The sequence below is a fragment of the Spinacia oleracea genome, chromosome 4 (assembly GCF_020520425.1).
Source record: "Spinacia oleracea cultivar Varoflay chromosome 4, BTI_SOV_V1, whole genome shotgun sequence".
NCBI classification, from domain to species: Eukaryota; Viridiplantae; Streptophyta; class Magnoliopsida; order Caryophyllales; family Amaranthaceae; genus Spinacia; species Spinacia oleracea.
In genome coordinates, this window is record NC_079490.1 from 142,709,252 (window position 1) to 142,853,430 (window position 144,179).

Below are 144,179 nucleotides of genomic sequence, written 5' to 3' on the forward strand. Positions count from 1 at the left end.
AGGATGCAAAGCTGAATGGAAACTTTTTCACTTGGAATAACAAACAACAAGGTAGTAGGAGAGTCTTCTCCAAATTGGATAGAGTGATGATTAATCATGCTTGGAGCACTCATTTTCCAAACTGAGGTTTGTTTTAAAAATGAGGGTTATTTTGATCATTGCCCTGGCATTATTTCTGTGTATCCTCATCTGGCAGCAGGCAAAATACCTTTCAAGTTCTTTCCCATGTGGCAAGAAGCTCCACAATACAAAGACATGGTGCAGCATGCTTGGTGTGAGGGGGTCGAAAAAGCGCGAGGCTAATGCGTGACCTTGTCCCTCGTGGGTGTGACGATTCTTTTTATTCAATCAAGTGTAATTGGATTTCCTGTGAGTATACACCCAATTGACTAGTAATATAGGAGTCGCCATTCAGTTTTTAACGACAATGAGAAAAACTGACGAAACCCGGTTATCGTGACATAAAGGGAGTGCAATTATGTTTGACCACGACGGCAGTAGGTTCCCTTGTGATCCCTGGTGTGGGGATCTCTCAATATACACCCGCAAGGTAGAGATTGAGGGTTCGGGGGACTGTAACTACCGAGAGGAGTAATTCGCTCGTCGATAACTCCAGAGGCAAGATATCCTTACTAGCTCAGCATAAATAATTGAAGGGACATGCGTTAACTATTAAACTAATCTGAGTTGATTTTAGCAATATGCAACATATAATACTAATTCGATCGTGATTATCTGATTTAAATAGCATTAAGGGACCTAGCATAATAATCCGATTTCCCAAAAATATTATATTTGTTAGGCGTGATAGAACAATAAGATTAGGTTAGTTTAACAGTTCATAAAAAGGGCGAGGAAAGCAGTTAAATCATCGAAAAGGGACACATTACGACGCACCCTTGAGAGGTGCGTCACGGTTCTCAGAAAACTAACCACTTTGACTTTGCTATTTCTCCTTTTTATTTAACGAATCTCAATTATGGGACAGGATACGTTCTGTTCGATTTATGGATCGATTGCGACAGAACGCGTGAACAATTTCACAGCGAGAGGCTTAGGCTAAGGGGTTTAGAGTCAATACTCTGAATATAATTGTGTTGTTGTGTGTCCTTTCACGTCGAAACTAGGGGCCTATTTATAGGGAAGAGTTCGTGGAAAGATAGAATTGCAGAGTTCTAATCCGCAAAGAGTTAGGAAAAAACACGTACCCAGGTACTTTCAGCGCCCAGGCCTGGGCCCCGAAGATTTCGGCGCCCAGAGCCAGGCGTTGAAAATAGGATCTGGGCAGTTTTGTTTAGTCAGATTCGGATTCCTAAAATCCGTAGAGTTTGAGATTAATTCGAGTCTTTCAGCGCGTATCAATTTCATGACGGAATGCGTCTGGGCCCGTTACGAACTCTAGGTTCGTTAGGATTTTAATTAATACGTAACTCTTATTTTCGAATCCTATTAGGAATAGGATTCTCGCAGTTTTCTATCTCATTTAGGATTTATGTTGGAGTGCAACACCTAATTCTGACAGGTTTCTATCTTTTATGATTTGCCACTTTTAGACGCTACCTTTTACGGCAGTTATTATTTTTAGCAGGTTTCCATAAATAGCAGGTTTCGGGTGAAATGAAATGGGGAATCGAGATTCGTTTATTTTATAGGAGATGCGTTGTCAAGTGGAGTTTTTATGCTTTCATCATCGAACCTTTCCCTTGCGGGAACGGGGACAAAAGTAGGTGTCTACACTTGGAATTTGACATTTTCTGGTACCCCTATGTATCAGGTGGTTCTGAAATTGAAACATGTAAAAATTGCACTGAAAAAACTAAACAAGGAGGGGTTTGGTGACATTGAGGCTATGGAGACTAAAACTGCTCATGCACTGCAGGTTCTGCAAGATGAACTGCATCAAAATCCTGCTGATATAGAGGTGGCTAATAAAGAAAAACAAGCTCAACAGGAGTACTTGGTGGCACATAAAGCATTGTTGAGCTTCCTTGCTCACAAGGCTAAATCTGTGTGGTTGAAAGAAGGTGATGATAATACTGCAGTGTTTCATAGGTCTATAAGACAAAGACAAATCCAGAACACAATTCTCTCTATTAAAGATATGCATGGAAACTGGACTACTGACCCTGGTCAAGTTCCTGGTGTGTTTTTAGAATACTATGAATGGTTATTGGGTACAAAAGGGGATGCTAGAACCCCAGTTACGCAGGCAGTTGTGAACAAAAGCCCCTTGGTGTCTGCTGATATGGCTAGTGTGCTTAGTCACAGTTTGTCTAAGGAAGAGATTAAGGTGGCAATGTGGGATATTGATGGAGGGAAGGCTCCTGGCCCTGATGGGTTTGGGAGTTCTTTCTTTAAGGGTATGTGGGGAGAAATTGGAGAAGATTTATGTAAAGCTGTCCTGGATTTTCTGAACACTGGGAAATTATTGAAGGAGATTAATACTACAAGTATCACTCTTATTCCTAAAGGGAAATGTCCTGAGAGTGTTCAAGAGTACAGACCCATCTCATGTCGCAATGTTCTGTACAAATGTATATCTAAAGTGCTTTGCAATAGGTTGAGAAGTGTATTGCCATAGGTGATTTCTCAGAATCAAGGTGCCTTTGTTCATAGCAGGTTTATTGCCCACAACATCATGGTTTGTCAAGACCTTGTGAAGGGGTATGAAAGGAAGATAAATGTTGTAGGGTGTTTGATTAAGCTGGATCTACAGAAAGCCTATGATTCTGTAGAATGGGATTTCATTGAAGAAATGATGGTTGCCCTAAAATTTCCAGTGCATTTCACTCATCTAGTCATGCAATGTGTGAGGTCTCCTATATTCTCTTTGTCCATTAATGGCTCTCTCTATGGTTTCTTTGAAGGGAAAAGGGGGCTTAGACAGGGTAATCCTCTGTCACCTTTGCTCTTTGTGTTGTGCATTGAATATCTTTCCAAAATTTTGGTGATGGTAGGTGAGAAGAAGGAGTTCAAGTTCCATCCAAGGTGTGCAGATCCTAAACTGAATCATCTGTGTTTTGCAGATGATATCATCTTGTGTTGCAAGGGGTGAGTTTAAATTTGTTCATTTGTTGATGCAAGGATTCCAGCTTTTCTCTCTTTCCACTAATTTAAAAGTTATCCCCTCTAAAACTTCTGTGTATGGTTCTGGTATGACTGCAAGCACAATGCAAAGAATTCTTGACATGACTGGGTTTGCTAGAGGTTCCTTTCCTTTCAGATACCTAGGCATTCCAATCTGTTCTAAGAAGATAAGTGTAGCTGATTGTGAGAAAATTGTGGAGAAGATGTGTGCTAAAATCAAAATCTGGAGCTCTAAAAATCTGTCTTTTGCTGGAAGATTAACATTGGTTCATTCTGTACTGATGACTATCCAAATATATTGGGCTCAAATTATGACTCTTCCAAAGAGTGTCTTCAAAACTGTCAATAGCATTTGTAGATGCTTTCTCTGGAATGGTGTTGCAGAATATGGTGGCCCTGGTAAAGTGGCTTGGAAACAGTTGTGTAGACCAAAAAATGAAGGTGGCTTGGGGCTTGTTAATTTAAATTTATGGAATCTAGCTGCTATGGGAAAACATGTTTGGATGGTAGCCACAAAAAGGAGAATGTCTGGGTTAGATAGGTCTACTCAGTTTGTCTTAAAGGGGAAACTGGTGGGATTACTCCCCTAAAAATACTAACAGTTGGTATTGGAAGTCCATTTGTCATGTTAAGGACCTGATGAAGGTACATCTGTCTGAGGCTCATGTAAGGTTATGATACATATGACATTACATAGATCATGCGGAAACAACCATTAACCCAGGAAACATATTATTTACACATAATCATTTAGCATAGTTTAGATGCATACTCTTTGTTGCGTGCCTTCCCTAGCTGCGCCCGAACCGAACAAGAACAAGTCTTTTAGGACTCCAAGTGTCGTCCCTCCGTAGAAAGTCCACAGCACGTCCGGATCCGCCTTAAGATTGACCAACTAGAATCGCCCTTAAGGTACTCAGAAAATTCGGCACTTTTGGGGCAAGATGGGTGTTTGAATTTTCTCTCAAAAACTCACTTTTGAATACTTTGAAACTTGTGTATAAATTATGACCCCTAGGCCTTTATTTATAGAGTTATGGAAAAGGAATCGTAATCCTAGTAGGATGCGAATTAATTGGAATTAGAATTCTACATGAATTCTACTTAATCAATTTATCCAATAGGAATAGACATTTAATCATACACTGACTCTTGCAGATTCAGGAATCTCGCATGAGCTCAAACTCACACACACACGGCAGCCACAAGGGCTGCCCACGCATGCGAGCAGCAGCCCACGCAGCGCGGCCCACGCATGCGTGGCCTTGTGCGCGCTGGGCTGTGGCGTGCGTGCTTGCTGGGCGATGGCCTGGCTTCGTGCTCGGCCTTCGTCCGGCAGGCCTCGTCCGATGCTAATTCGTACGATACGCTTCCGATTAAAATTCCATTTCCGGAATCTATTTCCGATACGAACAATATTCAATATTTCCGATTCCGGAATTAATTTCCGTTTCGAACAAATATTTAATATTTCCGTTTCCGGAATTATTTTCCGATTCCGGTAATATTTCCGATTCTGACAATATTTCCGTTTCCGGCAATATTTCCGATTCTGGTAATATTTCCATTTCCAACAATATTTTCCGATACGTACCATGTTTCCGTTTCCGGCAACATCTACGACTTGGATAATATTCATATTTCCGATACGATCCATATTTCCGTTTCCGGCAATATCATCGTTTCCGGAGTATTCATTTCTTGCCTGTGACGATCTTAGCTCCCACTGAAACCAAGATCCGTCGGTTCCGAATATTCATAGATGGAGTATTTAATGCCATTAAATACTTGATCCGTTTACGTACTATTTGTGTGACCCTACGGGTTCAGTCAAGAGTAAGCTGTGGATTAATATCATTAATTCCACTTGAACTGAAGCGGCCTCTAGCTAGGCATTCAGCTCACTTGATCTCACTGAATTATTAACTTGTTAATTAATACTGAACCGCATTTATTAGACTTAACATAGAATGCATACTTGGACCAAGGGCATTATTTCCTTCAGTCTCCCACTTGTCCTTAGGGACAAGTGTGCATTTCCTAATTCCTTTGTCGCTCGATGCTTGCTCTTGAACATAAGGTAAGAGTTGTCATCCTTATTATGTCCAGAGGTGTTCCTCGGTTTCAGAGTTCAACTGATCAAATAAACAGATAATCATAGCCTATGATTCATCCGAGCACGGCCATGCATTTCACAGTTTCTAGCTCTCCGAGTGGCCTTGTACAACTTTTAAGCATTTCATCCCGATTTATGGGAGGACAATCCCAATCTTGCGATCTTGAGATTAGACTTCGTTTGATAGGTGATTACCTGAGCGTTGCCTTTATAGCCTCCTTTTACGGTGCGACGGTTGGTCAACGTCAAAGCAACCAGTTCTCAAACAAGTAATCTCAAATCACTCAGGTATTGAGGATTTAGTGTCTAATAATTTAATGAAATTTACTTATGACAGACTTTCATCTCTTACAGTAAAGTTTCATAGGTATTGTCCGATACTAGTCTTCCCAAAGTAAGTATCTATGCAAATGATTATGACATTGCCATGTCCACATAGTTCAAGAAACAGAACTACTAGTCATCTTGCATTCTAATCGTCTAACGTTTTCTATGCGTCCAATTTTATAGAAAACTCCGACTAGGGACCATTTTCAACCTTTGACATTCAAGTTCACTTGATAGACATTTCTTAGTCACAGGACTGGTCCTGACAGTCTATCTTGAATATATCGTCAAGTTGAAGGGACTCATCATTTAATAAACCACAAATTAAATGGAAAAATGAATTCCTTTCATTTATTGTGAATGATTAACCAATAATGTTTTACAAAGATTTAAACTCTAAAACTTTAAAACATTAAACAGAGACATCAAAGCCATTCTCCAATATGCTTGATTCCCATAGCTGCAGTGTGCGAGTTGTGCTTCGCTTGCGGCAGAGGTTTAGTTAATGGATCTGATATGTTGTCATCAGTTCCAATTTTGCTTATCTCGACTTCTTTTCTTTCAACGAACTCTCGTAGAAGGTGAAATCTACGAAGTACATGCTTGACTCTCTGGTGGTGTCTAGGCTCTTTTGCCTGTGCAATAGCTCCGTTATTATCACAATACAGGGCTATTGGTCCTTTAATGGAGGGGACTACACCAAGTTCTCCTATGAACTTCCTTAGCCATATAGCTTCCTTTGCTGCTTCATGTGCAGCAATGTACTCCGCTTCAGTTGTAGAATCCGCAATGGTGCTTTGCTTAGCACTTTTCCAGCTTACTGCTCCTCCGTTGAGGCAGAAGACAAACCCAGACTGTGATCTGAAATCATCTTTGTCGGTTTGGAAACTTGCGTCCGTATAGCCTTTAACAATTAATTCATCATCTCCACCATAGACCAGGAAGTCATCTTTGTGCCTTTTCAGGTACTTCAGAATGTTCTTGGCAGCAGTCCAATGCGCCTCTCCTGGGTCTGACTGGTATCTGCTCGTAGCACTGAGTGCGTACGCAACATCCGGGCGTGTACATATCATAGCATACATTATTGAACCAATCAATGATGCATATGGAATCCCATTCATTCGTCTACGCTCATCAAGTGTTTTTGGGCACTGAGTCTTGCTTAGAGTCATTCCATGAGACATGGGTAGGTAGCCTCGCTTGGAGTCCGCCATCTTGAACCTATCAAGCACCTTATTGATATAAGTGCTTTGACTAAGTCCAATCATCTTTTTAGATCTATCTCTGTAAATCTTGATGCCCAATATGTACTGTGCTTCTCCTAGATCCTTCATCGAAAAACATTTCCCAAGCCAAATCTTGACAGAGTTCAACATAGGAATGTCATTTCCGATAAGCAATATGTCGTCGACATATAATACTAGGAAAGCAATTTTGCTCCCACTGACCTTCTTGTATACACAAGATTCGTCCGCGTTCTTGATGAAACCAAAGTCACTGACTGCTTCATCAAAACGTATATTCCAGCTCCTGGATGCCTGCTTCAATCCGTAGATTGACTTCTTTAGCTTGCATACCTTTTTAGCATTCTTTGGATCCTCAAAACCTTCAGGCTGTGTCATAAACACAGTTTCTGTTAAAACGCCGTTTAAGAAAGCAGTTTTGACATCCATCTGCCATATTTCGTAATCGTAATATGCAGCGATTGCTAACATTATTCGAATAGACTTTAGCATTGCAACTGGTGAAAAGGTTTCATCGTAATCCACACCGTGGACTTGCCTGTAACCTTTCGCAACCAATCTAGCTTTGAAAACTTCAAGTTTCCCATCCTTGTCCTTTTTCAGTTTGAAAACCCATTTGCTTCCAATGGCTTGGTAGCCATCTGGCAAATCGACCAAATCCCATACTTGGTTTTCAGACATGGAGTCTAATTCAGATTGCATGGCTTCTTGCCATTGCTTGGAGCTAGGGCTCGTCATAGCTTGCTTGTAAGTCGCAGGTTCATCACTTTCAAGTAATAGAACGTCATAGCTCTCGTTTGTCAAAATACCTAAGTACCTTTCCGGTTGAGATCTATATCTTTGCGATCTACGCGGGGTAACATTTCTAGATTGACCATGATTCTCACCAGATTCTTCTAAAGATCTCTGAGTTTCATCCTGAATGTCATCTTGAGCATTCTCTAGAGTTTGTTGTTCGACTCGAATTTCTTCGAGGTCTACTTTTCTCCCACTTGTCATTTTGGAAATGTGATCCTTCTCCAAAAAGACACCATCTCGAGCAACAAACACTTTGTTCTCAGATGTATTGTAGAAGTAATACCCCTTTGTTTCCTTTGGATAGCCCACAAGGATACATTTGTCAGATTTTGGATGAAGTTTGTCTGAAATTAATCGTTTGACGTATACTTCACATCCCCAAATCTTAAGAAAAGACACATTTGGAGGCTTTCCAAACCATAATTCGTATGGAGTCTTTTCGACAGCTTTAGACGGAGCTCTGTTTATAGTGAGTGCAGCTGTATTTAGTGCATGTCCCCAAAATTCTAATGGAAGTTCGGCCTGACCCATCATTGACCTGACCATGTCTAGCAAGGTTCTGTTCCTCCGTTCTGACACACCGTTCCATTGTGGTGTTCCAGGAGGAGTCAATTCTGATAGAATTCCACATTCTTTCAGATGGTCATCAAATTCATAGCTCAGATATTCACCGCCTCTATCAGACCGCAGTGCCTTAATCTTCTTGCCTAATTGATTCTCTACTTCACTCTGAAATTCCTTGAATTTGTCAAAGGATTCAGACTTATGCTTCATTAGGTAGACATAACCATACCTACTGAAGTCATCAGTGAAAGTGATAAAGTAGCTGAAACCACCTCTAGCATTTGTACTCATTGGTCCACATACATCTGTATGGATTAAACCCAATAGTTCATTTGCTCTTTCTCCAACTTTAGAGAAAGGTTGCTTTGTCATTTTGCCAAGTAAACATGATTCGCATTTACCATAATCCTCTAAGTCAAATGATTCTAGAATTCCTTCCCTTTGAAGTCTTTCTAAGCGTTTCAAGTTTATATGGCCTAATCGACAATGCCACAGATAGGTGAGATCTGAATCATCCTTTTTGGCCTTTTTGGTATTTATGTTATATACTTGTTTGTCGTGATCTAATAAATAAAGTCCATTGACTAATCTAGCAGATCCATAAAACATCTCTTTAAAATAAAACGAACAACTATTGTCTTTTATTATAAAGGAAAATCCCTTAGCATCTAAGCAAGAAACTGAAATGATGTTTTTAGTAAGACTTGGAACATGGAAACATTCTTCCAGTTCCAAAACTAGCCCGGAGGGCAACGACAAATAGTATGTTCCTACAGCTAATGCAGCAATCCGTGCTCCATTTCCCACTCGTAGGTCGACTTCACCCTTGCTTAACTTTCTACTTCTTCTTAGTCCCTGTGGATTGGAACATAAGTGTGAGCCACAACCTGTATCTAATACCCAAGAAGTTGAATTAGCAAGTATACAGTCTATAACGAAAATACCTGAAGATGGAACGACTGTTCCGTTCTTCTGATCTTCCTTTAGCTTTGGACATTCTCTTTTGTAATGGCCTATTCCATCACAATAAAGACAGCTTGATGTGGACTTGTCCTGCTTTGATTTAGCATTGCCCTTGGACTTTCCACCTTTCTTGAATGGTCTCTTTCTAGCCTTGAGTAAATCTTTGGCTTCACAGTCCAGTACTATTTCAGCCTTTCTGACAAGGTGAATAAATTCTGCAACTGTTTCTTCTCTTGGTTCACTTAGGTATTGTTGCTTGAAGCGACCAAACCCACTGTGTAGTGAATTGAGCAAGACAGAGACTGCCATCCTTTCGCTTATTGGTGTTCCTAGTAGACTTAGGCGATCAAAATATGAACACATAAGATCCACATGGAACCTCAGTGGGACGCCTACCCTCTGTTTAGTGCGAAGGAGCTGAACATGTGTTTCTTGGACCTCCATCCTATAACACCTGTTGGGAGAACTAACCTTTAGCCCAGACATTGATTCAATCAACTCATGGACGTTCAGGTCCCTGTCCTCCGTACTTCCACGACAGATATCCCTCAGATTCTTGATGAGCGTAAAAGGTTCATAGGCTACAAACCTTCTAGCCCAATCATCAGGGATATTGTTCAGCATGAGACTCATAACCTTTTTGAGATCCGCATCCCAGGCGTAAAATCTCTCAGGGGTCATGTCTCTGGCATAGTAGCTTGGCATGGGATGTGATAGTACATACTCAAGTCCATTGAGTTTGACTATTTCAACTAGCTTAGCTTCCCATTCAAGAAAATTTGTCAGGTTCAGCTTGACCATAAGCTCAGAACCCATGATGATGTTTTGATTGTTGTTTGCCATATTAAAAACTACAATTGAAAAGAATAAACAAATAAATAACCATTCACAGTTTCTCTTAATAAACTTAAATTCTAGCATACATGCATAATTCAATGTTTATTAAGCATTTTATTCAAGTTATGTGTTCCGGCAGGTGTGAATAAAATGATTCCAAGATCCTAAAATCATTGAAGAACTAAGCACAGTTTGTCGACTTAATCCTAGAACATCTTAGGTAAGCAAAAGCCTTTTGCTAATAGTCTAGAAACTATTCTTGGTTGATAGGTACGTCTAAGAACTTATTAGGTAAACCTATCGAATTTGCCACGACATAAAAGGACTCCTTACTTATATCGTTGAGTTTCACCAAAACTAACATGTACTCACAATTATTTGTGTACCTTGCCCCTTTAGGACCAATAAGTAACACCTCGCTGAGCGAAAACTATTACTAGATTGATGTAAAGGATATCCAAGCAAGTGTATATTTTGGCATGGCACCTTTTAACTCAATTTTTAAGTTTGGAACTTAAGGCTCTTACTATGTTGGTTAGATTTTAAGTGAACTAAAATCCTTAATCATGCAACATAATCAAGCTTTTGATCTCATGCATTTTAAGACATATTTAAAGCAATAAATAACTTAAAACATGCATAAGATATTTGTGATCTAGTATGGCCCGACTTCATCTTGAAGCTTTGACTTCAAAGTCCGTCTTGAAAATCTCCGTGGGAGGCACCATTTTCTTCAAATAGGATAAGTTATAACTAATTACAACTATTTGATGGTACGCAGACCATATTTGAATTGAAAAACAACTTTGGTACTTTAGACCAATTACATTCAAATTAATGGTACGCAGACCATATTTTCTATCCTATTTGGGCCATACTAGTCACTTCATAACCTGCAAAACAGTACATATACAATATATACCATTCACCCATTCATTATCATGAATGGCCCACATAGCTGGTTAGTTAAACACATTATGCATCACGTAAACATTTGCAGCAATTAATCAAGGGCACCAATAATCTACCAATTATTCAGTCCTTATTAATTCTAATCGAGTTGTTTTAACCTTAAGGATTTGTAGACCTAATCAAGAGTTTATGACTAAAAAGTGCTCCCACTCAAACCAATAAATTCATATGCTTTACTAATTTTAAACATAAAATTGTATTTCTAGTCTAACCGGAAACATACAAATTTAATTAAAATTTAAAGCTCATATAAATTTATAATTGAATCCAAAAATTTAATTTAATTTCAGTCGCATTTAAATTAATTCATGATTTTAATTTTAGTAAAATAATTAGAATAAATTCCATTTATTATAATTATAATATTCAAAATTAAAATCCAAGAAATTAATTTAAATTATTAATTTTAAAATTAATTAAAATTACGTGAACTAAAATTTTCAAATTAAACATTCAAAACGATCTAATCGAAACGCAAACACCCTACGCGTTGCACGCCCATGGGCCGTACGCACACAGCCATTGCTGGCCATGCGCTCGTTGCATAGCTGCTGCTGTCCCATACGCAAGCCTCCGCACAGCGCCCACCGCACGCGAGCTATCGCTCGCAGCGCGCGCGCGTTACCGCGCTCGCTGGTGCGCGAGATCGCTCGCTGGTGCGCGCGAGCCATCGCTCGCTGGGGCGCTGCATCGCTCGCTGGCGCGCGAGATCGCGCGCTGGCGCGCGCGAGCCATCGCTCGCTGGGGCGCTGCATCGCTCGCTGGCGCGCGAGATCGCGCGCTGGCGCGCGAGATCGCGCGCTGGCGCGCGAGATCGCGCGCTGGCGCGCGAGATCGCTCGCTGGTGCGCGCGAGTGATGCTGGGCGCAGCGCTCGTGGCACGCGAGCTTGCGCTCGCTGCGCACGAGGCTGCGCGCTGTTGTGCGAGGCAGCGCGCGCTGTGGCGCAGCTCGCTTGCTGCCCACACGCGACTGCCTTGGCTCGCCCCTCGCCCATGCCCATACGTTCATTGCTCGTGGCACACGACACAAGGCAGGGCTGCTGCCTTGTGCTCGTGCACTACGGCCTTGCTCATTGCATTCGTGCCGCATGGGCGACGAGCTCCCTTGCTCGTCGTCGCATGCCCGCATTATACAACACCCCTTAAGGGTAACACGAAGCGTCCATTGCTTCGCGCGTGCAAGTTATTTGAACGAATCGCATAAAATTTAAAATTTATATTTAAAATTAATGACAAATTAATAAATAATATTAATTTCATAATTTTAGGGCGAAAAATCGAAAATTTATTATCCAATTGATTTCCGATTGATATGGATTCAAGTCTAGGTCATAAAAATTTAAAATTTATCGTAAATTTACAATTTTTATGGTGGTTTTTAATCATAGGTTTCTAATTAAATTACAATTAATTATGAAAATCAAATTAATTCTAAATTATTCTAATTTTCAACAAATTAATCATAATTACAAATTAGATTGCATAATTAACAAGACTAGGCATTCAAACTTGTTAAACATATGCAGTAGGTCAATCAAAAATTCAAGATTTATCAACAGGAATCGCAAATATTTAATTTAACATCTTAAATTTACGAAATTTTGCATCCGAAAAACTAAAACCTTCGAAAAGTCATAGTTAGGCTTCGAATTTGAGAATTCTGGGTTCCGCAGAAAAATATTATTTTTGTCAAAATTTTAGAATGCCTTTTACATGCGGAATTGACACAAAAATCACTCAATTCGGATGAGTAATGAAGAAACTGCCGAAAAACTGCGTACATATAATTAAATAAACGCAATTTGCAATTAATTAACAATTACGAAAATTAATCACCCCTTTTAATTCTTGCAAATTTGTAATATTTAACCATGTTCATGCAATTTAGATTATGAAAATAATAAGGGGCTCGTGATACCACTGTAAGGTTATGATACATATGACATTACATAGATCATGCGGAAACAACCATTAACCCAGGAAACATATTATTTACACATAATCATTTAGCATAGTTTAGATGCATACTCTTTGTTGCGTGCCTTCCCTAGCTGCGCCCGAACCGAACAAGAACAAGTCTTTTAGGACTCCAAGTGTCGTCCCTCCGTAGAAAGTCCACAGCACGTCCGGATCCGCCTTAAGATTGACCAACTAGAATCGCCCTTAAGGTACTCAGAAAATTCGGCACTTTTGGGGCAAGATGGGTGTTTGAATTTTCTCTCAAAAACTCACTTTTGAATACTTTGAAACTTGTGTATAAATTATGACCCCTAGGCCTTTATTTATAGAGTTATGGAAAAGGAATCGTAATCCTAGTAGGATGCGAATTAATTGGAATTAGAATTCTACATGAATTCTACTTAATCAATTTATCCAATAGGAATAGACATTTAATCATACACTGACTCTTGCAGATTCAGGAATCTCGCATGAGCTCAAACTCACACACACACGGCAGCCACAAGGGCTGCCCACGCATGCGAGCAGCAGCCCACGCAGCGCGGCCCACGCATGCGTGGCCTTGTGCGCGCTGGGCTGTGGCGTGCGTGCTTGCTGGGCGATGGCCTGGCTTCGTGCTCGGCCTTCGTCCGGCAGGCCTCGTCCGATGCTAATTCGTACGATACGCTTCCGATTAAAATTCCATTTCCGGAATCTATTTCCGATACGAACAATATTCAATATTTCCGATTCCGGAATTAATTTCCGTTTCGAACAAATATTTAATATTTCCGTTTCCGGAATTATTTTCCGATTCCGGTAATATTTCCGATTCTGACAATATTTCCGTTTCCGGCAATATTTCCGATTCTGGTAATATTTCCATTTCCAACAATATTTTCCGATACGTACCATGTTTCCGTTTCCGGCAACATCTACGACTTGGATAATATTCATATTTCCGATACGATCCATATTTCCGTTTCCGGCAATATCATCGTTTCCGGAGTATTCATTTCTTGCCTGTGACGATCTTAGCTCCCACTGAAACCAAGATCCGTCGGTTCCGAATATTCATAGATGGAGTATTTAATGCCATTAAATACTTGATCCGTTTACGTACTATTTGTGTGACCCTACGGGTTCAGTCAAGAGTAAGCTGTGGATTAATATCATTAATTCCACTTGAACTGAAGCGGCCTCTAGCTAGGCATTCAGCTCACTTGATCTCACTGAATTATTAACTTGTTAATTAATACTGAACCGCATTTATTAGACTTAACATAGAATGCATACTTGGACCAAGGGCATTATTTCCTTCAGCTCAGCTGTATTCTATCCCAAAATATTCAATCAAAAAAGCCTACTGCAAGTTGGCTCTTCCTGCTGCTGAAAGGGTATACTGGGCTAATGCTGTGTGGGGTCGTTTAGTTCAAGCTAAACACAAATTCATCTCTTGGTTAGCTGTCTTAGAAAGACTGAATACTAAAGACAGATTGAAACAATTTGGGGTGTCTGTTAATGATTTGTGCTTACTGTGTGGTTCGGATATTGAAAATCACAATCACCTTTTCTTTGGGTGTCATTACAGTTCAAGTTGTTGGAATCAGATTGCTGGTTTCTTACACATCAGCCCTATCACTAGAAGTTTACCTCAGTTGATCAGATGGATTCACAGGGGAGGAACATCTCTAAGTTCAGAAAAGGGGTGTATTACACCTTTGTCTGGTGCACAGTTTACCACATATGGAAAGAAAGGAACAATGCTTTGTGGAATAGTCCGATTAGTTGCATTGATAAATTGTGTAGTCTTGTAAAGCTTCATGCTAGCAATAGGATTCATTCTGTCTTACCTAGAGCACTCAGCTCAAGGGATAAGAATTGGTTTCTGACCCTTGTAGAAGGGTAGTTTTGTTTTGGCCTTGGGCCTGCTTTGGGCCTGTTTTGACAGTGTCAGTGGAGGTGTGCTCCACTTCATTCCTGATTTGTAATTGTTGTGCATAATATATATAATACTTGCTTATCAAAAAAAAAAGTATCTTAAACTCCGCACCAATCAAACCGGTGCGAGTATTGAGGGACGGAAAGAGTAAAGTATAACCAAATCTAATGAACATAAAAAAAAAATAAAAAAAAATTAACTCAAATGAAGTATAAGCATTTGAATACCGCTTGCGTCAGGTCAACTAGTATATAAAAAAAAGTAAATTAAACTCTGATAGTATAAGATGAGTTTCATTTCCATCTCCCCCATGGCCTGTGGCACTACCACATACGACAAGATCGACCAATTAACAAAATTGGAGAGAAACATTTATATCATAGCAAGTTAATTAGCAACAATGTCAAAATCGTGACGTAAACATACATGTAGGTGAAGTGAATACAACCACGAAAGAAAAATGGTAACAAGAGGAAACAATTGTTGTAACAAGAATGGTGAAGCTATTAAACAACAAATATATATATATATATATATATATATATATATATATATATATATATATATATATATATATGTATATGTTAGTATTGCTTTGCGCCTCACAGTTATTAGTTATTAGTTATATGGGCTCGCAGACTCCTCCACCAGGAGGAAGATTTTGAAGAACCACGCAATGCAATCCCTTACAACAACTTACAGGACCATAAAACTGACAAAATTGATGAGTTTTCCGACACTTATCTGCTGGTGGTGTGGTCCCCTGTATAGGTTGTTGATGACCTACAGATGTGCATACACCAGCACTACCAGGAAGGTTTGGATCCCCACCAATGCAACTTAATCCTTCGCAACAATCATAAGCGTCGTTATTACCTATACATATTTCACTTACATTTCTACACATTATTGCCTTAGCCGGAGGTGGAGGTGGAGGTGGAGGTGGAGGTGGAGGTGGATGATGATTGTAGGATGATCCATAGTAATTTCTATTTGCCAAGGCTGGAACTGAAATTAACCAACACTTAGACCAGTTATTCAACTAATGTAAGCCAAAAAACCATGTAAAAAACTTGTACTTGTGACAAAATTAAGGTGGAATATATGTAAAATTTAAACCTGATGCATTTAGTAGAAAGACCGCGATCAGAAGCTTTATGACAAACAAGTTGCTGGAAAATTTTCCCATTTAAATTTACTAAGTATTAAACGTACGTACTAAGTGATCTTTGATGCTAGTTTGGTCAATAGCATTTCAATATTTATAATACTGGCCAAGGCGCCCGCACACGCGCACACACAACATCGAAGAAACATGTGAGTTGTATACAGCTCTTTGAATTGTAATTAACATAATTTTAATTTCCTTTGAAAAAGCTAGACTATGTTTTCATGGATCATTGAGGTGGCACAGCTTGCATTTGCTACTTCTGCGACTCCCTAGCTAGCTAGTTCTGTTGTTTATTGCTAAACTTGTTACCACGTCTTTTTGTTTTGGATAATTTACAAATTCAAATCTTCCTAAATAATCTATGAATATGACTTGCCATTTTTGTTGGTACCATGTCGTCTTTTGATATTGATGATTGAGAAATTAAAATCCCATTTTAGAAACATATGTACACTAAAAGTGTCACGGTCTGAGTGTTTTGACACCGAATACGTCGGCGCACTCTTGCATTTTGGCGGCTTGTGCGGAATGTGTGTCCCGTGCCCCGAGCACGATCAAGCGTCTGATTTTGAATGGGTGATCTTGCCTATTGGCGACAAGAGCGAGAGGTGAGGGTCGATCAGGGCGCTTGTGTGCGCACAACAGGCACAAGCGGGACCAACGTTGAGAATTTATCAGATTGCGGGACTTTGTGGGATTTGGGATGTTTTAGATCGAGCGGCGACACCATATCTATAAAGGCCTACAACAAAACACAAACAATAAAGCGATGGCAACTATTGATGAGAAGTAGGAATTCATTCATTCATACCCCTCAGAGGTTTTTTTTGAATTAAATACAAACTACCAGTGAACACTAGATTGACAATAATATTATAAATCTATCTAAAGCCTGTAAAACTATTAGAAAGAGATTGAATTCTAACATCCTCCCCCACTTAAGCTGTCGACGACCTTGTTGACTTAGAAGAATTACAATAGATAAAAGAAAAAGCTCATATCCTAAATTATGCAGTCTCTTTTGCACCGTTGGTTGATGGCGGTTGGTGGAATCTTCTTGTGTCTTGGTAATTTAGTTTGTTTCTATTGGAGTCTTGTTGATTGTTTCTTTTTGGATCTGATGATTCTTGTGAATTCAAGTGTTCCTTGCTTCTAGTTTCTTGCTCATAGTTGTTTGGCTTGAGCCTGCATCTTGATTCTTGTATTTGTTGCGAGAGGGTATATGAGATGTCGCATTTCTGTAAAGCTCCATCACTCGCTTTGGTGGGTATCTGATGCGAGGTTGCTTCTGGGATGTTGCCTTCTTCTGGGTTTTCATCACTCGCATTGCCAATAGGTGTCGGTCTTCTTCTTCTTCCGATGCTACCATTCTCATGACGCCCATCTTGTAGATGACGACACCTATTCTCTAAGACTGTCCATCTTCTTCTTCTTCAGACTCACCTGTTTCATTTTGAGTTTCTTTGACTATGATGCTCTCCTAGCGGTCGTTAAACACTAGGAGCTCACCATAGTGATAATACTTTTCTCCACTTGACTCAATCTTATGGCACTACACAATATATTGTAGCACTGGGGTAAGTAAGGGGTCGAACTCTCATAGATCAAGCGTTTTCTACACTAGCAAGGGACATGCACTCACCATTACAAAAATTAAGAGCAAGGAGGGCGTGAATATTAAAACAAGAAGGATGACTTGTTTTCTCCTTATAGTATCTAATCAAACGGGACGAGTTGATATTCTCCTTTTAATATCTAACCAAATAGGGCGACAGTAAAGAATTCTCCCTAATTGACTAAAATAAGAAAGACGGCTGGTTAAATTCCACCCTCCTTAATCATACTTTGTCTTAACTCTGCAGCAACTAACAATCTTTCACCCAAAATGATACACTTTAAAAAGTTTCATTAGTTTTCTCACATAAACAACGTACCTTATATAAGGTCATTTCTAACAAAAAAAAAAAAAAAAATCCTTATTATTATCATTTTCTTTTGGTGTGTTTTTATATACCTTAGCTTTATCTATTTTTAAAATGGAACCGCAGTATGTTTAACAAGAAAATAGATTGGGTTAGCTAGCTAAAGAATTGTAGAAATATTGCGTTTATAGAGATCAATCGGTCTTGCGCGCAACAGGTATACGTTAATATTAACGTACACTAAACTTCCACACGTGTGAAAGTTAGACAGCTGCGGAATATGCAAATTCTTCCATGCAATCTGATTTCATAGTTACCTCCCAAACAACTAGAGGAGAAAGAAATTAAAAAAAAACCCAGCAAAAACCAGAGGAGAGAGAAAGACAGAAAAACGCAGAGAAGAAAGGGGAGAAAGCAGAAAACGCATAGATCGCGATCGGAATTGGAGCTTGAATCCCTCATGTGCTTGACCTTCGCTCCAATTCGTAGAGGATCATGGTGTAGGTATCAGGTATGTATTCAACCTCTTTGGATTTAGTTTTTTATAGATTGAGCAATTTAGGTATACAATTATACAATCAAAATGTTTGGATTTATTTATTGTTTTGATAGATTGATAGTAACAAATTGTTGATCTATTCTTATGCCTAGTTGATTTGATTTTGATTGATTTTCTAAGTAGTTGTTGTCTTGATTCTGCTCTGTTGTTCTTGCCATTCTTAAGGTCAAATGGTCAATTTATTGAGCTTGATTTTGTCTCTATTGGCGGATGTCATCGTTCTAATTGAAATTGGTTTGAAATTGGATTTAATACCCTGTTTAGCATTGGAGAAGTGGCTGAAAAATATGTTAGTTTAACAATCACGTAATTAGGGATTTTTCAATATCTTATCTTCCCCTGGGTGGGGCAATGATATATGGGATCATAGCATCACGGACTGGTGGAGTTAAGAGGTGCACTCTGGGCTGCAATGTGCATCAGGGTCTTTTGGTGGCGAGGGTGTGATTTAGGTGGGTATGGTTATCGCTCCTATGGTAGTTGACATATTGTAAATAGGATTGTTTTGATTATTTGTTCTCTTCCTCGTTCCCCCCTTCTGGCCCTTCTGGCTTATTGTGTATTTGTGTGTCTTGGGGTGCCTGTTGCAGGAATTGTAGCAGGGTATTATTGATTGGTGAACCGGCGATTAGGTTTTTAGAGGACAGTGACTAGTGAGAAAGAGAGTAGTTTTATTTTAGAAAGTATCACAGAATGTATAGGCATAAATCAGTTTAGTGCTTTCTCATTGAGATGCTACTTCTGGATATCCACTTAAACATGGATACCTCTTTGCTTGCTATTGATTTTGAGGTCGAGGACTCAAAGCAGGAAACCTTTCGCCTCTTGTTTGGGAACATTGTCGTTGCCAAGCTCTCTTATGATGCAGATCTTCTCGACTCCATGTATACACTTTGAGAGTCGCTCTATTTTTTCATCACTAATGTCCTCTTTATATCCAGTAACAATAAGAACATTCTTCACCCTGCCCTCCAAAGTGGAAATCTCTGCCTTGTTTATGTTGAGTTTAAGTTCATTGATGGCTTGCCTTATATCTGGGATGAGTTCTGGCTTGTAATTACAGCAAATTGAGTTTAAGTTCAACGTTGGCTCTTGTTTAAAAGGCTTGAATCAGTTGTTTCCTTCAAATGGATTTCATGATGTTAGTGGTGCTGTGTAGGAGATATTTTTGTACCTGTGAATTGACCTCATATGTTGAATACACTTTGCTCCTTGTTCTGATCTATGTCTTTCTGAGAGCCGATTTGAATTGGTTTTATCCTACGGTTGTTAGCACTGTGGTTACCTATTCTTTGCAAGTGTTGCAAGCCTGAGCTCAAATTTTTATTCTGAATTGCTTAGGGTGTTACAGCATCTACCACTAGTGATTTCATCACTTGATGCATATATGGGAGATGGTTTACATAGGTATTGTATCTCATAATTTTTTATACCAAATTTTTTTAAGCCTATTAGCTCAACTGGGCGAGCACCGTGCAACTTGCGCGGAGATGTGGGTTCAAATCCTACATAGGCTATTTGTTTTATTATGAAACTTCAGAAATTAAAGTTAGGCTCTTAACTTTTAGAACAATTTTCATAACTTTAACATACAGAACTACAACTAAATACACATAAAACTACAATGTGTACAATAAAAAGATTGACAGACTCACATTAGCGGAATAAAGCTAGAAATATAAAAGTCAGACTTTTAGTAGTTAAAGTTAAGTTAATAAAAGTAAAAGTTAGGTTTGAGATGACGGAAGACTGTCTTAACTTTTAGAACAATTTCCATAACTTTAACCTATGAAACTACAACTTTAACACAGAAAAATACAATGTGTGAAATAAAAAGAATGCACGACTCACATTAGCCGAAGAAAGGTAAAAATATAAAAGTCAGATTTTTAGCAGTTAAAGTTAAGTTATTAAAAGTAAAAGTTAGGTTTGAGATGATGGACGACTGCCTTAACTTTTAGAACAATTTCCATAACTTTAACCTAGAAAACTACAACTTTAACACAAAAAAGTACAATGTGTGAAATAAAAAGAATGCACGACTCACATTAGCTAAAGAAAGGTAAAAATATAAATTCAGGCTTTTAGCAGTTAAAGTTAAGTTATTAAAAGTAAAAGTTAGGTTTGAGATGACGGAAGACTGCCTTAACTTTTAGAACAATTTCCATAACTTTAACCTATGAAACTACAACTTTAACACAGAAAAGTACAATGTGTGAAATAAAAAGAATGCACGACTCACATTAGCGGAAGAAAGGTAAAAATATAAAAGTCAGACTTTCAGCAGTTAAAGTTAAGTTATTAAAAGTAAAAGTCAGGTTTGATAGTCGTTTCACAATATATCAAAACACAACCCAATAGTATGTAAGCTATATGGGACTTGAACCCATACCATGTACATAAATGCACATTGCTCTACTATTTGAGCTAATAGCCTTAGTGTTCAAACATTTGCATATTGGGTAGACTGGTACAAAACTTTTCTTAACTTATAACAATTTCCATAACATTAACCTATAAAATTACAACTTTAACACTGAAAAGTACAATGTGTGAAAATAAAAATAATGCATGACTCACATTAGCTGAAGAAAGGTAAAAATATAAAAGTCAGACTTTTAGAAGTTAAAGTTAAGTTAATAAAAGTAAAAGTTAGGTTTGAGATGACGGAAGACTGCCTTAACTTTGAGAACAATTTCCATAACTTTAACCTATGAAACTACAACTTTAACACAGAAAAGTACAATGTGTGAAATAAAAAGAATGCACGACTCACATTAGCTGAAGAAAGGTAAAAATATAAAAGTCAGGCTTTTAGCAGTTAAAGTTAAGTTATTAAAAGTAAAAGTTAGGTTTGAGATGACGGAAGACTGTCTTAACTTTTAGAACAATTTTCATAACTTTAACATACAGAACTATAACTAAATACACCTTGTGGCACGGCAACACCCGTACTATTGAAATGGTTCGTCAGTATCCAGGGTTTCTCTGAATTTGAAAGTTTTCACATAAAACTACAATGTGTACAATAAAAAGATTGACGGACTCACATTAGCGGAAGAAAAATAGAAATATAAAAGTCAGACTTTTAGAAGTTAAAGTTAAGTTAATAAAAGTAAAAGTTAGGTTTGAGATGACGGAAGACTGCCTTAACTTTGAGAACAATTTCCATAACTTTAACCTATGAAACTACAACTTTAACACAGAAAAGTACAATGTGTGAAATAAAAAGAATGCACGACTCACATTAGCTGAAGAAAGGTAAAAATATAAAAGTCAGGCTTTTAGCAGTTAAAGTTAAGTTATTAAAAGTAAAAGTTAGGTTTGAGATGACGGAAGACTGTCTTAACTTTTAGAACAATTTTCATAACATTAACATGCAGAACTACAACTAAATACACATAAAACTACAATGTGTACAATAAAAAGATTGACGGACTCGCATTAGCGGAAAAAAGGTAGAAACATAAAAGTCAGACTTTTAGCAGTTAAAGTTAATAAAAGTAAAAGTTAGGTTTGAGACGACGGAAGACTGTCTTAACTTTTAAAACAATTTCCATAACTTTAACCTATCGAACCACAACTTTAACACAGAAATGTACAATGTGTGAAATAAAAAGAATGCAAGATTCACATTTAAGTTTCTTAACTTTTACTCACATAAACATGAAAACTAATCGCATAAAATAAAATAAAAAACCTAAAAAACAAAATCGCAACATCTAAACAATGATATGCATAACATCATCATAGCCTAATCGCAAACAATAAGTGAAAACACAATCTAGAAAACCTAAATTAAAACTAAAATTTGTAAACCTAAATAGAAAAATACGAAAAGATAAAAAATAAAAAATTGACTTATACCTAAATTTGACGACGTGATGTACGTCTCCATTGCGTTGGATTGCTAGCAGCAAGGTCTTAATACTTTCTTCATTATTTTGGATCTCTTGTTACTTTGCTTTTATACGCATGATTCATTATCATGGTGATGCATTTCTCTGTTTCCAATACGATGCATATAATAAGAATTTTGACCTGTGATTCTAACATGAAACTAATCGAAGAAAAAAAAGAAGGAAGCTGACCTTGATTATGGAGAAGAATCGCAGAGAAAATAGCAGCCAAAAATCGCATCAATAGATCGAAAAAAATCGCACAAAAATCTTCGGATAGAAGGAGAGAAAGAAGACAGAGAATGTCGAGAGAAAAACAGGAAAAAAAGAACGCTTTTTTACTCACACGTGTGAGTCCAGCCCACAGTAAGGAAACCCGGTTATTTGGGCTTGGTGTACAATAAATTACTGTACACCCATTATAAACAAGATTTTGTGTATAGAGATTAAATGAAATGGATACACACAAATTAACTTGTTAGATTTAGGCTAGTTTATAGTACTGAGCTGTTAAAACAGGTTATTGGGTCGGGTTTGGGTTGGGTTATCTCGGGTCTCGGGTCATGTTCTGGTCGGGTCGTGTCGGGTCAATATTCCATCCGGGTTGAGTTCGGGTTCGGTCAGGTCGATTTCAGGTCGGGTCATGTCGTCTTTTTTCCTATCCCGGGTTCAGGTCGGGTTCGGATCGGGTCACATTTTGGTCAGGTTTGATTTTGGGTTCGGGTCTTATCGGGTCGGGTTTAAGTCGGTTTGTAGCAGGTATTTTATGGTTCTGGTCTTATCGAGTCGGGTGTAAGTCGGTTTGCAACACAACTATTTTCGGGTTCGGGTCTTGGTTTGGTTCGGATAATAATCGGATTAGATAGAATTCGGGTCGGGTCACTCTCGGGAACGGGTCAAACTCGGATCTGATAATTAACTTGTACTCCGTACATTTTAATTATTTATATTGTAAAAACTATTGTTTAACTTATTTTAGAGTTAAATTTTATATAGACCAAATAATCGCGTGTTTTTGTCAAGTCAATACATATATAAAGTGAATATGGATTACGAACCAATGATCGATTTGGTCATCTCAAAATGTGAAAGTGAAAAACATTTACTCCTGCAACTCGAATTTCATTTTTGGAATGAGGGGTAAGTGAGTGGGTCTCGAGCCAATGCGAGTCTCCTGTGTGATAGTGTAACCGTTTTTCTCGTTGTTGAGCACATTGACATAGGTCGCGCAGACAAAGAGAAAGACTGTCAATTAGGATGTTAGATTCAATTCCTACCTATCATCTCATCCAAATTCCAAAAAATAACCCGAAATTATTGTAAAAACAAAATAAGTTTTACTTTACTTTTGGTTATTTATATAAAAACGTTAAGTTGTTCAACACGTTTTAATTTTTCAGTATCTAGTAATAAATAATTAAAATAGATTTATCATTGAAGTTAATATTTGGTCGTGTCAATGACAAGTCGGGTTATCAACAGGTCGGGTAAATCGGGTTATCACAGGTCGGGTCAATAGCAGGTTTCATCGAGTTACAATCGGTTTCAGGTTGACATCGGATCAGGTATCGAATCGGGTTCGGGTCATTGTTTGGTCGGCTCAGTTCGGTTATCGGTCATCTTCGGGTAGGGTTCGGGTTTGGGTGTTACAACATCGGGTTAAAATCGGTTATTGATTTTTTCGAGTCGGGTTTCGGGTTACCTGTATTACCATAATTTCGGGTCATAGTCGGTCTTGGATTCGGTCGGGTCAGTTTTTGACAGCTCTACTTTGTAGTATACGATAAGTAGATGGATAGCGTTGTTGAATAATCATAGAAAATTCGAGTTTATAGAGATAAAACTTAATTAATACAATCGTTAAAACGAAGAGGAAATGAAATTGGTACATGACATAAAATTAATAGAATCGGTAAAAAGAAATGGAAATGGAAATGGAATTGATACATCCAGAGAGACAAAAGTAGATAATGCAAGGAAAACAATAACGAGGCCAAAATGTTGAAAAGTTTGAATGTCGTCTTCACTCGCAGAGTCCAGCACCAGGAAAAAGTTGATCAGTATCGACGCAGTGCAATCCATGACAACAATTGTACTCACCATAATGCACGCAAATTTGATGACGTTTGCGACACTTATCTTTTGGTGGTTGCGGTTGTTCGCCCAAAGGGGTGCATACTCCAACAGCACCCGGAAGGTCTGGATTTCCAAGAATGCAATCTAATCCTTTGCAACACCTGTAATTACCATACGGTAGACACAACTCCGTTGTTTCCCGACACATTGCCTTAGGCGGTGGAATTTCTTCATCACTATATGATTTGTAATCAGCTGTCGAGGTACGTACGTTGGAATGAAAACATAACATCAATTATTAGTGATAATTAATTATAATTTAAGTTACTATAAATTATAATATATGTTAATTTTGTACTCTGACAATAGATATATACCTGAGACAGTAAGAATTAGGAAAGCCGCAAACATGATGGTCGCGACAAACAAGTTGATCAAAGTTCTCCCCATATTATGATGGCAAGTATTTCAGTAGTAGTATTTGATTCTATAATTGTTGGTTGATGATGTTTATTTGTTTTTCTATTTCAGTATTTATAAAACTCCCTAATGTGCAATTAGATATAAAGAATTTCGAAGTAAATTATTATTGTAATGTCGATCTTAGTGTTGGATTATGGATAGATTACAGCTAGCTAGCTAGCTAGCTAGCTATAATTGCCATATTCAAATTACATACACTGCGTTGCATCTCTAACTAATGTGCACGATTTGCCATTTTCGTTATTAGTAGCTTCCATGTCTTTAGATTTTCATGACTCACAAAATCGTCAAGCTAAATAAATAAATAAATAGATATTCACAAACTGTGAATTCTGAAAGAGGAGATCAAGGAAAATCTCTGTTTGGGATATGTTTTTAACTTTTTATGCTTTGCATGTAAGTCTAATTTAATTATTTGGCTAAGATTTTTAGCGTGTTTAGTAAATTTTGTTGTTTTGTCAATGTACTTTCATGAAGTATATAGAACATTAATTAGTACTCGCCAGACCTGAGTTAAAGCAAGCTTCCCTTCGTTATCTTTACTAATCAATACTCCGTATTTACAAGAGAACATGTACGTGTCAACCGTCAAACCGGCAACCTCTGGTTACATTTTTTACCCCCACAAATATGAATTGTGGCTGGATCTGTCAAAAACTGACCCGATCCGAAAATCTGACCTGAACCGACCGAACCCGTGACCGACCATGATCCGAAATTATGGTAAAACAGGTAACCCGAAATCCGGCCTGTACCCGACCCGAAAAAACCGATAACTGATTTTAACCCGATGTTGTAACACCCGAACCCGATACCCGACCCGAAGATGACCGATAACCGAACTGACCTGACCGAACAATGACCCGAACTCGATTCGATACCCGACCCGATGTCAACCCGAAACCGATTGTGACTCGATGAAACCTGTTATTGACCCGACCTGTGATAACCCGATTTAACCGACCTGTTGATAACTCGACTTGTCATTGACACGACCAAATATTAACTTCAACGATAAATTTATTTTAATTATTTATTACTAGACATGTCAAACGGGTCGGTCGGGTCGGGTTGTAAAAAATTATTTTCGGGTTCGGGTTTACAAATGCTTGTTCAAGATCCAGAAATTTCGGGTTCGGGTTGACCCAACGGGTTGAGAGCATTTAAAGCGCGCATTATATTTTCATTAATTTAGGTGATAAATATACAAAATATGGGCACAAATTAACAAATTTTCCTACACAAGTTTATATTAGTCAACTTCAACCATAAAATGGCGTATAATTCAAATTAAAATCATATTACACACAACAATAGTAAAAACAATGTTCGGGGTACTATAAATTTTCTCACAATCTCATTTATTACTATAAATACAATGCTTTCCAATCGGTCGGGTCCAAAATGGGTTCGGTCGAATTTTGACCCATTACTTTTCGGGTTACTCGGGTTCGGATAAAATCGGGTTACGGGTCACAAAATCTTGTTCAAGACCCAGTATTTTCGGGTCGGGTTCGGGTCGGGTCGACTTTTGACAGGTCTACTAGATACTGAAAAATTAAAATGCGAAAAAATTAAAACGTGTTGAACAACTTAAACGTTTTTATATAAATAAACAAACAAAAGTAAAGTAACCTTGATAACTCAACCAATTAGGCCAGCAATTTTATTCAGACTCTTTTCTCCCCAAAATTTCACATCAAGGCTCATAAGTTTAATCCATAAGTTTAATCCAAATAGGAAGCAGTTTAACAGGATCTTTGGCAAAATTTTGATCAGCAAACCATGGTTTAACCATAACTGGCTTCGAATCAAAAAATTATGTACACCCCTGCAAAACCTTCTGACAATTCTCCATGGTTTTAAAACGAATGAGGTACACCCCCCTGCCCCCCCCCCCCCCCCCCCCCCCCCTCCCCCTTCCTACTAGTGAAACCTTATCAATGCCAAACTTCCCCCAAATACAATGCACAAAACCAGACATGATATTCTAAGGTGGGTATGCGCCTAAAACATAACACACAACAGAGGTTTTCCAATACGAATGAGGTACACCCCCCCCCCCCCCCCCTCCTACTAGTGAAACCTTATCAATGCCAAACTTCCCCAAATACGATGCACAAAACCAGACATGACATTCTGAGGTGGGTATGCGCCTAAAATATAACACACAACAGAGGTTTTCCAATACGCAATTTCATCTTCTACATCCTCCAATTCAATCTGGACAAGATTATTGTTCGCTATTGCATTACTATCCATATTAGGTCGATTATTAGCAAAATTTAGACAAGGGGTTAAGGATTCAAAAATGGGTCCCTTCCCGCCAGAAAAGTGGGTACAAACATTCTTGCCATTATTAAGGCCAGATAACCAAGCATTGAAGTTCGTTTTCACCTGAGATTGTTGTTGCAAATCACGAAGGCCAGATTCAGGGGAAAGAATTTTATCTTCGAGCAGTTGTTCAATATCTGGGTGCGAAATTGTCGAAACAGAGTTATCATCCAATACCTCCATTGATGGTGCAGGGAGGTTCTGAGCTTGTGCGCGGGTCACCGGACGCGCCATTACAGTAGTATTCATGTTCTTCTTTCCATTTATGGGTTGGCTAGCTTGCATGCGAGGTCTTCCCATGGGGGTCGAGAGAGTCGCCTCTTCGAAACCTCTTTGGAAAACTTTTTTTGTAATTTGCCTTTTTGTTTGTTAAAACTATTTGAAAAATTTAATCTCATTATGAAATCAAAGAAAAAATTAGGTAGATTTTCTCCGCATTACTTTTTTGATAATGAGGTAAATAGAAATTTGGTAATACGAACCTGGGAATTACGGAGTATCTATACTTTCCACTTTTTTATGGGGTAAATTGCATCACAATTTGCGAGACCTTAGAAATCTTGAGAAGCACAAAAGATAGGAGCTCAAAGTACCATTTATGTATTTTTGTTCGGTTCATAAGACTCCTTAGATAAACAAATAATAAAAAATTTGGAGTACAAATTACACATAATTCATATTGTGTGTATAAACATTAGAAGAAAATTTATTTTCACGTTTTTCTCTGGATAAAATAATTGTCTACTTTCAATCCTCGGCCGCGATATCTCAATAAATTGCAAGTAATCCGATCCATATGATGTAAACTACTCCATATTGTGCTTTACGTGTAGTATATAGATCACCATATCATGTAAGAAAGGTACAATTTCCATATGCATGGAAGAGGCCAACTGGCAATAAAATCTACAAAATAAACAATACACATTGACCACATTAAACGGTCTACATATACGGTGTGTTATGTGTCCACCCATACTACTGTCACACTTTCTCAAACAAGAGTTACATCAAACCCCAATAAATAAACAAGGAGAATATAATGAGTTTTTATAATGTGGGACTCTCTTATTTTACATGCACTCTTTTCTTTGTGTTCCCAACAAGAACTTCCAACACTATGGAGTATGCATGTCAATTTCTTTTCTTCCATGAGTTTAAGTTTTAACTCTCTACTTTTTGTTTAAATCAAGTTAGATTCCACATCTATCCCCATCGACTTTCGCGATGATAAGTGATGAATACAAAGACATAGATAGATGCAACAATGGAAGTGATGAATCTCTATCCATACATTAGATTAAATTAATTAATCGTATTAATGAAGATTAAATTGACAAGTCCGGCCAAACCATCCAAAGACATGGATGCAACAACAATGAAAGTTTTGAGTCTAACGAAATTAATTAAGATTAATTGGTTGGCAATTGGTTGTCTTCTATCAAAAGTATCGTACTTCTGGATCGATAGTCAAGTCACCCCGGCCCAAAGATGAAGCTTAAGCTGATAATGCAATATAATACTTTATTACAGCTGATGAGATTTTCCAAAAATGGTACACTTATTATAAATACCGGACAACAATGAACCTATAATTACACCAACATTCAATTCAACAATTAATAAAGTTAATTTGAGGTGCATTTTTCATACACTCTCGATCTTGAGTCTCTCAACATCAAACTCGTCCAAATGGCTAGTGTTCGCTTCAACTCTTCAGTTATGGCTATGATGTTCTCTGTTCTTTTACTTACAACATCAGGTTTAAGTTTAACCCCTCTTAAACCCCGGCATGAACTTACTTTACATAAATTGTTGAAATAAACGTATGAACAAATATGTATACAACTCCTATTTAGAATTGATAGTTCGTTAAATCATGATTGGTATATATTTTAATTGGGTTATTCATGCTTTGTTTTCAGTTGCAACATCAAATTCTAAAGCAGAGTTGCCTCAAAAGGAATGTCAGGTTGAATACCAACTTTGTCCTGGAGAAGGTCCATATATTTGCTGTCAAGGACTAGTCTGCGTCACTATTCCTGTGGTATTCGGTGGTGGAATTTGTCTTAGTGAGATATAACAACAAACTTTACCATCTTACGTCGCCCTCTCTTATTCATTCATTGTACCACAATCTTAAAACTCTTTTATGTTTATCATTTAAGCTTGTTTTTCCTTTCATTGTTGCTTGGTTTTTTCCATCTGAAAATCAATGTTTATTCATTTTGAACTACTACTATATATCAATATATGTGTACTTGGTGATTAGTGGTACTAATTTGAGTTGATCAAACTCGATCTATTTTCTAATGTGTGTGTCATACTCTGTGTCAACATAAAAACTTATTAATGCTGTGGAATATATAAAAGAATTATTCTAATTAAACTCTGGCCTGGCCTGGCCTGGCCTGGCCTGATCAATATAAAGTGTAGTTTCAGAACACCGGAATAACAGACTGAATGTCAGAAATAAAAAGATAAGGGAATTCTTTCCTGATATCTTGCACAACTTTTACTGAGATGGGGGTAGTTCTTAATCTGTATCTTCAGCAAAAAAATCTGTTACCGCCTTAATTACTGGGCGTCTGTTCCATTGATGCATCTTTCATCGATATACACCTGAGGCACATGAGAAATATGAGGGTAATCTTCACCTGTATGTCTATCGCATCTATTGCTGAGAAGAGAACAGTTCTCAATCTGTATCTTCTGCAAACATCTGAGCTGGCTTAATCCTTCAGGCAGAGCTACTAATTTTGGGCAACTGTAAATGTTAATTTTTCTAAGCAAAGTGAAATTCTTCAACCAATTTGGAAGTGTAGTCAATTCTTTACAATCTTCAATCCAGAGATATTGAAGAGAGCTTGCAGCAGATTGGATTCCTCTTGGCAGATTTCTTAGCTTTGGAGACCCGGTAATTTCCAAGGTTCTAAGGTTTTGAAGCCCACGTAGGTAATCACCTCTCTCTAAATCTAGTTCTTGACAATCACGGATAACCATTGTCTCAAGGGAAACAAGTTGATTCATGCTACAAGGAATACTGATCAATTTAGGACAATTTACAATGTGAAGCTCTAGCAGGGAAGTATTGAATTGAATAGAAAAACCATTCCACAGGGATGTTAACTCTTCACATGAATATAATTCAAGTCGTCCCAAACAACTTAAGCCATGTAATTTGGAACTAGCTAAGCTCATTTGATTCGTAGTCACAGAAAAATACCTTAGGCTTACCAACTGGTCTAAATCCCTTGGTAGCTCTTGTAACATCTCACACCCAGGAACAAACAATGATTGCAGATTTAATAACTTACATATTGTACTTGGAAGAGCTTTTATGATACGGTTGTATGATAAGTCAAGATACCTGAGATGCTTCAAGTTTCCAATTGACCTTGGCAACTCCTCAAAACAACTCTGATGAAAATCTAATACGCGCAACCATCTAAAGTTGTGTATAATGCCTTCAATAAATGCCCTGTTAATATAACCCATTGCATACCCAAATCTGAATGTTCGAGCCTTTTTTGCTTTGAGTAGCTCTTTGGGGAACCCCTTGTCAGATAAACCTTCACCTCCTTCGTATCCCCATACTAAATGTCTGCATATCTCTGTAACATTTAGCTGATTGCTAGTTACAACAGCTACCTCTTGGCCAACAATATCAGTTGCCAAATCATGGAATAAATCATGCATTCTACATTCACTTACAGTTTCAGTAAACACAACAAATGCATCCTGTAGAAGAGATCTTGACAATAAGTCTTCACAGTACTTGTATCCCACTGATTCTAACTCTTCGCTGTTGTCTCCTCGTTGTAATAGTCCAAGTGCACTCCACAAACATGATACCATTGGAGGATTGAGCTTGCTATCCTTGACAAACAACGAACAATAAGCAAAACACGCTTTCAGATGAGACGGGAGTTTGTTATAGCTCACTTTCAGAGCTTGCTTGATGTCATTATGCTGTGGGTGTATGTTCAGAAAGTTGTTTGTTTCAGCAATTCGCATCCATTCTCTATCGACTCTCTCACTGCGTAACAGGCTTGCAAGAACCTTAACAACCAGAGGAACCCCACCACATTTGTCAACAATATTCCTCCCAATTCTAGCAAGATTAGGATATCTTTCCTCTTCACCACTCTTGAATGCCAATTGTTTGAATATGGACCAACAAACATCACTAGAAAGATTATTCAAACAATATGGCTCAACATTTCCAACCACAGATGCTACCATATCACTTCGTGTAGTGACCAAAATCACACATCCTTCTTCACTTACAGCTATTAAACTTTCCAAGTCGCGCCATACCTTGATGTCCTCAATCCACACATCATCAAGCACAAGAAAATGCTTTCGACCATCTAATAATATCTCACTAAGCCTTTCATGTAACTGTCTTAAGCTAAGGTTTGCTGTGTTTTCATTACTAACAGAATTCAATATTTCTTCTATTGTCTTTTGCAGATCAAAATTTTCTGAGACACATGCCCACAACTTAACATCAAAGTTACTAGTTACCCACTCATCATTGAAAACAAGCTTAGCCAAGGCCGTTTTCCCAATTCCACCCAATCCAACTATTGGAAGCACAACCAACTTACTAGCATTTCCAACACACCTACTCGTTAAACGTCTGACAATTTCACATTTAGCTCCATCCCTACCAATGATTTCTGTTTTCTTCACATAAGAAAACGCATCTAATGGATTCCTTTCGATATTATTGTGTGTTTCAACTGTATGATCATCCAACCCAAGATCCCTCTTATTAGCAGCTATGTCATCAAAACTCTGTAAAAGGTCCCTAATCTGTTGACTCCAATAAAAATGACCCAAAACTGGATTTGAGGATGAAAGATAGTACCTAATTTGTTGAAGTACATGGCCTTTGTTGACTCTACGACGCAATAAATCAGTGCCAACTTCATCCAAGAGGTCATCTATATCATAAACAACAGTTTTGAGATCTTTCAGCCAAACTTTGATGGCCTCACTATCATACTGCTTTCTCTCGGCATCATGAAGAACTGCACGGATAGCAATCAGCTTGTTTTCAATCTTCTTCAGGTCGTTTCGAACACTTTGAGATGCTAAAATCCCTTGACTAGCATAGCTGCAAGTAATATCACCTGCAAAAGAAGCAATGTGTCCTAGTACTGATTTTGTGACAGCCCACAAAAGTGCTTCAGACATCTTGATGTATCAAGTTTGAACTTAGAAGGAATTAAAAAGAGGCTAAGGATGTTAAAAGATAAGGTAGAGATTTGAATCCAGCAGGATTTCATGGATCTTAACAGTTATTGACAAGTTGCAAGTTGCAAGTTGCAAGAGACAATTATTGACAAGTTGGTTGTGAAAAATAACCAACTTGCACCCATTTGAAATGAACAGCAAAGTCAAAGTCAAAGTCAAAGTCAAAGTCAACAAATTTGACGGCAACTTCTTACTCCGTATGAGTCAAGGCACCCCTCGTAGTAAAGTTTGATTCGGGTCTTAATTAGAAATGAGTGATTAGGTCGCTTTGATTCGATTTGGCTACAAATTGTTACGGTGTTTTTATGTCCGTCGGCACGCCTTATCACATTTTTTCATAACGGGTCAATTACTTTTTTTGGACATGGTACATGGGTGAATTTTTGTACACCGAAAAAATAAGAGTATATTAAGGGTGTGTTCTATTCACCTTATTTTAACTTATTTTTTCTGAATTGAACTTATCTTAACTTAGTTGAACTTATTTTTCCTGAAATAAGTGGAAATAAGGTAAAGTCAAAATTGAATTACATACGAAGTAATTTTTATTGTACAATTTAGATTTACGTTTTAATTAGTAAATTAGAATTGGTTAATGATGTATGGATGAATGCAGTCAAGTGCAAATTATTGGGTCTGGCCTTGCGCTCTACAGCCCATACTCACCTTCCCACAAGACGATGCAGAAAACATCACACAGTTGACCAAATCACCTGTTTGTAATGTCTGGTTTATGACAGAATAGCAAAACAAATACTTCTTCGGTCCCAATTTAATCGATGTTCTATTGCATATTTGCATCCAACCAAATAAGTAAGTTATTTGGTTAAAAGGTTTCTTTTACTCGTAGTATAAAAAGACCGAACAAGTGATAGTATAACCTCCCGAAAATGCCCATACCTTTGGAAAATAGGCATGCACAAAAACATCAATATTTAGTAGTATGAAATATCTGTAACAATCTAACAGATGATCTGTAAAATGCAATATAAGTAATTCTGATATAAAAAAAACTTAAGTACGAAAGGCCAAGGGGATTTCGCAATTCTCTCACATTTTTCTCGCATTCAAATTAATATAGTAATAAGAAGAAGGAATAAAAAGATGCTAAAAATAGATAGCAGCATAAGATCCAATCTTTTGATTATTCTACTAATATGCTTGTGAATAGCCGGTAAAATAGGCAAAGATAGAAAAACATTACCTAAGAGAAAATTTAGGCCTCTCATTTTTCTTTTCTGCGAGTATGGAAAAATAATATCCGGGCAGTGGGTTTTTCCATAAACCTTTCATGTTTGGTTGACCAAACTTGGGAAGGGGCGGTACGGGGAAGAGAGACAGAGGGGAGGAACCAGAACCAGAACCAGAACCAGTAAGAGAATAAAACTTCTCTCTTCCCTGAGATAACCCAGAAACCTTACTGAATCGTGTTCTTCCCTTCCCAAACATTTCCATTCCACCATCGTGTTCTTATGATTTGATAACAATGATTTGCTTTTCATGTTGCGGATCACCAGCCCAAAAAATTGAGGAAGAGCAGCAAAATCAAACGGTGGGAACCCAAACCCCCAGTACATCTGCTAATGGGCTATCAATAGCTAGTAGAACATCATATACATCATCATTAAGGGCCTCTTTGAGGGCTAGCATCAAAGAACTCTTAGTAGTCAAATCCAAATTCTCTTTCGCAAACATATCATTCAAAACAGGTGATAATATAATATGGCTTCTCTCTTTCACAAGTTTCACAAATTCATAACATTTTCATTTTGTCAATGTTCCCTCTGTTTTCTTCTTCTGTATCCAGACAGCAGCAAGCACAGATACATTCACGACGAGATAGCCAAATATGGCAAGGGGAACATTACTTCCAAGATCTTCAACTTCCGGGAGCTAAGTATTGCAACTAACAACTTTACACCCGAGAATTTACTCGGTGAGGGTGGTTTTGGTAGGGTTCACAAGGGATACATAGACAGCTTAAAGCAGGTAATATCTTTCTACTTTTTCCCCCCTTTAAAGCAGGTTAAAAGGACATAAAAAAAGGAGAAAATGGCATTATGCTTGATTCAGGTTGTAGCAGTAAAACAGCTAGACAGAAATGGATTTCAAGGGAACAGAGAATTCCTAGTGGAAGTATTGATGTTGAGCCTTCTTCATAATCAATACCTTGTGAATTTGGTAGGATATTGTGCTGAAGGCCCTAAAAGGCTTTTAGTGTACGAGTACATGGAAAAAGGATCCCTCGAGGATCACCTTCTTGGTAATGCCCCCATGTCTCAACTCCTAAATATCAGTGTTGCTGTAGTTCCCTGTTTCACCATTCAAATTGTTTATTCTTCCAGAATTGAAACCAAAGCAAAAGCCCCTAAATTGGCAGACCAGAATGAAGATAGCAGAGGGGGCAGCAAGAGGTCTGGAGTACCTCCATGAAATTGCCAACCCACCAGTCATTTACAGGGATTTCAAAGCATCAAATATACTTCTAGATGAGAATTTCAACCCGAAGCTCTCAGATTTTGGCCTAGCTAAGTTGGGGCCCACAGGGAATGAGACACACGTGAGTACAAGGGTCATGGGAACATATGGTTACTGCGCCCCAGAGTACGCATCAACAGGCCAGCTAACAACAAAGTCTGATGTCTACAGCTTTGGGGTTGTGTTCCTAGAGATCATCTCAGGCAGGCGAGTTATCGACACTCATAGACCAAGTGAAGAGCAAAATCTAGTAGTTTGGGTGGGTAATCTTTCATTATTACCATTAACTTTGTTTAAGCTACAACTTCAGCCTTGATCATCTTGCTGAAGTTAATCCGTGCTGTAGACTATCTACGTATAATCCATCATACGGGACTATATTGCCACCTATTGATCCCAGCCAAGTAGTAGTAGCATCTCATGCAAGCATCATTATGTATATCATACAACAATGTGTTATCAACCCTCATTAGATAAGAAAAACAACAGCAAATCTAACTGTTTGAGGGAAGTTTAGGCATACAGTCATGCCAGAAACAAAAAAGGGGAACACAACATAACTGAACCCATATATGCTTAGGTGAGATTTACATCTCTAACCCAGATTTAAGTTCGCAGAAGGAAATAAAACAGATTAAGGAGATGGGGGAAAAAAGAAAAAAAAGAATAAGGTGAGCTTAATATACGGGCCGGGGAGAACAGATTTCACTGCCTATTTTCTTGGCACTACAATGACCTCAGACCAACAAATCCAAGGATTAACTTTGACAAGGTGGCCAAAGTGAAATTTAAAGGCTATTTTTCTTATATGTTACCCATGCTACACATAATACATAAGAGTGATATAGGCTGTATGGGTGGAAACGCATCAAAAGTTCACAACTAGCTTTATAACTTATTGACGGTCAAATAACACAGATTATCAATTTATCATTTTAAAGCTGTTTGGTACGAAAACTTCAGGAAATGTAAAAAGATGGTCTCGACATCTATTGATTCCCTCATTATACTGATAAAATTAGGTCTGTCTTTTGATATACCTACATTCTTATATGTTATGTTGCACTAATAGCTAGTTCAACTACTACTTCTGCCAAATACTTCTTCTTACGATAACTATGACTCTTTCAGCTAATAACTTGCTGTCCAGCTAGCTGAGCCACACAAATCCATAACCTAATACTGTGAATGCAGGCACAACCGTTGTTCAGAGACAAGAGTAAGTTCCACTTAATGGCTGACCCTTTACTTGAGGGTGACTTTTCCATGAAGAGTCTCTACCAGGCACTAGGAATCGCAGCTATGTGCTTGCAAGAAGAAGCTAGCACACGCCCTTTTATAGGTGACGTGGTTATTGCCCTTGAATACTTATCTTCAGAAAAAACTGTTAAGTTGGCAGATAATGAAGAGGAAGGAGAAGACGATGATGATGATGATGATGATGATGATGAAGAAGAAGAAGAAGCATCAGACTGGGAAGAGAGTGACCAACCAAACAATGGCACAGTTAAAGAAGGAAAAGAAAGCTGACACAATGGCATCCTCGCGTGCTAGATGTTCGAGTGTTAATTTTCCATTAATTGAGTATATCAATATGTTTTGGGCCAAACATATTAGTTCTTCATGATTGTTACATATCTTTCTTTTCTAAAATGATGAACTAGTGGGCACTCCATCCATACCTGTGCTTGGACTAGCCTTTCAAATCTCATTTTCCCTCAAGGCTAAACTGGGATCAGATTATTTTACCAAGTTGTTAGATGTGCTTGAAATGTGAAAGACCTTATTGAGTTACTTCAAATCAAAGAGCTTTTAACCTTTGGCTTTGTTCATATTAAGTCAGCAAGAGAAAATAATTGACTAGTCTGACACCTTTGCCTGTAATATTAGAACCTCAGTTGCACTCAAAAAAAGTCAAAATCATCAAAAGCATAAGAGTTACCACCCGAGTATCCATGTAAGGATCATTCTATAAACAAGAAGCAACATGGAAGAAACTGGGAATCTAATCCTAACAAAGGAAAATAATGAAATTCAGCTAATCAAGTCTTCCAGAGTTCTAGCATCTGGTAAAGAGAACAGTTGAACGACTTGAACCGTTCAATGACAAACCGAATATAGGACTTCAGTTGCCATCCTAATTCCCAATTCTGAAAAGCATAAAGCATTTGAACATGATACAAACTAACAATTTCAGAATGACCAATGCAATTACAACAAGAAAGAGTTTTCAAAGAAAATTCCTTATATCATTAAGCTGTTCACGGATTTATACGATAACCGAAATCATATGTGCATTTAAAACCAAAACAAATCATGAATAAAGTAAGAAGTAAAAGATACAGTAGGTGCATACTTATATGACCATATGTAAAATATCATCAGCCAAAAATGGTTGATAGTAAAACACAAGATTTCCGGTTTAGTGGTACCTCTTGCCAAGGTGAGATTTTGCAAGATGATGGCATCTCATATTCACCACACTTCATACATAAATTTTGAGAATTGGCCACATAAGATGTGCATATGTTGATTATATGCAAATTACCATCTTATTCAGCTACTAGCTCCCAGGCTGTTGGAGATCAATGTCCCAGGCTGAAGCCAACTGCAGCATGAGCTGATCCGGAATCGCTCCTTCCCAGTCCTCTGGAAGCTCTATGGAAGAAGAAGCATCATGCAAACTAAACAAAAGGTCCCTCTTCACTTCAATAGGAATGCTAAATATATCGGGTCCATTTTCCACAACTAAATCTAGCAACTGCATTGCAAGATTAATAAGCAATTAGGCACAAGAAAATTGATAGCATAGCCATTGCAATAAAGCCAAAAAAAAAAAAAAATATATAACAAATGACGAACAATCTTTTGTTCCTTTAAAAGACGGATGAATACTAGTTGTCAAATTAATTTTAAGAGCAAAGAGCACTTTGACAGTGGACTAGTGGAGTACAACATTTCCCACCTACTCTATTTTTTCCCTTTGCTTATTTTACTTCGTATAGAAGCCAGTACGTAAACAGATTAGCCTGAAACAGAAGTTGAGTATAGCAAAATCAAACAGCCTGAAACCAAAGTAAATGATGATGGCATAAACAAGAAACCTTTTTCGCACAGCTGAGCACTGAAGTAACTGTACAAAAAGATAACCAATCCAAAGACTATCAAAACTCATCCTCAAAACCAAGCTATGCATCATATGTAACATTGTCAGAAACAAATAATGTACTCAAATAGCATATATCAAGGCAAAGTTACTCCACCAAAGACCTTAGCGAACTCCACACTTGCGAATCATTCCCCACTTTCTTATAAAACTAGGACTATTAAAGACTCACAGTTATCCCAACTAGATGACATACAAGTTCCCTTCAAATGTATCTGAAATGTGTCACTGAGATGAACATCAAAGTAATAGCAAATGAGTGACTGCACCATTCAAGCTTCTTTCCTCCCTTTCACACATCAAATGTCTCCTATGATTTTGAACATCATTTATGATAATAGTGGTTTCTAGTACTAGGCAAGTATCACCTGATTTTAACTGTTGTCGCTAAAAAATAATACAATTGATTTATAGAGCTAATATATAAAAAAACGTGGAAAACACAAATCAAAATGTGGACAACATCAAGGACCAGACTACCAGAGCGGCAGAGCCTTATTGGAATAACGAGATATGAGAAATTGAGAAGTAGCAAACTTGAAGGGATAGAATGTCACAAGCAACTTAAACATTTTATGTTCAAGACCCAATAGAAAATAAGTACATGGTTGATGTGTCCAATTGACAGCAATTTTATTTTCGCTGATGTGGCCTTTGCAGATAAGAGACCAGCACAAGACACAAGAAGTTGTAGGAAGAGAAAGAGGGCACAACTGGAAAGCAGCTAAAGAAGACCATCAAACTACAATTATCCAGAATTCCAGACATGTATGTCCTTTTGGCAAGCGAATTATGTAGCAATTTGAATTCGACAAGCAAAAAACCTTTGCACAGATTACAGAAACAAGCAGAACAGTTCAGATTGAGCCTGTGAAAGAAGTTGAACCATACCTGTTGAACCCAAGACAAACATAAATCAAATAAGTTCTGCTCCGCCACAAACGGCATGATAGCATTCAAAACCTCAACTGCTACCTCGTTGGAGAGTTGATCAAACACAGGACCAGATTTATCCATGAGCTTCACAAGCAAGGAATCATCTCCTGTTGATACGACCTCAGCATATGCTGTATCCATATCACCCGCTTGAACAGCATCCATGGCATTGCTCCAAGAAGTCCAAACAGGATCACGTTCTGGTTCATTATTGTCACAGCCCATTGCCTCCAGTTCTCGGACAGCTACTCTAGTTGCTCGGACTGTTCCACTGTCGTCCCCAGCAACCCGAATTGCTGCTAGCGTAGCCTCATCCTTTGATGCCTGCCAAACACTTCTTGCAGAGGGGCCTTCACCAAGTCTGACATTTCCAGTTCCTTTATCCCAAGCTCTACGAGCACCAACCTGGTCGTTCTCATGCTCAGATCTAGGAGATCTTCCATCAATAGAATTGCTCCCAGCCTCTCTTCTAATACCAGGTTGCCCATTTTTAGAAGCACCATACGAGGGGAAATCCCACGGCTCCTGATGATCAGATCTCCAAGGTGCCGCCCTACCCCTCATGCTTGGAGACACTCCTTCCGAGGCAGAAAATCGATCACCGAATGGAAGCCTCCCACCATAATCAAGGTAGCCATTATACCTGCCAGGACGGTTGGAAGATCCGTCATAACCAGACCGAAAGTTACCAACCCGCCTGCTTGATGATATGGACAAATCATGTGCCATGTCTTCAACCACCCTCTCCAGACCCCGTACTCTATTCTCCAGAGTTACCATGCTGTCGTGTGATCCCCCCATGAACTCCTAGAACATAAATAACTTCAGTTATAAGTTTATAACAGTTGCAGAACCTAGAGTCAAGATGCAGCTAAAAAGAACGCACCTGCAACATATTCATCAGATGACCCTGCTGTCTCTCTAATTGTAGCAACTGCCTCTGAATAGCCAGCCAATTTCCTTTACCGTTCATGAGAGATGCTTCAGTTTGTCCGTCGACTTTAGAAAAATTCACACCCCTGTCTTCAAGGCCAGATGTTCCTGGTCTCAAATCTTTTCCACTTACCCCATCCTCAACACACCTAGCTCGCATATGACCGTCGTTATCTCGTTGTCTGGAGGATATGTTGGACGGTGTTTTATCAGTGTTATCTTCATTTTCTTCAGTGTTTATCTCTGCCTCCTCACCGTTAGTGTTTGAGGGATTAAGACAGTTACGTGGAACAACAACTTCTACTGGTAAATCATCTGCACCTCTCTTTTCAAGCTTTTGAAAGAATTCAGCATTCAAATTCTTATCCGAGAAAGCAGGCAACTTTTTCTTCAGTATTCCAACAGCTTTATCTGAATAATTCCCGTTCTTTGTTTTCCCAACAGAATCAGATAAAGTGGCATTATTTGCCGAATCTCGTGGAGAAGCCTCGTCTTTTCTCTGATCGGAGGTCATATTTTTTTGCTTATCGTTATCTGGCAAGTCATTTTCAGCAACTAAAGCATTGTCACAAAACAGAACAAGTAATCAGCACATAAAATGTACAATGAAAAACAAATGATCACTTTAAGACCCTTCTCACCATAATTTGAACCTTTCCTATTGTCTAAGGCTACATCTCCAGACTTTCCTGCAAGGTTCTTCCAATGATGTAGTGCTTCTGTCATGCTCTCTCTCACAGGCTTTATCTGGAAGCAAAAGAGAAAAATGGATGACAGAATGTTACTGAACAATAACAATGTAGTATAAAGATATACTTGAAGGTACAAATATTGTCTTAAAAATGTTAAGCATTTGAATATTGGGAAAGATCGTTTAAAAACAACAGCAAAACAATAACTTTGCAGAAATAATTGTAAAACTACTCTAATTTAGAGTGATGATCAGCCTAGCATACTTGAGAGCTCCTTGATTTTGTCTCGGTCAAAGTTCGGCTCTAGTGAGCTCGACTCAAATTTGAGTTTGGGTGGATACCATACAAGACAAACACAACAGAGCAAAGCTCGGCATGGAAGCTTGTGAGCAGGCTCAAAAAAACAGACAACTTAGTAGAAAATAATCCCTCCGTTCTTTTTGTTCTTTCATCTTTCCTACTTCGGGTGTTCTTTTTTATTCTTTCAGTTTCTTATTCCTTTTACCAACCACTCACTTCTTCTCTCAACACTAAATTTAAGTAGGATACAATAGAAAATACAACCATAACCTACATGTAATTTAGAAAATGAGATGACTTTATCACGGCATCCCAAATTAGTGTGACATAACAGCTTGAGAAAACTTAGGAGCTAGTTTTAATAGCTACATAAACAGAAACAAAGAACTGGGTTCCTTTATTGCAGTGAACTCCAACTACTTCACTTTGTTCTTCCTACCAGTGACTATTTCACTTTGTTCTTCCTACCAGTGACAATTTCACTTTGTCCTTTCTACCAGTGACTATTTCACTTTGTTCTTCCTACCAGTGACTATTTCACTTTGTTCTTCCTAACAGTGCAAACAGTCAAGGATACAGATCAACAGCCTTTCCGATATTCAGGAATAGGCTGCCTACATTGTACCTTCTCAAAGTGTCAAACTACATGACCAACAAAGACTGCAGGTGTTATAGTTAAGGATTTAGACTAGCTTTACATTTAAATATTTTACTACTATGAACATTTTATCCATATTCCTTTAACAATGGAGTAGAACTTAGTTTTTAAAAAGGGACCAATAATCCAGTCCGTTAGAAAAAGGCAGACGCAATTACTATTATCCACAGTTACATAGTACTAACGTGTTTCAAGTTTTAGTGTGTAAAACAAAAGGAAGGAAGACCAGGGAGTAGGGATTAGCAAGTACCGTAAACGAGAAGCCATATAGTCTTTGTTCACCTTGTATGCACATAGTTTACATGATTCAAACAGACTCGAGTGGCAAACTAATCATCAGTTTTACTTAACATTTTCCAGTTGGCAGCAATTCACTCGTCCATTTAACAAACAGTGTATTTCTATTCCCTGCATATTTTCATGCAATCACGCATAAAGCTAAAATAGGACGTTCCAATCAAAAATTAATTCTTGTTTTGGCATAAGTGAATCCATTAATCAGAACATGTTTCATTAAGAAGACGATGTGTTGTATTCTGTAAAAATAATTACCTAAAGACTATAGTACCAATAATGGATATAGACATGGAGTAAGCACATAATTCCACTGACACGTGCACACGTCACAAGACTCACAACATGTCATCACCAAAGATAATATATGCTGATTACTGTATTATACTAGCAATCTGAAGCGCGAGAATGCAATATTAATGATACACTAATCATTAAGTGGTACGAAATGCGGGATAAACCTTCTGGGTCAACATTTCATTAATGTGAACACCAATTTATAGAACACAAGATTAACCACTAAAGACTAAAGTCATGTAAACAAATACAAAAATGCAAATTTTGGTCAATGCCATGAAGATACCTTGTCAAAGCGACAAGCCTCCAAAGCAGTCAAGGTAGAGGATGCTCCAACTTTAATCAAGTCCCTTGAATGCAATGCCAGCGCAATCAATGCTTCTGCAGCAGCCTTGCGGGTAGCCCAATCTGTGCTAGCAAGGCAATCATGAATGCTTTGCAGCAAAGGGTCTAAGTTTAGGGATGTAATAGCTCCTACCTGAAAAAGTGTTTGCAACCAGAGATATTATGAGATAACAACTCAAACAGCACAAAAACAAACCAACGATTCAACTTGTTATTTGAATAGAAAAATTTCGCATTTTGTTGCACCCTTCTCTTGATTCTGAATACCCCTCTTCGTCCCATTTTTAGATGATCCTCTTACTTACCTCTCTCCTACAGACCAACTCTAAAACTACAGGCCCAATAATCTTCGAAAACCTTTAAGTCCGTTCTTAACCAAACAAACTATTTAAACACAAACCTACATGTATGTTTCTCCTTCTTCATGTTACACCACTATTACTCTTTCATTCATACCAAACTACAAAAACACCTAAATCATTGCAAACTAACAATTCTTCAATTTCATTTCCATTCCTTTGGTTGCTACTTTATCTTCCATTCCAAACCCAAGACTCCTACACAAGCAAGCTACATAAACCAACAATGAACCAATTGCAACATAGCAATGACCATTAATTACAATTCACATGCACAAACACACAAACTCATAAAATCAAGTTCATGATCAAAAGCTCAAAAACAAAATAAATCCCAATATCCGGGGGGGGATAAAACCGAACCTGCGACAAGCTGGAAACAACAGGCAGAAGAGCAGACTTAGCAAAGAAATTAGGGCTATTCAAGTACTTGCAAACCCTAGGACACAACTTCTGGAACGATGAAAGTGGAGGGTTGACGGCGCAATCCACCACTCTCCCCAAGCACATGGCAGCCCCAACTTGAACCCCTTTATTATTCTCCCCCATCGCCTCAAACAAAGGCCTCACGAACAAAGAAACCACTCCATTTTCGGCATTCTCCCCCTTCATATAAATCCCAGACAAATTCCCAATTGTCTCCTTACAAGCCTCCCTAACCCCAGAATCAGGGTCCCTGAGCCGCTTGGCAATGTGCGCAATGATCTTCACCAAGTGGGTCCCAGTTGAATCGGAATGGGACCCACAAACGGCTGCAAGGAGGCGGATTGACTCCTTCTTGACGGAGGGTTTTGACTGGTCGGAGGAGGAGGAGTCAAATAAACAGTTCAACAGCATTGGAACGGCGTCGTTTTGGAGGGTTTGAATAGTGGTTTCAAGCTCTTCAATGGCGATCTGGTGGGTATCTCTGTCTGAGAGCTTAGAGAGTGAAATGAGGATTTTCTGCTTCAATTCCACCATTGCTAAGTGTGAGGAAAGAGAAGATGATGGTGCTGAAGATTGAGTTGCTGTTGTTGATGTGGGTTTTGTGGCTTTCGACGATTTGGGTCCTTGAGACCCCATTTTTGCTTGAATTTGAAGAATGCAGATGAGTAAACAGCAAGAAAATGAGATCTGGGTTTGGGTATTTTTGAGTTGTAGAATTTATTAGTTTTTAAATTTTGAAAATTTTTGGGTTCTCTTTAGCAAGAAGGAAGTACGATGAACTAATGCTGAAGTGCTGAGAAGTATAGTATGATTCAAAGGGGGATTTGCAAAAAGATTGATGTGGGTGATTCATTTCGTGACTTTTGGCTTGAATATCTGAGGGAGCGTATATAGATCGGTGGCAGACTGGCAGTAATACTGCTTTTACTACTCTCTCCCCAACGCGCGGATCGTGTAGGGCATGCACGCCTCAAAACACAAATGAGTAAACGATAAAACATTAACTGAAACCTGGAAAAACACTAATGTTAAAAAATCAAAGAAAAGGATACAAAAACGAGAAAAATATATTTTCTCTCCTGATAAACTATAAAAAAAACTAACTACTTTTCAAAAAGAATCATGTGAAAAATACAACAAAAAAACAACAAAAAAAATATCAAATATCGATAATATTATAAAAAATTAAAAAACGTTAAAAGGAACACAAAAATAATTAAAAAAAGAACAACAACTTTTTTATACGGAATAAAACACAAAGAACAAAAAAAATAACAATAACTTGATCAAAAAAAAAAAAAACGACAACAAAAAAAAAGGAAAAATGAACAAAACACGTGAAAAAAAGCAACATTTTCTTTTTCCTTATCAAACAAAAGAACAAAATGAAATGGATTAAAAGAACAACAGATCTATGTTCTTTTATTAGTTGTATTTGTTCTTTTCAAACCATTTATGTTTCTAATTAAAAAGACAAAAACAACAATATTTGAATGCACTTAAAACTAGATCTATATTTTTAAAGGTATTTTTGTTCTTATCTTATGCATCAGATCTATGTTCTTTTATTAAGTGTTATTTGTTATATTCAAACGATTTTATGTTCTAATTAAAAAGACGAAACGACGATTTTTTGATGCACTTAAAAAAATACTTCCTCTATTCTTATTTAAATGACACAATTGGATTATGGGCACCATTCATACAAGCTCTTTTGACTTCATTTTGTGATTTATAATTAAGAAAAAATATAGTCATGTGGGGTCTTATTAGATTCGTATCAATAAATATTATTTTAATATCAACTTTTTATAATTTTTTCTTATCCATAACTGAAGATATTAGTGTTTGAAATTGTGCGTTGACAAACGTGCCTAAATAATTGTGTCATTTATAAAAGAACGGAGAAAGTAATATATATATATATATATATATATATATATATATATATATATATATATATATATATATATATATATACATATATATATATTAGAATTGTGCACGTGTTTTTATGTTGTTCTTTTAAAAGAATATTATAAAAAGAACAAATAGAGAGACTAAAAGAACAAGTCAAGTATCTTGTCCCACAATAACATATGATTATGAATCATCATTAGCATCATTTTGTTATGAATAATCGGGCACATTATTCATAATATCTGAAAAAATAATAAGTTAACATGTATAATAATAGACCTGATCAAATGGCGGGCCGGGCTTGGGCATAAAAAATCAGCCCGCTATGTCGGGACGGGCCCGGACGAGCCAAGATTTGGGCCAAAATTTTGTGCAAACCCGCTATTTTCGGGCCTATACTACCGGGCTTTTCGGGCCATTTTCGGGTCGGGTCAAATTTATAACTAAAAAGTGTATTTTTGTGTTTCCCAAACCCGCCCAAAAAAATAAATTTTTCGGGCCGGAAAATTCTTTCCAAAGCCGCAAAATTTCGGGCGGGCCGACGGGTCGGGCTCGTCTTGATCAGGTCTATATAATAACAAGAAAAAGAACACAATCAAAAGAACAAAGGATAAATAATAATACAATAAAATAAAACAAATTATGAAACTCAAATAAAATTGAAAATAATAAAACAGAAGAACACAATAAAATAAAATAAAATAAAACAAATATGAAACGCAAATGGTCTATTTTTCTACTATAATAAAATTGTTCTTTTAATACGAGCATATGTTCTTTAAATACGTTAAACAGTTCTCTTTCTGTGAAAAAAAATCGTAATTACATAATCAAAATCTTCAAAATCAACGATCTCAACGAAATCAGCGTGTTATTACATAATTTGAATCATTAAAATCATCAAAATCATCAAAACACGATTATTACAAAATCAAAATCATCAAAATAGTCAAAATCATCAAAAATACGATTATACAAAATCAAAATCATCAAAAAATACAATTTATTTTTACAAAATTGAAAAATTACCTCCAATATCTGATTATCAGCTGCAGAATTCAGATTTAAAGAAGAAAAATCAATTTAATTTGTTGTTGAAGCAAAAGGGCCAACAAATTTTTGGGAATTTTCATACTTTCTCACTCTAAAAACCATTTTAGAAAACCTAGTTCACACTTTCTCTCTCCTCTTCACAGTTTGAATTCAAAACATAAAATCCAGAAGAATATATATCGCAAGAATAACAGTGAATCAAATAAAAACGTGAAAAACATAGCTGAAAAGAACATAGCCTTTAATGTTCTTTTGTTCAAGGGAATTGTTCTTTTTTCTCGGATTTAATGAAAATGCGCGTTTTGTGTTTAATGTTGGTATTTTTATCCTGGTGCACCTACAGCTACGTGCACACGCCTGCACCATCAAAATTGCGCTCTCCTTGTGTTTGAAATAATCGGATACACTTTATTTTTCTATGTTAAACTTTTAAACTGTTCCACAAAAGGTCATGTTACTCCTAAAGTATTGCACTTATAAGGTGTACAATAAATTTATTATACATTAGTATAACTTTTACCTATTTTTTATACTCTGTAATTTTTACCTAATCTTTGTAATAGTTTTTTTTATTAACTTTTACTATATTATAAAAAAAACTGATAGATAAACATTTTAAATGATATTTTTTTTTTTGAGGGGAAAGTTGTACGGGCATATTATTAAATCAAATCGATTTCCTCCAAAGTTGTAATACTTTGGGGAAATACACCAATACAAAATTTTAAAGGATTAAATGAATATCAGTGATTTTGAATAAACAATTTTTTTTTATTTTTTTTGAAAATTTTGTCACAAAAAAATAATACGGAGTAGATAATTTTTACACACGATAACTTTTAACCATTTTGAGTTAAATTTTACTCCGGTGTATAATATTTATTGTAAACTACTTATAAATAAGAATTTGTGAATGTTTGACTGAACATTACCGTTCATATAGATATTGAAATGTTACGCAATGTTTTGTTATATTTGCCGCAATGTGTTTTCTAATAATATCAAACTTTTATAAAAGTAAATTATTATGGTCAACAGAACGAATTGGTTGTCTGATATGAACTAAACTTAACTTATTCGACATGCCTTCATTCCATAAAGTTTTTTACGCTTTGGAATATATGTATAATGTATGAAATTTTTACCTTAAGTCTCTTAGTATATATATATCATAACACTATCACGTGAGAGCTTGTTATCTTCATCTCGTTATTTATTTTCAAAATATTACTCCCTCCGTTCCTAAATAAGTGTCACTTTTCCATTTTTGGCGTTCCCTTATAAGTGTCACTTTTCTATTTTTGAACATGTACTTTTCTCACTTTTCCATACATTTTTTACACTTTTCTCACTTTTATATAAACCATAATTACTTTTACTTACACATTCTACACTTTTCCACTTTTCAATCCCCACATACACTTTTATTTTTACTTTATTCAATTAAACAATTATCTACTTTATCCTTTCCCAAAAAAAAAACATTCCCAATCATTAACTCTTACACACTTTACAATTTTCTTAAGCACTGTGGCGAGACCCAAAAATGACACTTATTTAGGAACGGAGGGAGTAACTTTTTATAAAAAAAAATCCATACAAGCTATTTCAATAGTTATTAGTCCATGCAAACGAGGAGTGTAAATAACTTTTAAAAATAGACTAGTTTGTGCTCGTGAGATTGCACGAGTTCTATCAAAAGTATAAAAAATGCTTAAACAATGTTGTTAATTAACTACAATGTTTATTGTGTGGCAATACCCAAACGTATCTAAATATTGTAAGTGCCATAAGCACATAAAACACGAAGTAAGTAGCTAAAAAGTATCCAAAATTATGTTTTGTTTGCATGATGGTCTCAAAACCTTTGAAACTGCAAAATTGACTAAGGAGTATATAGATACTTTAATTTTGTTGATATCTTCTCTAAAATAACGAAATTCTTCTTCCCATTTCACTTGAAAAATTATAGCGACCCAATTAATTGGGAGATTAAATTTGAAAGTGAATAATTGGTTTAAATTGTTTCTTTATTCTTTCATGTCCAATACTCTTAATTATTCTTATTTCCATTTTAGTTTCCCAATTAGTTATGCGGGTAGACTTTAGGTGATTTGTTTCTCTTTTTTTTTTGCTTTTTTTAAGTTGTCTGAATTTCCTAAAATAACGAAGCATGAGAGATGATGATTGGGGTTTTGAAACCCTTACATTTCTCATCACTCTACTTTAATAATATAGATTGGAGGTAGTATATTGTACTAAATTAAATTGAACTAAAGTGGATTAAACTTAACAAAATAAGTCCAAAAGGTCTGATAAGTGTAACCATTGTTTTGAAATCAATTGAGCATTTTGGAAGTGGTAGTCGAATTGTTTTGTTTAATTTTGGCACTTTTAGAGCACTCCAATGGTGGGCGAATTTGTTAATTAGCTTGACATGCCACATCATCTTTTTAAGCGATAACATTTCCAGCTACTTCTTACTCCAATGGTTAGCTAATTTGTTAATATACTTTTAACACTTATTTTACTAATAAACATAAATTTTTATGTTATATTCCAAAATTATTGTTTCCAAATGACGTATTCTAGCATTGTGAATTTGATGTTTGTTTACAACCAATGAGGAGACAAATTATGACATAGTTTTACTCTTGTAAAGAAGAAAAATTAATCGAGATGTACATACTAACATATTATTAGGACGAAATATAGTTTTAATAAATAAATAGTTTGGTACAACTTAAATTTTATATGTAGTGTGATTATTAAATTTTCCAAAAATAAAGTTATTACAATTTTTTTTTATAAATATGTAATTCAGAGTATTCCATAATTTAACCAATCGTACGCAAAATGCACAAATAATATTAACTTTGTATAATTAATGCAAAACTAAACACTTGACACATAAGATTAAACGATGATCAATTATGGGATTGGCCTCCAAAACAACTCCATATATGTTCCATTAGATCCGCCTTTAGTTGAAGATGCATTTGTTTGTCTCGAATGGCTACATCTCTTTCAAGAAACGCTTGAAAATATAGTGGGTTCCTTTATGAACATCACCAACACAACTGTCGGTGAAAAATCATTGGGAGGGAAGTTTCTAGCGTATGTGTGTCTCTCATCTTCAACAATCATATTATGCAATATAACACATGCTTCCATTATATCATGGAGTCTGCGTTTATGCGAACACCGTGCTGGTCCACGAACTACTGCAAAACGAGCTTGTAGTACTCCAAATGCTAGTTCGACATCTTTTCTTGCACTCTCATGCCTTTTCTTGAACAATAGCCTTTTGGGGTCTTGTGGATGTGAGAAGGTCTTCACAAATGGAGCCCACTCTGGATATATGCCATCTGTAAGATAGTACCCCATATTGTACTCTGTTTCATTGACAATGAAATTAATTTGTGGAGCTCTTCTTTATAACGTCTCTTGAAATAAATTAGATCTGCTTAAAACATTAATATCATTGTTTGACCATGCAACACCGAAATATGCATCCCATATCCATAGGTCTACTGAAGTGACTGCTTCAAGCATAATTGTTGGATACCCATAATCACCTCGTATGTATTGCCCCTTCCAAGCGGTTGGACAATTTTTCCATCCCCAATGTATGCAATCAAGACTACCAAGCATTACAGGAAAACCATGATATTCTTCATGCAATTTAAGAAGTCGTTGGACATCGTTATCATTTGGTATTCTTATGTACACATCTCCAAACACCTCGATAACAACACGACAAAAATTGAATAAGCATTCTATTGAAGTGCTCTCGCCAATTTGGATGTATTCGTCGACAACATCAGCAGGAGATCCATATGCTAAAATGCGAATAGCAGCAGTGCATTTTTGAAGGGGACACAATCCCATTCTTTTCGCAACATCAACTTTTTGTCTGAAATATTGTGAATGATTTCCAACGGCTTCTATAGTACAATTGAACAAATTCCTACTCATTCGAAACCTTCTGCGAAAGAAGTGTTCTGGATATACAGGTTCGGCAGAGAAGTAGTCTTGGTATAGACGCTCAACACCACCTTCACGGTCACGAGGCACATACTCTCTCCGAGGACGTTCTAACTTCTCAAGTAGGAAACGTCCCATTTCTTCATATGACTCATCGAATAATTCCTCACCAACAATTTCTTCCAATCAATGTTGTTCGATGAACTGGGGTTATCAGACATCTTAGTTTTCGTGTTCGGAAATAAAAAAGTAAGTGTATATTGCTTCCGGTATTGTATTGGGGAAGATAAAAGTATTAAAGTTTTAGGTCTTTTTTAAGTGGTGTATAAGAACACAATACTAACGACTAGTTTTTTTTGTTAAAAAAGAGAGTAGATAGGCATAGTATTACGGCTAACTATTATAGTATAAATAGAAATGTGTATGGGTCATTCTACCTAGGACCAACTCTACAAAAGTGGCATTTAGTCAGGTTGGTGAGCTTTATATACCACATAAGTAGCATTAAGTTATGAATAGATAAACATTAGCCTAACTATAACAAAGTTCAAGGAATAAAAGTATAACAACTTAGCTAGGATATTTACCTAAAATCTTGCGTAATAAAAAACAGAAAAAACAAGAACTTATTCAAACCAAATGATAATTTTGTTAGCGTCAGATTAGCTTTATAATAGGTAGAAGCAACAAATATATATTTTGGTCTTCAATATCCCTTTGATGCGGGTTTTAAGGTAATTGATTTCCAACTGATGGAACCCCTCAACTCAAGAAAGAAAATGAAGACAACAACACAAGTTATAGTTAATGATATTTTACACCTAGCTAGTATCTTTAATGTTTGTGGTTTCAATGCTACGAGCCTATGACATAATCTACAATCTACAATCTACAAATCCAAAAGTTGTGTATACTATAGATTGAAAGCATAATTTATTCTTAATATTGATTATTCTCAACTGCAATACAACTTAAAAGTTTGCTCGTAATAAATCAAAAACATAAAAATAAATAACATAAACATCAGAAAAATGTAAAATAAACTCGACTAAGTCTTATTGTCTTTTTGAGTTATATTTCATGATCACATCATACCTAGAAAATAAAAAAAACATAGTTTCTAAATGCAGAAAATAATTTCTTTGTGCAAAATCGGAAAAGACTTAACTATCCTTTTATATCTTATTAAAAATATTATAATAAACAAAAACCAATCATCATCAATTAGCTTCCGGTTCTTAGTAAAAAAAGAAAAAAAAAATTAATGAAAGCGTCGAATAGTTTTTTCCCACCATGAACCATTAAATAACTCTTCCCCAACTTTTTTAGCTTGATACAGATCCCATCCATGAATAGTTTTTTTTGCTTGATACATAGTTTCCATGTTTTAATACTCCGTACTTTATAAAGAAGATTTTTAAGTTGAAAATAAAATTAAGCCTTAATTTTTCATTATATAATAGATGCAGATTTTTTTTATTTTTCTTTTGATATTTGATATGAGCAGATTTGTCTACGACGAATTGTCTGGTTTTGCACAATCAAGATGTTGGTCTTACTGAATCTTGTGACTATGGGCTTGTGGCTATGAATCTTCCGATCAATATGAAGCAGACTTTATGTAGGACTAACTGTCTGGTTTTGCAATATTTGCAATCCTGTAGTTTTACTTCTTTTTTGTTTTTTTAAAAAAATTATTTTCAGGGTATTTTAGTCATTTCTAATTCTATATGAAGAAATTAATTTCTGCATTTAGCAATACCCTAAAAAAAATCTAAGCTTACAAAAAAAAAAAAAACCGTAGGAAAAGCATTGATAAACCTTAAAAATGTCTAAAACATGACATAAGTTATGTAAATTACATACTCCATATTCAATTATTAAGACATTCCATACTTCGCTCTTAACCTTTCACATACTTGTTGATTTTTCATAACTCGTTCATCCATGTTCGAAGTATCCTTGCATAATAACTCGTAATCACTTTGGCGGATGTGGTCCTCTATTAGTGATAGTCTCTTGTTAGCTAAGTCTTCAAATTTAGTCCATGTATCAGAAACAATTTCATCATCCTTCTTATGGATCCTGTTTCTTTCTGCTTCTTTAGCTGTCTTCTGACCTATTGGACGTTTATCTAACACTTCGATGTCTTCAGTTTGTGTTCTCTTTGACGGGACACCCTCTTTTTTTTAAAAATTCTTGCCACTTTGGATCGTTTCTAAGTACTTGCCAAGCATGTAGATAAGAAAACTTTTATTTTTCTTTTCATTACGACTTGTATAAAGCTCCAACGCCTTGTTAATAACATCATCTTCATTATGGCCGCTCGTATGACGATCTTTTACCATTATGTAGCATCTATTAAACCTATTAACATCAACACTCATTTTGAACCAGTGGTTAGAAGCTTTATCAACGGGTACAACTGGATCTTCTCGTTTCCACGTGTTGTAGTATTCAACGATATTCTTCCAATACAATTCCTTAGTTTGGTCGTTTCCTTTTATTGGATCCTTCGAAATGGTAATCCAACTTTTACATAAATCAACATCTTTTATATGGCTGCACTTCAACTTAATTTTTTTGTTGTTGGCTTGATTACTGGTCTCCTCTGAGTCGGCTCCATTTTGAGAAGATTGAGATTCAGCACCTAACCTAGGAGTTAGAGACTCTTCTTGCATACTTGAGCCTCCAACGCTATCCCTTCTTATATTTTCGTGATTTATAAAGGATTCAGTTAAATTTAAAGGACGAAGATTATAATCTGGCCTAACCATAGGAGGATTATAATAGCCAAAGTTATAATTCATTTTGGTGTTTGGTGGATACGGGCTTGTACGCAAGTAAATATTTTCATGATGCTGATTAACATTCATTGGTGGATAATTGTAAGGAGTTGGAAGGATTGAAGATGTTTGGGGATTTTGGAGGTGGTGTTTGAGGGTTTTGATTATCAATGTTTTGGGAATTTCCTAAATGATTATTGTAGTATTGGTTATATGGATCTTTATGGTCCATTGAAAAATATGGAAAGAGGATGGGTTACTTATTGATGCGTGCATTGAGCTATTTATACTGATTAATGTGTAACAAACTAATAAAAAATTTTGTATAAGAAAAAACTGAAACTAAGATACATACAAAATAGAAGAGATTATTTTGTAGATACTCCGTATTGTTACCAATTGACTAGTTCAAAAAAGTTGTAATTTTACGGAGTAGATAGGATGGTAAAAACAAAAGTACTTAAAAATCTCAACTAATATTATAACATGTTGTGAGGGGGTCGAAAAAGCGCGAGGCTAATGCGTGACCTCGTCCCTCGTGGGTGTGACGATTCTTTTTATTCAATCAAGTGTAATTGGATTCCCTGTGAGTATACACCCAATTGACTAGTAATATAGGAGTCGCCATTCAGTTTTTAACGACAATGAGAAAAACTGACAAAACCCGGTTATCGTGACATAAAGGGAGTGCAATTATGTTTGACCACGACGGCCGTAGGTTCCCTTGTGATCCCTGGTGTGGGGATCTCTCAATATACACCCGCAAGGTAGAGATTGAGGGTTCGGGGGACTGTAACTACCGAGAGGAGTACTTCGCTCGTCGATAACTCCAGAGGCAGGATATCCTTACTAGCTCAGCATAAATAATTGAAGGGACATGCGTTAACTATTAAACTAATCTGAGTTTATTTTAGCAATATGCAACATATAATACTAGATCGATCGCGATTATCTGATTTACATAGCATTAAGGGACCTAGCATGATAATCCGATTTCCCAAAAATATTATATTTGTTAGGCGTGATAGAACAATCAGATTAGGTTAGTTTAACAGTTCATAAAAAGGGCGAGGAAAGCAGTTAAATCATCGAAAAGGGACACATTACGACGCACCCTTGAGAGGTGCGTCACGGTTCTCAGAAAACTAACCACTTTGACTTTAATATTTCTCCTTTTTATTTAACGGATCTCAATTATGGGACAGGATACGTTCTGTTCGATTTATGGATCGATTGCGACAGAACGCGTGAACAATTTCGCAGCGAGAGGCTTAGGCTAAGGGGTTTAGAGTCAATACTTAGAATATAATTATGTGTTGTTGTGTGTCCTTTTACGTCGAATTCAGGGGCCTATTTGTAGGGAAGAGTTCGTGGAAAGATAGAATTGCAGAGTTCTAATCCACAAAGAATTAGGAAAAAACACGTACCCAGGTATTTTCAGCGCCCAGAGCCAGGCGTTGAAAATAGGGTCTGGGCTGTTTTCTTTAGTCAGATTCGGATTCCTGAAATCCGTAGAGTTTGAGATTAATTCGAGTCTTTTAGCGCGTATCAATTTTATGACGGAATGCGTCTGGGCCCGTTACGAACTCTAGGCTCGTTAGGATTTTAATTAATACGTAACTCTTATTTCCGAATCATATTAGGAATAGGATTCTCGCAGTTTTCTATCTCATTTAGGATTTATGTTGGAATGCAACACCTAATTCTGACAGGTTTCTATCCTTTATGATTTACCACTTTTAGAAGCTACCTTTTACGGCAGTTACTATTTTTAGCAGGTTTCCATAAATAGCAGGTTTCGGGTGAAATTAAATGGGGAATCGAGATTCGTTTATTTTATAGGAGATGCGTTGTCAAGTGGAGATTTATGCTTTCATCATCGAACCTTTCCCTTTCGGGAATGGGGACAAAAGTAGGTGTTTACAGTTAGCCCCCACTTTGACTGAGTCTTGGAGTAAGACGATGGTCAAAGTATTAGACGGAGTGCGTCACACAAGCCATGGTGTATGTGACCTATTTTGCGAGGGTCTCACGAGCCCCCGAGTGATAACATTTGACTTAAGGGTCATCACTTGAAGTGTCGACATATCCCTCACGTGTCATTGGGATTTATCAACTGATAGTATAGAAACTTCCTCACTTTGTCATCGGAAGGATCTAAAGGTGCGTAGAAACTCCCTCACTTTGTCATTGGGAGTAGCTACAGATGTTTTCGAAATCAAATCTATAAAGTGTAATTGGGCCTGGCCAAGCCCAATCACGAGGTAAAAAATGTTTTTAAAGATTCTCATTTTCAAGGCTAGTTAAACGAGAAAACCCCCTTGTTTTTATAGGACGTAAAACGAAGGAAAATCCAACCCCCTTGTTTTTATAGGACGTAAAACGAAGGAAAATCCAGCACCCTTGTTTTAAAGGACGTAAAACGAAGGAAAATCCAGTACCCTTGTTTTTATAGGACGTAAAACGAAGGAAAATCCAGCAAAAGTTATCGCTGCAGCAACTAAGGACCTGCGCGGTTTAATGGCGCAGACCCCGCCGGCTAAAGATGGCGAGCCTGTCCGTTAAGGGTGGACACCCCGTCCGATAGAAGTGGACGAATCTGTTTTTTGAAATTTGAAAATAAGGACCTACGCGGTTTGTGACGTAGACCCCGCCGGCTAAAGATGGCGAACCTTGTCCGCTAAGGGTGGACACCCCGTCCGATAGAAGTGGACGAATCTATTTTAAAATTTGTTTTGCTTTTTTGAAAATAAGGACCTACGTGGTTTGCGCCGTAGACCCCGCCGGCTGAAGATGGCGAGCCTGTTTTAATTTTGAAGACTTTATTTTTTCGAAAACTGAGGACCTGCGCGGCTAGTGACGCAGACCCCGCCCGCTGAGGGTGGGCGAGCCCTGTCCGCTGAGGGTGGACGTCCCTGAATTCATTTTTTTTTCGATTTGGGAACTCGCGCGGTTTGTGACGCGATCTTGCCGACTGAAGATGGGCAAGTTCCTATTTCTTTGGTTCTTTGTGATTTCTTTTGAGAATTTCTTTTTATTTATTCTTGCAAGAGCGAATTCTTTCAAGGGATGCTCGAATTTAGTTGTAACCTGAACGTGGGCTGACAACGTGTTCAGACGGATCTTTGTCTTGCGACCGTCCGCTTTCGTGATTTTGAGCTAGTCTTTACGGCTCGACTTGGTCTTTGATCAGAGGACCGTGCACAAGTGTCAGTGATGTCCTTTCGATGAGGTCGAACCTGTTGTTGTTCTTTTTTGAGATATCCAAACATGATATGGTGTATGGGGCAGTCCGGGAATGTGATTTTGATCGCGCGCTCCTCGTTGGAGTCTATTTTTTTCGCGAGCCCCCAAGCACTGGGGCTCGTCGGTTGTTTTTCGCATCTTGTAATCATGTTTGGGGTCATGCTCGTATGTGCGAGCGACCTTCTATAGCGGCGTGCTACTTTAGCGAAGCCGTGGAGTGCGACTTTAGTTTTCAGGCGACATCCGGTTTTAGCTTGGCCCGGATTAACCCTTTGACAGACAAACATTTTTTGGAAAACCAATGACTTGACGACACATATTTTTGGTGTTTCGAAGAATGACCATGATATTTTAACTTGTTTTTTTTTTTTGAAAAGTGTACATAAGCATTTTCTGAGACGAGTCTAAGTTTCAACTAAGTTTTAATGTTATATTTTTTTGCTTATTTGGGAGCTAAAGGTGCTTTGGGCTTGACCTTACTTGCAATAGGGCCTCGTGTTTTAGCAACACGGTCTTAAGTCCTTTCCTGTTCCGTGTTTTGTGAAATCTGGGCCTTGGGCTGCATTTTCAGCGCCCAAGTTCAGGCGTTAAACATTTCGGCGCCCAGGCGTGGGCGCTGAAAATCCTTTCCTGGTAATATTTGATTTTCGGATTTCCTAACACGTTTCCGAATGGGATCAGGATGTCATTGGGTGCGTTCAGCTATATATAGGGGCTAGATACGTCCTTATTTTCCATCACTCTCAAATTCTTTCTCTCCTTTTGCTGTGCTCTAATTATTCACTGCTTTTGCCATGTCGATCCCTACTTTCTCACTCCAACAGACTGTTAGGCGTTGGCTACGGGCCCTTACTCCCACAGAAAAAGCTTTGTTAAAAGAATACCACTTAGAGGCACTTTTAGGCTTACAACAAATTAATATTGATTATAACTTTCTGCATGCTGCCCTAAGCTTTTGGGACTCCGATCATCATGTTTTTTCCTTTCGGGGCAATGAAATATGTCCTTTTCCCGATGAATTTGCTGCGATCCTTGGTTATCCTACTAATGCTACTCCTGTTACCCCCCGCACCGTTGAAGAGGGTAAAACAACCATAAGGGCTTTCCTAGGGCTAGATGATAACATGTTTGCTGAAATTGTTGTAGATGATAAGGTTAACTTGGCAAAACTTGTAAAACATCATTTTAGGCCTAGTAAGAATATGACCCAACAGAAATTGAATATTCGAGCCCTTGTATTTTGCTTGTTGAATCATTATTTGCTGTCGAATAACAATGGTAATTTCGGTGACATAAGGTTGATCCCCTTGATTAGCCAGATGGAAAGTTGCTATTATATTATGCCGCTGGTTGTTGCCGAGACTTTGCTGAGTGCGGATGAGCCGAAGAAGGATGCCAAATCTGAACATTTTAAGGGAAGCCCCCTATTACTACAGGTAATCGATTTTTTCTTTGCGCGCGTACACGTTCCTTTTGCATATATTTCTTTTTTCCTGGGGCTGAGTTTCAGCGCCCAGGGCTGGGCGCTGGAATTTTCGGCGCCTGGTCCTGGGCGTTGAAACTGCGCCCCAGGAACCGTTTTTTCTTTCTTTTCATTCTTTTGATTCGATCGTACCTGTTTTTGCAGATTTGGCTTGCGAAACGGCTTAGACTTCTGGAAGCTCCTGCCGATCCTAAACATTATCGCCCTATAGCTCTGGGTAACCGAAAATACTTGCACCAAGGCCAGGACGAGGCCGAATGGACCTCCCTTTTTACTTATGGTATTTGTTCTATTAAGTGGGTGGTACCATGGTGGGGTTTGACTACTATGACAGGGGGTTCTGATGTATCGGTTTATGTTTCTTTGTTGGGGCTATCTCGTCCCACTTATATTTTCCCTTACCGAGTCATGCGTCAATATGGTTTAAGGCAGACTATCCCCTTTTCTGATACGGTACCACCTAAGGTAGCAACCTTTGCACAAACACGGGTCTTAGCATGGGCTAAGTATTATGATGGTCTCCCGCGTTGGTCCGTAGCTACAAATGGCTTTGTGGGTCTTTCTGAAAACTACAAGTTGTGGATGAGCTCCGGTGACAAAGATGTGAGGACCGAGGCTCGAAATGGGGAGCCGGCTGAGCTTTTGATACCTCGTATTCGTGTTAAGTATGAGGGTCCTGATTCTGCCAGACCTCGTACCTATAGTATTAAGACTGTGAAAGCTCGTCCTGATCGAAAGCGAAAGGAAGTTCCTCCCCGTTCCAGTTTCAGGCCTAAAAAGATGCCTAACATGAAGGGGCCTGCTGTTGTTAAAAGAAATGCAAGCTCTCGCGTAGATCGTCGCCGGAACAATGTATGGGTTAGGAAGGCTCAGCCGCCTGTAGAAACAGTGGCTAGTCTAGTTGATGATAATAACCCTTCTCCCACCATTGCCTGTGCCTTCGAGGCTGAGCGAGCTATAATTGAGAATGTTTCTGAAGCCTTGACATCTTTGGAAGTTAGTGTCCAGGAGCCGGTTCTTATGGAGATTGATATTGGGGCAGCGCAGAAGACTGTGGGGGTGGATCCTGCGAACATTGCTCTCTACAAGACTTTATTTGATGATCCGGAAGAGCTAGAGTAGTGTAGTTCTTGCTAGGGTGTAGGTGCCCTTTATTTATTTCAGTTGTGTTTGTTTTTATTCCTAGCACTTTGTTTTCCTTCTTATTATATTTTAATAAAGGCGTATTTTTAGTTTTCATTTTCACTCTTTTTATTTTGTTTCTCCTCTTTTTATGTATTTTATATGTCTAACACTTTTTGCACAAAGAATTTTTTTTTTTATTTGGACCGAATCCTTGGTAAGGATTGCCTACGTATCTTGTCAGAATCTGGTCGCGCGTAGTTCTAGCTTTAGAATAAGTTCTAGTATGCCGGATTTCGGTAGATATGTCCTGAAGTGGAAACATATTACTTAATTGGTCAAATGAGTGAAGTATTTATCATTATTTTCATCTGCCGTTTTTTTTGCCATAGGTTGCGTAAAATTCGACTAATTTGTATAGCTATATTCTTGGTAAACCTATTTGGATACGTACTGTACCCCCCAAGTGTTCGTTATTTTTCCGTTGTGTGCGGATAAAATGACGAGCACTTTCAAAAAGAAAACTTTTGGCAGGCAGAGAGTTTCAACGCCCAGGCTGGGGCGTCAGAAATTTCGGCGCCCAACCCTGGGCGCTGAAAATGACTTGGGCGGTCAATTTTTGACGCTTTGCTTCACATGTTCTTGCGTTTATTTCTATTTTTTTTGTGCCTTGATATTTTGCTTCGTATTTAAAGTTAATTTTGAGGCTATTTTGGAGGCTTTTTTGACTGTTAGCGTGAAATGCACTTTTGTCTAGATTAATTTTTTCTATTGGTGACTCAAAACAGTTTTGAAAATGGAGTTAGGGTGCGGAAGTTATGAAGATCTTTGTGTAGGCTTTGGAGGTGGGTTGTTAGTGAAGGGTATGATGGAATCTATGTTTTATGAATCTGTTTTTTTTGGTAACATTTGCATTGTTTTAAATTTTTGATTTCCTTTGATTTTGGGTTGCATGGATTGGCTCTTATGATGACACTGGTTGGATTTTTAGGTTTTGGGGATATGAATGGGATAGTGTGGTTTATTTTGTGGGTTTCGGGAATTGGTTCCCATGGCACTATTTCAAAACCGAGTGGGCTTTGTTTGTTGGGCCTAGAGTGGGCCGCCTCTTTATTTTTGTATTTTGCAAGTACATTTGGTGTTTATTTAGTGTTAGAATAAAAAAATTTAGGAGAAATATTACGCCTTTATTGATTCGGAAAGTAAGGAAAACACACTGAAATAAAACTGACCTATATTCTAAGCGGCCTTAGGACCATCTAAAGTCTCTATTATTTTTTCTATCAATCTAAAGAACTACTAGGCGCTTTTTACTAATGGTGCTCTATGTGGCTCAAGCCTGGGATTTAGTCTCATAAAACTTCGGTCCTTCACCGGTACTCATCTTGAATTCCATTCCTTTTGCATTGACCAACTGATATGTCTTCACCCATCCGTTCTCGACCTCTTCTAGTGTTGATGCAGGAGAGATTAACCGGGTTGGATCGAAACCTTCATCTTGTAAAGCTAGGGTAGTCATCACAGTCTCGTTCTCCATAGGCCTCGATTCGTTAAACAATGTCCATAGAGCCTGGTTGTCCAATATTTCAGCTGTTTTAGTCTTGGCGAGGTGGGGTGCCTCATCCAAGGTGTGGAAATCATGGAAAATTTCAAATCCGGGTTTTAGCAAGCCATCCTGAACGAAGGGTTCAGGGAAATCACAGCATGGGTGTTCTTCTCCTTCCCTAACGAACATCCCGTTAAGGGTCCTTTGATATGGGGGAAGGAGGGTGGTTTGTTTGGCTTTGTTAAGGCGTAGCCTAGATAGGCGGTCAGCAATATCTTCCTCCGTTGGTTCATAACCTAAGCCAAAGGGAGTAGATTTGTCGGGAAAAGGATGGAATGTGTATTCCTTCTTCCTTATGCCCAATGGGGTTCCTGGGAAATAACCTTGAGCTAACAGCATTCTAGGGATGACTCGGGATGCATGCGGGTCTAGGAATGCTGGATCATAATCTTCGATGAACTGGATTGTTTCTTCCATTTGAAACCCATAAAGGTCGTCTGCAGTTTCGGCCGTTCCGACCATAGTACAACTGACGTCGAGAGGAGGGGCGCAGATTTCTAGTATTACCCCGTTATGGTTAAGTTTAACCATTTGGTGCAAGGTAGAAGACACACCTCCTAAGTCATGGAGCCAACGTCGCCCCAAGAGGAGGTTGAAAGTGGGCTTGATGTCGATTATTTGAAACTCCGTGGTGCGTGCCACAGGCCCGGTTTGTATGGTAAGGTTGATTTTTCCCAATACAGGCCTTCGGGAGTTATCATAAGCTCGTACCCCTTGCGTGGAGGTTTGGAAGTCATCGTTTCCTAGCCCCAAGCAATGGGCGGTTCGCAATGGGCAGACATTAACCGCCGAGCCATTATCTACGAGCGCTAGGGGGATGTTTTGTCCTTTGCATCCAACCACTAGGTAAAGGGCTTTATTGTGAGCACCCCCCTCTTTGGGTAAGTCTTTATCAGTGAAAACTATGGCCTTTTCTCCGGCATCTCTCATGACATGGCTAACCAATGAGTCAGGTGTGATATCTGTAGGTACTGAGATGAGGTCAAGTGAGCGAATAAGCTTTTCGCGATGTTCCTTTGAAGTACACATAAGATCCCAGATGGTAATCTCGGCTTTGGTTCTTTTTAGTTGTTTCAGGAGAGGATTTTCAATGACTTCTGCGACGGCGGCGTGCCGTCCATTCTCAGGAGTTTGCCTAACCGGGATGTCGTCCATAGGAGGCGGGTGAATATCCGGTTGGTATATCCTTCCGGATCGGGTGAGGTTGTCGACCTCGGGCTCCTGAGGGGTGGTGTCAATGAGAGAATACCTGGGCCAAGTTTCAGTGAAGAGGTCCTGGCCCGAGACTTGAGATAGGTAAATATCTTCAGCATCATCATTCCACACACCGCACACTTCCCTCTCGATTCGATCCATAGGGACCACAGCGAGTGGTGCACCTTGAGGTGTAATATACACCGTGGGGTCGAAGTTCTCTGGTTGGTCGAGAGAGATGTGACAAGAGCCGAGTGGGCTCTTGTTGTTGTTGGGTTCGCCAACGTTAGGGAGAGGTATCACTTCATCCTCTATCATGTCCTGGATCGTATGTTTTAGATTCCAGCAGTTTTCAGTGTCATGCCCATTTCCTTGATGGAATTTGCAGTAAGTACCTTCGACCCAATATTTGTTTTTGACAGGAGGGTCACGGGTGGGGCCTATAGGTCTCAACTTTCCTTGATTGGTTAGTCTTTCAAAGGCTTGTACCAAAGTCGACCCGAGTGGGGCAAACTTTCGGTCTCGGACCCATCTTCCAGGGTTTCTTCGGGCGGGAGTTTCTTCTACAGCATGGACTTCTTGGGCTTGGGATGTGTTACCTCGATTATAGGTGTTGGTCTTATATGCGGGTTGTCTCTGTATGGTTTTGGCGAGGTCGTCCTCGATCTTTATTCCCACATCATAAACTCTTTTGAAAGTGTCAAGTCCCAGGTACCTAAGGTGTTGTCTGTAAGCCGGGTCCAGGTTGTCAATAAATTTTTGGACCAATTCTGTTTCGGGAGGCCTATTGATTAGCTGGGCCGCCTGGTCCCTCCATCTAGCAAAGTAGGTTGTGAAACCCTCATTTTTCTTTTGGAAGAGAACTTCCAGCTCGCGCATGGTGACTTGGAAATCCATGTTCGACGAGTATTGCTTGATGAAGACATTGACAAAGTCTTCCCAAGTGGGGAAGAGCTTAGGGTCCTGGTGATAGTACCATTTGAGCGGCACAGGTTTCAAGGACAAAAGAAAGGCAGGTAAGTATATGGACTTGTCCACGCCTTTCAAGTTCATGGTATTCACAAAGCTCAGTAGATGATCACGGGGGTTGTCCGTGGCTTTGAACTTTGGTAAGTCAGATTAACTGAACTTTTCTGGTAATTTGCCAGGAAAAGGTTCAGGATCGAGAGAGAAGTATTTGCTCCCCATGGTTTGCTGTAGGACCATTTTTTCAATCCTCTTCTCGTTATCGAGGTCATTTTTGGCTTGCGCAGCCGCTAAAGCTTCATTTTCCATTTTCAGTTGGCCCATAAGTTGGGTCATTTGGACCATCTGGTCTCGCAAATCTTCGATGGACATGTTTGAAGGTGCGAATCGAGGATGGGGAAGCGGAGATCCTTGAAATGAGGGACGACGGACGGAGCTTGGAGTTACTAAACCTGGTGTTGGCGATGTATCTTCGAGACGCACTAACCGTTGATACCCTGATCGGCACCAAGTGGCAGGACCAGTCCTAGGCATAAGATAAGCTAAAGTTTAGGTTCCCAAAGTTTCAAGCATTACTTAGTCTAGACTTCGACTCTCTAAATTGGTTTTTTCACTCTTTCTTTTGTCGGTACACTTTTTGGTTTTTTTTTTATTTTGGTCATTCTTTGGATTTTCGAAACACTTGCCCGTGTGACATTCATAGTTATTAGCACGTTCGGTTTTGGTGCAGGGTATTGTCGTCGTAGGAGGCCTAACAACGACATAAAGAGTTATTAATTTTTTTACGAGTCGCTTTTTGAATTCGAGTGCTTTTCTTACGCCCTCGTAGCAATTCTTTTGATGAACATTTTTTTTGCGCTACGTATTTTCCTTTCGCTCGGGCACCGAGGCTCCTGCGCCTGACCAGAAGGCCAAGCAGCAACTTCAGCGCCCAGCTAGGGGCGTGAGAAATTCTGGCGCCCAGCCAGGGGCGTTGAAAATGCGTCCCTGGCTGGTTCTCGTTTTCTGTCTTCTGTTTATGCGACTTCGACTTGCGTGCTTGCTTAATAACGTCCTTTACGCGTAGCAGCGTTTGTGGGATTCGTTACAGGCCATCCCGAGCGTCGCTTATTTCTGTGGCGATCATTTGGGTTTGCGGAACACGTGTTTCGGTATAACTCTTTGGCAAATTAGTCTATGAATGTTTAGGCGATTTTTAAGGTCGTTGGTTTTCTAGGATAGTTTGTCACACACAATCACATATTTCGCTACACATAACTACATTACAAACATGGATTTGAAAATTAAATATGCCACGTAGTTTATGATAGGCTTCTATAGGTAGTTTATTTGCGCCTGGCTTGGTACCGCTTCTATCGTAGATCCAACACATGCCGCGGTCGAGGTAGTGTCTTCAACAGACGAATTTCGCCCAAGAGGCCAACCCGCAAGTGCAAGCCAAGGGGGCATGCAGGCGAGAGGGACCTAATGGGCGAGCGATTGGGTTCGGGATAGGTGTACTACCTGCACAAGTACCGAGTGGGAAACATGCGCGGCGTATGCACCCCCCTATTAGCGAAAAAAGGTATCCTTAGTCCCAACTCCCGAGGGAGCCGAGATTCGTTATGCGGTTCTGCCCGTTCACATTAATATGCTGATTTTCAGGTTGTCCCAACTTGATGGGGAAATAAACGCGGGGTAGGATCGTTTTACCCTTCGGCTATTTTGATTACCTACAAGCACGAGTATTTCCTTCACTATCCCCAGTGGAGTCGCCACTGTGAGGGGGTCGAAAAAGCGCGAGGCTAATGCGTGACCTCGTCCCTCGTGGGTGTGACGATTCTTTTTATTCAATCAAGTGTAATTGGATTCCCTGTGAGTATACACCCAATTGACTAGTAATATAGGAGTCGCCATTCAGTTTTTAACGACAATGAGAAAAACTGACAAAACCCGGTTATCGTGACATAAAGGGAGTGCAATTATGTTTGACCACGACGGCCGTAGGTTCCCTTGTGATCCCTGGTGTGGGGATCTCTCAATATACACCCGCAAGGTAGAGATTGAGGGTTCGGGGGACTGTAACTACCGAGAGGAGTACTTCGCTCGTCGATAACTCCAGAGGCAGGATATCCTTACTAGCTCAGCATAAATAATTGAAGGGACATGCGTTAACTATTAAACTAATCTGAGTTTATTTTAGCAATATGCAACATATAATACTAGATCGATCGCGATTATCTGATTTACATAGCATTAAGGGACCTAGCATGATAATCCGATTTCCCAAAAATATTATATTTGTTAGGCGTGATAGAACAATCAGATTAGGTTAGTTTAACAGTTCATAAAAAGGGCGAGGAAAGCAGTTAAATCATCGAAAAGGGACACATTACGACGCACCCTTGAGAGGTGCGTCACGGTTCTCAGAAAACTAACCACTTTGACTTTGCTATTTCTCCTTTTTATTTAACGGATCTCAATTATGGGACAGGATACGTTCTGTTCGATTTATGGATCGATTGCGACAGAACGCGTGAACAATTTCGCAGCGAGAGGCTTAGGCTAAGGGGTTTAGAGTCAATACTTAGAATATAATTATGTGTTGTTGTGTGTCCTTTCACGTCGAATTCAGGGGCCTATTTATAGGGAAGAGTTCGTGGAAAGATAGAATTGCAGAGTTCTAATCCACAACGAATTAGGAAAAAACACGTACCCGGGTATTTTCAGCGCCCAGGCCTGGGCGCCGAAGATTTCGGCGCCCAGAGCCAGGCGTTGAAAATAGGGTCTGGGCTGTTTTCTTTAGTCAGATTCGGATTCTTGAAATCCGTAGAGTTTGAGATTAATTCGAGTCTTTTAGCGCGTATCAATTTTATGACGGAATGCGTCTGGGCCCGTTACGAACTCTAGGCTCGTTAGGATTTTAATTAATACGTAACTCTTATTTCCGAATCATATTAGGAATAGGATTCTCGCAGTTTTCTATCTCATTTAGGATTTATGTTGGAATGCAACACCTAATTCTGACAAGTTTCTATCCTTTATGATTTGCCACTTTTAGAAGCTACCTTTTACAGCAGTTACTATTTTTAGCAGGTTTCCATAAATAGCAGGTTTCGGGTGAAATGAAATGGGGAATCGAGATTCGTTTATTTTATAGGAGATGCGTTGTCAAGTGGATATTTATGCTTTCATCATCGAACCTTTCCCTTTCGGGAAAAAAGTAGGTGTCTACATATGTAAAGCAAAAGTACTTAAAAATCTCAACTAATATTATAATAGGTAAATTTAGATTAAAACTAAAGACCTATAGCTAGAGTCCTCCTATAGCTAAACTAAAGTCCTATTTTCGTACTCCCGCATACGTGGTACTCCTAGCTAGAGTCAATCACTGACAACTCCAACATACATCACTGTCAACATACACATATATCAAAAATAGGGAATATAATAATAATTAGAAAAATATTATGATTTATTTCTCACGTACATACAGAAATAAAGCGCATGACACACACGAACAGTAGAAGTTCTCATACGTCACTGTCATGCGTTTTTGGAAGATGTTTTTGGATTTTAGTAAAATTTCCAAGCAAATTAGCTCTGTTGAGCGAATTTGCTCGGCTGAGCGAATTTGCTTATTTTGTTCCAACGGTTAAGCTACTCGCTAGGAAGTTTAATAAATTGCAAGCTAGTCCCTTAATTAAACCATTGGAGTTGCTCTTAGTTGATTTCATTTCGGTCGAGTCAAATTTAGACATGTAAGCTATTGGTGCAACTCCGTGCAAGTGCACCTACACGTCTAAATCAATTCAGGTTGGGTAACTTTAAAGACTATTTTGTCAACTACAGCCATATTTGGTGATATCAATTGGAGTACAACCGTATTTTTTATTGGGAGAGTCAAGTTTGTTAGACCATAGTTATGAAACACCTTGGTTTGGTGTTTAGGGGAAAGAAGTGAATAAAAAATAATAAAAGAGGTAGAGAGATGAATGAGAAAGATAGAGAGAGAATGAAACCAAAATTTTTTTGGTATTCATGAACACCAAATGGAAAACCAAAATCTTGCTTGGAGAAATTGACATGTGTCATATGGGGACCAAAATTATTGGTTATCCTTTTTTTTAATTGCAACGTGATTTATGACATAAATTTGTTGTGTTAAAAATACATACTCATTGCAAATTTACAATGCCCAAAAATTTAAATATTACAACTCAAAAAATATATAAATTATAAATGTCTTTATTTTTTTTATGCTCTATAAATAGACATCAATATTGATCCACTTTAGATTACAAAAAATAAATCTTAATTTTCTCTCAAGGAAACCCTTATTGAAAATGTATGGCAAAAATGTAGACAAACTAGTGATTGATTAGTTATATGTTAGTAATATGCAATGTCACTCATTTAAATGTTGTAATGATCGAGTTTTTAGGTAACAAGTTAAGTTTATTATTTAAATAAATTATTTACTTAACAAGTGAAGTTTTACTTAGTTTAATTTTTAAGTATTTTTTTATTAAATATTTATTAGTTGATTATAAAATTTAATAAATAAACAATGCCACTAACTTAATTAATAACGATTAATTATGCCACTAATAATTAGATTATATACTTATCCATAACAATATCATGAGATATAAATGTAGGTGGGGTATACTAAGGGGTGTAAATTCTCAATCCGACCCAGTGATCGAATTCAATGGGTCAGTCCGGCCGTTTAGAATCCGAACCGTTTAGAACCCGTGAGCTAAGATCCGAAATCCGATCCGGTCCGATTATATTCAACCCGAATCTGACCCAACCCGTTAATGTTGATCCGATTAAGATTCGAATCCATTTGATCCGAACCGAAGTGATTCGGAACCCGTTTATGATCCGATCCGTTTGAACCAGAATCCGTTCCAACCCGAGGAAAATCCGTATAATCCGTGACCCGTTTAATCCGAACCGTTTCAACCCATGACCCGTTTAATCCAAACCAATTTCGATTCGAACCCGTTTAACCCAAACCATTCACGACCCATAAGAGAACATTAAAATGTTGCACTACCAATTAAGAGTATGACTATTAGTTATACAGTGTACTTGTACTTCATTCTTCCTCTATATACTCTGCTCAAATGAAACTTGTAATTGATATAGATTCAAGGCGTAAAGAACTTTCAGGAACGGATGTAGTATTAAACTAAGTTATATACTATGTACTCAATAACTTATACTTCGTATTTCTGATCTTTAAATCTTATTACTTTTAAAAGTTAGTTATCGTTTTTTTCCCCTAATTAAGTCATCGATATTATAATTATATATTTTCGGAAACAAATGGACCCGACTCGGGTTCCAACCCGCTACCGAATAACCCGTACCGATATGAAACTGAATCTGATGTAACACGGCTAAATTCGTTTCAATTTGACCCATGGTAGTCCGTTACCCGATTAATCTGATCCGATATGAATCCAAACCCGTTATAGTCCGGCTAAACCCGTTAACAATCTGACATATTCTAATCCGATCCAATCCGACCCAACCCGACTACAATCCGACCCGTTAACAATCCGATCCGATATGAACCCGTGCATAAAAAATCCGAGCTGACCCGATCCTTTAAGTTTTCAATCCGATCCGATTCGACTCGCTAGCCAAATTAATCCGTTTCAATCAGATCCGTTTCAACCCGAATCCGATGTGTCCGACCCAAACCCGATCCGTTGATCCGAATTGACACCCTTAGGTATAGATGATGTAGGAGAGAGATGATATTTTTGGTATTTGATAAATGTTGTTAAATGTGGTTGGTGTTGAGTTTGGTGTTTGAGTTGAAACAACTACCCATCTTTTGTAGGTGGGTTGATGTTGAGTTTGGTGTTGGGGAAAGAGAAATGAAAAAATATTAGTATATTTTATTAGGTTGAAAACCAAAACCAATGTGTTTGATAAACATGCTCTTAGGGTCTTACGCTATTCAATAAATTAGATTCTTACAAATTAAGACTTGTATTTTACCATAAAAAGCCTATTTTTTTTACCACCTGAAAATGGATAAATAGATGAAACTGTTATGTGGCGGGACAGTAACAATAATATTTTCGATATTTTCTTTTTTTTTCATGATTTCTTGTATTTAACTCATTTCTCTTCTCTTGCTTCCTTCTCTTCCATGAATTCACACATTTTTTTTCCTCCCATTAATTCACAAAATTCAATGGAAGTAAAGAGAGAAGGGTGAAAGAGTTAAAAAAATAGCATATAGAGCTATTACATTATACTAAAACAGACACCAGAAACGATACGTGTCACTTCCTGGTGCAATTTTTCCCGCAAATTTTTTGTTCATTTTAAAAATATTACATTACTTTTTTTAGGAATCTAAGATAGAAATGAAATTAAACTATAATTCAATTACCATAAATATTACGGAGTAATACATAATATATTTTTGGAGGAAAGTTGTATCAATATTATTTTTTTCCTTTATATATGATACTCCGTATGATTTCATTTATGTATTATTATATCTTTTTTACCCGATACTCCATCCGTACCAATTTAATTGTCACACTTTCTATTTACATCTCCTCCAATTTAATTGTCACATTTTCTTATATTTCATAAACCCACTAATATATTATTATTATCTCTCTTTCCACTACGTACCCAAAATTATTACCCCACATCCCCTCACATTCAATTGAAAATTTCATCCACCATCTCCCACTACACCTACTTTTCTATTAAATTATACTCCATAATAGATATGCCTACAACAACATATTGCATAAAGCTCCATGAAAAACTCATTGCTACAATTAAATTGGAACGGAGGGAGTAATAAATTTAAATGATATTGATGAAAGGACTTCTAATTTTTGTCTACCGTTAATAATATAATACATGGTAAGTGAAAATGTTAATTAAATAATTATACATGGTTAGTATACTAACATAATTATAAACTCATTTATCAAAATTGTATTCAATTCAAACTATGTTGCTTTTGACTAACTCAGTTATACTTGGGTATTTTCGATAGTTAGTCTTGGATAAGTCATTCGGGTTTTGTTAACTTTGTTAAATCGGTCTACATACAAGTACACAATTACAATTATTAACTTTGTATTGTAATATGCAAATTTAGTTCTTTTGAATATTTTTTACACAATTTTGATTTTATACTTTTTTATACTCCCTATGTATTTTTGTAGGGGTCACATATTGATCAACACAAGTATTAATGAAGCATAGTTATATTTGATTTAGTGCCTGTTTGGTAAACAACGGTTAGAAGAGAATTTAGCGGATTTAGCACTGTTAGAGGTTTGACCACGTTAAACCGCTAATTCATGTGTTTGGTAATAATTGGTTTTAGTTAGCGGAGTGGACCTAAAACGCTAATTTTTGAAAACGCACGATATAGCAGCGTTTTCAATTAGCTGTTGAGAATTGAGAGAAGGAAAGACAACCTTGCCCCTCGAGTATTGGGGAATTCCAGGTTTGAGGTATAATCCAACCTCCATTTCTCAAATATTTTCGGCATGAGCAACTGAGCAAGTATTTCTCTTTACTCGCCCAAAAAGAGGGAATTTCTCTATCTTCTTCCATAATTTCACATCATAAATATACATGCATGTCTCCATTTGAGAAATCCAACATTCAATGAAATAATTTCAGATTTAAATATGCTCATTAAATGAAGAGAAATTTTGATTTGGGAAAGATCTAATTGGGCTTCACCACTTGTTAATCTCCGTAAGAGTATAGGCTTTGATTTGAATATGAAATTCCATTGATTCTTTTGGGTTCATGGAGATGGAGATGGCGGTGGCGGTGGCTGGTGGTGGGTGGGCGTTATAAGGTTTGGGGGTTTGTGGTTAAGGAAGATGAAGAGGTGGGTAGAAAATGAGGTATAAGTATAATAAGGGGACGTTTGGTTCAGAAGGGGTAAAGGGAATGGAATCAAGAGAGGGATTGGGAGGGAATAGAAAGGAAAACCCTTTGACATGTAGAGTTATTTGGAGACATTTTATTTTCACCTCTTTTCCTGGCTATTTCTCCAGCATTGCACCCCAAAAAATTCTCCACCATGAACATCACTCTTTCCCCGCTGCCGCCCCTCTAGTACTGCTGCCACTTTTTCTCTGTCTCCAAGCCTCTCCTCCATATACGCCCCACTGCACCCCCTCTCCTACTGCCGCCGCCTCCCCCATCCGTCGTCTCCCCCATCCGCTTCACTCTCACGCCCCCTTTCTCTCTCATCTTCTGTTAAATGCGATAGGTTTTCGGCGGCCGAGGTGAGATATTTGATGGTTATGATGGGGTCTTGTGGTGGAGGCCAGGGTTTTTGGCGGCGGTTATGGTTTTCAGCGGCGGTTAGGATGGATCTTCCAATGAAGGCTAGGTGTTTCATGATGGTGTATGAGGGAGATGGTGGTTGAGCTGTGCCGGTGAGGATTCTGGTGGTGGAGCGGTACCAGTAAGGGTGAAAACGTGTCGGGTGGCAGTGGATGGATGGGTGGTGTAGTGGCTCAAGGAAAGGGAATGCCAGTACCTTGAGGGGTGGGGAATCAACATAAAGGAATTCGGGGGAATGAAGGGGGTAAAGGGAATGATTAAAATAGCAATACAAACAACAACAAAGGGAATCAACCCTTTTGATTTCCTTTCCCTTTCCTGAATACCCCATACCAAACGCCCTCTAAGTAGTCCTTTTTTTGTTTGGTATATAATTGTAAATGAATTAAAATATAATGAAACCTATAGTACATCATACACATCCAAAAACTTCTGCCAAATAAAAAAAAGCTACTAAAACAAATAAACTCGTACTCCGTACATTGTTGGAGTATTGCCTCCCATGTTAAGTTTAATTTAAATGATTTTTTTTTGAGGAATGGTTTAAATGGTTTAATGACTTTAAACATTAATTTTACAAAAATTTCAATGTTTATCCAAACGATAGTTACAAAGGCCTTGTTTGGTAAAAAGAATTTTGGGGCAAAATTAGAGGTTTTAAGCACTATTGGAGGTTTGACTAGTCAAATACGCTAATAGGGGTGTTTGGTAGATAGAGGTTTGAAAAAGATTATTGGGCTCAATCCTCCGTTTTAAAATACGCTGCTTTGTGCAACGTTTTCTCCAGAGGAGTTTTAGTACAATATAGTAATAGACTATTTTTCCCATACATAACCTACATCTGAGTCTTCAATCTTTTGAGTTGCCTGCCTCCTCTTCAATTCTTCTTCCTCCTCTCCTCTTATCTCCCATGTCAAATCTGCAAATGCAAGGGTGGAGCTTGTAAATTCTGATTACCATCAAAGAGGTTAGTTGTTTAATTTATATTTATGTTTGTTTTTCTCTTTCGTCCCCAATTTGTTAACAAAAACATTTGCAAATTAGTAAATTAAATATTTTTTGGTGTTTTTTTCTTCAAATTCGTATGAGTTCGCTTATCTGGGTTCGTTTAGTAGATGAGAAAGGGTTCGTTAATACTAATTAGTCAATTAATATGTTCTTTTTGTTGGGGCTTTAAAAAATATTGTTTCAATTCATCTTGGTTAGTTTCTTCATAAACAACAAACTATTACTTATCTAATTGAGTCTCTTTGATAAAATCATGGAACACTTATGCCAATTTATATATTTAAATATTTTATGTTGTAATTTGATATGGATTTATGAGATTGTTCATCAATTTTAAGTGTTTATTAAAGCTTCGTTGTATGTAACTAACATGGTCCACATAGTAATCAATTTGATTCACTTTGTATCTTCTTTTCTAATCTTGCATATGAACGTGTTTGTAATAATGAATTTGGTTCATTTTTAATTCGATTAACCAGTTCGATCTAATTTTCGGAATAAGAAATGCAACTAGTTTATGGCTAACATGATTTTATAAGCTTTATAGACAGATGAGAATAAATTTTCTATTAGAATTTCCCGATAAATTGAGCTCATTTTCGTATTTATGAATCTGGGTAAAGAATGAGAAATATTAATTACTTAAAATTTATTTTGATAAGCATAGAAGATGGCGCAAAACAACCAGAAGGACAATGAGGGAAGTGAAGGTTCGATGAGAGAGGTAGGTAGGGCAAGTTGGTCTAGAGAAACTTTACACATATTCTGTGATTTGTGTAATCAATTCGCCAAAAGGAGTAAGGGAAAAAGTGGTGCTACAGTCTCACAAAGGATGCTATGGAAGGTGATCGGAATAGAGTTCACTAAAAGAACGAGGTTGGCATATGACAAGAACAAAGTGAAAAACAAATGGGATTGGATGAGAAATCGATGGAGTCTTTGGTGAGCACTTAAAGGGTTGGGATCATGAAAAGGGAACAATAAGTGCTAGTGACGAATGGTGGAAGAACAAAATTGAGGTTAGCTATTTTATATCACATTTAATAACTCCCGTAGAAAATTCAACACAAAAGGTTGATTTCAAGCTATTTTTTTTCTTTCTTTATAGAAAAATTAAATATGCATTTTAAAGGTTTTCAATTCGAAGGTATTGAGCCTGAACTTGAATACAAGATGCAACAACTATTTGGAGTTTCAGTTGCTCAAGGGGGGCTTAAGTATACTCCTATTCAACGCTCAAATCAAGCCCCCCCTCCCCATGTAATACCTCGTATTTTTCTGAAATTATAAATGTATTTTATTATATTTATAAAGTATTTTTGGGATTTTTCAGAAATTAAATTACATTTAATGTTAATTTAAATTTATTTTTATTTAAATAAAATAATTAATATTATTATAAAACCCGGAATGTTTTAAATAAATTTATTATTTATTATCGGGAATTTATTGGGCCAATTTTCAGAAAGTTTGAATTGATTTCGACCCTATTCCGTTGGCAAACCCAACTAATATTAAAGCAATCAATTCCGTTATGCTTCTATGCACTGGAATTCCTATCGATATGGCCCGACTTTCGGTAGGATCCAACTTATTATTATTTGGTGTATGGTTGGCTCCCATCACCCTTTTCTTTCCTTTTGAGAATATTTTATTTTATCCGTTCGAAGCTACTTCTTAATTAAACTGTGAGTCAAGAGTCGTGTCAAGTGTCGAGTCTTGTCTCTATGTTTACTTGTTTATTAAATGGCTTTTACATGTGGATTATTTATTCGTTGAGTGAAGCATGTTAGGATAGAAAGTTATTCTAGCTTGTTCGTACTCAGCTTTTGCTGACTTCGTGCTTTATGATTTTCGGTCATGGCCTTCGCCTTAATGAACCTATGATGATCCATCATTGCATTTGAGTTGTTGGAAAGTAGATTTTAATAAAACAGGTTTGTAGAGATAACTCGCGGGAGAAGTTATCATGGGAATCGTGTTTGAGAGTTTATTTCTACTTCTGTACTCGTTAAACTCTACTTTTAATTTAGTCATGACTATAGTATGGTTTTAAATCTTAGTTAATGGATTTTCTAAACTATTTAATGTTTGGTTTTGGGCCTTGATGGTTCCAAGTTGTTTTATGACCATTAACTATTTATTATGTTTGAAAGTTAGTTAAATTTCGCTGCGTAATTCTGGTAAATAGCCTTAGCCGTTATCACGGTGGCGGTAATATCTTGGTAATTCCTTTGTTTTGAGTCGGAAAATGTTTTATAAAAAGCAAGGAATTATTAGTGTGTTACACCCCATCTGTTTATATCCCCCTTCCACCCCTTGGTGCTGGTAATCTTAGTCATGGTGGTAATGCTAGTAGTATGCCACCTGAGTATGATGATCAAAGGAGTGAAAATGGTGGCATCATTCATACCCAAACTAACATGGATTGGCATGATACTTTTCATGATTCTACCCTAAATCCTTCCCCATCTCCTTCTCCTCCTCCACAATCAACTGAAAACAGAGTTAGAGGAAGTAAAAAGAAGTTTTGAAAATGATATTGGCCACATTGCAAAGAGCTTGAAAAGTTGTGGGACAAAATCTGGTAGTGGGAAAGGAGGAGTTGCACTGTTGATGGAAAAGTTAGATACAATTGGTGAAAGTTGTTACTGAGAGGCACATCAAGGATATGGAATTGATGAGCCTTGAAGCACGTACACTCAATGACTCATCTAATACACTTGCTGAGTCGTTGGCAAAGTTGGTGTCCATGAATGACTTAATTCCTAGTAGCCCTGAATTTTTTTTTGCTTGCACCATGATTGAAGATCCCCAAAGGAGGATACTTCTCAATGGAATGCAGATGACAACACAAGGCTTCAATGGATAAAATACTTGTTTGAGAAGAGTGGGTGAACAATGAACTAACTTTAGTCTAGTATTAGTACTATCTAGGTTTATTATCGGATCCAATGTGTATGGGTAGTATCTAGATTACAACTCTCAGTTAGTATTCTCTTTTGGATGGAAACTTTAATTGGTTTTATTATTGGGATTTAAGGCATTACTATGCATGTTGTTTCAGGTTTTGCAATTTTGTTATGTATATGCAACCTGATAACATTGATATTTTGTTTAAACTATGAATTCAATATGAATGTATTCTAATGCTTGTGACATATATTTGTGTTTTGTGTTTCTTAAATATAATTTAATGGAATGATATTGTATTGGATATACTTGCAGGTATGGATTTGTGTGCTATACGCAATATAATACGAAAGAGGCATAAAAATAGCGCATTTTGGGACTCTGCGGCATGTGCACTAGGTCATACTTCTATTTACTATGTAAAGTACATTTACAAATTACCATGCATGACTTCATTTCAAACAAGAGAAAAATGGATGCATGAAATGTTAACTGGTCATGAAAAATGTTGTTTTAACATGTTTAGAATGACACTATGCACTTTTCGACAACTATGAATGGATTTAGAAAGTAAGTATGGGTTGTTACCTTCGGAAATAATTTCACTTTTGGAAAAAAGGGGGTTATTTGTCTACATTCTTAGTAAGGAACAATCAAACCAGGATGCTCAAGAGATATTTCAACACTCAGGTGAAACTGTAAGCAGAATTTTTAAAGAAGTTTTGGATACCATGGATGGTTTATCAAGATATATACTAAGGCCGAGAGATCCTGAGTACTAGGAAATCCCTTCACAAATTGTGGATGATACTCGATATATGCCTCATTTTAAGGTAATTATTTGTACAATTGTTGTTTATGATATCTTATTTAGATGTTATATTAATTTAATCATATTAGGATTGCATTGGAGCCACTGATGTCACTCATATAGATGTTATAATTTCCGAAGAGGATCAATTGCGATATAGAGGAAGGAAAGGAACACCTACCCTTAATGTTATGGTCGCATGTGACTTCGATTTGCTTTTTACTTACGTGCTAACTGGTTGGGAGGGGTTGGATCATGACTCTCGTATCTTTCTTGATATTATTGGCAATCCAAGTCTTAACTTCCCAAAACCTTCTCCTGGTAATTTGCATCATTCATTTCACTTACTCGCTTTGATATTTTTATTAATGCATTTTAATTATATACGGGTCTTTTCATGACCGGAAAATTTTACTTGGTAGATAAAGGGTATCCGGAAAGAGAAGGGTATTTGACTCCCTACCACAAGATAAGGTATCATCAATCCAAATTTCGCGAGGAAATTCCAAGAGGGCCTCGAGAAATTTTCAATCGTGCCCATTCTTCCTTAAGGAGTTGCATTGAGAGGTCATTTGGAATTTTGAAGGCACGGTGGAAAATATTAAGAACTATGCCAAAGTATTCGTTACAAGATCAAAATAGAATAGTTTGTGCTTGCTTTGCATTGCACAACTACATAAGATTAAGCAAAGTTCTTGACCCAGGATTCAAGATCATAGATAACAACCCCACTTTTATTCTTCCTGAAGTATGAAGTATCTATTGATGTCGAGTGTGGTTCTACACAGGAAGTTCAACGTGTGAGTACTAATGAAATGACAAAAGTGCGTGAGGAAATTACTACTAGTTTGATGAGAAGTAGACAACGACGAATCTTCTTAAACATGTGTTGCTTGTTCGAATAAATGTTTAGTAGTGTTTTTTATATATATTTTATGTTGTTGTAATAGGATTTTACATGGACTACTTTTCATTGTTATGCATTGATCAAAATGTTTAATTTTTACGAATTGTTATGCATTGTATGAGTTGTCATATTTACTTGACAATTTTTTAGGTGATCAAGAGAGTGGTGTTAAATAGTGTTTTACACCAAAGTAAGATTTGCTTGTAGTTATATTCATAAAGATAATTTAATAAAAGAAGATAAACTATTACTACGTGTGCCTTATTAGCCATGAAACTCTTGGTTTTATGTTAGTGAATTTTTGACAATTTTTAGTACGTTACTATTTCCAATTCCTTCAGTAATTTGTTAAACAAATCAGTGTTTTGAGCATAAAAAATTATTCATAAACATAAAATATTTATCCTTAAAAAATTATATTTGGAATTAGCAACTCATCATTTATAACTTAACTATTGAGAAATAAAACAAATGACACAAAAGAGAAACGTCCATAAATGTCATTTTACACAACCAAATAGCTAACAGCTTTTAGCAATCAGCTAAGTGTTACCAAGCATATTGATATAAACAGTTAGTCAAATTAGCAGTCAAATCTGCTAAACAAAAAGTTAATCAGCTAACTTCTAATGCAAACAGTAAACAACTAACCTCTAGTTACCAAACAGGGCCAAAGATCTAAATGAAAAAGTTCCTTATTAATGAATATACCCAGTAATAAATTTATCCAACATCTTTATTGGTCATTTTCACATCAAACATCTATTATAAATAAGTTATTTACCAAATACTTTATTACAATCCGCTAATAGAATCATCTAGTCAAACTAGCTTATAAAAACAGCTAGTCAAATTAATTAAGACAATCCGCTACAACTAACCGCTGATTACCAAACAGGGCCATAATAATGGTGCAAGTGGCTATTGGACAATGAAAAAATACATATAAAAACAAGTGGGGGTGTACAAGTTACAAAAAATAGAATTATCATGATTTAAGTGGGTTCATAGAAAAGTAAAAAATAGTAAACATTTGGAGAGTGAGTGTAAAAGTTATCAAAAATGGAATTGTGACTCATGAAAAAACACGACAAGAAGTAGTAATTGTGACTCCTAAAAAAATACGGAGGGAGTATATCTTTTTACTTTCACGTTTTCCTAATATCACAAGTCTTTTATTTTATTTAGTTGCATGGGTCCTAAACTACTCCCTCCGTCTCTTTTTGTTCTTTACGTTTTCCTTTTTGGGTGTCCCAAAATGTTCTTTACATTTCCTTTTATATTATCACATAAATGCTTTAATATTCTATCAAGATTTGTGTCCAATGATTTTTTAACCAATTACATTTATTGGATCATTTAATCTCTCACACTTTTCTATTGAGACATTAATTTTTCCTCATTTTCTCAATATCAGAATTCTGATAAAAGTGAAACATTACAAATAACCACAATTTAGCTTGTTTTAAAAAAAATTACAGTGCACACTAATTAGCTAGTCGTTAAACGCGTGAAAACTATCAAACGTAAAGAACAAAAAGAGACAAAGGGAGTAGTTATCAATCATATAATCACCCATTGCCAAAATTAAGTACTCCTTACCCTTTTAATAATTACAAAGTACTTCCTCCGATTCTTTTTTGTTGCAACATTTTACTTTTCACGGTTGTCAATGCATATCTCGAACAATTAATATATTTATTTACCGATAACTGAAAATTATAAAAAATTGATTTTCGCAAATATACATTAAGACGAATCTAACAAGATCCCACATGGATATGTTTTTCCTAAAGTATAGATCATCAAAAATAAACAAAGTAGATTATGTGAATAATGCAAAAAAACTAGGGCCGGGCTTAATATTTACCGCTCCATATTACTCAAAATCGCTTAATTTATTTACCTATATATCCTCCTATATGTACCTTCTTTCACCTTTAACCTTCCCACCACATTTATGACCACCACCACTTCCGTCCGCCACCTCCGGATGTCAATCCGGTCAACGCATATTGTTACATGTACAAGTCTACCGGTGGAACCTCGACAACATCACAAGAATTTTTTTTTTGTCCAGAAAAATTCACAGGCTTATGCATTTTAAGCTTATACCATGGTACAAACTTATAAACTTTAAGCTTGTACTATGGTACATAATTATGAATTTTGAGCTTCGACCATAGTATAGACTTACGAGTTTTAAGCTCGTACCATGGCAAGAGCTTAAAATTCATAACTCAGTACCTTGGTTAAAGCTCAAAATTCATAAGTTTCTAATTTTGTTTCCGGGTAAATAATTCAAATTCAACAACAAATTAAACCCTTAAATAACATAGACTTATGCATATTAAGCTCACACCATGGTGTAGATTTATTCATTTTAAGCTCCTGTATGGTACAAGCTTAAAATTCAAAAGTCTATAACATAGTAAAATTCATAATTCTAGTTTGTACCCTGCTACAAGCTTAAAATGCATAAGTCTGTGAATTTTTTCCGGACCAAAAAATAAATAAATCTGGTGGAGGTCTTTTCTCCGGACAAATGCATAGCAATTGGTGGTGGTTGGCTGGTGAAACGCCGGTGGAGGTATTTTCTCCAATAATGGGAGTTGAGGTGAAGTTGGGGAGAGAGAAATGGAAAGTTGGGATAAGAGTATTAGTGTGAAATAATGGGGAGATTTTGAGTACCCCTCTGTATTTATTTAAGGGATACACTTGCCTTTTCCGGCCGTATTTATTTAAGAGATACGCTTGCCATTTTTAGTAACTTATCAACCCCATCATCTAATTAAATAATCTATCTAATATATCATATGTCCCACCACCCTATTTAACAAATAACTTCATAACTACACACCACCCCCACCCTTTAAAATGACATGGTCCCCACTTGTTTTACTTATTAAAATATCTACAAAACCCCTCTTATTTTATTACTTTATTTCATTCAATTCTTTCTCTCAATACCAGTGTCCGACCAGGTATATATCTTAAATAAATACGGAGGGAGTATATTGGAGCAGCTTTTAGCGTATCACAAAAAGAAAAATTTGCAACTATTAAAAGAGAAGAAGTAATTAATTTAAGGGGATTTTTACTCGACGCCCTGGTCCGTTAATAACACCCTAATTTATTACGTTAAAGTACAATTCTACCCTTTAAATTCAAATTCACCCCCCCTCCTTCATGAGCCTTCTCCTTCTCTGCTCTCCCCCTCCCTTCCTCCTGCCGGCTATAAACATCTCCGCCGCCCTCAACGCCGCCCCATCTCCGCCGCCCCATCTCCGATCCTTACCTGGCGCACGAAATTTGCATACGTTCCATGGACCTGGCGCACGGAATTTGGGCCAGTTCCATGGACCCGGCGCACAGATTTTGCGCCAGGTTCATGGAACTGGCGCGAATTTCGTGCGCCAGGTACATGTGAACGGTGCAAATCTTGTGCGCCAGAAATGAATAAAATAAATAAAAAAACACCATTTTTACCTCCTCCATTGAAGCTTACGAGCTTTCCGGGAGCGATTTTCCGGGACAACTTCATCGACTATAAACACCGCCGCAACTCTCACACGAATTATGAAGATACTAACGTTTTCCAGAATTTCAGTTTTTCGGCGAATTATGAAGAAACAGGTATGAATATCAGTTTTCCGGCGAATTATAAAAGGGGTAAAAAAATTTCTCGCCGGAATTTCATTTTTCCGGCGATTTTCCGGCAGCCAGATTGGTGGGGAGGGGGGGGATGAGAGAGAAGTGAGGGAAAGGTGAGGTGAGAAGGGTAAAAAAAATGAAAGGGAGGGGTAAAAAAATATAAGGGTAGTTCTGTACTTTCGCTATGAATAGTAGGACGATTTTAGCGTGGGCGGGCGTCGAATAGCGATACACTTGATTTAAACCCAAAATCACCATCCTATTTTATAATTTTGGGAGTATTTTATTACTAGTATTTCACCAATTTCAGTATTTCGTGGGTACCCTTATTCATAAAAGACAAGTTCAAGATCCTCTCAGCCAAAAAAAAAAACTCAAGTTTCTCTGCAAATTATTGGGTAAGTCTCACATTTTGTTCTCAGCTTTTTCTAATTTTTTCAATAATCTGCTATTTTAATAAGTTTAGCTTTACCTTGGGAACTTTAGATCTAACTTTCTGATGATTCTTATTTTTTGTAGTTTCCGGGTTTATTTGAAGTTTTGAGGGTTTTACAATTTGTTTTTAGTTCAATTTTTGGCTGATTAATTTGTAATGAATTGTTAATTTCTGAGGTTTTAACCAAGTACTTGAGTATGTGAGAGAGAAATTAACTACTCCGTATTGTTAGAAATTAGCACCACCAGAAATTTTGGAGTATGTTGATGGGTCTTTCATATTTGTTTGATTTTGGCATTATTGTCTAAAAAGGTTTAAATTGTCATCATAACTTACATAATTTTGATTTATGACTATTAAAAGGCAAAACCCATGTTTCTGAAGTCTAATCATGACATATTTACTGAATTCTAGGAAATAATTGGTTGAAATGGAGTTTAATTGAAATTGGGGTTTCTCTCTTTCTTTTGACCTGTCTAGAAATTGCGAATGCTGCTTTGAACTTATTAGTATGCTGCCAAACTTTCAATGTTCATGAAAGCATACTGTTGAATGAATGTGAATTGTGCTCAGAATTCACAAATTGGTTATTTTGTAGCTTAGTAAATTTGAATAATCTTTATATCAGTTTGTTTTATGACATATACAAGTGTTGGTCGTCACCATACAATGTTGAGTCGATAATCTCGATATCTTTTGTGATGCAATACACGATTAGGCTTGATTGAGGCCTAATTTTGTTGTAGTTCCTCGAGATATATCTGTTTAGAATTCCTTCATCCATGATTCCATGTTGATCCATTAAAACAGATCAAGCCTCGTGTATGTCAACGTCTTAGGAGCATTGCTTCAGTTACGGAGTAGCATATTACGCAATTGTGAATTGATTTTGTTTCACATGAATTCATAGTGACAGCCATATGCAAGAATCCAACTTTGATGTGTATCTGAAATTTTGGGAGGTTTTACTTTGACATTGTGAGATGCTGACCTATACAACATATGTACAAAGTATAAGCACAACTGACATCTAGAGTATGAACTTGCAGGCTGTTGCAGGTGTTGATTGTCTGGTTCAACATCATTCAAAAACTAGCTTTAAAGGCTGGATCTGGAACACATTTATTTATACTTGAGGGTAGGGAAACATGGCACCGACATTAGAAGCAATTAGAGGTGGTGGAGGTTCTGTCAAGGTAGGTACCATTGGAACAGTCGGTTCTTTGATGACAAGGGAGATTGAATCTTCAAGCTGCACATCAACTCCGCGTACCCCGGTTTCTGTTGTTCGTGGCAATGGCCCTCTAAAGCCACGAAAATCAATGAGTGAAACAAGTAGCAGTATTACTACCACCGGTATTAAGCATGAAGTTCTCAGGACAACAAAAACTCAAAATCTTAGCACAACAACTACTCCTAGAAGACTGAAACAAAATACACCATTAGAAGACGTGGGAAATAATAACCAGGGAATAAGCAAAAGAAGCCTGGATTTACCAGGAAAAACACGGAGCCACAAACACAGCTATCATATCCCTATGCTTGGCTCTGAAAATATCCATTTGGAGAAAACTCCTATTCGTGATAAACCCATGAAGAAAGGATCTAATATTGTTGATATAGTGGACATACGCTGTGGGAGACCAGGGGGTTCCATAAGCAATAGGCTGAAGAAGCTCAATTTTTCAAAACTTTCTCAAAGCTTCATGTAGTTGGAACTTCTGGACTGTTTATCAGTCAGTCAGTCTTCAGGTTTTTATAGTTAAACCCAACAGCAGAGCTCAACCTTTTGCTATTTGAAACATCAACCATTGAACACATGTTTGATAAGAACTTGCTTCCTCCTCGTTTCTTCTTTTTTTGAGAAATAACCACTAATTTGGGGTTGGGCTCTCGACCAATATCTCTGCTGCTGCTGCATACTTGATCTGATTGACAGTAGTGTTTTATCTCTTGCATTATGAGAGAGCCAACAGTTCCTTTGGTGCCGATTTCAACAGGAGCTTCTGTAGCCATTTCTATTGGTATATGTAGTTCCTGTGATTATATTTTTGGGGTTGGGAGGTTTGAACTTTTTGGGTAGGTTGGGTTGTGTATGGTCTGGGGATTCTGTTATCCTGTCTTATACTCGGGGGATTTGTTCATGAACTTCTTGCTTCATGGTTGTTCTTTATCTAAAGGTTACTGTCATGGGACACTTAATAGCTGGAGCCTTAGAGCTAATTGACATGGTTGTTGTGGTCACCGTGATCTTGTGTTTGCAGGTATATATAAATATCATCTTGCATTTACTTCCCTTGCTTTTTATAGCTTGGGACCCTATTTAATTTTGTTATTATCTAGTACATTATCAGTTGGGAGCTGGGTGTGTAACACTGTGTGATTAACATCATAACAGTTGCTCTGTTTGTTGTTGTTGTAAAATGATAAATGTTAGAAAATACAGGTAAATGATTTTGGCACTCCATAGTCCCATTTGCTCTACTTAAAATTACGAGTGCCGAAATTGTTCATATGGGATTGCAAAAATCAATTCTCGAAAATTTACTCGGAGATTTGCATGCAAACAACTCCTTACTGATTTTATCTAGTCACTTAATTTTCAGTTCTATTGAAATTCATATCATTGGTCGATGTAAAAGATTACCAAGAAAATAGGAGCAATTTTTAATGAACAGATGGAGTATTTAGTTATACACTGTATGTATTGGTTGTTAGCTATTTACTTCCGAAATAATGTGATATTTCAGTAGGAACACTGACAAGTGGGGGGGGGGGGGGGGGGGGGGGGGGGTTGAATTGTTTAGAGGAAATTGGTCAGTTTCTTGCGGAATTTAAACGTTAAAGGAACAACGATCAATAAACAAGAAGAATGTGAAAATGAGGAAACCTCCTGACACTAATCAAGAAGGAAAACCTCAACCTCGTTTATATATTGCAATGCCTTGAATACAATACACTCAATAACCCGAGTTCCTCTTGAACACGAGTTCCTCACATCAATCCCCGTTGATTACTGTGCTACTCTTTTCACACTCTCTCACTGAGTTAACTCTAAGTCACTCATGGATCACTCAACCCTTATACTCACAACTCAAGGATCACTCAATCCTTACACCCCACAACTCAAGGATCACTCAATCCTAAAACTCCACAATTACAACTCGAATTATGAAACTTTATTAATTAATAAAGCTTATGTATAATAAAGGAACTTGAGGAACATGCTCTTTTGTTGAGTTATGTAAAAGCTCTTAAGCTCTTTTAGAAATAATATGCGTTGTCAGTTGTGATTTGAGTAATCAAAACACTTCTCCTTTTAAAGAGGAGCTTCCCTAGGTTAGTTTCCCATGTTCCCCTCAACAGCCACTAACAGTTACTGGGAGAAAAAACGTGCACGTAACTTGAGAGAAACAAGGAGACTACTTCAAACCACTTTTAACACGTTTAGTCAGAGAAAATAGTGGGAGCTATTTTAGGAACAAGTAAAACCTTTTTCTTGGAAAACAAGGAATTCTGAAACAAAATTCAACGTTTATTTTTATGAAAATTATTTTATTTATTTTCCAAAGATTTTTCTTTAATAAAACTTTATTTTATTTACAATTTATATTTTCTCAAAAACATATTAAAATGCACGTGTTCCTTTTGTTCCAAATTATGCATAAACATTATTCAAATACTTACATAAAATCTAAACATAAACTCATATGTTGTAGCTTTCATGTTGGCACCTCTGGAAGCTTCACTTGAACGCTTCTTGCATTGGTCCTTCTCCGGAACATCGAGGATCCTCATAATATATGAGGAACTCGCTTATAACTTGCTTAGGATCTTCGCCGAGGATCTCCGTTGAGGATCTCTGTTGAGGATCTTCGCTAAGGATCACCAGTTCCAACTTTTGCAAATTAATTGATTAATTCTTCGCAGTAGCTTCTTATATTGCTTGTTATTTGTTCCACACGCTTAGTTTGTCCAACTCAGACACTCCTTAACTTATCATTGTCCTTCAAAGGATCTCGGAGCCTTACAATAACATACTTAAACAATAATCGGGAAGTTTACGTTGTAATCATCAAAACTTAGGATCAACATAATGGGCTTTCGGCTTTCTAGTCCCTACTTGGTTGATAGATTAAGGGGAAATTAAAGAGTAAGTAGTAATTTTGACCATCAAATGGTCATCAAAAATTGTAATGTTGTAACTAAAAGGCATCTAAAAAGGAATTTTTGTTTAGGAAAATGTTACAACTAAAAGTGAACGGAGGATGTACGAAGTAGTGGCTTTATACTTTGGGAACAAATTTAGAACAAGATTGAGAATTTTAAAATTCTGGTATTTGGAAATAAGAACAAAAGTTGTCGGGTATCCAAAAAGCCTACTTCCTAAAATATATCTAATTTATTTATGTATTTAGTTTTTAACAGTTTTTATCAATGATTTATGTATGGAAATAAAATATTGGCTTACTAAATAAGACAATAATAAATACCACATAATAACTTGCTTAACATTATATTGAAATATTTCTGTCAAATCGGTATATCAATAATAGAAAATACATTTAATCAATATTTTGATCAAATTAGCATATTATGCATATACAATATGTAATACGTAAAGTTTCACATCAGATGATTAAATATGAATATGTTCAAGATTTATTAATTATGGATTATGTTTAAGAGAAGAAATATTTTATAAAAAATATGGTCAAACAATAATTTTAAAATATCCGTGCATGAACGGGACATAATCTAGTATATATATATAATATATATATATATATATATATATATATATATATATATATATATATATATATATATATATATATATATATATATATATATATATATATATATATATATATATATATATATATATAGGACCAGGTTCTGGTGAGAACCTCCCTTAAGATGAGAACCTCCTTATAATGAGAACCTCTTATCATCGTCCGATTAAACCTAGATTAACGGATGAGATCGAATCTTAACAAACTCACTCCCGATCACCTTTGGTTCCAAAATTCAAACACATGCGTTTCTCTCTCCTCTTTCCAAAAATATCACGACTTTCTCTCTCTACTCCCCTGAGAAATCGATTGTGATTCCTATCTCTTCAAATATCTTCAAAATTGTTGCGATTTTTTGTCAGATTTTTCGGAGCTGGATTTTATGCCAATTTCTAGAGATGATTTCGATTGGTTATTTGAGAGTTTTCAAGTTATTTGGTGAATTCACTCCAAATGTTATCAATCGTAGAGGTAAATGTTGCTAATAAATTCAATTAGATTTCTCGATTTTTAATTTCGCTAATTTTAATTGTTAATTTTCTTTGATCTTCGCATGTTGATTGAATCATTTTTCGGCATGAATTGCAAGTTCATCAATAATTTGTTGTGAAATTCCCTTAGACAGAGATAAGTGTTATTAATTCAGTTCAATTCGATTTCTAGGTTTTTAAATTGAATACTGAGAAGATCTCTTGTTCGAGAATCTTCCCTTTTTGGTTACCGGACTGATTGTCGTCCTCCATCATCATTGATTGAAACAACTCAGAATTGAAGCGAGTACAACAAAAATGAAAAAAAAAAATCCACAATAGGTAATGTAACCTAATTTTTGTTTACTTTTGAAGATATTTTGTTTACTTCTTAGTATATTAAGTGTAATTTTGAAGCAATGTTTTGTTTACTTTTGAATCTTGATAGTCAGTTTTGGTTCTGGAATTAGCTGATTTATAACTGTTCTAGAGAAAATTTGTGGGTAAAACTGGAATGAGCTGCTTTAGAAGCAGTTAAACTTGATTTTGAGGCTGTTATCCTGTGCTGGGGTACTGAGTGTAGATACTCAAAAGTAAATTAACAGTACTCAGAAGTAAATAAGAAAATATAACAGTAAACAACAGCAGATTGTTAGTTTCTTTTTTGTTTCTTTGAGAAATGAAATCAGTATTTTCCGTTGGTATGTTTAGTGTTGCAGAAAATTCTGAGGGTCTCCAAACCTGTTGCAAGCGCTCCAGTGCTCGCTCTATTTCAAATTGTCTCATGATACTATTGGTTCTTGAAGTAAATCATTGAGGCTCAAAAGTAAATCATTGAGGCTCAGAAGTAAATCATTGAGGCTCAGAAGTAAATAATTGAGGCTTAGAAGTAAATCGATTCGGTCAAAAAGTAAATTCATGCAAAACTGTTCCATAGGCTTGTTCTAGCTCTTGCTTGTGTAGTCATTTGAGAGTGATGCAGGAGTTTCTGTTGTTGTTTACAATATGTTGCTGCATTTTAGCAGTTGGTTTTGGTTGGGTCTGATTACAGGGGGTTCAGGTTCTAAGCTTGTAGTCTGTCTTAGGGTGTTGCGATTGGGTTGTTGTTGTTGTCGGTTGTTAGTCAATTAGGGGTTTCTTTTATTGATGTAGCTGGGCAGGGATCTCTGTGTTTTCGGCTTGTTATCAAGGCAGGACAGTAGGCAGTGCCAGATAATCATCTTCAGTCCCACCGAGTTTTTTCTTCTTGCTTCTTGGCAGAGTTAGGGTAGATAGTTTGTTATGAACGTCTGCATTGTGCCATCTGAACTTCATGTTAGGATTGTCAAGTATTTATCAGGTTGACTTTAGGCTATTGGTTTCTATTTCAGTCAAGATGCTTGCGGGATGTTGACCTTAGTTGACTAGGGGATGGTGCACAGCTTGTTGTTGGTCTGCAATGCTTCTATTAGGCCATTTTTTTTCTTTTTCCTGCTGGTCTTTTGTGTCTGTTTTATGCTTGGACTGTAGAGCTGAATGTTGAGGTTGTTTTCACTGAGTGTTCATTGTTGTTTTGTTGTCCAATTGGATTTGTTTTCGGAAAAACTTGTTAACGCCTATTAGCTCAAATGGTAGAGCAATGTGCTAATGCACATAAGTGTAGGTTCAAATCCTACATAGGCTAGAATAAATAAAAGGATTTTTATATTATACTTGCAAAATAGGGAGGAAAAGATAATAGTAAATAAAAAATTTCTAAAAGTAAATGAAAACAAATCAAAAGTAAATATATATTTGAATTATATTAGTATATTTACTAGCTTGAAGACTGCACTTTAGGCTTTGATGTTTTTGGCTTTTTTGGTTAGCTTAAATCCAATTTATAATGTTAGATGTTGGACCAGTTTGGTGTGCTGGTCTGGTATAAGGCTGCAAATAGTCTAGATGTTCATGGCTGGTTGTTTGAGCCTGCATTCGGTCTTTTGGAGGTCTGACTCGTTGAGGCTGTAAGTGATGCTCGTTTACTATGTGAGGGGGCGGGTTAGCAGTTGGTTTCTGCTAGTGATGTAATGCACCCTGCTTCTTCTGTTTGCTGGCTATTGGTTTTAGTATGCCAGTTAGCAATCAAAAAATAAGGGTAAAGTATTCTTTTCTCTTATTTTAAAAGTAGATCAAAACTTTGTAAAAGTAAATTAATTAGGCTCAAAAGTAAATTCATTTTTAGAGCTTGATATGAATTCTTATAAGCCTTTGCCATAAATAAGGTGCCTCAATAACATACCTTTACATACCTCATATGTGCTGCTGTCTACCGAAAAAAAATAAAAAATAGAATTAATCGAATAAGAAAGAATTATACGAGATCAAACGGTCAAAGTAAAGATCTTTAAACTAAAAGTAAATAAATTTATACAAAAAGTAAATAAATAAATACAAAAAGTAAAGATGAAGCTACGTGGGATTTGAACCCGTATCTTTTGTACATTTGCACAAAGCTCTACCTATTGAGTTAGTAGGCTAGTGTTATTTAAGTTAGAGTAAAAGTAAGAAAAATACAATATAGTTTACCTTTTGTTCAATTTAAAGTAGATAAGAAACCTGTAATAGTAAATAGAATCAATTCAAAAGTAAAGATCATCATATAGGCATTAACACAGAGATAGACCCTTTGTCATTTCACTGAACAACACTTATGCCAGCTCCAAAAGAACCCAACATCCCATTAACTAGCTTCGAGGAGAATGAAATATTCTGAAGTAATTCGGAAAATCTAAGAAATAAACAATATAAACTCAAAAGTAAACAATATATATAGACTCAAAAGTAAATAAAGGAAACTCAAAAGTAAACAAACCCACGTGGGATTCGAACCCACATCTTTTGTGCTTTTGCATAATGCTCTACCAATTGAGCTAGTAGGCTAGTGTTTTAAATAGAATGAATAAAAGTAAAACAAAAACTCCATAACTGGAGGAGACGGCAAGAAAAGTTCAGTGAAGCCTATTATCCAACCTGAAGAATATATAACCAGAATGATCCTTGTCATTCTTCTGTGTGTCCTTAGTGTCAGAAGGCTCAAAGATATGGAAATGCTCACTACTCGCCTGCTTTTACCAAAGATGCTCACTCTAGCCTGTAACATGAAATAAATACGAGATCAACATACAAACAAGAGGATTTGACTCAATGTCAAATTTCGATGCTTTAATAATAATGACTTTATTCTAATAGGTGAACAAAACAACAACAGAACATAATGAAAAAAGTGATAAATCTTGTAAAACAAACATAGGTTTAAGAAATTTGACTCACATCCCCCTCCGTGATCCTTGACGGTGAAAGCTTCTGTTTTTTCTTTATGAATACGAACACCTTCACCATAACCTGAGACAACCTTCAGACCTAATCTGAACTGTCTACTTCTTATCCAGCTTGAATTATCAGTGAATTTCAATTCTCCAAGAGTTCCTACACCTTTCGTTGTCACTTGCACATGTCCAGTTAAAAGGAAGACTCTTTGTACATGTATGGACAATTTTGCAACTAGTTTTTCTCAAACATGAGGCACAATAAACTGACTCTGGTTCTGGGTATAGCTTGATAACATCTAATTTTTGTCCCTGGAACAAGCAAATCATAATAATAGTTAGACAGAAAGATCACTACAATCTCAACAACTTCAAGACCTTGATATGCACAATTTTATATTCAAGGTGTTTGGAAAAAGTAAATTAGAGGAAAAGAGCAGATTAGAATCATTAGATTCTAAATAATAGATTTGACTAGTTATATTTGGTGGTGTTTAAAAATAGTACAGAAACTCAATTAGTACACTCAGTTAGATTTTCACCCAAAATGATATTTGGCATGAGTTACTGCCTTCGTAAGTGGGAAATACTATTGTTTCAAGTCATCTCAGTCTCATAATTGTTGAGCAATCCAAGAAGACTGTCCTCCAATTTTCTCGAGATACTCTATCGACTCCTAGAAAGGTGTCACAAAAGTGGGTTAATTTCGGGCTCATATCAGATATGGTTCAAATGGCCATTTAGGCATTCATGTTAGTTGTTAACTTCGTTGATTCCAACAGTTAACTAATATTCGAGTACCACCAACCAAACCTGCCTATATATTCATAAAAATGGCCTTCGGTAAAGTATGATAAAATGACCTGATTTATTCACTTCTCCAGTCTACATTGTCACTGATATATGCACACTCTTAATCCTGATTCCTGACAGATGACTGATAGGTCTATACTACAATAACTAAAGACAACAATGTAAATAAAACTCGCAGAGCTAGGAGCATCCATCTGTTATCACTATAAATTTGAAAAAGATTTCACTAAATGTTCAACACCATCTGAATACCAGCAGCTGCCTCTCAAATAACATGAAATGCACACAATCTGCAGAACTTGCCTGAACCATACTGCAGACAGAACATGTACAAGACCCCAGGAAACCAACTCAAAGTAAAACATACAATTCTTTATGGTTTTAAACATACAATAAATCCTCCCTTTTTTTAATATCAGATCTTCATTGGCTCTAAAGTGGTGCTAAGATGACTCAATTCTTTCTCTCACAAATATACATGAGATTTGAATAATTCAAAACTTAATCAATAGAAAACACTAATAAAACGGAATTAAACAAACAGACACTAATTCAAACCCTAATTTTTAAAATCGGTCAAAAATATCAATAAAACAAGATAAGAACATGAATAAGGGAACAAAATATTATTCGAAAACCTAATTGAATACAAATCAAATACATGAACATAAAAATTGAAGAAGAACGACAAAATAACCAGCATACTAAATGAATGAGAGAGAAATTAAAATAGCAAAAATTGAAACAAAATCCAAAAATCAAATACGTACCTGGAAAAATAATTGGAAGAGAGTCGCAAAAAAATGTAAAGATATTTGCAAGAACAACGAGAAACAACGAAGTTGAAGAAGATGAAGCGCAATAGTAGAGAGGATTTGCAGGAGGAGAGAGAAAATTGAATGAAAAGAGAGAAAGAATTATGAGAATCGCTATTGTTGGGAAGGAGGTCATTCAGCGCCGAGTATTTACCAAAATACCCTTAATGATTGATTTGAGCGGGTGAAATATGAGCGGTTAGATTGATTTGATCGACGACTGAGATTAGTTCTCAGTTCTCATCTTAAGGGGTGGTTCTCACCCGATCCTGATTCTTGGGGAGGGTCAACCTAACTCATCGTTTCAGGTGATAAGGGAAAGGGAGGGGTCAAAACACGAAAACCGGCATAGAAATGCAAGAGCTTCCTTTTGCCGCAAAGAAATCCACCGCTTGATTAGCCTCCCGAAAATATTGGTTGATCGAAACAAAACCAGATAAGTCACTCTTAACATCTTCAATTAAGCCTTTGTTTTTCACGGGACCCGCCATACTTGCTTCACTGAGTTGATCACCAATAAATTTCCTCCCTCTATAATGCCATTTTTACACCCATCACGATAACACTCTTGATTCCTTATTTAAATGTCGAAGCTTCTTCAGAAAGAATAGAGGCCTCTGGGTGAATAGCCTTTTCTCCCGCCTCTCGCTAGTAGCAGAGCGTCTTTATCATCTCGGATGAAAAAACTCAAGCTTGAGGAGAAAGTGCATTTCTTAGCACCATCACAATTAAGTTTATCAAAACCAAGCGATGGGGGAGATCACACCACTTTAGTTGGAGGCACACTCACATTGTAAGCCTTAACATTAGACTTTTTCTCTTGACTATCCAAGTTGCGCCATGTTTACGTGTGGTTAACAAGAAGATTAATATTTTCAAGGACTGATAACCTTTCACCCCTAAAGAACACCGCATTTTGAGCATACCAAGTGTACACCAAGCTGAGTGATTCTTGAAGTAGCTTCCGAACCTAAGAAATTCTTAAAATATGAATCAAGATGTCTATAATAGAAGTATTAAGATCAAAAGTAGGGCAAGTCCCACCCTGAGACATGTATAACTGTAGTAAGAGATCAACTCCAAACGGACAAGAAAACAAGAGATGCTCAGTGCTTTTTGTATGGTAAGAGAAAAACTGACATTGAAGGGGAACAATCACATGACTTCTATCTAAATAACCTTTCTTTTGAGGGTAAATCACCGTTGCACAATTTTCAAAGGGAATTTCAATGTTGGGAGCAACATTTAACTTCCAAATCCATTTATACGAGACTTTGTTATAAGGAGAAACGAAAAAACCTTATACTAGGCAGACAACATATTTAGTAAAGAAATTCCATGTGGATGCGACCCCAAAAACATGGTGTTTTCAATCTCATTTCTAGGAATAAGAATTGCTTTAATTTTAGCTAAAATTAGGGGGGTGCACTTGAGCTGGATTTATATCATTCCATTGTTTTTCTATGGTATGAAACTTTTTTTTGATGAAAGGGGTGGGGCAGTTAATAATCTACAAAAGGGGGGAATGGGATAACCCAATTGTCTTTTCAAAACTCATTTTTTTTTCATTTCCTACTTGCCACCTTAAGCCTTTGCTAAAAATTATTCTTACATTCACAAGTTTGCGCCATTGCCAAGAGTTGTTAGAAGAGGGAACATAGTCTAAGAGTGAAGAATTTTTCAAGTACTTTCTTTTAATGAGTTTGACCGAAAGGTTAGAAGGATAATAATTACTTCAATTGATAATGCAAAAAAGTATTGTGAAAAATATACACCGTAATTTCAATATTTTTTAAGAATATGTAAAAAGGTATTACTCCGTACACATATTGTAAGAAGCTTGGTGAGTTAAAAATTGTCTTTGACGCCTTCCAACAACAGGAAACCGAGTGCTTCTAACATGAGTAACACTTTGAAAATTTCTACTCTTTCACCAAGTCAAACACCCAACTTGTAATAGCCCTGATTTTTAATCCGCTTTAATATGATACTAAAGGTAATTATCGTCTTAAACATGATATTAGAATTTCTCTTAAACCTAATTTGAGATTAAGATCTTAAATTTTTATTAAATTCGTGAATGAATTTGAAATTTTTATGATTATATTTAAGTTAGTATTCAAATTTTCCTGAGTATTACCTCGAGACAATTTTTGAAATAAAATTCGTTTGAAGATTTGAAATTTGTTACTCTAAAGTAAATTGTTTAAACCCAAAGATCAATTGAAATTAAAGTTTCTATCTTAGAATAAATATTATTTAATATTATTATTTTTTATATTTTTTTTTTGCTAAATTATTTTCCCTAAACCAATGAATTCTAAGTTAGTTTGGTAAGAATTTTATTTAAATAATTAAGATTATTTATATTAAAGCTTATTTATTAATAAAAATAATCTAATTTTATTTATATTTATGATTATTGCTAATCAAATTATGCCCATTGACTTCTCTTCTTTTTCTACGTGTCAGCTAAAAGTGGATGCCAATACCCTCTTTCTCTTGCCAAGTTGTGAATGGCCTCTTTTTTAATCAGGAACCTTCTTATCCTCTCAATCTCTCTCACTCCCCTTCTCTCTCCTCACCGACTCTCTCTCTCTCTACTTTTAGCGTTCCTCTCTCCCTCATTTCTCTCTGCTCCACTACACCACCAACACCTCTAGCGTACCCCCCCACCTTCGGCTCTGCTTCCTCTCGTCGACATTGCTATTATCGCTATCATTGTTGGTGTTCTTGTTGTGGATGATTGTTGTTGGAGTTACCATTTCTGCCTTCCTCCTCTCGCCATTGCTTCATGCTAGCCCCGTCGGTTATGGCTGTTGACTTTCAATCAACAATACTCCTACATCAATTGGTAAATTATATTAACTCTTTTGTCAATTGATTTAATTAATTTGGTTGAAATATTTCAACCCCTAACTAACTGAATTCCCCTCTTCTCTTGTGGGTGTGCCACCCCTTTTGGGTTGCCGGTGCGACAATATTCCGTCGTCGCTGCCGCTCCCCTGTGATAGGCTAAAGCGGTACCACCTACTCAAAAATAAACTTAAATTCACTAATTAAACAGCAAGGGAAGTCATGATCGAATACATAAGGAAACAATGTTTTTCCTACTATTAATTAACAAGTCTCGACTATGAGTAACATGTAAAAAGGGTTGATTTTGAGTATTATAACTACGACGATAATTAAACAAGATAATAACAATATTAAGGGAATCTAGGGCAACATTTCACCATAAATGCAGACTAGGGGTGGATAATGGGAAATAATAAACAATTAACAATCATAACTAGGAAAAACATGCATCTCTCGAATCTTATGAATTCCTTAGGAAATACAACTAGCAGACTCTCGTATTTTACTAGAAATAATTACTATCTAATATCCACATATCATAAACATCAGATTTATACCTCTCGGCTCATAATCTAAGGTTAATCAAACTCAATCAAAATAGTCCGGCCGAACAGGATTGACCAACAATTAAAGAAAACTATAGAAATCACGATTATCAATCAATAATAATCGCAATTCGATCCCAACTATATATTCATGGATCCCCTAAACCCTAGAAAATAGACTACTCAGACATATTGAGATTAAACCAAACAAGCATATTTAATGAAAACATAATTGAAATTAAATAAAAAAGGAAACGAACAAATACCGAATTGAAGAACGAACAATGGAATTGAAAATTCGAACCTTGAATTGAACGATAAAAGTAATTAACAAAAGCTTATAAAGAAAATAAAACTAAGTAATAAACTAAGCTACTGAAAATAAGATGTTTACAAATAATTTAGGCTTTAGTATTTATAGTCTTGCCCAAAAATCTAAATAAAAGGGTCATTAAACGGAAAAAACGCGCCTAGGGTGTCGTCTGTTAGGTTATGATACATATGATATTACATAAATCATGCGGAAACAACCATTAACCCAGGAATACATATTATTTACACATAATCATATAGCATAATTTAGAAGCATACTCTTTGTTGCGTGCCCTCCCTAGCTGCGCCCGAACCGAACAAGAACAAGTCTTTAGGACTCCAAGTGTCGTCCCTCCGTAGATAGTCCACAGCACGTCCGGATCCGCCTTAAGATTGACCAACTAGAATCGCCCTTAAGGTACTAGAATTTTCGGCACTTTTGAGCAAGATGTGTGATTGAATTTTTCTCTCAAAAACTCACTTTGAATACTTTGAAACTCGTTATAAATTGTGAACCCAGGCCACATATTTATAGGGGTATGGAAAGGGAATTGGAATCCTATTCAGATACAAATTAATTAAACCTAGAATCCTACAAGAACTCTAATTAATTAATTTATCAAATAGAATTAGGAATTTAATCATTAACCGAACTCTGCATGCTTTAGGAATCGTGCATGAACACAAACACTTACGCACACACACACGGCAGCCACGATGGGCCGCCCATGCGCGTGCGTGCGAGCAGCAGCCCACGCAGCGAGGCCTATGCGAGCTACAAGCCCACGTAGCTCCTGCGCGCGCTGCGCGCGCTGTGCGCGCTGCCACGGCCTGCTGGGCCTGGCCTTGCGCTGGGCCTGGCGTGGCCTTGGCTGTTCGTGTGGCGCGCTTGGCTTGCTGGGCGATGGCCTGGCTTCGTGCTGGGCCCTCGTCCGGCAGGCCTCGTCCGATGCTTATTCGTACGATACGCTTCCGATTAAATTTCCGATTCCGGAATTCATTTCCGATACGAACAATATTTAATATTTCCGATTCCGGAATTAATTTCCGTTTCGAACAAATATTTAATATTTCCGTTTCCGGAATTATTTTCCGATTCCGATAATATTTCCGATTCTGACAATATTTCCGTTTCCGGCAATATTTCCGATTCTGGCAATATTTCCATTTCCGATAATATTTTCCGATACGTACCATGTTTCTGTTTCCGGCAACATCTACGACTTGGATAATATTTATATTTCCGATACGATCCATATTTCCGTTTCCGGTAATATCATCGTTTCCGGAGTATTTATTTCTTGCTTGTGACGATCTCAGCTCCCACTGAAACCAAGATCTGTCGATTCCGAATATTCATAGATGGAGTATTTAATGCCATTAAATACTTGATCCGTTTACGTACTATTTGTGTGACTCTACGGGTTCAGTCAAGAGTAAGCTGTGGATTAATATCATTAATTCCACTTGAACTGAAGCGGCCTCTAGCTAGGCATTCAGCTCACTTGATCTCACTGAATTATTAACTTGTTAATTAATACTGAACCGCATTTATTAGACTTATCATAGAATGCATACTTGGACCAAGGGCATTATTTCCTTCAGTCTCCCACTTGTCCTTAGGGACAAGTGTGCATTTCCTAATTCCTTTGTCGCTCGATGCTTGCTCTTGAACATAAGGTAAGAGTTGTCATCCTTATTATGTCCAGAGGTGTTCCTCGGTTTCAGAGTTCAACTGATCAAAATAAACAGATAATCATAGCCTATGATTCATCCGAGCACGGCCATGCATTTCACAGTTTCTAGCTCTCCGAGTGGCCTTGTACAACTTTTAAGCATCTCATCCCGAATTATGGGAGGACAATCCTAATCTTGCGATCTTGAGATTAGACTTCGTTTGATAGGTGATTACCTGAGCGTTGCCTTTATAGCCTCCTTTTACGGTGCGACGGTTGGTCAACGTCAAAGCAACCAGTTCTCAAACAAGTAATCTCAAATCACTCAGGTATTGAGGATTTAGTGTCTAATAATTTAATGGAATTTACTTATGACAGATTTTCATCTTTTACAGTAAAGTTTCATAGGTCTTGTCCGATACTAGTCTTCCCAAAGTAAGTATCTATGCAAATGATTATGACATTGCCATGTCCACATAGTTCAAGAAACAGAACTACTAGTCATCTTGCATTCTAATCGTCTAACGTTTTCTATGCGTCCAATTTTATAGAAAACTCCGACTAGGGACCATTTTCAACCTTTGACATTCAAGTTCACTTGATAGACATTTCTTAGTCACAGGACTGGTCCTGACAGTCTATCTTGAATATATCGTCAAATTTGAAGGGACTCATCATTTAATACTAAACCAAGATTAAATGGAATATGAAAATACATTTCATATATGATAAATGTTTAACCCCATTGTTTTACCACCATGGGCCTCAAACCCATCTTCTAAAACAGTTCATGGAATTCAAAGCTATGCTTGATTTCCAGTGCTACAACGTGAGTGTTGCTTCTCACTTGTTGCATAGGTTTAGTTATCATGCTTTGCCAATCTTAATATCCTTTTCATCGAATGTTCTTCGAGATATGATGATAAGATCTTTTCGAGTTTGTTTATTATGTGATCTAGTCTTTCTTACTTCGATGGTGGTTTTACTCATTTTGCAATGAAGAACCATCAAGTTTAGCAGACGTTTTTCTTGCTTCAAGAGTGGTTCTACGCATTTTTCAATGAAGAACCATCAAGCCAGCAGATAGGTGATCTACCCAAGTTCAGTGAAGAACTTTAAACAACCCTGTTTTATTGCTTCTTAGGCAATAATTACTTTTACTTCAACTGTATAGGTTGCTAGTGATGCTTTGTTTGGATCTAATTATCCAAGCAGTTCACAGATATGTGGAAGACTCTCCAACTATATCTTAGAACATAGAAATTATTATTTTAATTTCCCACGCAACAACTCATGGTCTTCAATCCATGTTGCCATTTCAAAACACGATGATGTTTAGCTCGTCCTTGTCAATGGTTAACTCCAAAGGGTCTTGCTTGATCCTTTGCCAGTGTTTATGCGTGTAGCATCAATATTTAGCATATCTTTATTTCCTTGAATCAAGAATTATTCCTATGTACCTTTTCAAGTACCATAAGTGTTCTTGATCTCAATCTAGTTGATCTTCACTTAGATCAATAGAGATTGGTATATGTTCGTCATGCCTAAAGTCATACGATACGTTTTTGGCGATCCTCATATTATATTATATACATGATAAATTCTTTTGCAGAATAATTCCCAATTGAATTCTATTCATGTAACTTTAGCTCATTTAGTTACAGTAGATACTGAATCCAACTAAATTCTTTGACATATAATATAGGTGAAGAATCTCATTAGATTCTTTGATGTTTAACTTAGTAAATGCTTATACATAGTTCAAACATTCATTACTTAGATTTATTCATATGGATCGAATATCTCCAATGGAGTCTTTCGTGTTTGATTTAGTAAATGCCATTACTAAACAATATCATAAGATCTTTGTAAATAGATCTTAATACCCAATATGTACTAAGTTTCGCCTTGGTCCATCATTGATGAATAATTTCAAACCTAAGTCATTAGCATTTGAATGTTATTTCACAATAGAGAGATATGTGTGATACACATAGGATCAAATAAGTTTTACGTACTCCCACTAAACTTCTTATATATCTATAAGAATCATGTACATTTTATGAAACTAAAATAATTATTAGCTTCACTAAAATACATTTCTAATTCCCAATTGCTTGCTTAAATCTGTACTTGGATTTTATAAACTAGCTTTTCTTTTCAAGCATTTATTTGGATCCACAAATCCTATGACATACCATGTACATAGTTTCTTCCAACATTTGACTGAGGAAGATGTTTTGTCATCCAATTGCCATATGTACCAATATGCAATCATTGCTTGAATTATAGACTTAAGCATTACGATTTTGCATGAGGTTTCAACACAATCCACATCGTGAATTAGCTTGTAACCTTTAGCAACTAATCTAGCTTTGTGTGTGAACACAATTTCATGTTTGATGGTTTTTTATCCTTAAAACAAACTTTGCAACCAATAGTTGTGAAACTATTCTTGCAAATCAACAAAATTTCAATTTTGTCATCAAAACATTGAGTATGTTTTATGGCCTCTAACCATTTAAAACATTTGAGTCTATATATGGCCTCTAACCATTTTAGGGAATCTGGGTTTCGTCATAGCTTTCTTACAAGTCACAAACTCATTAATCTACATGATAATAGTTTGACTGCAAGTTGTAGGTTTCTTCACTATCTAATGGAAGAATAAGATAGCTTCAATGACCTGAACTTCATGTTTCTTCACTATCTAATAGAAGAATCTCATAGTTCCAGTGACTTGAACTCTATGCCTACTAGGGTATAGAACATCAAACAATAGAATATCAATAGCCACTTGAAAGTCCTTTGAATATTCTGTTCTCCTTGAAGCACTTGTAAAGTCTTATAAGAGATGTCTATTCTTTAAAGCCACTTCTAAAGTCCTTAAAGAATAAGTTCGGATTTTCTGAAGCACTTCGAAAAGCCTCCGGAATGTCCGTTTATGTTTGTTGTTCGCCTCGAAGACTTTCGAGGTCTATTATCTCCCACTTGTCATTTTGGAAACGAATCTCCAAAAGGACATTATTTCGAGCAAACAAACATTATGTTCTCAAAAATTCGTGGTAGAAACAATACCCTTGTGTCTCATTTGAATAAATCACAATGAAACATATATCTATACTTGGGCCTTAGTTTGTCGAATGACAAACACTAAGCTCCCACTGAGTTTTGCAACTCTCTAGATATATTTTATGAAAAGTTATTCTAAAATTACTTTTCAATAGCTTTGACGAATTTGGTTTAGTTTGGTGGTAGTTGAGCATTTTGTTTTAGAAATTATAGGAAAAGTCTTTATGATTCATCATTGATCGAATCAAGTACTAATTGACTTCGATTATTCCAACGTAGATATGCCATATCTTATGGACCTAGATTGTGAAATTACAACACACAATCATTGATGATCATATTTGGTCTCAAGTAATCATCAACATGATCTAACCTAGATCTTTATGATTTCTTCCCAAGTGGATTTTATACTTCTGAATCTTGGAACTACCCAAACAGATTCAACTTATATCACATTTGAGTCAATAAACCTATATTCACTCAAAACCATAAAGTCATAAAATCTTTTTTTAGCTTTGAACTCTATCGTCTAGGCGTTCTAACAATAGTTCATATCTTTTGTTACTTTCAACAAGTAAGACTAGCTTGTCTTAAGTTGATCTAGAAATCAACCAACTTTCAAAAGTCCATTAAAATAGAGCTTTTGAATGTTAACTTGTTGATATGGTCTAAGCAACAATGCCAAAGATTAGTGGAACTCAAATCAAGGGTTTGATTTGAACCTAGTAAAGTTTTTATTGTTAAAGAGTTGTTTGTTTTAATCAAGCATATTGACTCATCCCGTAAATGACCATTTCATTCAAATAAACAAACAAACAAGCATTGTTTTTGTTCTTCTGAATGTGAGTCTTTCTGTGTTTGAAGCAGAAATTTAGGTATGCTGATTATGGAACAAAATAGCCATTTAGTTCCAGCCTTTAAAACAAACTAGATGACCCTACAACTAATGTAGCATTACCATGCTTCATTTCCCACTTGTAGGCCATTAGTGTAGCCTAGCTTCCATTATTTGAGTTATTACCGAAGTAAGAACCTCAAGCGGTATATGATACCAAGGAAGTTTGATTGCTAGGTCACTTCTCTTTAAACATAAACTTATAGGTAGAAACGGAATCGTAAATTCCTTTCATTTGTTCCTCGTTTTCCTATTTCTTGTACCCTTTCTTATAGTCTTAAGAATTGAATTCTTTAGTGTTGACTTTTATACTTTGTTAGACATGTCCAATGTCACCAACAAGGTTCTTTACCATTTTAATTTATGTTGAATATTTTGTTTCAACTAGATGATCTTACCAGAAGCTTCTAAAGTTCTCTAAGCATTGATCTATTCGAATGTCTAGGGACTAGACTCATTCGAGAATTAAATGGACAAAGATATTAGGTTGTTAACCATTGGTAAAGCTGAGCGTTTAAACTCAATGCTTTATGATCTCAAAACTACATTGTATTTTGAATTCACAAGCACCAATCGGTTTGCCATTCGATTTTGATACTCGAAAACAACCATAAAAGTCGCTATAAGAAACGTACATTTTAAATTGCTCACTTTCTCTCATTTCCGTGAATCGTTCTTGGATTCACTACCAATCGAGGAAATTTACTGTTACCTTTCTAAAAGGATTTATTGCAGTGCAAGATATTTAATTATAAACAATAATTAAAACATACATTGAAGCATGAAAAGTCTAAACATTTATCATGAATAATAACTTGAAATTAAAGCAACCATGCAATTCAAACAAGTTATTAGCATTTTATTCGATTTTATTGTTCCGGCAGGTGTGAATAAAATGATTCCAAGACCCTAAAACCATTGAAGAATTAAGCACAGTTTGTCGACTCAATTCTAAAACATTTTAGGTAAGCAAAAAGCCTTTTGCTAATAGTCTAGAAACTACTCTTGGTTGATAGGTACGTCTAAGAACTTATTAGGTAAACCTATCGATTTTGCCACGACATAAAAGGACTCCTTACTTGTATCGTTGAGTTTCTCCAAAACTAACATGTACTCACAATTATTTGTGTACCTTGCCCCTTTAGGACCAATAAGTAACACCTCGCTGAGCGAAAACTATTACTAGATTGATGTAAAGGATATCCAAGCAAGTGTATATTTTGGCATGGCACCTTTTAACTCAATTTTTAAGTTTGGAACTTAAGGCTCTTACTATGTTGGTTAGATTTTAAGTGAACTAAAATCCTTAATCATGCAACATAATCAAGCTTTTGATCTCATGCATTTTAAGACATATTTAAAAGCAATAAATAACTTAAACATGCATAAGATAAATGTGATCTAGTATGGCCCGACTTCATCTTGAAGCTTTGACTTCAAAGTCCGTCTTGAAAATCTCCGTGGGAGGCACCATTTTCTTCAAATAGGATAAGCTATAACTAATTACAACTATTTGATGGTTCGCAGACCATATTTGAATTGAGAAATAACTTTGGTACTTTAGACCAATTACATTCAAATTAATGGTACGCAGACCATATTTTCTATCCTATTTGGGCCATACTAGTCACTTCATAACCTGCAAAACAGTACATATACAATATATACCATTCACCCATTCATTATCATGAATGGCCCACTTAGCTGGTTAGTAAAACACATTATGCATCACGTAAACATTGGCAGCAATTAATCAAGGGCACCAATAATCTACCAATTATTCAGTCCTTATTAATTCTAATCAAGTTGTTTTAACCTTAAGGATTCGTAGACCTAATCAAGAGTTTATGACTAAAAGGGCTCCCACTTAAACCAATAAATTCATATGCTTTACTAATTTTAAACATAAAAATGTATTTCAAGTCTAACCGGAAACATACAAATTTAATTAAAATTTAAAGCTCATATAAATTTATAATTGAATCCAAAAAGTTTAATTTAATTTCAGTCGTATTTAAATTAATTCATGATTTTAATTTTAGTAAAATAATTAGAATAAATAAAATTTATTATAATTACAATATTCAAAATTAAAATCCAAGAAAATAATTTAGATTATTAATTTTAAAATTAATTAAAATTACGTAAACTGAAAAATTTCAAATTAAACATTCAAAACGATCTAATCGCAACGCAAACACCCTACGCATCGCACTCCCATGGGCCGCACGCACACAGCCATCGCTGGCCATGTGCACGCAGCCCATGCGCTCGTCGCATAGCTTCTGCATCTTCCATCGCAAGCCATCGCACGCTATGGTGCTCGCTGCGCGCGCGCCAGCGCTCGACGCACGCGAGCCATCGTTCGCTGTGCGCGCTCGCTAGCGCTCGCTGCGCGCGAGCCATCGCTTGCTGTGCGCGCGAGCCATTGCTCGCTGTGCGCGCGAGAAATTGCGCGCGATCAATCGCTGGGCGCAGCCATTGCTCGTGGCGCGCGATCAATCCCTTGCTCGTCGTCGCATGCCCGCACTATACAACACCCCTTAAGGGTAACACGAAGCGTCCATTGCTTTGTGCGTGCAAGTTATATGAACGAATCGCATAAAAATTAAAATTTATATTTAAAATTAATGACAAATTAATAAATAATATTAATTTCATAATTTTAGGGCGAAAAAATCGAAAATTTATTATCCAATTGATTTCCGATTGTCATGGATTCAAGTCTAGGTCATAAAAATTTAAAATTTATCATAAATTTACAATTTTTATGGTGGTTTTTAATCATAGGTTTCTAATTAAATTATAATTAATTATGAAAATCAAATTAATTCTAAATTATTCTAATTTTCAACAAATTAATCATAATTACAAATTAGATTGCATAATTAACAAGGCTAGGCATTCAAACTTGTTAAACATATACATTAGGTCAATCAAAAATTCAAGATTTATCAACAAGAATCGCAAATATTTAATTTAACATCTTAAATTTACGAAATTTTGCATTCGAAAAACTAAAACTTTCGAAAAGTCATAGTTAGGCTTCGAATTTGAGAATTATGGGTTCGGCAGAAACATACTATTTTTGTCAAAATTTTAGAATGCCTTTTACATGCGGAATTGACACAAAAATCACTCGATTTGGATGAGTAACGAAGAAACTGCCGAAAAACTGCGTACGTATAATTAAATAAACGCAATTTGCAATTAATTAACAATTACGAAAATTAATCACCCCTTTTAATTCATGCAAATTTGTAATATTTAACCATGTTCATGCAATTTAGATTATGAAAATAATAAGGGGCTCGTGATACCACTGTTAGGTTATGATACATATGATATTACATAAATCATGCGGAAACAACCATTAACCCAGGAATACATATTATTTACACATAATCATATAGCATAATTTAGAAGCATACTCTTTGTTGCGTGCCCTCCCTAGCTGCGCCCGAACCGAACAAGAACAAGTCTTTAGGACTCCAAGTGTCGTCCCTCCGTAGATAGTCCACAGCACGTCCGGATCCGCCTTAAGATTGACCAACTAGAATCGCCCTTAAGGTACTAGAATTTTCGGCACTTTTGAGCAAGATGTGTGATTGAATTTTTCTCTCAAAAACTCACTTTGAATACTTTGAAACTCGTTATAAATTGTGAACCCAGGCCACATATTTATAGGGGTATGGAAAGGGAATTGGAATCCTATTCAGATACAAATTAATTAAACCTAGAATCCTACAAGAACTCTAATTAATTAATTTATCAAATAGAATTAGGAATTTAATCATTAACCGAACTCTGCATGCTTTAGGAATCGTGCATGAACACAAACACTTACGCACACACACACGGCAGCACGATGGGCCGCCCATGCGCGTGCGTGCGAGCAGCAGCCCACGCAGCGAGGCCTATGCGAGCTACAAGCCCACGTAGCTCCTGCGCGCGCTGCGCGCGCTGTGCGCGCTGCCACGGCCTGCTGGGCCTGGCCTTGCGCTGGGCCTGGCGTGGCCTTGGCTGTTCGTGTGGCGCGCTTGGCTTGCTGGGCGATGGCCTGGCTTCGTGCTGGGCCCTCGTCCGGCAGGCCTCGTCCGATGCTTATTCGTACGATACGCTTCCGATTAAATTTCCGATTCCGGAATTCATTTCCGATACGAACAATATTTAATATTTCCGATTCCGGAATTAATTTCCGTTTCGAACAAATATTTAATATTTCCGTTTCCGGAATTATTTTCCGATTCCGATAATATTTCCGATTCTGACAATATTTTCGTTTCCGGCAATATTTCCGATTCTGGCAATATTTCCATTTCCGATAATATTTTCCGATACGTACCATGTTTCCGTTTCCGGCAACATCTACGACTTGGATAATATTTATATTTCCGATACGATCCATATTTCCGTTTCCGGTAATATCATCGTTTTCGGAGTATTCATTTCTTGCCTGTGACGATCTCAGCTCCCACTGAAACCAAGATCCGTCGATTCCGAATATTCATAGATGGAGTATTTAATGCCATTAAATACTTGATCCGTTTACGTACTATTTGTGTGACCCTACGGGTTCAGTCAAGAGTAAGCTGTGGATTAATATCATTAATTCCACTTGAACTGAAGCGGCCTCTAGCTAGGCATTCAGCTCACTTGATCTCACTGAATTATTAACTTGTTAATTAATACTGAACCGCATTTATTAGACTTATCATAGGATGCATACTTGGACCAAGGGCATTATTTCCTTCATCGTCGCCCGATCAGGCAAAGGGCCGCCCGATCAGACGATCGGCTCGTCAAACAGTACAACAGGAAAAACATCATCCGCCTGGGCAGCCATTCGCCCGATCGGGCGCGCGTACAAGCTGCACGATCCCTATCTTCAAAACTCCATAGATCCTTCGTTATTCGTAGTATTAGGTGAGCGACAACTCTTTGAAAGATCTTGAAGTCTAGAATCCAACCCAATTGGAATCACTGCATTTGAATTTGTAGAATTTTAGTTATGATTAAAATAATGGAGTACAATTATTTTTCCACTTCATTAATTATTCGCCTTGCTTCATTAATACACCGAATTTTTAAAACTCGATTTATTATGCTTAATTATTTTATTTAGCTTAAAATCGTTTTAAATCCTAATTTCGAGTTTTATTTTAATTAACGAAGTTTTATCACGATTGAATTTTTAATATTGTTACACGGTTTATTTTTTTAGATTTTATAATTTAATATTCACAAGCTTAACGACTTTTTAAATCTTAATTATTTCGGATTTTTAATAATTTCGAAACGTTTTTATTTTATTCGAAAACTAAATTTATTTTTTCGTAACAAAGAATTATTTGAAAACTTGATTTTAATTAAACATTACTATTCTAATTAATTTCCAAAAATAGCACCAAATTTTCAGAAATTTACCTAACTAAAGGAAATTACCAAAATACCCCTAAGAGCAAAATTGGCATCTTGCTTCCTCCTCCTTTGTCCTTCACGTAACTCCTTCCTCCCTCTCTTCCCTTAAATTAGTCCATAGTCATGCCTTGGCCACCAAGGTCTTCACTCTTCTTCTTCACTCTACTTTTCACTATAAACAACCATTTTCTTTCCATTTTTCTAAATCTAAATTGAGTTAACCAATTAAAAATGACAATCACCCCTCCTTGTTTTCTCTGATCTAAACCAACCACCACCGTGCCAACCACCACCGTGACAACCACCGTCCACCACCACCATTATCTGCTTCCCAGCACCACCATCTCAATCACGCAACACCATCTATCCCCAGAAACACCGCACACCCACCGTCCCTGCTCTCCTCCTCGCAACTTCGCACACCCCTGCCCCCCTTTTCGTCCCTTTGCTGCACCACCCAGCCACACAGCCACCACTTTCGGCCACCTCAGAACCTCCTGATTAAGCCCCGCTTCCACCCCCACCATCGAGCCACCACAACCACCCCCCTGAAACCCCCACATCACCGCACAAACATTCCCCTGTTTGCGCGACCACTTCCTCCCCCTCCCTCGCTGTTCCGCCGCCGCGGGACCACCCCACCTCCGTCGCCTCTCTGTCGCGGCTCCGGTGCCGCTGTGCCGTCCAGAACCCAAGCCAAACACCACCTTCTCTCTCCCTCCTCTCTTTCCTCTATTTCGATTTCCCCCTCCCCTGCTTCCTCTGCTTCGTGCCCAGTATCACGTGAAACAAGTTCCAGTATTGGAACTTTGTTCCTTTAATTATGCAAGCAAGCCCAACTTTCCTTTTGGCCCAATAGCTCAAGTGAATTTAGGTAACATGTCCATATACTTACTAATCTTAATATTTTATGAAAATAAATGATTACTTAAGCATTGAAATAAAATGGATTTTTAAATGATGATTTGACTGAAAAATTGATTACTTAAGCATTGAAATAATATGTATATATACTTTGACTGAAAAATTTGATTTAAATAATATTTTCGTTAATTTATGAAATTAAATAATATTCATGTAAATCGATTTATGAAATTTTGATTGAAATTTCGTTTAATAATATTTTCACTAATTTATAAAAATTGTATTTTTATTAAATTCATTATTTCAAAATTCACTATCAATGAATTCATTATTTATAAACTTAATATTTATAAAATATCGATTTTAGATTATTTGTCGATTTAATACTAATTCAATTGTTCGATATTTTGAAAGAAATTGGACTCGGGGCTCAGGAAGGACGATCCATCAGACAGGAAGTATAAAAACTACGGTTGAGGTAACGGTTATTGCTAGTACCCGCAATCCCTTAGAAATGTATTTATGAATGATGTTATGAATGATTGACGTTTTATAATGATGTTTTATGATTTGCGGGATTATAAGTATGATTTAATTGAATTGTTTTATGATAATGCAGCTTTATGCAAAGTATTGATTTCATGAATTATTATTCCTGAAAGAAATTATTTTATGAAATAACGAGATTTGATGGTTTTATTGAACTATCCTGAATGAATGAGATTTTCCTGATTAATGTTCAACTAAAAGAAATGTAAACATGATAAATGAAAGTGTAAGAACTGGTCAAGTTCCCCTGATATGGAGCCCAAGCCCCCCCTGATAAGAAGCACTGGCTTCCCCTGAAATGGAACCAAGGTTCCCCCTGATAAGAAGCACTGGCTTCCCTGATATGGAACCAAGGTTCCCCCTGTGTAGACACCTACTTTTGTCCCCATTCCCTAAAGGGAAGGTTCGATGATGAGAACGTAAATCTCCACTTGACAACGCATCTCCTATAAAATAACGAATCTCAATTCCCCTTTTCATTTCACCCGAAACCTGCTATTTATAGAAACCTGCTATTTATGGAAACCTGCTAAAAATAGTAACTGCCGTAATGGGTAGTTGTTAAAAGTGGCAAGTCATAAAAGATAGAAACCTGTCAGAATTAGGTGTTGCACTCCAACATAAATCCTAAATGAGATAGAAATTGCGAGAGAATCCTATTCCTAATATGATTCGAAAATAAGAGTCACGTATTAATTAAAATCCTAACGAGCCTAGAGTTCGTAACGGGCCCAGATGCATTCCATCATAAAATTAATACGCACTAAAAGACTCGATTAAGTCTCATGCACTCCGGATTCTAGGAATCCGAATCTGACTAAGAAAACAGCCCAAACATCGATTTCAACGCCCAGCCCTGGGCGCTGAAATTGCATGGGTCCTATTTTCAACGCCCAGAGCTGGGCGCTGAAATCTTTGACGCCCAGCCTTGGGCGCTGAAAATACCTGGGGCGTGTTTTTTCCTAATTCCTCGAGGATTAGAGTTCCACAATTCTATCTTTCCACGAACTCTTTTCTATAAATATAGCCCATGTTCGACATGAAAACAACAAGACACAATTTATATTCTGAGTATTGACTCCAACCCCTAGCCTAAGCCTCACGCTGCAAAATTGTTCACGCGTTCTATCGCAATCGATCCATAAATCGAACAGAACGTATCCTGTCCTATAATTTGAGATTCGTTAAATAAAAAGGAGAAATAGCAAAGTCAAAGTGGTTAGTTTTCTGAGAACCGTGACGCACCTCTCAAGGGTGCGTCGTAATGTGTCCCTTTTCGATGATTTAATTGCTTTCCTCGCCCTTTTTATGAACTGTTAAACTAACTAAATCTGATTGTTCTATCACGCCTAACAAATATAATATTTTTGGGTAATTGGATTATCATGCTAGGTCCCTTAAAACAATATAAATCAGATAATCGCGCTCGATCTAGTATTATATGTTGCAAATTACTAAAATCAACTCAGATTAGTTTAATAGTTAACGCATGTCCCTTCAATTATTTATGCTGAGCTAGTAAGGATATCCTGCCTCTGGAGTTATCGAAGAGCGAGTACTCCTCTAGGTAGTTACAGTCCTCCGAACCCTCAATCTCTACCTTGCGGGTGTATGTTGAGAGATCCCCACACCAGGGATCACAAGGGAACCTACGGCCGTCGTGGTCAAACATAATTGCACTCCCTTTATGTCACGATAACCGGGTTTTGTCAGTTTTTCTCGTTGTCATTAAAAACTGAATGGCGACTCCTATATTACTAGTCAATTGGGTGTAAACTCACAGGAAATCCAATTACACTTGATTGTATAAAAAGAATCGTCACACCCACGAGGGACGAGGTCACGCATTAGCCTCGTGCTTTTTCGACCCCCTCACACCCTGATAAGAAGCACTGGCTTCCCTTGTTATGGAGAACTGACTCCCCCTGTTATGAAGCACCGGCTTCCCCTGTTCGTAGGAGACGTCCTACCATGTTTTCCTGTAAAGTCATGACGACCAGAATAATACTGTTAAAAGGAAAAAGGTTAAAGAAATAATGTTCCTGAAATGATGTTCTTGAAATAATGTTCCTGAAATGATATTACTGAAATGATGTTTCGAAATGATGCTTTTGAAATCATGATCGATTTATTAAATGTTTTACTATATTCTATTCTCCCTGTGTTATTAAATAAAATGAATTGAAATGATGTTACGATGCTAGGGTAACTCGTTACTGAGTCTTCGGCTCACCGTTTTGTTTTCTGTTTTAGGTACTGCTGGGGACCACGGAAACGAGTAGTGGCGAGGATTTTCACTATAGCTATGTTCACCTAAGTTATTGTTAAGTTGTAACAAGTTTCAGTAAAGATTCGAGATTAAGTTACGTACTTTGATTAAGGAATTAAAAAGGATTATTATGTTAATTTTGGAGTTTAATAGCTTATGATTGATGGTTGCCTTGTAATTCCCAAGAGGGAGTTACGGCAGGTAATATCCCGACCGAATTAGGGTAATTCTGCTGCTAAGTATTCCTTAATAAGTGATTTAGAGGTTGGGGTGTTACAGTTTGGTATTCAGAGCAAAGGTTCTGGACCATAAGTGCTAAACCTTACGGGTTTTGTGCGTAGTAGAATTCAATAGGCTTTAAGCAAAGAGTTTTAAGGAATAAGTTTAAAAGAATATGTTAAAATCATGTTAAGTTAAAATGAAATGAGTGTGAGTGTAGGAACGGGCTGAAAAGGGGATTATTTTCCTATTATGTATGTTTTCCTGATTGAGCATGTTATGCAGAATGTCGACTATTGAATTGACTAACGATATTAACGGTGGAGCGCACCACGAGCACAACATCCATGTCAACGATGACACTATCTACGAGGATGTTGCCCATGATGATCCCTACGACGATTAACCTATCAAAGATCACAAAGAAAGGATGGAACGATTAGAAACCGTTAGCACGATGTTAGCGGAATTAATCAAAGATTCTCAGAAACAGAAATCGACGAATGCGAACGAAAATGCGTCAATGTTCAAGAAGTTTTCATCCCTGAACCCACCATCTTATGATGGCAAGCCCGACCCTGTAGAATTCGAGGATTGGATTAATCGCGTAGATCAGTTGTTTGAAACCTTGCAATGTCCTAAGGAATGGAGAGTCGATTTCGCCGTGTTTTACTTAACGTGCCAAGCAAGTTTATGGTGGAAAGTTAATAAGGAAAGGAAGAATGAGCCTAGATTTGGTTGGACCGAAGTGCAAAAGTTACTAAGAGATAAGTTTTATCCACCATCCCCGAGGAAACAAAGGGAAGACAAGTTTTTGCACTTGCAACAAGGAACAATGAGTGTTATGGAATATGCAAACAAGTTCATGGAATTGTCAAGATTTGCACCGGAGCTGGTATCGACAGAACAATCTAGGATGAACCGTTTTGAGCGAGGTCTTCATTTGAAATACCAAGATAGGTTGACAACTCAAAGGTTTACTTCCTATCAAGATATGGTTGATATTGCAGTTAATGTTGAACGAGTTGTATTACTTCGAGAGCACAAAATGTTGGTGATAAAAGGAAAAATGATAATCAAAACCATGGAGGAGCTAAAAGGCCAAACCAAGGAAACCATAATCATAGAAGGAACGATAGTAGAGACCAAGGTTACAATGATAGAGCATCTCGTAAGGTATGGTGTGCTAAGTGTGGAAAGAGAAACCATACCGAAAGTGAATGTCGTGCAGGAACAAAGACATGTTATCGATGTAGAGGAAAAGATAATTTTGTCAGAGACTACCCTAAACCACCTCCCACGGATATTGGAAGAGCAACCTCGACCAATCATGAACGAAACAACAACAATTCTAGGGTTGATTATGATCCACCACGACCACCAATATATGGAAAGGCTTACATGATGAGAGCTGACAAGGAAGAAGAAGATGACGCAAACGCTGATACCATTTCAATTTAGTTCTCATGTACGATTGAACCTAAGTTTCCTGTTTTAGATTTGAATCATGTTATAGATCTTTTGTCAAGGACATGTTATGAATGTTTAAGGATCATTAATTCCTCAAGGAAGTTTATGAAAGAATTAATAAAAGCATGATTTTGTGGATATGAATTGTTTTAAGGAACTTTTATGTTTATGAATTATTTAAGGTTGATTTTTAGAGTACCGAAAGAGCATGAGTTTGTATTTAAGGATGAATGATAGAGTACAAGAAGAGTGTGAGTTTGTATTTCATAAAAGGTGAATCATCACTTAAATCAAGGTTATTTAGGGTTCAAAGCGTTTAAGTTATGATTAAGGTTGATTTATGGGTTATTTTCCCGCAGCCTTCATAATGACTGTTTTGTGGTTATAAGCACCTAAGTGTATTTTCAGATATGTTAAGGAAGCTAAGTTAGAATATTAAAAAAGTTATGCAAAAATATTATGTGATCGAGACCAAACATGATTTATGGTGAAAATATGAAATTAAGGTTACACATGGAGTTCTGAGGATTATACCAAAGGAAGTAATCAGGAATTAGTCAGTCAGTAAGGTTGATGGTGTTTTCAGTATACATTTCCGCATCATTTATAGGGATTGTTTTTGAAAGAATGCTTGATTATCTCCATAAAGAAAGCTAAGCGAGAGAATTAAGGTTTTGCAAAATGTTAGGTGGAAAACATGATTTATGGTGATCGGAACGATGAAACTAAGTTTACATAAAGTTTTGGGGATCTTACCAATGTAAGTTATCGAGAATTAGTCTGTCTATGAGGTTGATGATATCAATAAATGTTATGAAGTTCGAAAAGAATTATGATTGAGGAATGCAATGGAGTTAAGAAAAGAAATCAACGAAATGACATCCAGGTAGTCTGAACTAAGTTTCTGGAACCTAGGTTGTTTCTGATAAAGGCACCTGTGATGGCTTAGAATTATCCGCCAAAACCCAAGTGTTTGTCGACTTAAAATACTAAGGATAAGTAACGAAGTCGTACGTCTAATGATGTAGTTCCTGTCACGTGATTAGACTCAAACCCCAGCAACGAACGTAGTCAACAAAGTTGTGTGACGCAGAAGAAAAGATCGGAAATCGAAACGAACCAAATAATGAAGGTCAACAACAAGATTCCTGCGGCAAAGAAGCCCAATGGCAAATGAAAGTGAAATGTCTCTAAATTGTTTGCCCATGAACGATATGATGTATGAATGACTATGTTGTCTATGAATGATTATGATATGGTCAACCATGCTCGTGTGTTAGATCAAATGATAGTGAATGTTATGCTTATGTTGAATATGAAAATTTTCAGTTTATGAATTATGTCCTTATGATATGGATTATGTTTATGATGACATGACTGTACTGGTAATCTAATTGTTATACATGGAAGCCGCCTCCGATGGAAGTTCTCCTGAGCTCAGAGTACGAGATTGATATAATAAATGACTTTTACAAATTATTTGAGTATTACAATTGGTAGATAAATATTTATTTTCATTACATATACATATATTTTCTGAGTTATAATTTTGCATTAAAAGTTACTATTTTCAGTAGAAAATATTTTCAAACAGGATCTCACAAAGTAAAGTGGGAGCCTAGTCTATGCTAACAAGTCTGCCCCTTTTATGTTCTTTGCTCCTCGACCCTATTTTATGAAGTAAAGTGGAAATACGAAAGATGATGGCGGGATGTAATTGACCTTAATGACGATTAAGGACCAATATATAAATTTTGCCCCTTTTGTGTTCTCTACTCTTCGATTCTAGGTCCCGAGTTGAAGCGGAGTCCTAAAAGATGATGGCGGAATGAAGGCTAGACATTGTAAGAATTGGAATTGTGAGATCTTGGTTTTAAAATAAAACATCATACTTTTATTTGAGCGTTTCCAATTTTCAACAATTTTTTATAAATCTAATTTTCATGTTTCGAGGACGAAACTTTTTCTAAGGGGGTAAGAATGTAATACCCCGAATTTTTAAAACTCGATTTATTATGCTTAATTATTTTATTTAGCTTAAAATCGTTTTAAATCCTAATTTCGAGTTTTATTTTAATTAACGAAGTTTTATCAAGATTGAATTTTTAATATTGTTACACGGTTTATTTTTTTTAGATTTTATAATTTAATATTCACAAGCTTAACGACTTTTTAAATCTTAATTATTTCGGATTTTTAATAATTTCGAAACGTTTTTATTTTATTCGAAACCTAAATTTATTTTTTCGTAACAAAGAATTATTTGAAAACTTGATTTTAATTAAACATTACTATTCTAATTAATTTCCTTAAATAGCACCAAATTTTCAGAAATTTACCTAACTAAAGGAAATTACCAAAATACCCCTAAGAGCGAAATTGGCATCTTGCTTCCTTCTCCTTTGTCCTTCACGTAACTCCTTCCTCCCTCTCTTCCCTTAAATCAGTCCATATTCATGCCTTGGCCTCCAAGGTCTTCGCTCTTCTTCTTCACTCTACTTTTCACTATAAACAACCATTTTCTTTCCATATTTCTAAATCTAAAATGAGTTAACCAATTAAAAATGACAATCACCCCTCCTTGTTTTCTCTGATCTGAACCAACCACCACCGTGCCAACCACCACCGTGACAACCACCGTCCACCACCACCATTATCTGCTGCCAAGCACCACCATCTCAACCACGCAACACCACCTATCCCCAGAAACACCGCACACCCACCGTCCCTGCTCTCCTCCTCGCAACTTCGCACACCCCTGCCCCCCCTTTTCGTCCCTTTGCAGCACCACCCAGCCACGCAGCCACCACTTTCGGCCACCTCAGCACCTCCTGATTAAGCCCCGCTTCCACCCCCACCATCGAGCCACCATAGCCACCCCCTGAAACCCCCACATCACCGCACAAACATTCCCCTGTTTGCGCGACCACTTCCTCCCCCTCCCTCGTTGTTCCGCCGCCGCGGGACCACCCCACCTCCGTCGCCTCTCTGCCGCGGCTCCGGTGCCGCTGCGCCGTCCAGAACCCAAGCCAAACACCACCTTCTCTCTCCCTCCTCTCTTTCCTCTGTTTCGATTTCCCCCTCCCCTTCTTCCCCTGCTTCGTGCCCAGTATCACGAGAAACAAGTTCCAGTATTGGAACTTTGTTCCTTTAATTATTCAAGCAAGCCCAACTTTCCTTTTGGCCCAATAGCTCAAGTGAATTTAGGTAACATGTCCATATACTTACTAATCTTAATATTTTATGAAAATAAATGATTACTTAAGCATTGAAATAAAATGGATTTTTAAATGATGATTTTTTTTATATATATATATATATATATATATATATATATATATATATATATATATATATATATATATATATATATATATATATATATATATATATATATATATATATATATATATATATATATATATATATATATATATATATATATATATATATATATATATATATATATATATATATATATATATATATATATATATATATATATATATATATATATATATATATATATATATACTTTGACTGAAAAATTTGATTTAAATAATATTTTCGTTAATTTATGAAATTAAATAATATTCATGTAAATCGATTTATGAAATTTTGATTGAAATTTCGTTTAATAATATTTTGAATAATTTATAAAAATTGTATTTTTATTAAATTCATTATTTCAAAATTCACTATCAATGAATTCATTATTTATAAACTTAATATTTATAAAATATCGATTTTAGATTATTTGTCGATTTAATACTAATTCAATTGTTCGATATTTTGAAAGAAATTGGACTCGGGGCTCAGGAAGGACGATCCATCAGACAGGAAGTATAAAAACTACGGTTGAGGTAACGGTTATTGCTAGTACCCGCAATCCCTTAGAAATGTATTTATGAATGATGTTATGAATGATTGATGTTTTATAATGATGTTTTATGATTTGCGGGATTATAAGTATGATTTAATTGAATTGTTTTATGATAATGCAGCTTTATGCAAAGTATTGATTTCATGAATTATTATTCCTGAAAGAAATTATTTTATGAAATAACGAGATTTGATGGTTTTATTGAACTATCCTGAATGAATGAGATTTTCCTGATTAATGTTCAACTAAAAGAAATGTAAACATGATAAATGAAAGTGTAAGAACTGGTCAAGTTCCCCTGATATGGAGCCCAAGCTCCCCCTGATAAGAAGCACTGGCTTCCCCTGAAATGGAACCAAGGTTCCCCCTGATAAGAAGCACTGGCTTCCCCTGATATGGAACCAAGGTTCCCCCTGATAAGAAGCATTGGTTTCCCTTGTTATGGAGAACTGACTCCCCCTGTTATGAAGCACCGGCTTCCCCTGTTCGTAGGAGACGTTCTACCATGTTTTCCTGTAAAGTCATGACGACCAGAATAATACTGTTAAAAGGAAAAAGGTTAAAGAAATAATGTTCCTGAAATGATGTTCCTGAAATAATGTTCCTGAAATGATATTACCGGAATGATGTTTCGAAATGATGCTTTTGAAATGATGATCGATTTATTAAATGTTTTACTATATTCTATTCTCCCTGTGTTATTAAATAAAATGAATTGAAATGATGTTACGATGCTAGGGTAACTCGTTACTGAGTCTTCGGCTCACCGTTTTGTTTTCTGTTTTAGGTACTGCTGGGGACCACGGAAACGAGTAGCGGCGAGGATTTTCACTATAGCTATGTTCACCTAAGTTATTGTTAAGTTGTAACAAGTTTCAGTAAAGATTCGAGATTAAGTTACGTACTTTGATTAAGGAATTAAAAAGGATTATTATGTTAATTTTGGAGTTTAATAGCTTATGATTGATGGTTGCCTTGTAATTCCCAAGAGGGAGTTACGGTAGGTAATGTCCGACCGAATTAAGGTAATTCCGCTCCGCTGCTAAGTATTCCTTAATAAGTGATTTAGAGGTCGGGGTGTTACACTTCAAAACTCTTCCAACTCAGTGTTCGTACTCTCTAAAGTACATCATCTCTTATAGTGGTTCAAATGAGTAGAAAATGCATTCAAATATATTAATTCTGCAATTATAAACCTAAAACTACAAACACGCTACAAGGAGCATAATAGTACTAAAAATGGCTCCGAAGAGCGCAATTAATACCAATAATCAACGAGGGACGAAGGTAAAAAATCTTTATAAAATAGGCATATCAAACTCCCCCAAATTAAACCTTTGCTTATCCCTAAGCAAAGAGCATCAATGAGAGATAGCAAATTAGTTCACCCCAAATTCAATAGAAAAGATAAACGATGAATCAAAGGTCAAATCAAGGTAAGAAAACATTATTATCGAATTTCTAACCTGTACAAAGTTCATACAAGACTCACAAGGAATACGCATAAAATCAAAGATTGGGTCTCACCATGTGAATCACTCCTCTTGTTATGTGGCGGTCTAAGCGATCAAAATGTGGACCGTTCACTCACCTTCCCATTATGAACATGCATACTATCAAATGAGTAGTATCCCCTCCCAACTCACAACACTCTTGTGTTTGAAGGTTCTCCTAAACACTCAACCTATGCTGGAGTGGACTCGAAATGCACATATACTCCTTGATCCTTGACAAACAACTGTTTTCAACCTATTATTGTACACACATTGCACGATGATCAGAAAGAACTTTATTCAAGTTTGTAATGTTGGCTGGGTCTAAAGGGTGAGGAAGAATTTGGACATGTGAGGGTAAATCCTAACTTGGGAAGCCAAATGTAACCAATGAAACCAATCTCCAAAAGACTATAAACTCGCCAATAGCCAAAATACGACCATAAGGGAAGAAATAACCAATAATATGAAATATGAACCAACTTCTACCCTTTTCCTTGCGATTCTAAAACTAAAAAAATAAATGACATTTTTTTTGATTTTTTTAACCTTTTTTTTTTGAATTGAAATAACGACGAAAATGAAACAACTGAATATGTACAAACTAAAACACTAGTAACCACAAGCTTTAGGTGCCATTTAGTAATTACACCTCTTCCGAATTCACTTCCCATAAAACACATGTGCACAACCTTGAATATCATAGGCCTAGAAAGCCAACCATCCCAACAAAGAGAACCAATACTAACATATGATAGCTGCCCCAAACTAGACTTGGGATAAGTAACCAACGGGCTAATAAGGGTTATTTTGTGGAGTTAAACAAATAATGGTCAAGGCTAAGCATGGGAAAGAAAAAGCAGGAACAAATGTATCTATGATCGTCTGGAGGCTTCCTAAAGAATGGCCTTTCATGATGCGCGAAGTACAAGTGTGTTAAGCATACTAACAGTCGAAAACCAAATACTTAGATCAATGTAACACCAGGAGTTAAGCACTCAAAAGAATCAAGGCTCAAAACCTAATAGCTAACCACAATCCAGCAATGTGCACATGATAAGTGGGACAAAGTTGGCCTCATCAAGGTTCAATGCAACCATAAATCATATCAAAAAACAATCAATCCATAATTCTCACCTGTCTTATCACCTTGAATCATAAAAAATGTAGGAACCAAAGAGGCACAAGGAATTAATTGTCTCAACCTTATCAATAAGCACATGGTTTTGGATTTTTTTAAAAATTTTTAAAAGCCATAAAACTACTCTAGAAAGCAATAACACATACCTCCCCCAAGCCACAATCAGCAATGTCCTTAGTGCTTGAAGGAGTGGAGATCGAGGGTATCAATCGTCGTTGAACCCCTCTGGGTCCAACTCTTATGTGCCCCCCGCAAAGCACTTGGTTAGTAAACAACCAACCAACGAGCGTAGAAGCTTGTCATGCACACTCACACATCTTTCGTGCAATAAGACATGCACGATAATCAACAAAAACAAAATGCATAAAGCCCGAATGAACTCTATGCCAGTAAGGAGTGGGATGCCTAAAGGAAGAAGAATAAAAAGAAAAAAACAATAATAAAAAAAAAGGAAAAAAAAAGGAAAAGAGAAAGTAGGCATTCTTATGGAAGTTGTTTTTGCAGAACTTTGATTCTTCAACCTCAATGATCAATGAAATAGCCCTCTCTGTTTTTTGGCATTCATGGTGGACAAGATCTTCACCATATAGAGCTCTGTGAACATCCACCTCTTCTTTGTAAGTATTGCAAGTACCTGCAAAAGATTCACAAAGAGGAACTGGAAAAGAATAATAATCCATTTTTTTAGAGAAAAACTAAAGAAAAGAGAATATATACATGGTCTCAAATAACTGGAAATTCTTCGAGTCTTAAGAAAATAATCTAGACCACTAAATTAAAAGTAGAAAATTAAAACTGTTTCCCCAGCAATGACACCAAAATTTGATAGGCTAAAGTCATATCACCTAATAAAAAAATAAACCTAAATTCACTAACTAAATATCAAGGGAATTCAAGATCAAATCCATAGGGAAACAATGTTCTTCCTACTACTAATTAACAAGTCTAGACTATGAGTAACAGGTAAAAGGGATGATTTTGAGTAATATAACTACGAAGATAATTAAACAAGATAATAACAATATTAAGGAATCTAGGGCAACGGTTCACAAAAAATGCAGACTAAGATTGGACAACGGGCAATAATACACAATTAACAATCATAACTAAGAAAACATGCATATCTCGAATCTTATGAATTCCTTAGAATATACAACTAGCAGGCTCTCGCAATTTACTAGAAATAATTCCTATCTAATATCCACATATCATAAACATCAGATTTATACCTTTCGGCGCATAATCTAAGGTTAATCAAACTCAATCAAAATAGTTCGGCCGAACAAAATTGACGAACAATTAAAGCAGACTATAGAAACCACGATTATCAATCAATAATAAACCCTATCCAACCCCAATAATACATTCATGGATCCTCTAAACCCTAGAAAATAGACTACTCACACATATTTAGGTTGAACCAAGCAAGCATATTTAATGAAAACATAATTGAAATTAAATAATAAAATAAGAAACGAATCAATACCGAATTAAAGAACGAATGATGGAATTGAAAAGTTGAACCTTGAATTGAACGATAAAAGTAATTAACAAAATTTTAGAGATAGAATAAAACTAAGTAATAAAACAAGGTACTAAAAATAATATGTTTACAAATAATTTAGGCTTTAGTATTTATAGTCTTTCCCAAAATGCTAAATAAAACGGGTCATTAAACGAAGAAAACGCGCCTAGGCTGTCGTTGCCCGATCCGGCAAAGGGCCGCCCGATCGGGCGATTCGCTCGTCAAAAAGTATAGGAGCGAAAAAATCATCCGCCCGATCGAGCGTCCGTGGCCCGATCGGGCATCCATTCGCCCAATCGGGCGCGCGTACAAACTGCACGATCCCCTATCTTCAAAATGCCATATCTCCTTCGTTATTCGTCAAAATTAGGCAAGAGAACAAATCCTGAGTTCTAGAATCCAACCCATTTGGAATCACTGCATTTGGATTTGTAAAACTTTAGTTATGATTAAAATAGTGGACTACAATCGTTTTTCTACTTCATTCATTATTCGCCTTGCTTCAGAAATCTTCCAACTCAGTGTTCATGCTCTCTAAAATAGATCATCTCTTATAGTGGTTCAAATGAGTAGGAAATGCATTCAAATATTCTAACTACAATTTTAAACCTGAAACTACAAACACATTACAAGGTGCACATTCGTACTAAAAATGGCTCTGAAGAGCGCAATTAATACCAATAATCAATGAGGGACGGGGGTAAAAACTTTATATAAAATAGGCATATCACCCTGCTCGTTGTTGTTGTCTTCGTTCCCATCTCTACTTTGTCTCCTCTTCTTCTTGTCTGGGCTGCTGGCTGCTGGAGTTAGTCTTGTGGTTGTAGAAGTCGATCTTATTGTTGAGGTTTTTAATTTCTTTTCTGCTTACCTATTTTCTCATAAGGGTGTGATTCTATTACAAATTATAGTCTATCTATTATTAATTTAATCATACAATTATAAGAGCTTATAAAACTTTGATGATTACTTTTATAATGTAGAAGTTATTTTAGATATTTCAACTTTGTAATTGAGCAATTCAAAGTTATTATTTCGAATTTAAAAGTATTTCTTAAGTAAGAGTGTAATTTAGGATCATAGTTGATTGAAATGATTTAATTATATTCACAAAGTATATAAATAAATTGTTATCAATTATACAATTTTCACTCTTGCTTAGCAAATCATATTCGGCTTTTCTAAAACAAAACTGCGTTCAAATTTTAACGTTAAAAAGGATTTTGAAAGCTAATTAAAGATATTTTTGAAAATAGAAAAAGAAAATTCAATTAAGTTTAGGGTTAGTTAAAGTGAAATGAGAAGGATTTATTAGAAAATTTTACAAGAGAGTTTAATGTAGTCATAATTGAATTTTAGTGAATGTTTTATTGATTAGTGTCTTCATTTATTGAGGCTAATTGTTGGAAGATGAATAAGAAGAATAAAGTTATGGAATATAGGTGAAGATCGATGATCGATGATCGAAAATGTATCTCTTGGAGTTTATATGTACTGGTGATTCAAGGTACACATTATCCAATCATTTTCGATATTTGAAACTATAAGTTTTGTTTTGAGCATGATAGAATATTAGCAATACTATGCATTATATGTATGTATGTTTTGGATTGTGATTTGCAAATGAATTTGTGATACTTGATGAATTTCTATTGATTTACAGCAATGATTTCGCCGGTTTGAATTGTAAGAAAGAAACTGTTTTGAAATACTTGTAAGTGAGCTAAGAACGTGTGCCCTAAGATTTGAGCATAATGAGAGTTCTTGATATTAAGTATTGGAGTAAGTTAATGACATGAACTATCATGGGAGAACGAGTCTTAAGGTATAAAAGAGTTACATCATTGATTTCTAATCAAGAGTTTAGTGAAAGAGTATATGAAATGTCCCTAACTAGGTACCCTATAACTAAAAGCTATGTTTTTAAACCACTCTTTAACAAGCCATTTTAAAGGTTATAACCATTTCTACCAAGTTGATTGCCTTTGTTTCAAATTTCCTAAAAGTCACATGTATTTCTTTAACTTATGAATTATAGAATTAAAACTAGCTTTGAACTATGGTATAATGTTTTAATGGACTTAAAAGTTAGAACGAATGTAAGTAAAGATGTTTTCAACTTTGTTTTAAGTTCTTTAAATGTCAATAGTTTGCAAACAAAGATATATTAATTTTACAAGTTCTAGAAAGAGTGTTAATAATGAAATGATCCTTGAATATAACTAGAAACTAAGTCATAATGTTTCAAAACTAGACAATCTGAGAGAAACTAATAGTTTATCGTTTAAATAAAGATTGTTTTAATACCAAAAGTTAATTGGACGTGTTATAAGTATATAATTTAGGCACATTGGGGCTTTGAAATATATTTCATTGTGAAAGTGTTTTCTTAAATGATAACGATTTATTTATAAGGAGAATAGTACTTTCAACAAAGTTTCACAAAAAGGATTTTGTTATAAGGAATGATGAAATGCTTTCTATGAATGATAAATAACTTGAAATAGCGATTAAGGTGTCTTTGAAACTAATAAATCTAAAAGAAACTAACGATTATCACTTATTTAATAAAGATTGTTTTGATATAAATTTTTTAATTGTTTTATAAAATTTATTTCAGACACACTAGGCTCGTGTAGTTAAACGTTATAGCCAAGGATAAGGGATGATTATAACGTAAGGAGAATATAATTAAATCATGTTACAAGTCTAATTAATATTTTATTAGAGTCTCAATTGAAGTGGATTTATGATTAAGGGTGTCACCAATTAAAGGTCGATTTATGAATTAGTGATCTAACAGGTTTAATCAAAGGAGCTGATCAAGAAAAGTGCTCATGTCCTAACTAATTCACTACGGTGAGAGTGGTGTAAGTACAAAGATTTAACGAGTCTTGAGGATGATAATTAATTGGGTTAAGAAAAATATTCTCAGAAAGGAATTGAGTTGAAATATAACGAGTAAGATGCTATATATGATTAAAGAACGTGTATAATGTTTTGAGATCGTAATCAGAGATATAAATTGGTAATAAAATGCTTAAGTAGGGAAAAATAGCCGTGTATGTGTTGCGTAGTGTTCACATGCATCGGTGATGAAAAACATTAGAAGCGAGTGCTACAACAGTAGACTCATGGTAAATGGGCTTGACACATATTTGGAAGAAAGTGCTACATCAGTAGACTCGTGGTAAGCGGGCTTGACCCGTAGTTCAGCGCGATAGACCCGTAGTTAAGCTGGATAGACGCATAGCTAAGTGGGCTTGACCCGTAGTTAAGCGGGATAGGCCCGTAGTTAAGCGGGCTTGACCGGTAGTTAGGGACATGTCCTGGTTAATTCTTGAAAGCGTATGTTTATGAGGAGGGCGACAACCTCCACAGTATAGATACAGTTGGTCATAGTGCCCCCTCTCTATTCGTGTTCACTTTCCCCAAAATTCAAAACTATTAAGTTGAGATGAAATTGTGTTTGTGAGAATATTATGAAGCAAATTTATATTACTTGAGCTATCTTTATGAGTAGTTGTGAAATAAAGTTATGACTGGAAGTAATTAAGAGTATGAAAATAATTAGATAAATCTTAAGTTGTGAGTCTCATTGTGTTGATGTGATTGTGAATTTAGAAATTTTTTGAGATGATAAGTATGTTCTGAAGTTATTGCGAACAATATTATATTGTTTTTCAAATTTTTGCTGATGAACAAGGATTTCACGAAATAGATTTCACATAAATTATAACGTTTTATCAAGTAAGGTTTTCCAAGTGTGTTTAATAAGTGAAATTGATTTTCAAAGCAAAAAATAAAAATCCTAAAACTAAAACTATTTTGAGCCACCTATCAAATGCATTTCAGGTGGGATATGTGTACTCAGATTTCTGCTGATTTTGTTCTATGAACCTGTTCTCGTGGGGGGCAAAGTCAAAATGTTTTGCAGGTAGCAATGATCGAGTTTAAGTTCATGTTGAAGGTGCCTTGAGTTATTCAAAGGTCTTAAAAGTTTTAAGGCTGAATTATGAATACTCCAAAGTATGATTAAATCATCACCGAGTTCATTAACGGGTTGTACTTTTTCTTTTAAGAGCTATTGATTTGTAATTTATGGATTGTATCAAATGAGGAAATTTTGACACTTTATTGTCACCCACTTGCTTGATTTTTCTGCCTAACTCTCCCACTTCAGCTTATATAATTGATAAAAGTAGGGGAGAGAGAGAGTTGTGAAGATGTTCACCGTTGTATATATGATGTGGAAAAGAGATAAATTTATTATGTTTGTGGACAACCTCACCATTGCTCATGCTGCAATGCCTCATTTGATAGCCGGGTATAAATGATATCAATGAGAAAGAATTTGTAAGGAAAATCAACATCATTCCCATGATAATGAAAGTTCACTCAAATTGTCTATTTTTCTCTATAAATTTCCATTACCATCCACTATCATTTGAGGAGTGGTATTGAGTGGGAACATAAATTTATGAAAAAAACACCATGTTTACGATAAGTTCCATTACTATGGACATTATGATAGTTGTTTTTCTTGTCAAATACTCCATCCTTTTCGAAATAATATGACATTTTACCTTTTCATATTTGTCAATGTAAGTGTTAGACATTAATATCTCTAATTTTTTATTCGTTAAAATTATAAAAAAAAATGATATGCCGAAAGTACATATTGAGACGAATCAAACAAGACCCCACACGCCTATATTTTTCCTTAACAATAATTTCATAAATCACAAATAATAGTCAAATTGAAATTTTTAAATAGTGTCTAAAGTCAAATTGTCCTTATCTATACCTAGTATTTAAAAACTGTAACCATATGTTACAATGTGACATGTAACCATGGGTTACAATGTGACATGTGTCTTCACATCATCAATCTTTTCTTTTAAAAAAAATAATTAAAATAGAGAAAAATCAAAAGACATCATTACTAATGTACATGTAATTGTGTTTAAAGAGGGAAAATCCAAAAAAAAATAAATAAAGAAACTAAAAAAACTAAAAGACACTCATACAAATAAATAATAATAACTTAATGAGCTAATTAAGTTAAATTGTTATTAATATTTCATAACAATAACTTTAATAAACATTAGTTCTTACTAAAAAGAAGGCATAAGAAGCTAAATTTCTTGCCATAATGAGTCATCAACCTTTGATCTTCCATGCACTCCTTATAAATAAATCGACTAAAAACCATTTTCGTTATATCACTTGCACAATGAAATATATAATCATACATTTCCTGAGGTAATGTGTGTTTTTCTTTATGTGTTTATTCTTTTTTCTATGGCTAAGTATCCATTTTCGTCAATTTATTATGGTTATTTTAATAACCATTTTTTTTTTATTGACATTATATTATATGTTACATTATCACCATCGTTGATTGTTCTCACTAAATGTTGTTAATTAATAATAACCTTAACATATACATATTGTGGTTCTATTTTTATATATTTATAACTTACATTAAACAAAAATTTACCAATGCACATAAATAATTTAAAGTTTCATAATGTCTAAGTTATTGTATGTCGAACAATGTAACTATGTAAGGTCTTATAACACTTTACAAAATGCTCCCGTACATTGCACGGGTGCAAAATGCTAGTTATTTCAAAATGGGGGGAGTACTTCGTAACACTTAAATTTATTTCTATTTCCTCCATTTATTATCGGCTTGTAAAGTAATAATAGAACTTTTATACCGTAGCTTTATGTATTTTCCGTGTAAGACGTTAAAAAATAAAATAAAAAATAAAATAAAAAAATGGATGGACGATGTCAAATATCGAGATCGACCCATTTTCACTCGACCCATTCCAATTAAGTCATCATTTCATCAACTAATGCAAATAAGCAAAATCTTCATCTTCCTTCCTGGTTCCTCTCTATTGTCTCAACTTTACCTCCCAAATACTAGCAGAGATATTCCCTTCAAAAAAAACACAAAGAAAAAAATACTAGCAGAGATAGAAAAGTTGGAATCTTTACTCTTATCTCTCTTCATTCCTCATTCCTCACTCAACCATAACTCCAGTTGCATGTCAATTGCAAACTTGCAATCAAACAACTTTTTTGTTAATTGAATTCGTTGATTAGATTTCTGGGCACCTCCAAATTAACTTCAGTGGGATCCAACTTTAAATTCACCATGCTTTAACCGCCAAGGTGGGATCCATTAGTGGTGGTATCGGAGCCAATTTTAATATACTTCCATTTGTGGCGGCAAATCTCCAAATTGATTTTTTGATTGAGCCGACTTTCAACAGACAAGTATTTTTGGGTAATTGCTTCTTAAATTTATTTCGTGTGCTAATTTTATGATAATTACGAAATGTTTTTGTGAAATTTGGCTCTGAATTATATAATATGTTGATTCCCATAGGCTTGATTGCGATTAGTTTTGATAATTATGTATATTGAAGCCTAAGAAATAACAATATACCTACTATGTGACGACCTAAGGCACAGTCAATGTGAAATTGGGGTCAATTGGTATGGTTATAAGGGATTGTTTGTTGTTGCGGCTAATGAGTAATGTATTGGGGACAATTGGTATAATTATGTCCATTTCCAAATGTTGAAACATTAAAGAGTACTAGTGGCCTAGTGGATGAATATTTGAGCGTTATAATCTATGTTACTTGGTCTCAAGAACTCATATCCGACACGGGTATGTGTCCTAGTGTTAGACCTGCTATATTTTGGAAAGTTTCAATGTCTTTTGGTCTTAATTGAATTGTCGAAGTGTCGAAATGTCAGAATCTGAAATGGGTATGGGTTATTTGTCTACTTGAGCTAAAATGAGATTCATGGTTAGTGGTTTCATGTAATTACATTTCTAAACATATGCGAAGGGTTCTGGTATAAACAGGGGGTTTGTTTATTTTAATTTGAAGAGGATTTCTGTTTTTGGTGGTGCTATGATCAGATTAATAAACAGACAGGTAAGTAGCACATTATACATATACTAGCTGATTTTGTGATAGGAATCATAGGACACATAAGAGAATATCAATGGTGACACCCGAAGCAAAGGAAGACACGTTTTGACCTATGGCTTAGTCTTGAGTCTCTTTTCTATGCTGCCATGAAAATCCCTTAATTTCTACAAACAAAAGGAAAACTCTTTCTCCTCCCTTTAACCTTCTATTTTTCTTCTTGTTTTGTTTTCATCTTTTTCCACTGGCACTTAATATTCTCCAACTTTATCTCAATTATACAAAAATATTACCCTTTAATTTGAAAGGTCAAAGAACACATATTTTGAAGAACACTTCAAATTAATTTCGAGGAAACATATAAATTTGCCCATTTGCCTTTTCTAAAATTCCGGTGAAGTATTATTTTTGAAGCTTTAGTTGGACTTCGAAATATTAAATTTGAGGGGTCAAGAAGTAGTATTTCAACTTTCAAGTTGGTAGACGGAGATACAGGATGAAGGAAAAGCACAAGTTGTAGATGGGAAATGAAGATTAGGGAGAGAGAGTGTGTGTATGTTTGTGGGTGAGTTAGGGGACAAAATAAAGAGAGTGCACTTCACTCTCCAAAAAATGATGAAAAAGCAGAGGTCAATGACGGGAAATTTAACTTTTTAGCCATTTTCCGGCTTAAGGTGTTACTTTTAATTAAAATGGTTTGTTACGGTATTTTTTCACAACTTATTTTTTTAATAAAAGGTGCTATTTCCAAATTTTTATGTTTTAAAAGGTACTCCGTACTTTTTGACAAATTTGCCTCTGTTTTATTAGTTTCTAACTTCCTTTAGTTTAGTGTTTGTAACTTGTTTTACATTTGTTATTAGTGATTAAAAGACTTAGATTATGTTCTCTTCACCATATTTTTATTTCTTATTCATCTTAAAATCAGACTAGACGAGACTAGGAAAAAAGAAAGCACTCGCGGGAAATATTAACTCCAGGAAGAATATACCAAACCAGAAACTAGAAAAATCAAACGAGATTAGGTGAAGAGAACAAAGCGTTAATAGTTCTTGTTTTGGCATCATTGTTGAATGTCTTGTCTTTATTTAGGATATGAATGTATATCTTTTTTAATTGTAAGGAAAATCTCATGTTGTCACCTCTATATGTAAATATTACCTATATCATGAACTAAGAGAATTACAAGGAAATGATAATGAATCCTCCTTAGAATCAGAGAGGGTGGGTAAGCTAAATGTGGGATTAGACGTACAAGGATGGTTTAGGCCGGAGCAATAAGAAGCATGTAATCTTCCAATGAAATATTTAGATTTGGTTAATTTTTTGTTCCCACATATATTTACAACTGGAGTTTGTTTGTGTGTTTCTAATGTGTTGTCAGTAATGGATCGCTCTTGGATGTATGGTAAACGCGACACACTTGTGTACTTGAACGGGGTTAAGGAGTTCTGTAGACATGCCGAAGAACACCAAAAGAGTAGTGGTGATGATCAAATTTATTGCCCTTGTCGTGACTGCTTTACTTTAGAGAGGTTTAGTGATATTAAAATCATATATGATCATCTGATTCGTCGTTGGTTTTGGCAAGCATACCATGTGTGGTTACGACACGGTGAGAAACTAGTTTCCAAGGAACCTTTTAGTGAAAATGATATTCAGCAGGAGAGTGATGAGAGTGAACCCGAGAGCTGTGATAATAATGTTGGGGATGAAGACAATGATTTTGAGGAAGATCACATGGATGAGATGATGGACGGGGTAGGAGATCATTTGAATGAAATCAATGAACAGGGAAGCAAACGAGGCAGGGGTCCGTCAAAAGGGGTTCAAGTCAAAGAGCCCATGTTTCTTGAGTATGATGAACTTGGTCAGCCTGCGGGTAAGTGGGAGCATGTGTGGGAAGCAGCTTGGCTACAATGCTCTTAAAATTAACATTAATGTCAAGTCATATCGAATAGTGCCTGAAGCTGTCAAGAAAACATTCTGGGATGAGACAAAGGTAAGAATTGGATATAGCCTAATTTATGTAATGCAATAGATGTTGATGTCGGTTATAACACCGTTAGTTGTCTGATTCTATAGGCTTTGTTCCATATTGAAGATGGTCCCAAAAGGGAAAAGGAAAAGTTGTTTCATTCTGGTGTAGCTCGCCGATTCAGATGTTATAAATCTAGGTTAGTTGGTCGTTGGATTTCTAAGACAAGGAAGACTCCGGAAAAGAGTGCTCACATTATGCCCTGGGAGGTTTACAAGGGTTACATCACAAAAGAGGATTGGAAATTTTTTGAAGCAGATCATACCACTAACGAGGCGAAGGTAATTATAATGTCAAGGGATTTCATAAAAAGATGCCAATTACATTGACATACAATAATTATTGAAATATGAATAATGGTTTTCTTCTTATTATTATCCAATAGGCTATAAGTGAGAAAGCAAGGGAGAGTGCGAAACATAACAAACATCATCATCACTTGGGGCAGAAGAGTTACAAGAGGAGCAAAGAACAGTGGATCAAGGATGGAAGATGTCCCAATGACACTGATGGATCATCATCTAGTAGAATTGCTAAATGAGGCCTAGAGTGGATTTTGGCAAGAGAAGAGCGTGAAGGAGGAACTTGGATTATCAAGAATGATGATACACGGAAAGATGCCAAAAAATATGTAAGTATTGTCGAATGAGATATTAATTGCTGTAAATTGGCGATAATTTATGCATATAAGTGTTTCCTGATTGTCAATAGGAGGAATACATGCAGCAACCGACCCAAGGGACTTTAATCCCACAACGGAATGTGGATGCCTTGTGCATGGCTCTTGGGAAAGAAGATCATCGTGGCTTTGTCTGTGGAGTTGGGGGACTAAACATCAGCTATCGAAAGGCCTTTGGCAAGCCAGACCGGAGGGGCACTGGATTGAGACTCAATCAGCAGTCAATGGAGGAAATCAAGGAGGAGGTCAAAGCTTCCTTAATGGAGGAATTTGAACAGAAGTTGAAAGACGTGGAGAGCCAGGTCAGGGAGCAACTACTCTCCATGATGCAGCAGAATGGCGGTCTAAAATTTCCCGAAGACTCCGACTTGTCCCAAACCCCCGGTTCTGATCTACCACCACCAATGTTGAAGGTAAATAAATTAGTGAACGACTGCGAAAAGAATATTCCATTTACAATCAATATAATTTTATGTACTAAGGTATTGAATTCTGGAGGTATAAGCTTCAAAAACATGTCATCTTGCATTAGGGTATCAACTCTAAACTCTAAATGCGAAACAGGGCCATAGTATAACCTAATATTGGGAATTTGGATGAATTTTGTTTTTCTTTTCAAACAAAGAGTGTTTACTATTTTTCCCAAATTAATATCTTACTTTGGTCTACAATTAACTCACTCAAAATGGACTACTGAACTCTAATCAACGGCATCAACCCAAATAGTTTAAATAACCCTAGATTTTTTTTATTTAGGAATCCCTTGGTCTAATGACTAATATCACCTAAATCAGCAACGTTTGATGCAATTCTTTTCCTTTTAGCTCAATTAGGTGTTTCACTTTCAACTTATTTTAATCAAATTGTATCGTAACAGGTTCTACCCGACTTAATGGTCTATTTTGGACTAACTTTTTTCTATTGATGGTTTGGAAATGATGTTAGGAAGCTACATCAGAAAACAACAAGTCTAATGGGAAGAGCAAAGAAAAACTTAACATTAACGCCCTTAAATCAGGGGAGTCAGCCACCAATGTCAAAGGACCTATACAACAAGTTAGGGAAGACATACTTGCATCGGTTGGTGAGAAAAGTAAGCTCTTGAATTTGCAACATGTCATGGAGAGTCAACCCGAGCTTTATGGTGTCACGGCAGTTCACCTGGATGCTAAGGTGTTCCACTTCGAAAAAGACGCTGAAACTTTTGTCACAGCGGAGGATATTACCCTATTACTTAGAGGGGCAAGGCTGAACATTTCCGTTGTTCAACTCTTCATGATGTAAGATTTTCATCCTCTTAAGATATTGGATCTAAATGATTAATTTCAAAAAAGCTCTGTTTTTATCATATATTTCATATTTGACACAACTTTTATATGCAGGTTTCTGATTGACCAGTACAAATCTTCATTTGATTCGTCACATATTGGGTTTCTTTGTCCCGAAAGAATAGAAGCATCAAACGTCCGTCACCACCATAAAGTCACCTCAAATTACATGAGCAACGTTTTCTTATCCAGTAGGGATAGGGGTGATGCCGGAAACCAACTCATATTGGCCCCATATTTTGAAGAGTATATTTGAACTCCAAACTTGTGACCTATACTTTTGGTTAATTGTTTGTGGTTCAGATGAATGTTATGTTTATTTTTATCATAGCCTAACCGCCAATAATATGTCTTGTGAATTGTGATTCATGCAGGGAGCACTGGATGCTCATCGTTATTAACCTTACATGCGGCAAAGCCTTCAAGTTCGATTCCTCCAAGTCTGAAAAGGAGCGATCTTTGACCATAAAAGATTGTTTGGATATGTGAGATGAAGATTTGTGCACCTTATATGAATTTTGACTAAAGAATTTTTTTGCATGACGTTGATGTGTATTTTTTTTAATCATTTGCGTGTTGGTGAAGGGCTTATAACGTCTATGAAGTTCAAGGTAGGAAGGGGCGCAGCTCTAAACTGAAATGGTTTTCTATTAAGGTACATCATGTTAATTAATATACCATTGTTTATTCCTAATAACTGGATGTGTTGTATCTTGACATTTCATGAATACCTCTCTAATTTAGTGTGCTCAACAAACCGGAGGTGCTGAGAGTGGCTATTATGTCATGAAATTTATGCATGAGATAGTCACAATGTACAATGACTGTCAAAATATGGAAAAGGTAAGGTATTTTAGTTTTTATTTGGCTTTAGATTGCAGTAAATAAAGTTTATTTCTAACTTGCATTGCCTAATTCGTGGTTTTTAAAGGATTACCAAAGAGGAGATGAGCCCTACAATGATGAGGAAATCAATGAGGTTCTAGAGCAATGGGCAGTCTTTTTTGAAGACAAGTATTTGGAAAAATCTTTTTAGTAAAATTCTTCAAAATGATTGTGCTGTTTATAATGTTCTGATTGGTGAGTTAACCAATATGGTGATCTAGAAACTGTTTGACAAGATGTGAAAAGAAGACATTCCGTCAGACCTGAAATCGGTTTATGTGCTTATTGACTGTCTAATCATGGCAGGGAACTAGATTATGCTTGACAGCTTGAGACTGTTTTCAGGAACTAAGATTGCAGGATCATGATCCATTTTTGCCCATATATTACAACCTTATGATCATAGGCGAAGAGGGTCTGGAAGGATAAGTGATGTTCTCATTCTTTAAAGTGAGCAGCCTTTTTCTGTAACTTAAATTGCTGCAAAGAAGGGTTATTAACCTGGTTTCATGACTTGTATTCTCACAATTGCTTGATACTGCAGCAAAAAATCGCAGGAATGAGAGAGGAATCAGGAAACCTTTATGATGAGTCTAGTGTATTTACATTTAGCAGGGAAGTATAGGAACTTCCGATATCCCCCACCATTTTCATGCTAATGAAGCCCCAAAATGGCTGGGACTTGTAAATTTCCGGTTTCTAGAACCTGAGCCATTTCTGTGCTACATAGTTATTTAGTATAAATGTACTTCGTATAATGCTTTTGTTTGATGGATCACACTTCTCAAGAAGCTAAAACTAAGTAGCATTTGTTTACCATATAAACTTAATCTCCTCCTTATCATAATCACTCAAAACACAATATATGTTTTGCTCTCCTTTTATGTGATCTCTAATGTATGACCATGTTTAAGCATTATATTGGTTGTAGTTGATACTTCCTCCGTATTTATTTAAGGGATACACTTTCTTTTTCCGGCCGTATTTATTTAAGAGATACACTTGTCAATTTTAGTAACTTACCAACCCCACCCTCTAATTAAATAATCTTTCTACACTCCACTCCACCCCCCATCCCCTAAAATGACATGGTCCCCACTTGTTTTATTTATTAAAATATCTACCCAACCCCACTTGTTTTATTACTTTATTTCATTCAATTCTTTTTCTTAATACCCGTGTCCGACCAAGTGTATCTCTTAAATAAATACGGAGGGAGTAGCTACTAATTATGCAAATACAATATCACTTTCTTTTATGGTTAAGATCTTACAATTATCACACACTTGGTGGATTTCAATATATCATATCATTTTAATGTTTTCAACCTATCCCTTTTATTGCTTAATATTTTCAAATTGTTTATTACTCCGTAATAACTAACCAAGTTCTTTATTTCTCTATCAATTTTTTGTAGAAACTAAATAACTAGATTAAAATGATGTTCATATGTCATTTGCTACTCTGATGGGTATAACAATTTTCGCATTATAATTGACATTTCACTACTCCATCAGTTCTCGAATATTAGTCTCATTTGAAATCTTGACACTATTCACAATTTGAAGAGAATCTTCTAATTTCTTTCCAACACGTACTTCAAAATATATTCATGTGAGATCTTATTTTGTTCGCCTTAATGTGTAGTTAACAATTTTAATAGTTGTTTTACATACGTATTTGGAGATTTTTACGTTTAGATATTGAATTGAAACGATTTGAAAAGTCAAAACATGACTAATATTTAAGAATGGAGGGAGTACATTTTTTTAATCGTTTTGAAACTTTTGAGCCAAAAAATTACTTACCATACTACTTTGTATTTAAGGGTTACATGATTTTTTTTTATGAAGGGGTTGTTTATCATTTTGTCTGCAGGTCGCCCGGAAAAATATTTACGGTTAATTTTTTGTTTTTCCTATATACTACGTAGTATAAATTTAAGGTCACGATTTCAAATATTAATATCTTCAATTGATATTTAAAAAATATTTATTGAGATGAATCTAATAAGATCTCACATGACTATGTTTTTTCTTCAGTAGAAATCACAAATGGAAATCAAATGAGTTTGTGTGAATAGTGTCATAAACTCTTTTGTGTCATTTAAATAAGAACGAGGAAGTATATTCATTTTATGTATTGTTAGATTCTTTCAATGCGTATTTTCAAAATATAAACTTTCTATGAATCTATACTAATATATTAAAAGGCGTTGTGGAAAATGTATATGTGCCACGTAGTACTCTCCTCACGCCACATCATCTCCTCGCCAAGTATTATGTAAATAGACAACCAAAAATCAATACGATGAGGTTCGAACACTAGACCTCAAGTGTGGATGATAGTTCTCATTACCATCTTAACCAACCACCAATTGTGGTTTATCTCTTAACATTAATTTATAAATAAATGTTCACATGAAGTCTAAAATAAATAAATTTTTATGTGACTTTTTAATGTCTATGGACTATTTTGAAAAGAAAAAAATTAAAGCATTATGACAACCATGAAGAAACATAATGTCTTAAGTCTCATAAGAATCAACTATAGGATTGCCTTAATTTCTTAAGTCTCATAAGAATCAACTATAGGATTGTCTTACATAGCTGCATATATATATATCTAATTTGGTGTTTATTAATTTGACGCACTTAGTTCCACGAGAAATACAAATTGTAAGATGATATGATTGAAAACTTACTTGCCATGATAAATGACTTAGCATGTCTGTGTTTGATGAACTTAACGGATATTTTTCATTCTATAGAATACAAGTATTTTGGTCAAGTATTGAACTCAAGAAAAATCTAAAACTTTAGTTATTCAATGTAGCAACCGGGGCATCGCCCGTGCCACACACTAGTTTTACTTAAAACGAATGTGCATTGGAATGCGTGAAAGTGACTAATTCAACATTACAAGACAAAAAACAGAGGAAGTGTTAGAAATTAAACGCAACTTAGTTAAATCGACTATGAAGTATACCGGAGATTGTCGTACTAAATGTCAATACGTCAAAACATTAGGGAGAAATACATCATTGGAATATTACTTGAATGGTTTCCTAGAAACCTTGATATTCTTTGGAAATAACGTGAAAGACAAGTGGATTAGGAAAGTCAAGTCATATGGTATTTCGTTCACAAAGGTTTTGGCTAATTTTTTAATTACTTTGTTTCCTAGTTTAATGCAAATTGTAATTAGAAAACTAACAGTATTTTGGTATGTTTGTAACTCTAGAATTATTTAGACTTGGAGAATAAGTATAATTCTAGTAGACGATGGTTTCTTGTTTAGCCTATAAAAAGGGGTTTAGGCGTAACTAGAAAATAAGAGGAAAAATACACTGGTGAGAGGAATCATCAATTGAGGGGTATTGTATTATTTTGCAGGAACTTAATTATACGATACTATTTGACGACAGGAAATCTAAATTCCCTCACAAACACTTGTGTCTTTTATTATTGTTTTTGCTATTTGTTCTATATTGTATTTGCGGATTTGTTCCTAATCGTTTGTGGCACGCATTTGGTTATAACATGAAGTATACATAAGGTTTCCAGGGTTACTTTCTATTTTGAGTTGATTTCCTAAGTTATACTCACTTTTACTTCATTCTATTTATGTATACCTGATGAACCATATTTGTATAGGGTATTTGAGGCGCATTTAGGTTGCATTTCTAGGCATTCGTCTCATTTTAGTTGCATCTAGAGTCGCATTTGCATAAGTTGTTGTAATTGTACTCTATTACGCCCCGTTGGTGTTTTCTTTAATATTTCAGGTGATTTTACAGTCATTTGGATGCTTTCGAAGTATTTAAAGTTGATTTGGATGATGAACGAATGAGAAGTTGACTCAAGGGTCATTACAGGTCTCTCGGGATAGCTTTTGAGTCAACAACGAAGCTACACGTTATTTTTCTAAGCATCAAAACGGACAAGCATTCACTCTTTTGATGAGATCTCAAGTTCTACGGATCAAAATGAGACGATTTTGATTAGGCTAGAAAGTAGGCTTAAAGAGTTTTCCAACGATAGGTCACACACCCCTAGGGGCATCGTAAAATAAGAGTAATCGCATAAACAAAGGTGACTCGACTATCCGATGCATTGACAAGCCAAAGTCGATGACCAGGCTCGCAAAGCCCAGCGCCCAGCCAGCCCGCTGGCTTGTCGATCCCTAATAGTGTTGTCTCTGCCTCACCCGCTGGGTTGTCGCCCACCACGCTTCGTAGCGCACAAATCCCAGCGAGGGATGTTCCTCTGGCCAGCGAGAGATCTCGCAGTCTGCTCTACACCCTTGCAAGCTTAGTCGCAGCTCCAGCGAGCGATGGCTCGATGCAGCTTTCCGCTTCGTTCCTCCTCGCACACATGCCGCCCAACGAATAGCACACTCGCCAGCGAGCGAGCACTCGTCCCAGGGAGCGATGTCACGCTATCAAGCCACATCTCGCGTTTAGCCCTGTTGCTTCGCAGCCTCGCACCCTTGTGCGTCTCTTGGATGGCTCGATTGCTCGGGTTTCATTGCCACATCATCGTTCCATCGACCAATCATTGACGACTTCTATATTTTTATTTTCTTATTTATTTATTTTATTTTAGAAAATAGAACATATAAATACTTAAGGGAATTAATTTATTTCTCGCATGTTTTAATTTCCTAGAATTTCTTTTTCACGTGAGTTTTAAGTTTTCTCTCTATTTTGTTGAATCCTAGTTTTTCAATCATTCAATCATCAATATAAGGTAATTTCATAAGTTCTCTTGCTTTAATTCATTCCTATTATTTTCGTTCCTTTGATTAATTTATCCTTTGATTATAAAATTCGTTTTTATTATTTATTTCATGCTTGTTAATTTAATTATGAGCGAGTAGTCCTTTTCTAGGGCTAAGTAAGGGAAGTCATGTTTATACCATGATTGTTATGCATTAAAGTTTGTTAGTTTATAGATTATGGCTTGAGTAATTCCAATTTATTTCATTTAATTGTTGATTCATGTAATTGGTCAATATCGTGGATTGATTATCTTGCTAATAGGAATTAAATTGAAATATCGTATTCTTAGAGGCTTGGTACAATTGGCAATTCTGATTATGTTAGCGACCATATTGCATATGTTGGATTGAAAGTGTTAAGACCCGATCGTAGGATTAACATGTACTTTAATTACTCGGCTTAATTTATTCATTGTCGAATTGATTTGTGTTCTTGGATTGGTATAAGCATGGTGAACCGAACAGACGCCCTAGACCTTTTAATTCATTGGTAAATTCTCATTTAGATTATTGTTTTAGTTTTATTAGTTAATAATACTCAAAATCAACTTTCATTTACTGAAATAGTTTATTTAATTGGGCAAAAACTAATAGAACTTGTCTCCTTGTGGGATTGACCCGTATTTGCTAAGTATCTGCTAACAACAGACACTGTGCACTTGCGGTATCACTTTTTAATTCATCAAGTTTTTGGCGCCGTTGCCGGGGAGACGGCTAGATTCTATTAGTTTTAGTTTGATTATTTGAACTGTTTCCATTGTCTCATTTGAACTTTTAGTTCCAACTGAGGAAAATTTCACTGCGTTTTCTTGTTTGTTGTTTATGCCCAGGTCTGCTAGAACGGGTACCTTGGTTCCTCCCAATCCCGATCTTGGTAAGGCTCTTCGACAACTTAAAAGGAAACAACATAAGAAGAAGCAGTCAGAGTCTCAAGAGTCACATACTTCACCGAGTCACACATGTCTAAATCTCTGAAATCATATGGGGTGCCTTCCTCGAGCAGTGTTCCGACTGGGCTCACAATGCCAACTATTGAGGAAATCAACTTTCAGATCAAGCCTCTCTAATCTCCATGGTATCTCAAAAATAATACAGTGGTCATCCATCCGAGGAACCCACTAACCATCTACAAAGGTTCAACCAATTATGTGGTATTATCAAGCATCAAGGGGTCACTCAAGACCCATTGAAGGTTATGTTGTTCGATTTTAGCCTTCTTGATAAGGCTCGAACATGGTTGAACGATGTCAAGGAGACAGAGTGGAGTGTTATTTTAGAGGCCTTCTTGGAAGAATTCTTTCCACCCATAACCACCAAGACTGATGAAATAAGGCACAAGTTGACTACATTCACGCAAGAACCTGGAGAGTCACTCCGAGAAGCCTGAGATAGATTCAAGGCATTGCAGCGGTCGTGTCCTGAAGGAAATAATGCCCTTGGTCCAAGTATGCATTCTATGATAAGTCTAATAAATGCGGTTCAGTATTAATTAACAAGTTAATAATTCAGTGAGATCAAGTGAGCTGAATGCCTAGCTAGAGGCCGCTTCAGTTCAAGTGGAATTAATGATATTAATTCACAGCTTACTCTTGACTGAACCCGTAGGGTCACACAAATAGTACGTAAACGGATCAAGTATTTAATGGCATTAAATACTCTATCTATGGATATTCGGAATCGACGGATCTTGGTTTCAGTGGGAGCTGAGATCGTCACAGGCAAGAAATGAATACTCCGAAAACGATGATATTACCGGAAACGGAAATATGGATCGTATCGAAAATATAAATATTATCCAAGTCGTAGATGTTGCCGAAAACGGAAACATGGTACGTATCGGAAAATATTATCGGAAATGGAAATATTACCAGAATCGGAAATATTGCCGGAAACGGAAATATTGTCAGAATCGGAAATATTACCGGAATCGGAAAATAATTCCGGAAACGGAAATATTAAATATTTGTTCGAAACGGAAATTAATTCCGGAATCGGAAATGTTAAATATTGTTCGTATCGGAAATGAATTCCGGAATCGGAAATTTAATCGGAAGCGTATCGTACGAATAAGCATCGGACGAGGCCTGCCGGACGAGGCCCAGCACGAAGCCAGGCCATCGCCCAGCAAGCCAAGCGCGCCGCACAAACAGCCACGCCAGGCCCAGCGCAAGGCCAGGCCCAGCAGGCCGTGGCAGCGCGCGCAGCGCGCGCGGGAGCTGCGTGGGCTTGCAGCTCGCGCAGGCCTCGCTGCGTGGGCTGCTGCTCGTGCGCACGCATGGGCGGCCCATCGTGGCTGCCGTGTGTGCGTGTGTAAGTGTTTGTGTTCGTGCACGTTTCCTAAAACGTGCAGAGTTCGGTTAATGATTAAATTCCTAATTCTATTTGATAAATTAATTAAATTAGAGTTCTTGTAGGATTCTAGGTTTAATTAATTTGTATCTGAATAGGATTCCAATTCCCTTTCCATACCCCTATAAATATGTGGCCTGGGTTCACAATTTATGACGAGTTTTAAAAGTATTCAAAGTGAGTTTTTGAGAGAAAAATTCAGCCACACATCTTGCTCAAAAGTGCCGAAAATTCTAGTACCTTAAAGGCGATTCTAGTTGGTTAATCTTAAGGCGGATCCGGACGTGCTGTGGACTATCTACGGAGGGACGACACTTGGAGTTCTAAAGACTTGTTCTGGTTCGGTTCGGGCGCAGCTAGGGAGGGCACGCAACAAAGAGTATGCATCTAAATTATGCTATATGATTATGTGTAAATAATATGTAATCCTGGGTTAATGGTTGTTTCCGCATGATTTATGTAATATCATATGTATCATAACCTAACAGTGGTATTACGAGCCCCTTATTATTTTCATAATCTAAATTGCATAAACATGGTTAAATATTACAAATTTGCAAGAATTAAAAGGGGTGATTAATTTTCGTAATTGTTAATTAATTGCAAATTGCGTTTATTTAATTATACGTACGCAGTTTTTCGGCAGTTTCTTCGTTACTCATCCAAATCGAGTGATTTCTGTGTCAATTCCGCATGTAAAAGGCATTCTAAAATTTTGACAAAATTAGTATTTTTCTGCCGAACCCAGAATTCTCAAATTCGAAGCCTAACTATGACTTTTCGAAGGTTTTAGTTTTTCGAATGCAAAATTTCGTAAATTTAAGATGTTAAATTAAATATTTGCGATTCTTGTTGATAAATCTTGAATTTTTGATTGACCTACTGTATATGTTTAACAAGTTTGAATGCCTAGTCTTGTTAATTATGCAATCTAATTTGTAATTATGATTAATTTGTTGAAAATTAGAATAATTTAGAATTAATTTGATTTTCATAATTAATTATAATTTAATTAGAAACCTATGATTAAAAACCACCATAAAAATTGTAAAATTATGATAAATTTTAAATTTTTATGACCTAGACTTGAATCCATAACAATCGGAAATCAATTGAATAATAAATTTTCGATTTTTCGCCCTAAAATTATGAAATTAATATTATTTATTAATTTGTCATTAATTTTAGATATAAATTTTAAATTTTTATGCGATTCGTTCATATAACTTGCACGCACAAAGCAATGGACGCTTCGTGTTACCCATAAGGGGTGTTGTATAATGCGGGCATGCGACGACGAGCAAGGGAGCTCGTCGCCCGTGCGGCACGAATGCAATGAGCAGGGGCGTAGTGCACGAGCACAAGGCAGCAGCCCTGCCTTGTGTCGTGGGCCACGAGCAATGGACGAATGGGCATGGGCGAAGGGCGAGCCAAGGCAGTCGCGTGTGGGCAGCAAGCGAGCTGCGCCACGACGCGCACTGCCTCGCGCAAGAGCGCGCAGCCTCGCGCGCAGCGAGCGCAAGCTCGCGTGCCACGAGCGCTGCGCCCAGCGAGCGATGTCGCGCGCACAGCGAGCGATGTCGCGCGCACAGCGAGCGATGTCGCGCGCACAGCGAGCGATGTCGCGCGCACAGCGAGCGATGTCGCGCGCCCAGCGAGCGATGTCGCGCGCCCAGCGAGCGATGTCGCGCGCACAGCGAGCAATGGCTCGCGCGCACAGCGAGCGGTGGAGCGCGCGCAACGAGCGCTGGCGAGCGCACATTGCGAGCGATGGCTCGCGTGCGACGAGCACTGGCGCGCGCGCAGCGAGCACCACAGCGTGCGATGGCTTGCGATGGAGACGCAACAGCTATGCAACGAGCGCATGGGCTGCGCGCACATGGCCAGCGATGGCTGTGTGCGTGCGGCCCATGGGCGTGCAATGCGTAGGGTGTTTGCGTTACGATTAGATCGTTTTGAATGTTTAATTTGAAAATTTCAGTTCGCGTAATTTTAATTAATTTTAAAATTAATAATTTAAATTATTTTCTTGGATTTTAATTTTGAATATTGTAATTATAATAAATGTTATTTATTCTAATTATTTTACTAAAATTAAAATCATGAATTAATTTAAATAACGACTGAAATTAAATTAAACTTTTTGGATTCAATTATAAATTTATATGAGCTTTAAATTTTAATTAAAATTGTATGTTTCCGGTTAGACTAGAAATACATTTTTATGTTTAAAATTAGTAAAGCATATGAATTTATTGGTTTAAGTGGGAGCGCTTTTTAGTCATAAACTCTTGATTAGGTCTACAAATCCTTAAGGTTAAAACAACTTGATTAGAATTAATAAGGACTGAATAATTGGTAGATTATTGGTGCCCTTGATTAATTGCTGCAAATATTTACGTGATGCATAATGTGTTTTACTAACCAGCTAAGTGGGCCATTCATGATAATGAATGGGTGAATGGTATATATTGTATATGTACTGTTTTGCAGGTTATGAAGTGACTAGTATGGCCCAAATAGGATAGAAAATATGGTCTGCGTACCATTAATTTGAATGTAATTGGTCTAAAGTACCAAAGTTATTTTTCAATTCAAATATGGTCTGCGAACCATCAAATAGTTGTAATTAGTTATAGCTTATCCTATTTGAAGAAAATGGTGCCTCCCACGGAGATTTTCAAGACGGACTTTGAAGTCAAAGCTTCAAGATGAAGTCGGGCCATACTAGATCACATTTATCTTATGCATGTTTAAGTTATTTATTGCTTTTAAATATGTCTTAAAATGCATGAGATCAAAAGCTTGATTATGTTGCATGATTAAGGATTTTAGTTCACTTAAAATCTAACCAACATAGTAAGAGCCTTAAGTTCCAAACTTAAAAATTGAGTTAAAAGGTGCCATGCCAAAATATACACTTGCTTGGATATCCTTTACATCAATCTAGTAATAGTTTTCGCTCAGCGAGGTGTTACTTATTGGTCCTAAAGGGGCAAGGTACACAAATAATTGTGAGTACATGTTAGTTTTGGTGAAACTCAACGATATAAGTAAGGAGTCCTTTTATGTCGTGGCAAAATCGATAGGTTTACCTAACAAGTTCTTAGACGTACCTATCAACCAAGAGTAGTTTCTAGACTATTAGCAAAAGGCTTTTGCTTACCTAAGATGTTTTAGGATTAAGTCGACAAACTGTGCTTAGTTCTTCAATGATTTTAGGGTCTTGGAATCATTTTATTCACACCTGCCGGAACAATAAAATCGAATAAAATGCTAATAACTTGTTTGAATTGCATGGTTGCTTTAATTTCAAGTTATTATTCATGATAAATGTTTAGACTTTGCATGCTTCAATGTATGTTTTAATTATTGTTTATAATTAAATATCTTGCACTGCAATAAATCCTTTTAGAAAGGTAACAGTAAATTTCCTCGATTGGTAGTGAATCCAAGAACGATTCACGGAAATGAGAGAAAATGAGCAATTTAAAATGTACGTTTCTTATATCGACTTTTATGGTTGTTTTCGAGAATCAAAATCGAATGGCAAACCGATTGGTGATTGTGAATTCAAAATACAATGTAGTTTTGAGATCATAAAGCATTGAGTTTAATACGCTCAGCTTTACCAATGGTTAACAACCTAATATCTTTGTCCATTTAATTCTCGAATGAGTCTAGTCCCTAGACATTCGAATAGATCGATGCTTAGAGAACTTTAGAAGCTTCTGGTAAGATCATCTAGTTGAAACAAAATATTCAACATAAATTAAAATGGTAAAGAACCTTGTTGGTGACATTGGACATGTCTAACAAAGTATAAAAGTCAACACTAAAGAATTCAATTCTTAAGACTATAAGAAAGGGTACAAGAAATAGGAAAACAAAGGAACACATGAAAGGAATTTACGATTCCGTTTCTACCTATAAGTTTATGTTTAAAGAGAAGTAACCTAGCAATAAAACTTCCTTGGTATCATATACCGCTTGAGGTTCTTACTTCGATAATAACTCAAACAATGGAAGCTAGGATACACTAATGACCTACAAGTGGGAAATGAAGCATGGCAATGCTACATTAGTTGTAGGGTCATCTAGTTTGTTTTAAGTCCTTTCAAAGGCTTGAACTTAATGGCTATTTTGTTCCATAATCAGCATACCTAAATTTCTGCTTCAAACACAGAAAGACTCACATTCAGAAGAACAAAAACAATGCTTGATTGTTTGTTCATTTGAATGAAATGGTCATTTACAGAATGAGTCAATATGCTTGATTAAAACAAACAACTCTTTAAAGAACTTTACTAGGTTCAAATCAACCCCTTGATTTGAGTTCCACTAATCTTTGGCATTGTTGCTTAGACCATATCAACAAGTTAACATTCAAAAGCTCTATTTTAATGGACTTTTGAAAGTTGGTTGATTTCTAGATCAACTTAAGACAAGCTAGTCTTACTTGTTGAAAGTAACAAAAGATATGAACTATTGTTAGAACGCCTAGACGATAGAGTTCAAAGCTAAAGAAAGATTTTATGACTTTATTATTTCACATGGATTTGAGTGAATATAGGTTTATTTACTCAAATGTGATATAAGTTGAATCTGTTTGGCTAGTTCAAAGATTCAGAAGTATAAAATCCACTTGGCAAGAAATCATAAAGATCTAGGTTAGATCATGTTGATGATTACTTGAGACCAAATATGATCATCAATGATTGTGTGTTGTAATTTCACAATCTAGCTCCATAAGATATGGCATATCTAAGTTGGAATGATCGAAATCGATTAGTACTTGATTCAATCAATGATGGATCATAAAGACTTTTCCTATAATTTCTAAAACAAAATGCTCAACTACCACCAAACTAAACCAAATTCGTCAAAGCTATTGAAAAGTAATTTTAGAATATCTTTTCATAATATATCTAAAGAGTTCTTAAACTCAGTGGGAGCTTAGTGTTTGTTATTCAACAAACTAAGGTCCAAGTATAGATATATGTTTCATTGTGATTTATTCAAATGAGACACAAGGGTATTGTTTCTACCACGAATTTTTGAGAACATAATGTTTGTTTGCTCGAAATAATGTCCTTTTGGAGATTCGTTTCCAAAATGACAAGTGGGAGAAAATAGACCTCGAAAGTTTTCGAGGCGAACAACAAACATAAACGGACATTCCGGAGGCTTTTCGAAGTGCTTCAGAAAATCCGAACTTATTCTTTAAGGACTTTAGAAGTGGCTTTAAAGAATAGATATCTCTTAGAAGACTTTACAAGTGCTTCAAGGAGAACAGAATATTCAAAGGACTTTCAAGTGGCTATTGATATTCTATTGTTTGATGTTCTATACCCAAGTAGGCATAGAATTCAAGTCACTGAAACTATGAGATTCTTCTATTAGATAGTGAAGAAACATAGAGATCAGGTCAATGAAACTATGAGATTCTTCTATTAAATAGTGAAGAAACCTACAACTTGCAGTCAAACTATTATCATGTAGATTAATGAGTTTGTGACTTGTAAGAAAGCTATGACGAAACCCAGATTCCCTAAAATGGTTAGAGGCCATATATAGACTCAAATGTTTTAAATGGTTAGAGGCCATAAAACATACTCAATGTTTTGATGACAAAATTGAAATTTTGTTGATTTGCAAGAATAGTTTCACACCTATTGGTTGCAAGTTTGTTTTAAGGATAAAAACCATCAAACAAGAATTGTGTTCACACACAAAGCTAGATTAGTTGCTAAAGGTTACAAGCAAATTCATGGCATGGATTGTGTTGAAACCTCATGCATAATCATAAAGCTCAAGTCTATAATTCAAGCAATGATTGCATATTGGTACATATGACAATTGGATGACAAAACGTATTCCTCAATCAAATGATGGAAGAAACTATGTACATGGAATGTCATAGGATTTGTGGATCCAAATAAATGCTTGAAAAGAAAGCTAG

General features: G+C 36.4%; 8 protein-coding genes, 1 long non-coding RNA gene and 1 pseudogene across 14 annotated transcripts; 3 read left to right on the forward strand and 7 right to left on the reverse strand.

The window, feature by feature from the left end:
• Positions 1-15,378: 15,378 nt before the first annotated feature.
• On the reverse strand, positions 15,379-16,018 carry LOC130472035 (uncharacterized). The gene is made up of 2 exons (XM_056842444.1): positions 15,909-16,018; positions 15,379-15,797 (listed from the first exon to the last, which is right to left on the reverse strand). Exons 1-2 carry the CDS (start codon positions 15,976-15,978, stop codon positions 15,412-15,414), a joined length of 456 nt encoding a protein of 151 aa, XP_056698422.1. The 5' UTR covers positions 15,979-16,018; the 3' UTR covers positions 15,379-15,411.
• Positions 16,019-24,141: 8,123 nt separating this feature from the next.
• On the reverse strand, positions 24,142-24,940 carry LOC110801905 (uncharacterized). Its single transcript, XM_022007311.2, has 2 exons — positions 24,794-24,940; positions 24,142-24,671 (listed from the first exon to the last, which is right to left on the reverse strand). The coding sequence occupies exons 1-2, from the start codon at positions 24,864-24,866 to the stop codon at positions 24,364-24,366; spliced, it is 381 nt and encodes a 126-aa protein (XP_021863003.1). The 5' UTR covers positions 24,867-24,940; the 3' UTR covers positions 24,142-24,363.
• Positions 24,941-29,596: 4,656 nt separating this feature from the next.
• On the reverse strand, positions 29,597-32,791 carry LOC110801915 (disease resistance protein RGA2). Its single transcript, XM_022007320.2, has one exon. It carries the CDS (start codon positions 32,436-32,438, stop codon positions 29,811-29,813), a length of 2,628 nt encoding a protein of 875 aa, XP_021863012.2. The 5' UTR covers positions 32,439-32,791; the 3' UTR covers positions 29,597-29,810.
• An 889-nt stretch (positions 32,792-33,680) lies between these two features.
• On the forward strand, positions 33,681-36,808 carry LOC110801922 (probable serine/threonine-protein kinase PBL23). Its single transcript, XM_022007324.2, has 5 exons — positions 33,681-34,207; positions 34,306-34,487; positions 34,572-34,761; positions 34,844-35,235; positions 36,171-36,808. The coding sequence occupies exons 1-5, from the start codon at positions 33,985-33,987 to the stop codon at positions 36,504-36,506; spliced, it is 1,323 nt and encodes a 440-aa protein (XP_021863016.1). The 5' UTR covers positions 33,681-33,984; the 3' UTR covers positions 36,507-36,808.
• A 379-nt stretch (positions 36,809-37,187) lies between these two features.
• LOC110801902 (microtubule-associated protein TORTIFOLIA1) lies at positions 37,188-44,272 on the reverse strand. 2 transcript variants are annotated; one of them, XM_022007309.2, is made up of 6 exons: positions 43,320-44,272; positions 42,539-42,730; positions 40,653-40,758; positions 39,965-40,545; positions 39,034-39,885; positions 37,188-37,737 (listed from the first exon to the last, which is right to left on the reverse strand). In XM_022007309.2, exons 1-6 carry the CDS (start codon positions 44,016-44,018, stop codon positions 37,540-37,542), a joined length of 2,628 nt encoding a protein of 875 aa, XP_021863001.1. In that variant the 5' UTR covers positions 44,019-44,272; the 3' UTR covers positions 37,188-37,539. The 2 variants fall into 2 exon arrangements, with proteins under 2 accessions (XP_021863001.1, XP_021863000.1); XM_022007308.2 differs by having other exon boundaries at positions 39,965-40,566; positions 43,320-44,271.
• A 5,010-nt stretch (positions 44,273-49,282) lies between these two features.
• On the reverse strand, positions 49,283-50,480 carry LOC110801934 (uncharacterized; annotated as a pseudogene).
• A 1,742-nt stretch (positions 50,481-52,222) lies between these two features.
• On the reverse strand, positions 52,223-70,900 carry LOC110801933 (glutathione S-transferase T3-like). The gene is made up of 3 exons (XM_056842341.1): positions 70,773-70,900; positions 52,573-53,111; positions 52,223-52,461 (listed from the first exon to the last, which is right to left on the reverse strand). Exons 1-3 carry the CDS (start codon positions 70,898-70,900, stop codon positions 52,223-52,225), a joined length of 906 nt encoding a protein of 301 aa, XP_056698319.1.
• A 9,759-nt stretch (positions 70,901-80,659) lies between these two features.
• On the forward strand, positions 80,660-83,193 carry LOC110801911 (uncharacterized). The gene is made up of 2 exons (XM_022007317.2): positions 80,660-80,782; positions 81,870-83,193. The coding sequence occupies exon 2, from the start codon at positions 81,969-81,971 to the stop codon at positions 82,530-82,532; it is 564 nt and encodes a 187-aa protein (XP_021863009.1). The 5' UTR covers positions 80,660-80,782; positions 81,870-81,968; the 3' UTR covers positions 82,533-83,193.
• A 5,659-nt stretch (positions 83,194-88,852) lies between these two features.
• On the reverse strand, positions 88,853-91,121 carry LOC110801918 (uncharacterized). Its single transcript, XR_002537040.2, has 3 exons — positions 90,957-91,121; positions 89,378-89,685; positions 88,853-89,198 (listed from the first exon to the last, which is right to left on the reverse strand). It is a non-coding gene; the product is annotated as an uncharacterized lncRNA (long non-coding RNA).
• A 33,908-nt stretch (positions 91,122-125,029) lies between these two features.
• Positions 125,030-131,911, forward strand: LOC110801906 (uncharacterized). 5 transcript variants are annotated; one of them, XR_008919057.1, is made up of 13 exons: positions 125,030-125,498; positions 127,541-128,158; positions 128,242-128,475; positions 128,580-128,825; positions 128,906-129,286; positions 129,819-130,153; positions 130,256-130,447; positions 130,576-130,686; positions 130,787-130,856; positions 130,946-131,044; positions 131,133-131,281; positions 131,393-131,536; positions 131,631-131,911. XR_008919057.1 is itself a non-coding variant. In XM_022007313.2 (11 exons), the coding sequence occupies exons 5-11, from the start codon at positions 128,915-128,917 to the stop codon at positions 131,235-131,237; spliced, it is 1,284 nt and encodes a 427-aa protein (XP_021863005.2). In that variant the 5' UTR covers positions 125,031-125,498; positions 127,541-128,158; positions 128,242-128,475; positions 128,580-128,825; positions 128,906-128,914; the 3' UTR covers positions 131,238-131,911. The 5 variants fall into 5 exon arrangements, 1 of the variants encoding a protein (XP_021863005.2); XR_008919056.1 differs by having other exon boundaries at positions 125,031-125,498; positions 131,133-131,536; XR_008919058.1 differs by having other exon boundaries at positions 125,031-125,498; positions 131,133-131,536; positions 131,644-131,911.
• Positions 131,912-144,179: the final 12,268 nt, after the last annotated feature.

Bases quoted from the DNA above. Each gene is read 5' to 3' on its own strand.
- LOC110801905 (XM_022007311.2), bottom strand. From the start codon at position 24,866: ATGGGGAGAACTTTGATCAACTTGTTTGTCGCGACCATCATGTTTGCG. The intron at 24,672-24,793 runs GTATATATCTAT...GTACCTCGACAG, and splicing joins CCTAATTCTTACTGTCTCAG to CTGATTACAAATCATATAGT.
- LOC110801915 (XM_022007320.2), bottom strand. From the start codon at position 32,438: ATGTCTGAAGCACTTTTGTGGGCTGTCACAAAATCAGTACTAGGACAC.
- LOC110801911 (XM_022007317.2), top strand. From the start codon at position 81,969: ATGGCACCGACATTAGAAGCAATTAGAGGTGGTGGAGGTTCTGTCAAG.
- LOC110801906 (XM_022007313.2), top strand. From the start codon at position 128,915: ATGCAGCAACCGACCCAAGGGACTTTAATCCCACAACGGAATGTGGAT. The intron at 129,287-129,818 runs GTAAATAAATTA...AAATGATGTTAG, and splicing joins TACCACCACCAATGTTGAAG to GAAGCTACATCAGAAAACAA. The intron at 130,857-130,945 runs GTACATCATGTT...TCTCTAATTTAG, and splicing joins TGAAATGGTTTTCTATTAAG to TGTGCTCAACAAACCGGAGG.
- LOC110801922 (XM_022007324.2), top strand. From the start codon at position 33,985: ATGATTTGCTTTTCATGTTGCGGATCACCAGCCCAAAAAATTGAGGAA. The intron at 34,208-34,305 runs GTGATAATATAA...TTCTGTATCCAG, and splicing joins AAACATATCATTCAAAACAG to ACAGCAGCAAGCACAGATAC. The intron at 35,236-36,170 runs GTGGGTAATCTT...CTGTGAATGCAG, and splicing joins AGCAAAATCTAGTAGTTTGG to GCACAACCGTTGTTCAGAGA.
- LOC110801902 (XM_022007308.2), bottom strand. From the start codon at position 44,018: ATGGGGTCTCAAGGACCCAAATCGTCGAAAGCCACAAAACCCACATCA. The intron at 42,731-43,319 runs GTTCGGTTTTAT...ACACTTTTTCAG, and splicing joins TTGTTTCCAGCTTGTCGCAG to GTAGGAGCTATTACATCCCT. The intron at 40,759-42,538 runs GTATCTTCATGG...TTTTGCTTCCAG, and splicing joins AGGCTTGTCGCTTTGACAAG to ATAAAGCCTGTGAGAGAGAG.
- LOC110801933 (XM_056842341.1), bottom strand. From the start codon at position 70,900: ATGGAGGAGAGGCTTGGAGACAGAGAAAAAGTGGCAGCAGTACTAGAG. The intron at 53,112-70,772 runs GTGAAAATAAAA...TCCTATGGTTAG, and splicing joins AGAAATAGCCAGGAAAAGAG to GCCAGATTATAATCTTCGTC. The intron at 52,462-52,572 runs GCAAGTACTTAG...AACGTCCAATAG, and splicing joins TTTTCTTATCTACATGCTTG to GTCAGAAGACAGCTAAAGAA.
- LOC130472035 (XM_056842444.1), bottom strand. From the start codon at position 15,978: ATGGGAAAATTTTCCAGCAACTTGTTTGTCATAAAGCTTCTGATCGCG. The intron at 15,798-15,908 runs GTTTAAATTTTA...GGTTAATTTCAG, and splicing joins CTTTCTACTAAATGCATCAG to TTCCAGCCTTGGCAAATAGA.